This window comes from Diabrotica virgifera, chromosome 9 (genome assembly GCF_917563875.1).
Source record: "Diabrotica virgifera virgifera chromosome 9, PGI_DIABVI_V3a".
Taxonomy (NCBI): domain Eukaryota; kingdom Metazoa; phylum Arthropoda; class Insecta; order Coleoptera; family Chrysomelidae; genus Diabrotica; species Diabrotica virgifera.
Genome location: NC_065451.1, coordinates 209,211,658 through 209,317,225, shown reverse-complemented (window position 1 = coordinate 209,317,225; position 105,568 = coordinate 209,211,658). Strand labels below are relative to the sequence as shown.

The window sequence follows — 105,568 nt, the reverse complement described above, 5'->3', positions numbered from 1 at the left end:
TAGGATTTTTTTCAATAATAGCTATTTGTATAACAATGTATAAGTGCTACTTTTCCTTCCGAGAATGAAATTTACTGCCCGACGCGTAGCGGAGGGCAGTAATCATTCAAGAGGCACTTTACTCCCATGTTATACATAATAATATGTTTTTTCCACCTTCCTCAAATAACAAGTCATTTTTTCCTTTTTAAATAATTTACTTATGTAACTAACTGACAAAATTTATTAGAGAACTAAAACTAACAAGTAGGTACATTATTATAACTGTCAAGTATAAGTCAAATTATTAATGTAAACATTATTAAATCAAAATAACAATTTACTGTTTTTACCATTCTGCAAAACACAGGGTGCTCTATAAATAAACGTTAAAATGTATAGATATTTACGTAATAGATAATAGAATATTGTATAGGGCGTCAATAAGTTATTTCATCAATGACATTCCATGACGTCACTTTTCCTTTTCCTCCCTAGGGAGGAAAAGTACTTTTACTCCCTAGGGAGAAAAAGTACGACTTTGCTCCCTACAATCAGGTCAGGAAAAGTATACTTTCGGTAGAGGTAGGTGGAAAAAATTTTTTTCGTGTGATGGAGAGCAGGCTCATTGTCACAACCTCCGATCTTGGTGGAACGGGAAGATTTCTGTAGGGGCCTTCTACCCTTAACAGAATGGCTCCAGTATTTGGGCGCTGGAGACTCGTCCTCGCCCTTCTCATTCTGAGATAGGATTTGCTGACTATGTGTTAGCTGTTCTATATTTTTAGACGTTTACCTATTGGTATTTTTGATACCTACGAACGCGGAGTTACGAACAAATTCTGACAGAGAATCGAGCAGAATTCCAAGATACTGGCTACGAAAAATATATAATTTCCTACAGCAAAGAAACTGAAATAACACCAGAAAAAATTAAAAACACGCCATCAACGTTATGAAAAATGGCAAAGCTCGAGAACTACCCATAGAACTGAGTAAATATGGCCCTCACCAACTATTTCAGCTCTTGGTTTATACATTTAATTTATTCTTCAGAGGTGAAGATAACGAAAAATGAGAATGCCCCAAAATGGAAAACTACATATATCAACAGTCTATACGAAAGCCGAATTAAAGATTGTTATGAAGACGCGGTCAGAGTGGCTTTCGTACTGGTCCTTCTTGTGTAGACAATGTGTTCTGTATAAAATAAACAATAAAAAAACGCTTGGAACACAATATGAAGACACTCATGTCATTTATTGATCTGCAAAAGGCATGTGATAGTGTCCCATTAGCCAAAGTGTGGCAGATGATAGAAGACAAGAAAATTCCACCGATTTACATTAATGCTGTGAAGGAGTTGTACGACGCCGACGATATGACGAGTTCAATAAATATTGGACATCATCATCATCATCAGTAGCTCGACAACCCTTTGTTCTGTTCCTTGCTTTGTTCTTTCAATTGGTAATCTCAATCCATGTTCTAAGTTTGGGTCTTCCCTTTGACCTTCTCCCTACTGGTGTCTGCCTCAAATATTGGATATAAAGTGACAACAAAGATAAATATGACCAAAGGACGTTAAGACTGCTGCATGGTTCTCGCGCTCTTTTAGATTTATTTAGAGAGGGTTTTAATGTCTGGAAAAGATAATGATACATCTCCTCAACAAACACTTTTTCGATTTGTAATGAAGTTAGTTCAAATGAGCGCTTAGTATGCGTCCATTTTATTATATTCCTTGAACCGTCATCATTTTGAGTTGACCTTTACCGAAGACCTGAAGGTGGACAGTAAATTGAGTGTCCGAAACCGGTCCGGTTGCCCTTTTTGACTAATAAAACGTATTGTGAGTCAGTCTGAATTTTATTTCTACAACCCAATCTATATTGTCTTATGAGTTAGCCTTTATACACTAAACTCTACTAGTGTAAAGGATTGGTAGCTCATGACAGCTTCCAGTAGAGACAGTGTGGTCAATAAAGACATGTAAAGCTTAAGTGTGATTTTAATTAATATTGCATCATATATTAATTTATGTCTTTCATTAATTGATTAATGGCATAACATGGCGCAGTGATAATTTTATAAAGTGTACCTACAATCCCAGAAAAAAACTAGGTACAAAATAAACAATTTTTATCTTCTTCTTCTTCTTTCTCGAAACTCCTTATGCCCCTCAGGGGCGTCGGAGGTTTTATTCATCTTCTATCCATCTCTTCCATTTCTTGCGGTCCTTTGCTAACTCTTTCATTTGTTGATGTGTTTTTCCTTTTTCCTGTCCAATTTCTATAATCTGATCGATCCATCTCTTCCTTGGCCTCCCTTTCCTTCTTTTACCATATCTTTTCGATTCCATCACCTGCTTTGGTAGTCTTCCCTGGTCCATTCTGTTAATGTGTCCATACCATTTTAATTTTCTTTTTTTGTATCTTGGTTATTATCGATTCCTGTTTCAGTCTTTGTCTAATATCTTCATTTCTTATTCTGTCCAATTTCGTTTTTCCTGCTATTTTTCTTAGCTGCTTCATCTCCGCTGCGTTTATTGTACTGTCTATTTTTGCATTGTTTACCCATGTCTCACTTGCATACATTAAAGTTGGCACAGAGATTGCGTTGTATACCTTCAGTTTTGTTTCTTTATCTATTTCTTCCTTTCCAAATATTGTTTTATTTAGTGCATAGTAGATCTTATTTGCTTTTTTCGCTCTGTTATGAGATTTCTTGATCTATCTTTCCATCCTCGGATATTATTACTCCAAGGTATTCAAACGTCGAGACTGTTTCTATTATTTCGTTTTTGCACCTAAATATCGTTTGGTTTATTTCTTCCCTTTTCTTTTGGGTTACTATCATGGTCTTCGTTTTCTTTACATGCTCATAGCTCATGACAGCTTCCAGTAGAGACAGTGTGGTCAATAAAGACATGTAAAGCTTAAGTGTGATTTTAATTAATATTGCATCATATATTAATTTATGTCTTTCATTAATTGATTAATGGCATAACATGGCGCAGTGATAATTTTATAAAGTGTACCTACAATCCCAGGAAAAAACTAGGTACAAAATAAACAATTTTTATAAAGTCGGTAAAATTAAATCAAAATGAAAATGTTAAAACAACGGAAGGCCATGTCAGTAAGTGTAAATATGGCAATAAATTGGACGAAATTTAAAAATTCCTTTGAACTGTTATAGCATAACTATGAGGTGTAAATAAAAAACACAGCAAATTCAGTCATAGACCAGTAAGGATCTGCAAAAAAACGTCTATTTTTGGATGTGAGAGGTGGCATTCGGATTTTTGCAGATAAAGTTAGGTGACACCTTCAGTAATAATAATTGACTTATGCTCCTTCTCAAATATGCCCGGAACATTAATAAAAAAATTAAAATATTTAAAAATTTCGAAAAACATCGATTTTTTTCTGCTTTCTTTGCTTATAACTTTAAAACGATTCGTTTTGGAACAAAGTAGTACAGAAATAAAATAAAGATAATTGAATTTTGTATGATATACGACTGGTAAAAAATGTCTTAAGGTATTACCTTTTCTGCAATATAGCAATAAATACAAAATAAGGGGGCAAAATCAGTCTGTTGTTATTCAATATTTTTTAACCACTTTAGTGGCACTTATAACCTTAGTAATTCGCTTAGGAAATACTTTGTAACATACTTAAATCGTGTACCAAATTTCATTAAAATCGACTTAATAAATTTTGCATAATATATTTGCAATCTAAATGTTTTTAAAAAAGTTCAAATTTTTTAAAATCTTTCTGAACAAAAAGTAGACCATTTAGAAGTTGGCTAATTTTTTAACATATAAAGAGGTGCTCTACCTATCTAATACACTTTACAGAATTAAAATCGGATTATTTAAGGGGCCTCAGCAATGTTTTAAATTTATAAACAATTTTTTGGCTTATAAACAAATAGCTTTGTTTAATAATAAAAAAATTAATTTTTAGCAATGGAAATAATTAAAACCGGTATAATTTGACTTAAACTTTCAAATGCTGTCAGCAGAATTGCTATTTTATTTTTTAATCAAACGTTATTCGCGTTCAAAAATTGCAATTTCTCGATTTTTTTAAAGTTCCACCGCGTTTATCTCGAAAACTATGCATCCTACGAAAAAACTTGTAAGAACATTTTTTGCTTAGAATTACCCAAGAAATCCAAAAAATATGTTTTATTTTGCAAAAAATCGATGTTATGTAATTCCTCAAGTTCTTTGTTTATAACGATCTTATCGACATCCGGATCAACTGTTACCCAAAAAATTCGTGTTATACGGGTCAAAATACATAAAAAAAACTTAAGTAAGTCCATCTAAATAAAGGAGCCCGTAGCACCCCCTCCTGGCCACAGCACTAATTTGTTTATAAGCCAAAAAATTGTTTATAACTTTAAAAAATTGCTGAGGCTGCTTAAATAATCTGATTTCAATTCTGTAAAGTGCATTAGATAGGTGGAGTACTTCTTTATATGTAAAAAAATTGACAAATCTTTGTATGTTCTAGTTTTTGTTGTGAAAGATTTTAAAATTTTTTAATTTTTTAACAAAAGTTTAGATTGCAAAATTATTATGCAAAATCTAGTAAGCCAATTTTAATGAAATTTGGTGTACGGTTTTAGCACATTACAAAAATTTTCTAAGCGAATTAGGAAGGTTCCAAGTGTAACCTAAGTGATGGAAAATCATTGAATAAGGACAGGCTTGTTTTGCCCCCTTATTTTATATTTATTGCTATTTTGAAGCAAGGGTGATAACTTAAGATATTTTTAACCAATCGCATCTGATAGAAAATTTAATTATCTTTGTTTTATTCTTATACGACTTTTTTCTAAAATGAATAGTTTTTAAGTTATAAGCAAAAAAAGTAGAAAAAAAAACGAAATTTTTTGAAATTTTAAAATATTTTATTTTTTTTTTATTAATGTTCCGGGCATATTTGACAAAGAACATAATTCAATTATTATTAACGAAGTTATCGCCTAACTTTATCCACAAAAATCTGAATGCCACCTCTCACATCCACCTAAAAACAGATCCTTACTGGTCTATCAATACTTTTTCTTGATTACATGAAGGAAGAAATCTTGAATCACTTTGAATTGAGCAGAAAAATAGAGTTATGATTTGTCGATTGGAAGACTTGAGGCAGAAAGGTTTGAAGAGTTCAAGTGTTCCTGGTCCTCCAGGTAGGGGGTTGAGCATGGCTAATTACCTCATTTCGTAAAAACCTATTGTTACGAAATCTCAAGACAATAGATTCAGATTGAATTCAAGCTTCTTTCGTAATCCCATGTAATTCAGCAAAATCAGTACTATATTTGTGTTTTTCTATCTATGTAATCTAGATATTCTTGCAAAAAGACTAATTTATTTTTCTTAGATACATTTTTTTATAACTTCGACGACAAGTTTACATAAAAATCAAGGATTTGATTTTTTTCTTACTATGTTTTCCTAGAATCTTTTGTTTTCTGGCAAACGTCCAAATTTTGTTTTATTTTCTTTCAATCAGTCATACATTTTTACTGAATGCAATTTTTAGATAAGAATATGAAAAACATGACTAAATAAATAATTCAAAGCAATATTTTTTGATAATAATCGATTCAGTGCGTGTAACTAATTATAAAATGCTTTAAAATTCTAATTTATTGTTACATTATGACAATTTCGGTACGAATTTATGAATATGCTAAGGAATTATGATACACCAAGACGATAACAACGGTATAATTAAACCAAAATTAGATAAGAATAGCAAAAATCTAAAAATATTTTTGTTTAATTAAGTATTTATTTATGTAATAAGATTGGCAATTAGTTCAATTTTCTTCTTTTGCTTGTTAGATATTGATTAATGTTGGGGTTGTATTGGAAGCCACAATGCCATATTCCTCCCTAATTTAACCTGTTTTTACCGGTTCTTCTTACAGAGCGCCTTCAAGTAAAGCAGGCTAGGGAAGAAATAAATTAAAGGCTAGAGAATCCAGTTAACTAGTTTTAATGGGAAATAAACCACAATTTTACTAAAAAATGATTTTATTAATATTTCGACGCCCAAATCGGGTGTCGTTGTCAAAATACAAAAAATATTAAAACAAAAATGTTGTTGCTTAGTAAAAAAATTCGTCTAATAATTTATTTAATCTGGCTCATTTATATCGGCAATTCAGACATATTATACATTTTAAAGTAGAAGACTTTAAAATGTTATTGCCAATATTTATGAGTTGCGTTCCTGGGACGACTTTACTAAATGATAGTTCATTCGATTACATGAAATCAACCCCAACATCCATATTTAAAAGGACTATCCGAGAAACTTAAAACAATAGGAAATAAATTCAACATTTCAACAACATTCAAAACAACCAACACGTTGAGATCTATTCTATCTAAAACTAAACCTAACAGTGAACAAGAAAGAACAAATAATTGTATTTATAAAATACCTTGTGAATGCGAACAATTTTATTTAGGTGAAACAAAGACCATTAAACGTTAGAATAAGTGAACATCAGTCTTATATTAAAAATAGAGAATTTGATAGATCTCAAATATGTCAACACGCATGGGATAATGAACACAGAGTTCAGTGGAGAGATTCAAGTATAGTCCTGAAAGAAACAGATAGTAAAAAGAGAAAAATCAAAGAAGCGGCTTTAATTATGCTAAATGAAACCAATTGTGTCGCAAATTCCTCGGTAGAATGCAGTAGGATGTGGTTACCCATACTAAAAGAGGAAGTCAATAGAAAGAAAATACCGGGTTTAGTAAGTCAATAACACATCGAGTTAGTACATATTTTATATTTTAGTATTGTTTATATATCAATGTATGTATGATTAATATTATTTATAATTTAAAATAACATATCTATGTACATACACTAAGCACCAAAATTAACGCACCACCTTAAAAATGGGACATTTTTGATGTCTTGTATTTCCTAAACCTGTTGTCCGATTTTAGTGATTTTTTTTAATATGTTATAGCTTTATTCTTCAAGAATATCGATGTAATAATATTGTTGCTAAACAGATGTGTCATTGTATACCGGTTGTAACAATGGTAGTGTGTTTTTTCCTCAAAGTTTGGAATACCCTGTGGAATATTCTGGCGTATATAAAATATTGAAATTAAAACTCAACTGTAGCCTTATGCTTTCTTAATATTATGCTTTTTGATTCATTCGCTTATGTTGGATAATAAAAAAGTTAGGTATTTTAACAACTAGCAACGTTCTTCATCAATACATGGTGTTTCTAAATAAGTGCGACAAACTTTAAGGAGTAATTTTGCATGAAAAAATAATAACCGTTTGCTTGATAAACATATGTCCGCAAATGCTTCGTTTCCGAGATAAGGGATGTTGAATTTTTTCTTACAAACTGACGATTTATTTATTGATCTAAAACCGGTTGCGATATGCAAATGAAATTTGGTAGGTTTTAAGAGGTAGTTATTGCGCATTTTTTGGTATACAATTAAGAATTTTATATTCACCATTGGTGTGCATACGGGTAATATGAACTTTTTTCAATAACAGATTTGTAGGATTTTTAAAGAGTAATAAGACTGTGTAAATTAAATTCAGTAAGATCCCTTAATTTTTAATTGAAGTGGTTTTAAAGGTCTCGAATAAGGGGATGTTTGCTCGTAAATAGATGTTTTAAACAGCTATATCTCGCTAACTGTTCACTGTAATGAAAATCTATACATAAGGAAATTTTAGCTATTAAAAAAGCTACAATTTAGTAGTCCATCATTTTTTTCGTATCTCCAGTATTTTCGGAGATATTTTGAAGAAAATGATAAAAAATGCAAAATTGCAAAAAATCAATTTTTCTTTAAACTCCAATTTTTCTAAAATTAGGCCTTTTAAATAGGTCAAACTTCTTGGGTGTATTGATAATATACATACAAAAGGAATTACAGAAAGGCGAAGACCAATTTTTAGTTAAAATGGTAGGTAGGGGGTTGTTTTCACTGTTTTTTTCGTAGAGAAAAATAGGTACCAACCATTTTTTTGATCGTAAGTTCCTCAATTTTTATGCTAGAAACTTTTTATTATTTTTTTTGAAAGATCTTATTATATGCTTGAAAAAACATAATGTAAGTTTTCCTGGAAAAATGCAAAGTTTCCCGTTATTTGTCTTTGATTATTTCAAATTATGCATTTGACGATAAAAGCTAACCTTTAACATGCCGTATCTCGGTTTGTATTGGTCGGAAAAATATTATAGAAAAACAGTTTCGTTTGTGTTACTAAAAGATACAATTTTGATATCTAGAGCTTTTTTGATTAAATGCACATTTTTCGAGTTATTCTCAAAATACCCTCTAAAAAAGTCGATTTTTCCGTCGGAAAACTGTTTGTTACTTTCAACCACGATTAACTCGAAAAATATTAGTTTTACGAAGAAAATGTAAAACACATTTTTTTCATAAAATTACTTTTTACATCGATTTACATGGTTAAAATGTAATAAAAAATTCTCACCCCCGAGATGGGGTGGCAACTACCCCCAAGGTTTTAGCGTACAGCAGCATGATATAGCAAATGATCCTTACACTATTCCCTACCTTCTGTGAAAATTTCAAGTAAATCCATGCTGGACGAAAAAATTGCGAGCCAAAATGCTTAATTTCCTCGACTAATAGCTTCAGAACAATATTACTCTGGGCTAATTAGCAAAATTCATGGAAAAGTTATTTACCAGCAATTTTATTGCTGGAATCGAATTATAAGATCCTTTATATTAATAATATAGGTATGCAAAGTCCGCAGATAGTGTGCTACTTTTTTTATAAACAAAATGGCGCCGACAAATCGTATTTTTTTCAATTATTGCTCTATAACTCCGAAGATTTTAAATTTACAACAAAAACACCCAAATAAAAATTCACCGCAATTAAATTCTGCATAGAGATATGTTTTTCACGATTTGCTCCGACGAAAATTTTACTCGTAAAATGCGGGTTTTCCTAACAAAAACTATAATTTTCAAATAAAGTTTTAGGTAAGTAATTATTAATCAATAATTAAATAACTTAGTGACATCAAAGATTTCTTGGTATAGATTGTAATTCCAGAAGCCGGTGAAAATTAAACGAATATTTTAGCAACAATTCAATTGTTCATTAACAATTTACGATCGCAATAATAACCAAAATAATCATGATACATTGATCAAACTTATAAAGATTATAAAGATGAGATGCTTGTTTAATATTTTATCGACAAAATATAAATTTTTCTTTTTTTGCATAATCTTTAAATTAAAAAAAAAATAGTTATAATACGTTGGTCTAATTAGTAAAGTACAAAGAAAGTTTATTTACCAGCAATTTTATTGCTTTAATCGAATTATAAGATCTTATATATTATTAATATTGGTATGCAAAGTCCACAGATAGTGTGGTACTTTTTTTATAAACAAAATGACACCGACAAATCGTATTTTTTTCAATTATTGCTCTATAACTCCGAAGATTTTAACTTTACACCAAAAATACTCAAATAAAAATTCACCCCAATTTAATTCTACATAGAGGCATGTTTTTCCCGATTTGCTCCGACGAAAATTTTCCTCGGAAAATGTGGGTTTTCCCAAGAAAATCTCGAATTTTCAAATAAATTTTTTGGGCCAGTAATTATTTATTAATAATTATATAACTTGGTGAAATAAAAGCTTTCTTGGTATAGATTATAATTTCAGAAGCCGGTTAAAATGAAACGAATATTTTACCAACAATTCAATTGTTAATTAACAATTTACAGTCGCAATAACAACCAAAATAATCATGAGACATTGATCAAACTTAGAAAGATTATAAAGATGTGATGCCTATTTAATATTTTGTCGACAAAATATAAATTTTTAATTTTTTTGCATAATCTTTAAATGTTTAAAAAAAATTGTTATAAACAAATTAACATTTCTTAGAAATTGTTTATTATATTCTAATTTTAAAAAATACTTAAAATGCGTATTTCATAGGTCTTGAAAATGAATGCTTTAAAAAAATTTTCCAACCATTTGCAAAAAAGTTAGGAAACGGCAAAATAAATATACGATATCTCCATTGTTTATAATTTGTTTTAATTGTTTCAAAGCTTAAAAGTGAGTCTATGGTACAATCTAATTACTCACAAATAATGTCAAAAATTAGTGCAGTGGTTATATTTTAATCAAAGATTAAAAATACTTTTTTTTTGTAATTTTTAGCGCGAAAGTAGGCTTGATACAGAGCCGGAGATAAAATGTTCACTCGAAGTGACTGACACGCTTAAACTCGCGTGAGTTGTGTATGTGGGCGGGTAGCTACGGTACTGTATTATTCTACTTTCGCGCGTGTAAATTACAAAAAAATATATTTATAATCTTTAATTAAAATATAAGCATTAAGCTGATAATCGATATTGTTTTATAAATAATTAGCTTGTACTTTAAACTCACTTCCACGCTTTGAAATAATTAAAAAAAATTATTAACACCGTAGTAATCGTATGTTTACTTTGCTGTTTCATAACTTTTTTGCAAATGGTTGCAAAAAAGTTTTAAAGCATTCATTTTCAAGATATTTGAAATGCGCATGTTAGCTATTTTTTTAAATTATAATATAATAAAAACTTTCTGAGAAACGTTAATTTGTTTATAACTATTTTTTTTAACATTTAAAGATTATGCAAAAAAATAAAAATTTATATTTTGTCGACAAAATGTTAAATAGGCATCTCATCTTTATAAGATTTCAAAGTTTGATCAGTGTATCATAATTATTTTGGTTGCTATTGCGACCGTAAATTATTAATTAACAATTGAATTGTTGCTAAAATATTCGTTTAATTTTCACCAGATTCTGGAACTATAATCTAAGCCAAGAAGGCTTTTAAGTCACCAAATTATTTAATTATTGGTAAATAATTGCTTATCTAAAACTTTATTTGAAAATTAAAGATTTTGTTGGGAAAACCCGCATTTTCCGAGGAAAATTTTCGTCGGAGCAGATCGGGAAAAACACGTCTCTATGCAGAACTTAATCACGGTGAATTTTTATTTGAGTGTTTTTGTTGTAAAGTTGGCAAGTGAAAGAGGCAAGAAGCAGTGGAAAAGTGTATAGGAAGAGTACATATAAAGAGACGTCAAGACTGGTTCGATGAAGAATGTAGGAATGCGTTGGCAAGAAGAAACAGAAGAACCCCACATAAAAAAAGAAGTAAAAAATTTCTATCAAGAAGTTAAAAAATGCAGAAAAACTATAAAGAATAATACAAAGTATTGCAGAAACAAAGGTTTATTTCTAGGAGAAACAAAAAAATTAAACTGATGGGCGGAATAATTCGATCTGTTAAATACAGACCAACAAGAGGATTCAGAGGGAAATGAGAGTTGGCAAGAAGATGAAGAAGGGATGTGTAAAGAACCAACTAGAATGAAGTTAAAGAAAAAATAAAAGACTAAAAAATAACAAATGAACAGGATAAAGTGGTATCACGGCGGCGAAAGAAAGAATATTCCGCTTGACATTATCACTTTGGTAAAAAAGAAGAAATGCCGAAACAATGGAATAGCGCTCTTATTTGTTCGATTTACAAAAAAGGCGACAGAAAATTATACTATAATATAATTAGCTTAGGAGGCTGTGCTTTAAGGTATACAATAGTTTTTTCAAGATTTTACTTGAACCTCTTGTTCACTTTACTGAAAAAAGAATGTGTGTGTATTTTGTACGCACGTAAGAAGTTATACTTCTATATATGATTCCAACAAAATCAATATATCTACTTTAAACAGTTTTTTTGTATTGTATTTAAATCTTAAATTAATTTTAAAAAATTTAAAAACTCTTTTTTTAAAAGAACTAAAAGAATACCAAAAAAATATGCATTGTCCGGGATTTGAACGTGGGACCTTTCGATCTGTAGGCGAATGCTCTATCGACGAGCTATCGAGGTTACCCTTACGTACGATTATTTCTCGGTCATAATAATGACAATCGCGGTGACAAATAGATAATTGAATATTCATTTTCAATATTTATTCCCTTACTCCCAAAGACACAAAAATTATAATAAATATATTTACTCAAAACACTAATATATTCTTTTCACACACACCTTAGTTGCGCTACATAATTTAAAAGGTTTAGCGACTAACACCATACTGTCGTTGTGCGCATGCGCCGGGAATGTTAAAATTTTACCCTCAATCGCGGCTAAAGAAGTATAACTTCAATAAACGTTGTTAATAAAGTTTTTCCCATTCCAGAAAAACATTGTTTTTCCGGTTTCTACAGTATAAGATCCATAAACCTTCAAAAGTTAAACGGAATATTTAACCCGCCATTACACGCGCTATGAGGGAATCCCTCACCATATTTGTTTATAACCAATGAAATTGTGTAAACTAATACGACAACCTTAAGCACCCAGGAATGCCTTTAGCATGGTTCATGAGAGGGTATGAAAAAGTTATAGAATATTTCAGGCGGTCAGTGTGCTGTGTGATAGTTGAAAGAAGAGATATCACTCTTCAAGTGAGGGAATTCCTCACTGCGCGTGCAATCACAGTGAAATCACGTTTCTATTATCTCAAAGAAACTTTGCAGGTTTTTATTTAATATTTAGGTAGGTTTAATTAAAATATTATTGTTTGAATTAGGTTAGGAACAGTGGCACACCGAGGGGAGGTTGGGGGTTAAAATCCCACCCAGAACATATAGAAATATATATAAAAGAAAGTAGGAAAATGTAACTTGTCTTTCACAAATAATACAAAAAACTTTCGGTGCCCAAGCAAACCCCCCTGCCCCCCCCCCAGAGGAAAATTCTAGGTGCGCCACTGGTTAAGAACCCATTTTTAAATTTACCTATTCTAATTGGGAAATAAGCCACAATTTAACTTGAAAAATTGATTTTATTGACGTTTCGAATTCCACCTCGGACGTCGTTATCAAAATACAAAATATTAATAGTTAATTACATAAATGCCACAAAGAAATAGCTTCAGAACAGTTGTTAATTTTAATTTGTATTTTTAGTAAAATGAGTTCGCGTAAAGAACGTTAATTTCTTCAGTGGCCTGCTGAAATTGAAAATTGAGAAAACTTGCTTTTGATTTATATTATTTTTACTTTTGTTTTGTTAAATTAATAAAAAAAAATTGGTTTACGACACTTTCTATAATATGTGAGTACAAACCATTTTATATTTATACATGTTGACACTCATTCTTCCTCGAAATAAGTCGAATTTATGTAGGTGAGGGCGACGCTCATACGCGTGCAACCACGTCACAATAGAAGACGCGTGTAACGGCGGGTTAAGCACACCAATACAGTTGAGTCTCCGAGTCTTTACCCGTGCGTCATCATTTAAAGCATACGAAATAAGTCGGTTATTTACTAAACGCAACAGCAAGTGACAGAAAGTGGGTATTGCGGTATCACGGGTTATAGTATAAAATTTGACGTTATCAAATAAATAGAATGTCAAATTTAAGTACAGCTACATTTGAAGAAGCTTAATAAAGTATTTTATTATCACTGATTAATAAATAAATAAACAATTTATAAAAAAAAAACGATAACATATATTTTCTTTTTGTTATTTTATTCACTTTGGAGGAACATTAAACACAAGCATTCCTTAAATGTGTCAACAATGAGGTTATTTGTACGTTGTCAAAATCTATCGTAAAATAACATATAATTATAAAATTTCTAACTCCAATATAAAATTAGTTGTGAAAACAACTGTTTGTATACTTAAAAAACTTTAAAATGCAAAAATTCGACAAACTGACAGCCACAAAAGTAAACAAACCAAAACGTCAACATTTTACTTGAAATATGTGAAAACATCCCCAATCGTCTTTCTTTGTACCTATCTCTTTTCAATTTACTGAGGCTAGATCATTCATAAAAATTACATGTGTTTTTACCATTGACATATTAAGCGTAGACACGGCATACTCACCAAAACAGCGTAACGCGGAAACAGTCGATCGATGGTCTATCTCTTTTAACCAAGCGATCCCGCGCATGTGACAGACAAAGATTGCTAGACCACTCAATCCTATGTCGGCGTTACACCTCGATGCATTGAGTGGCATATGGCTAGCCCGGTCTATCCTTAACATGTCTCTGGTTTTTTACTTAATAACAGGCGGTAGCGGGTTTGTCATTAGTTTCATGCGTGGAAGAGAATGATGCTAGATAAAAATATGTGTTTTATCTCGCCAGGTATTAATGACGCACGGGTAAAGACTCTCGGACTCAACTTGTATAGAGAAGCACGCAGTGCTGTTGTGTTGAAAACCAAGTGTTTTCAACATTTTTGTAAATTATCTCTCATTACATGTCCGAAGTACTTCAGCTTTCTTTTCTTGATGCTTTTTATAATCTCAGTAGTCTTGCTGAGATGTTCTAGTATCGTGGAGTTCGAATCTTCTCCATGAGACTTTTAAATTAAAATTCTTCTTAACACCACATTCCGGAAGCCTTAAGGCGATTTAGAACACTTTTATTCACAGTCCAAGACTCGACATCATAAAGTAAGACCGAGAACACGTAGCAGTGAAGTATGTAGATCCTCAATGCCAATTTTAGGTCTTTATTACATAATACGTTGGACATCTTTCTAAAAGCGGCTCTGGTCTGCAAAATTCTGGATCAAATTTCACAGTGATTCTCTGCGTTACAATTTAACTGATATCCAGATCAACTTTAAGTTTGATACTATTTACATAGATAGCGTTGTATTCTGTTTACTTATTACGAGTATTTTGGTTTTCGGTATATTCAGATTCAGACCTTCCTTACAGCTCTTAACCACCTGCCAAGGAATGTTTGCAGATCTTGAGTAGAAGATAAGAACACTGCTAAAAGAGGGCCTACAAGAGGCATCCCTGTGTATTTCTTTTAATATTGTAGCGTGCTTACGGTTAAAATAACACTCTCGGTTCCTTTATACAAGTTACAGACGAATCTATTTTACAGACTAACACTACTCCTAAAAATTCCATCCTTATTTATATTCAAAACAAAAATACAAGCCATGTTCTCGAACGTTCCAGAAAAACGGAACCGTCCAACTTTAGTAATGCGTAGGCGATCTTTCTCGAGAAATCTTTTCCTCGCTCGTCTGATCAGTCATCCTTCCGGATGTCTCCATACGTAACGAGCTGTCGAGACGGAACCTGTTATTTGCTGTCGGTAATTCGTCACAATATTAAGAGTCTGTAATTCTAAACTGTCTACTAAAACTGATGTTGTTTGATGTTACAAGGATCGCAAGGAGTAATTTCAAAATAAAAAACCGACAAAATATCGTAACATTTATTTTTGAATAAGCAAAAAAACAATGAACTTCCTCCAGGATTACACATAAAAAAATGTGAATTACAAAATCTACAAAATAGAATAACTTATTTATATACAAGTGAACTACAATATGTTTTTAAAACAAATTATTGGTTTATTTTATTTACATATGTATATCAGATTATCACAAAAATGATAATTTATAACTTACAGTGTATATGTAGGTTGAATCAGTATAAGTACCCAGAACTGAAAAAAAAAACGAGCGATTAATCAAAAATTGTAAGGATAGGAGTGACTAATGCTCCAAAGGCAGAGTACTAGCCACGCCTTTCAAAGATATTCCAACCAATGAGAGCAAAAACAGGATATTACCTTGGATTTCTATCCTAATGACCCAATTTTGATGAAACTTTGGGAATAAGCTTTAGTTACCACCTAATTTAAAGTCTACCTTATGCCGATATGTGCTTAGTATTTTTTTGGGTTAAAAACTACCCCTTATTGACAACATTTAATAAAAATGTAACCCTGTTTTTAAACTAGGAGGAGTAATTCAATTTACCGCGCCCTAATGCTTGTTTGTAATTGGTTTAACCTCATGCAAGTTTACTCCACAGACATACAGGGTGTTAGTAAATAAGTATAAAAAATTTTAAGAGCTAATTCTACATGAAAAATTAATGCCAGTTTGCTCTATAAACATATGTCCGCAAATGCTTAGTTTCGGAGATACGGGGTGTTGAAATTTTTATTTCAAACTGCCAATTTATTTATTGCTCTAAGATCAGTTGAGCTATGAAAATGAAATTTGGTGAGTTTTAGGAGGTAGTTATTACGAATTTTATGACGTACAATTAAGAATTTTCTATTCATCATTGGCGCGCCTACGGGCAATGGTCTGAATTATTTTAAAGAAAAAAATAGTACGCCACTGAGATATTTCGAATTAGAAATTATTTTTAAATTCCACGTCAAATTTATGATAAAAAACCTTTCTTGCCTTTTTTCATATGATGCACCGTTTTTATGCAGAAAAATAAAACATCTTGGCGCATATTTTTCATTTCTTAATACATCATTAAGAACTATCCAATGTAATAATACCAAACTAGAACAATAACAGAAAATATTACTAATACCATTTTAACTAGGTGCAAAGCTGCAAGAAACGTTTAAAATGATCTCCTTTGCAGGTAACAGAAGAATTTTATATTCATCATTGGCGCGCGTACGGGTAATGGTCTGAATTTTTTGAAGAAAAAAATTGTACGCCACTGAGATATGTCAAACTAAAAATCATTTTTGAATTCCTCGTTCAATTTACGACAAAAAAATCTTTCTTGCCTTTTTTTCATATGCGGCGCCATTTTTATGCAAAAAAATTAAACATCTTAACGTTTACAAAGTATTTGAACTAAGTTTCTATGCATATGGAAACTACCTCAAATACTTGGTAAGCGTTAAGATGTTTTATTTTTTTGTATAAAAACGGCACCTCGTATGAAAAAAAGGAAAGAAAGATTTTTTGTGGTAAATTGAACGAGGAATTCAAAAATGATTTTTAGTTTGACATATCTCAGTGGCGTACTATTTTTTTCTTAAAAAAATTCAGACCATTACCCGTACGCGCGCCAATGATGAATATAAAATTCTTCTGCTATCTGTAAAGGAGATCATTTTAAACATTTCTTGCAGCTTTGCACCTAGTTAAAATCTTATTAGTAATATTTTCTGTTATTGTTCTAGTTTAGTATTATTATATTGGATAGTTCTTGATGATGTATTAAGAAATGAGAAATACGTGCCAAGATGTTTTATTTTTCTGCATAAAAACGGTGCATCATATGAAAAAAAAGGCAAGAAAGGTTTTTTTATCATAAATTCGACGTGAAATTTAAAAATAATTTTTAATTCGAAATATCTCAGTGGCGTACTATTTTTTTTCTGTAAAAAAATTCAGACTATTGCCCGTAGGCGCGCCAATGATGAATACAAAATTTTAAATTGTATGTCAAAAAATTCGTAATAACTATCTCCTAAAACTCACCAAATTTCATTTTCATAGCTCAACTGGTCTTAGAGCAATAAATAAATTGGCAGTTTGAAATAAAAATTTCAACACCCCGTATCTACGAAACTAAGCATTTGCGGACATTTGTTTATAGAGCAAACTGATATTAATTTTTCATGAAAAATTAGCCTTTAAAATTTTTCATACTTATTTACTAACACCCTGTATATGAACAGCTTATTTCAGAAAGGGACCTGAGTCAGTTTCTAATTATTTTTTGTTAAGAGTTTAATTATTTTTTTTATAAACGATCAATATTATTAAATTGGAAATTATTATAATAAATAATCATTTCCTCGTGAACCGAAACCAGAGTCGTCTTACTTTAGTTAGTTCAGAGAGCGCCGAAAGCACTCTAACTGTTGTTTCACCAGCAGTTTTGAAAAGTGAGTAGTCGGTATACCGAGATTCCATATACAGGGTGTCCAGAAACTCTACCGACAAACGAAGACAGGAGATTCTTCAGATAATTTTAAGATAATTTAACCCAATTCACTTAGTCCGAAAATGCTTCCTAAGGGAGCTAGAGCTCTTTGAAGATGGCGTCTTGTAATTAGTTTTTCTTAAATATTTCCAGAACGCTACTATTTAGAAAAACAAAAATTGGTACGCATATTTATCTACAAGATATAAATCTAATCCATCCATTGCAAATTTCTAGTACCGATCATAGGCGTCCGTTTTGGGTAGGGTAACGGTTATTTTATCGCATAACTTTTTTACCTTTAACTTTTATGCATTTCTGACACTGGATTATGAAATTGTGAAGTATTCTAGTACTAAAAGGTACTCTTGTTTTAAATCGGTAGGACTCACCGTTTTCTAGAAAAATCGATTTAAAAATTTTTCGCTTTTTAAATAAAAAAAAAAAATTCAAAAAAAAACTGTTTAGAAAGACGAAAACTGGTACATTTATTTATATTCCAGAGATAAATCGATTTGATTAATTGCGAATTTCTAGTACTGGTCATAGGCGTCCGTTTTGGGTAGGTCAACAGTTATTTTATAGCATAACTTTTTTGTCTTGAATTTTTGAGCATTTTTGACACTAGATTATTAAATTATGAGGTATTCGAGTACTAAAAGTTACTCTTACTTTATGTTGGTAAAATACTTCGTTTTTTGTTGAAAAGTTCTTTCAATTTTTTTTCAAATTCCAAAAACGAAAAACTTTCAAATCGATTTTTCTAGAAAACGGTGTGTCCTACCGACTTAAAGCAAGAGTACCTTTTAGTAGTAGAATACCTCACAATTTAATAATCCGGTGTCAAAAATACATAAAAGTTAAGGACAAAAAAGTTATGCGATAATATACCCGTTGCTCTACCCAAAACGGACGCCTATGACCGGTACTAGAAATTTGCAATGGATGGAATCGATTCATCTCTGAAAAGTAAATATGCATACCAATTTTCGTTTTTCTAAATAGAAGCGTTCTGGAGGTATTTAAGAAAAACTAATTTCATGGCGCCATCTTCAAAGAGCTCTAGCTCCTTTAAGAAGCATTTTCGGACTAGGTGAATTGGGTTAAATTGTCTTAAAATTATCTGAGGAATCTCCTGTCTTCGTTTGTCGGTAGAGTTTCTGGACACCCTGTATATCCGCTCCAAAATTGAAAAAAAAAGTTGTTTGTTTGTATTACAACTCCATTCATATTAAAGATACCGTATACATTCTTAAACCATTTTATAGGAAATTTTAAGGACTATAAAAATATCAATTTAAAATATTTAGTTTTTAAAAGGTAAACGATTAGGGTGAGCAAGAAAGATGATACTCGCGCTACCAACCTAACTTAAAGTATTGATATCTCTGACAGTTTTTATGCTAGAGTAATGAAAAAACAAACAAATTTTTTGTTAAAAAACCCTACATTTTCGTAAAGTATCTTTTTTCGTATCTCTTATCATTTTCGAGTTACACGGAGAAAAAGGAAGATTTTTAAGAAAACTTAAAAATGCGCTCTATAATTTGATCTTATTTTTTCAAAAATCGTGGCATTAACCAGTCCAACTTTTTGAGCCTAAAAATAGCATTAATATAAAATAAATTGTAGAAGGAAAACGATTTATTTAAATTCTGATGGGTGCGGGGTTAAATATTCATACTGCTCATTTTTTCTTAAAATATATAAGTTATGAGTGATCAAGCTTTTTACACCGTATCTCGCTTAGTTTAAAACGACTGTAAAAATATCAAGTAAATTTGTAACACAGATAATATTTGGCAACCCTGTCGTCCACTGACGTAGTATCCTGTCAACGGCTGACACACAGACATTCGACATCCAGCTTTCAGCCATGAGACTAATATAATTTATAGTTTAATTGTAAAAGCATAAAAACCGCTAAACGCCGTAAAAATGAGTAGCGCATACAATATTCCAGCTACAAAAGATCTGATATGAATATTACGTGGCGCGAAAATGTATTTTCATTTTGATGCAAAACAAAATTCTAGTTATATTTTAAAATATTTTTTTATAATATTTTCCCAATTTGAAGTAAAACGCGCCACAAAAGAGTAACTTTGATACAGTTTGAATTTTGAAACTCTTTTGTGACGCGTTTACTTCAAATTTTGCAAATATTATGAAGAAATCTTTTAAAAGAAAACTAGAATTTTGTTTTGCATCAAAATGAAAATACATTTTCGCGCCACGTAATATTCATATCAGATCTTTTGTAGCTGGAATATTGTAGGCGCCACTCATTTTTAAGGCGTTTAGCGGTTTTTTATTCTTGTATCAGGAGTTTTTCAAAGCTATTTATAAATTAAATGTATAAAGTTGAATGCAATGTTTCTCGATTATACGTTAAGCTTTATAAATGGTCGCCTTTGTCGCATTATCTCCCAAATGAGCTAGTGTCCATCGAATGTACACTAGATTTTTTTTCTATTCGAAATAAATTGAAAAAAATATTGGGATGGCCGGTAAATGAACTCGGATTGCCCGTTGCCAGATCAAATTTAGCGTCGTAACCACTACAACTACATAAACCATTTAGGGAATAATCGTTAATTGGATTATACTTTTGTAGCTTAATAACTTCTAAACGGCTTAACCGATTTTGTTCACTAAACATGAGTTTGAAACGTATTGACAAGTAGTATCTTATGCATCTAAAGTCAAGTATAATAACTGAAGCTATTACAGGAATTATTGAGCTTGAAAAATCGTTTTTCCCATAAGAAATATATTTGATCATACTTATGAAGCCTATAACTTAAAAATTCGAATTTTCCCGGATATAAGGTATACACCGTTAGATTTGTCTAGAGTCCTTCTACAAACGCTCAGTTATTGGCTAGGTTGAAATTTTGAGTAATTGTCGAAAAACCAAAATTTTCAAAGTTTAGTTTTTCAGTTTTTCGGCTATACTGAGCCGTGTGTATGTCTGATCCTGACAGCTTAGACACCATTTGAAAGCTTAACTCAACGCTATTGATTTGGTGTATTTACTGTTCTGTCTCTTCTTAAACTGAAGATATATACCGCCAAAAAATATTCCGTTTTGTACCTACCAAGTCCTCTAGCTGGCTTATGGGTGGTCAAGTCACAAACTACACCGGTTCTGAATCGGCCCTCACCCCTCTTCAAACACAGAAAAAAAAATTCAGATCGGTTTAACTTTTCCACATACATAAGTACATACATACTGTTATATTTCTATTTGATATGAAAATTAAATTTTGATAATTATAAACAGAATTCAATTTAATATAAAATATTTTCAATTTTCTCAACCACGGGCATATAAATTTAGAACAACCTGTATACAACAAATTGTTATGTTTAATTTTAAGAAGTGATTAGAAGAAGCTTACGAAACTCGGGACAATGCGCCGAGAATAAACAAAGTGAATGGCGCGTACCATTATCGTTGTTCGCGGAAGGTTCGATCATTATCCTATGCTAAATAAGACTCAGTTGAAATAGATAATAGGTCATTATCGTTGTTCGCGGAAGGTTCGATCATTAGCCTATGCTAAATAAGACTCAGTTGAAGTAGATAATAGGTCATTAAATTTTGTAAATAGTAGAAAGTAATTTTAGAATGGGAATTAACTATTTTTTTTTTGAAATCCATTAAGCATATTTAGAAAGATTAAAAATTGGTTTTGAGGAATACTGCGAATGAGAGTTGGTGGTGGAAGGTTGATTTGTGAATCTGGAAGGGATATTTAGGAAGTAGGTGAATGACTGAAAAGAGAGATCAGAATGTTTTGAGCTGTCGAGAAGTGAAGTCCAGTAGGAGACGGTAGTGTACGGAGAGTGAGAAAGCCGGTGTAGTTCCGTGAGTGTGGAGTATCTATCGTGGAACGAGAGGTAGGCCAGGTTGAGAGTAAAAGAACCTCCTTGAGCCAAGAGTGTCCCGGTAGCTGATTGCAGTTTCGAAAAAGGTAGAATACAGCATCACGACAGAAGCAGGAACGAGAGCTATACGAGCTAGTTTTCAAAGGAGAACATTACTGAAAGCCAGGACGAGGTTTTGATCGCAGCCAAGGATAGCAGGAAACGGGTCTTGTGTGAAGACATTCTCAGTTCACCAGAAAAAGGTCAGTCTCATTTGTTTGGACATGAATGTATGGGTTTTGCGTATTAAATACCACATTTAAAATCGAAGAACATAATCAATAATATCAGAAAAGCTTCATCAAACTTAAATAGAATTGTTGCTAATAAATCCTAATAGTTAAATGTTAATAAAAACTTTCAATTGGAAACCAAAAGGAAATAAGATTCCCATGTGTAAATGTTATGTTTAAGAATAATAAGATATAGCAAATATTAAGCAGTGATTGCCATTTAAAAATAAACAATATTTTGATTATAATTGTAACCCATATGTGTGTATTATTTTACTCTTTTCTTTCCTATCCCGATTAGGAACCATTGAGAAATACTTAGAAGCCACGTAAGTAAGTAATTAATTTTATAATTCGCCCTGAGATTGAAAACATATTGATATGTGATCTGGTAAATTAATTAGATTATTATTAATGCATTGATTAAATTAAATGACATATAAGAATATTATCTCATATCAATAATCAAGATCACATCAATACATATCCACAAACATTTTCCCTTTTTTAAATAAAAATTGACTCATATTTCTGAGCTCGGTAACTTTTGAATGGTATAACCGATTTTTAAAATTAGACATGCGTTGGAAAGGTAATGATCAGTACTATTAGAAGCCGCAAAGGTCGGATTTAAATTTTTGAAGTTTTTGGGAGTTTTGGGGACGAGAACGAAAAACAGACCCTAAATAGAAAGGGACATAAAATCCACACCCTTGGACCAAAATGGATGGTTGACATATTAATGGGTGAGTCTTTTCCTGAACTTTAAGATGGGAGTTGGCCCAATTTTCAATTCAGTCAGATTTAGAAAATCGAAAATTTCATGTATATATAGTATCGCGTGTAGGGCGTAATAATAGTAATAATGTACTTATTTTTATTTCTTTACACCTACAGTTGCAATTACAGTTTTACAGTGTAGTTGAAGTCAAAGTATGAAACACCAAAATAAACCCTTTCTCTATCGTGTGCTTATTCCCACACTTAACATCCCTTATAAACTGATGCATTAGGACGAAATTCGGAGCCAAATACCCTCATTGGCTGGTTTATGAGTTTAGAGTAACACTTACTATTAGCCAGCAACAGGAGTCACTGCATTGGAGCTACGCTAGTCATACTGCCGCTAATGTAAGCTGAACTGCCCAATGTAGAGGACATATCTTGAAAACTGAACTGAGGAAAATAGGGTTCTTCTTGGATGGAACCCAGAGGTCTGCTTGTGTCTGGTGGCGTTAATTCGACGCTTTCTCCGGTAAATTCAGAGTCGAAGTATCTGGTGTCGATGTCGCTGGTTACTTGGGGTTTGAACGGTGGAGGAATCTACAAGATAACAATAGATCAATGTAAATCAATCAATCAATATATGTAATATACAATCCTAGACTGGGAAAATATTCAACAATAGGGAATTTACATAAAATTTTAAATTCGAAAAAAATGTTATAAATCACAACAGAACATAAATTAAAACATGTATCAAAGATAAAAAAGTTTTGTTTGTCTTTAGTTTGGCCCCTAAAGACGATTAAAATTTCAAATTAAAACAGGTGGTCCAAAACGCTTCGTGACGTCACTTGGTTTTACATTTACATTCTGCACCAAGAAAGTAAACAAAATTGTATATAATTTTAAATTAGACATTATAAACGTCAGTAGAAAATACAGTTATGTGACGTCCCAAGTGTTTTTGATCGTTTGACCTATTCACAGAAAACTTGTACTTTTACAAAATGGTTTTATTTTTCATAGTAAACCTTCTTTCCTTTCCTTCAAAAACTGTATCAAACTCCAATCTCAACAAACTGGTATATATTATTACAATGACATACAATAAATTTCATTAGAATATAAATATTTTTCCCTTATTCCGCGACGATGAGCTGGCCAAATACCCAAGTAGGTGGAGGGCAATAAACTAAAGAAGAATAGAGAAGAATATACCTAAATATAACCATAATCATAACTACATAATAAAACTATGTGACGTCACGGGTCGTTTGAACTATTTTATACCGCAGAAGACTTTAAACTTGTATTTCTAAGTTATTATGAGTTTTTGAAGCGTGAAATTTTGGAAATCTCATTTTTAAACAAAACTGAACATTATTATGTAATAAAAAAAATGTGCAAGTTCGCTATTGAGAAAGAGAGAAACTTATGGTTTCTAAAATGAGTTACATTTATAAAACACAACATGACACAGTACAAGATAAATTAAAATACTAATTATAAAAGTTACATAATAACAAATATATCAATTAGCGCAACTGCCCTCAAAAAATTCCTCGATACTATAGTAACACTTAGATAATACAAACTTCTTGATTGCTCTTCGGAGTACAAAAATATTTCTTGAGGATCTTATATCGAGTGGTAGGTGTTTAAACACTTTCCTTCCAGTGCAAATAAATGATTTTTTAATTAATGTAGAAGAGGGAATTGCAATAACATAAGTTAGACGAGTGTTATAAAAGGAATCTGTCTGAATATACTCCAGGGTAATAAATAAGCTAGAAGCTAGGCTCAAAGATCCGGGTAGCTGACTACTTTTTTTAGTTATTGTAGACCTATAGGAAGCAAACCTGCTTGTTTCATGCCTAGAGTTCGCGTCCGTTTTTTAATTATTAACAATTTAGTGCCAAAAACTCGATTTTTTCGATTTTTTGCACCTCATTCAAAAGCTAAATAGTACATAATTTAATACTACATATAAATATATTTTATATATAATATATTTAATATAATTAAGATATATTACAAAATTTAATTTTTTAGAACATTAAAAAAACGTTCAAAATGCCGATTTTTGAAAGTTAAAAAGTTAATTTGTTGCTACGCAACTGCAAAATAAGTGAAAATCGTTATTTGTTAATAACTTTACTAAAACTACCTTAGAACTTTAGTGTTTCGCCCAAAGTTGGGTATTGGGGTACTTAACAAATCTTCAAAATTTGAGACCGATCCATTAATTAGTTTAAGAGTTATTCTATTTGTTTATCCCAGAGCCCTTTATTTTGCAATAACATAAGACAGAAAATAATGAAGATAGAGCAATTCTGCGTATGCCAAATGAAAGTAGGAAAGTGATGCTATCAAAATGTATTAAAAAAAGATAAAAAAATTATCTAATATAGTAAAAAATCTGAATGCCAAATTTGTGAAATTTTGTAGTTTATAACATTTAGAATAACATTAAAAATATTATCCGCAGAAAAAATCATTTTACATATTAGAAAATCTGGTATTTACACGAATTTTTAAAAATGTAGTTCAATTGGTGACTGTCGTGGTAAGTGAAGGGGAAGCTGGGAGCCGACAAATGGACGAGTTAAAAAACTAAAAAAGGCAACTTAAAACTACTATCATTTTCTATATCTCGGGATCTACTGAATATATTTTGATCGTTCTTTTTTTAATTTGCATGTAATTTTTCTGTACATTACAAATATGCAATTTGTCTAGACATTCATTAATTAATAAACAGTCTAATTTGTTTAAACAACTTTTAAAAAAATATTTTTTCCCCAAAAATCCATGATTTTAATCATACTATCGTTATTAATCATAGAAAAAGTTAAGGTATACTTTAATAAATAAATTATCTTCAATAAGATCTTTTTCTATGATCATTAATGAAACTATGATTAAAAAAATAGATTTTTGTAAAAAAATATTTTTTCAAGAATTGTTTAAACAAATTAGACTGTCTATTAATTAATAAATTTACAAACAAACTGCATATTTGTAATGTACGTAGCAATTACATACAAATTAAAAAAAGAAAGATCAAAATCCATTGAGTTGATCCAGAGATACAGAAAATTATATTAGTTTTAAATTGCTTTTTCGGTATTTTAACTCGGTGGATTTGTAGGTTCCCCCTAGTAATCGTTTGAACTACATTTTTGAAAAATCTTAGAGGGTGCTGTGAAGGTACAATGTTTGTGCAATTTTTTTAAGAAAAAATACAAATCCCATTCTTTAAAGTGGCATTAATGAGATTCCTTAATTATTATAAACAAATTAGCTGTGAATTAAAAAAAAAAAACATATGGCTAACTTTGTCTAAAATGAACCCAGGCTAAATTTTTTTATTTGAAAATTCGTGTTAAAATACCATCTTTTCGAATATATAAAAATATTGTTTCTACGGACAACATTTTTAAAGTTATTCTAAATGTTTATAAACTACAAAATTTCAAAAATTTGGCATTAGGATTTTTGACTGTATTAATTATTTTTTATCTTTTTTAATACATTTTGATACTATCACTCTTCTACTTTCATTTGGCATACTTAGAATTGCCCTATCTTCATTATTTTCTGTCTTATCTTATTGCAAAATAAAGGTCTCTGGGATAAACAAATAGAATAGCTCTTAAACTAATTAATAGATCAGTCTCAAATTTTGAAGGTTTGTTAAGTACGCCAATACCCAACTTTTGGTGAAAAACTAACGTTCTAAGGTAGTTTTAGTAAAAGTTATTAAAAAATAACGATTTTTACTTATTTTGCAGTTTGCGTAGCAACAAATGAACTTTTTATCTTTCAAAAATAGGCATTTTGAAGGTTTTTCAATGTTCTAAACAATTTAATTTTGTAATTTTATGTCAACTATTTAGCTTTTGAATGGAGTGCAAAAAATCGAAAAAATAGTGATGTTTGCACTAAATTGTTAATAATTAAAAAACGAACGCGAACTCTAGGCAGGAAACAGGTAGATTTTCTTCCTATAGGTCTACAATAACTAAAAAAGTAGTCAGCCACCTGAATCTTTGAGTGTCCCGAGAAAATCCTTATTACTCTGGACTAATATAGACATACAAGGATATACATGCAAGGAAGTGTCAAGATATCATGTTTCCGGAACAAAGGTCTGCATGGTATACCAATTTTAACCTTGCATAAATATCTGAGTGCTCTCTTTTGTAGCATAAAAAGTCTGCTGAAATGATGAAGATACGCCAGCTACCACAAGGCAATACCGTATCTCAAATTAGATTCAATCAAGGTCACATAAATACGTTTTCTTCTTCTTCAGGTGCCATCTCCGCTACGGAGGTTGGCAATCATCATAGCTATTTTAATTTTTGAGGCAGTAGCTCTAAATAGTTGTTTCGAGCTGCATCCAAACCACTCTCTCAGGTTCTTCAACCATGAAATACGTTTTGCAATCTTGAAATCTAAATGGTGTGCAACTGATTTGACAGCAAAGCAATATTTGATATGACAGATGACTTATGACAATGTAGCCTCCAATGTCACAATATAAATGTATCATTATTTTTTGAAGAACTGCAAAAAGAAATTAAAAACCTCCGAAACGGAACAACAGCAAAAGAAGATGAAGAAAGAGAACTACACAAAGGAATAAACAAGCTAATACAACAAATATGGACATAAAACGTGCTACCAGATGATTAGGAGAATAGGATTTTGAATGCCAAAGTGTTCTTTACGGATTGTAACACTAAATAAATGAATGAATGACTCATTTTTCTTATTAAATAGGTTTGTTCTAGCAAACAGTCAAACTAGTCAGAAACCGTCAGCAAACAGTTGGTCAGTGAGAGAACATAATACAGTCACCAGTGCTATCCCCTCTACTCGCGCTGGTCCACAATTCGCTGATGGTTTCAAACCGTTTGAAACTGATGCTAGAACTAACCTATTATTATCTGTAGTCTATTTTCCCGTTTTAACTCAATTTTCTTGTTTTCTTCCCTATTACATACCTTTTTCTGTTCCAAATCCCTCCAGTTGATGCTGCTGAAGAAGGGATGAGCCATGATTTGCTTGGCATCTTCAGGTCCACCTCCTAATCTCTTGGTAGGGTCCTTCACAAGCAGTCCGGCAAGCAGTTCCTTGGCTTCGGTGCTCAAATTCTTCGGGAATTTTACTTCTTCCATCAGAATGAGCGTGAATAGGACATCATGGTCGCGGTTGTAGAAGGGCAGTCTGCCACACATCTGGAAAATTATATAAATATAATTAATTATTGTATTAGTTCTACTCCTGAGTATAGAGACCATGTTTTCATTGGAATTTAAGCACGTTGAATAGACGGGAAGTGCAGTGCAAATTTTAGACCTCCCCTAGTCTTCTTTAATTCAACATACATATGGTTTGCAAGAAATAGAAACCACGAGATCTTTTTTGTTCCGAATGATCCAAAAAACCTGAAGTAATACCTACCCGATTAGAAACAGTTGATTTTTATAATTTGTTATGGTATTTAGGTATAGGGAACATTATGTTAAAAATAATCAGTATTTCTTAAGCACTCCAAACGCAAAAAATATACAGGGTGTTCCATTTGACATAAGAAAGTTCATTAGATTTCCAGAAAAACGGAAGATCTGACAACAATGTAAATACCACGCTAATATCGGCCGCATCACAAGACCCTTACTCACTGAAACCTATAAAAATCGTGCAAGCTGTTTTCGAGATAATTGAGGAGTTCCATATATACAGAGAGGATCTAAATTATGGAATAAATTCATTTTCTCTAAAATGGACGACTTTAGAGAAAAATCCCGAAACAGGTCGATTTTTATTTTCAAATTACAATTTTTTGGCATAAATTTCATACTAGTGACGTCATCCATCTGAGCGTGGTGACGTAATCGATGTTTTTTTACAATTCTCTATACAAGGTGTACAATTCTCTATACAGTAATATAAACATTAATATCATTATTTATACAGGGTGGCCAAAATAATAATTTTTGAATTAAATTAATTGAAAAAAGAAGAATGTATGCAATTTATTTAACTCAAAATACATTCTATCGCCATCAGAAAATATGAAAAAAATGTTTATTTGGCAAATAAATGTTCAAACTGCCAAGAGTTAGGTGGGAGGCTGTTTGTGATTTAATTTAAGCGAAAAGAAATGTTTATTTGTGAAATAAACATTTTTTTCTATTTACTGACAGCCGTACAATGTATTTTGAGTTTATTACATACATTCTTCTTTTTGCGTCAATTAATTTAATTCAAAAATGTTTTTGGTCAGCCTGTAAAAATAATAATATTATCGTTTATATTACTGAATAGAGAATTGAACACCACTTCAAATGAGGTGCCACACGACCCCTATTCCCATTTAAAAAAATCATTGATTACGTCATCACGCTCAGATGGATGACGTCACTAGTATGAAATCTATGCCAAACAATTGTAATTTAAAAATAAAAATCGACCTGTTTCAGGATTTTTCTCCAAAGTCGTCCATTTTAGAGAAAATGAATTTATTCCATAATTTAGATCCTCTCTGTATATACAGGGTGATTGATTAGTGTGAGGAAGCTCAGTATATCTGTTATAGTAAAAATTACAAAAAAAAGTTATTGACAAAAATTGTAGGCAGCTTTAAACTCCACATTTTAAAATTAGCTACAATCTTACAGGGTGTTCCATAAGATGGTGGCAGACCAAACTTATGTTTTTTTAAATGGAACACCCTGTATTTTATTTTAAATTTGAAATCTGCTTCACTTCCACATCACAACAATGTAAAGTTTTATTATGTTATACTGGGTATTTAAAAAGTTATAACCAATATTACCTGAAAATCGTATCAAGTTTAACTCCCTGTATAATTAAAAACGAGCATAGGAACATTGATCTATTGCAACCATAGTTTTTTAATAATTGTTAAAAATTATAAAACATATTCGTTTTCATAATATTCGTTAAATCAAATACAGGGTAAGTCAAAATGCAAGTACATTATTTTCTTGGTAATTTTAAATATAACACCCTGTATTTTATATCACTATCGAAAAGCACTAATATCGTACTTCAAATTTTATGAAGTACTCCCTATACCTAAAGTTATCAGTTTTCTAGATATTTTTATTTTTCCATCAAAGTATTAATTTGGTAGATATTTTAACGTTAACCCATAATTATTGTGATTGATTTGTCAGAAACTGACAGTTTGACATTATTGTTTATTAATTCAGTATTGCGGTACATCGTAAACTAGCAACAATCATTATTTAGTAATTCAGTAATTAATTCAATTTAAATTAACAATAATGAATTTTACTACTGATGAAATGGTAGATATGATCTGGATTTTGGGAGAATGCAATAAAAATTCATTACTATCAGCTAGAATTTATCAAGAACGGTTTCCAGATAGGCGGCAACCTAGACAAGATACATTTGAAAAATTGAAAGATCGATTTAACCGCACTGGTTCAGTGGATTATGAAAAACATGAGCGAACAAAAACTAGTGTGACAGAGGAAAACGAAATGAGTGTGTTGATGGCAGTTACAGAAAACCCACACACAAGTATAAGGAGTATTTCCAATGAACAAGAACTTAGTTACTACTCTGTTCAAAACATTCTATCTAAAAACAAGATGCACCCTTATCATATTCAAAAGCACCAAGAATTAAATAATGATGATTTTCAGAAACGAATAGTATTTTGTGAATGGGCTTTAGAAAAAATTAATGAGCAGAGAGATTTTTTGATTATGTCCTATTTGGTGATGAAGCTACATTCCATCGAAACGGTTCTGTTAATAGGCATAACTTTCACTACTATTCAACAAGTAATCCATACCACATAGTAACACATAGTCAAACAAGATGGTCTCTAAATGTGTGGGGAGGTATCGTCGGTAACCATGTAGTAGGACCATATTTTTTTGAAGATAATTTAAATGGTGAGATTTATTTAGATTTTATCGTAAATCAGTTACCGATATTATTAGAAGAGGTTCCACTTAATATACGTGAACAAATGTGGTTTCTACATGACGGTGCTCCTGCGCACCACAACGAATTAGTACGTGGTGAACTTAATGATCAGTTTGGTGAAAGATGGATCGGAAGGGATGGACCAGTAAGGTGGCCCCCAAGGTCACCAGAGTTCAATAAAATGGACTCATTTTTTGGGGGTTACGTTAAGAACGAAGTATATAAAATACCTGCAACAACAAGAGATGATATGAAAAGTAGAATCCGAATTGTATTTCAAAATATTTCTTTACAAATGCTTAGTAATGTAAGCAACTCTTTCAATGACCGCTTTCAAGTATGCATAGATGTTTTGGGAGGTCATTTTGAACACCTTACTTAAGTAAGATAAGTTAAAATTACTGTTGTTTTTTATTTTCTTGTGTTGTTATTTTTTTTTAATTTTGCGTCGGTTATTTTTTATAAATTTTATTTAAAATAAATTGTTTTCTTTTCTGTGTCGTTATTTCGTTACTGAATTAATAAAAAATAATGTCAAACTGTCAGTTTCTGACAAATCAATCATGGCCAACTCACAATAATTATTGGTAAACGTTAAAATATCTACCAAATTAATACTTTGATCGAAAAATAAAAATATCTAGAAAACTGATAACTTTAGGTATAGGGAGTACTTCATAAAATTTGAAGTACGATATTAGTACTTTTCGATAGTGATATAAAATACAGGGTGTTATATTTAAAATTACCAAGAAAATAATGTACTTGCATTTTGAATTGCCCTGTATTTGGTTTAACGAATATTATGAAAACGAATATTTTATATAATTTTTAATAATTATTAAAAAACTATGGTTGCAATAGATCAATGTTCCTATACTCCTTTTTAATTATACAGGGAGTTAAACTTGATACGATTTTCAGGTAATATTGGCTATAACTTTTTAAGTACCCGGTATAACATAATAAAACTTTACATTGTTGTGATGTGGAAGTGAAGCAGAATTCAAATTTAAAATAAAATACAGGGTGTTCCATTTAAAAAAACATAAGTTTGGTCTGCCACCATCTTATGGAACACCCTGTAAGATTGTAACTAATTTTAAAATGTGGAGTTTAAAGCTGCCTATAATTTTTGTCAATAACTTTTTTTTGCAATTTTTACTATAACAGATCTACTGAGCTTCCTCACACTAATCAATCACCCTGTATTATAAAACACTCTGAATAAATATTAGAATCAAATTTTGCTTACCATTTCATACATAACAACACCGATTCCCCACCAATCAACAGCTCTGCCATAATCGTTGTCTTCTAGTACTTCAGGGGCTAAATATTCCGGAGTACCACAGAAAGTCTTCGTAGTTCTTCCGTAAGTTATGTCCTCTTTGCACAGTCCAAAGTCTGCTATTTTAATATGACCGTCTTTGTCAAGAAGCAGATTCTCCAGTTTGAGGTCTCTGTAATGAACCAAAAAATCACAATAGACCTTTAACACATTGACTGCCATAATATTAAAAAAAATCGGTCCTAATGACGGAGTGTCACGCGGCTGTTATCAAAAACAACATGAGACACATATGTGTCTCACTGCAGCCAACGTGTTAACTATAGTGTGACGATATATTTACCTGTAAATGATGCCTTGCGAGTGGAGATAGGCTAAGGCAGATATTATTTCAGCACCATAAAAACGAGTTCTGTCTTCAGAAAATACCCGTTCTCTAGACAAGTGAAAGAAGAGTTCCCCTCCATTGACATATTCCATCACAAAGCACAGACGGTCGTTGGTTTGGAAAGAATATTTTAACGACTAAAAAAATGAATATATAACACTAACTGCCGCTTTCACAAAGTAAAATATACTTGTGGTTAAGAGATAACCAGAGGTTCCTCCATTATAATATATTGGGGTGTAACCTCTGGTTATCTCTTAACTTTACTTTGTGAAACCGGCAGTAAACTAACATGTAGACTAATAGAAAAGAATAGAAATGTGCTTTAATGTCACTGAAAATTTTACAATTTTATGGACAAATCTTACGAAGTTTCAGAAAATACGTAGGAAAACTGAAAGAATACTCATGAACGAACATATAAAACACGCTGTATTTCCCTGTCACCATGTCACACAAAAAATTGGCCAGCGCAAGTACATGTAATAATTATTGTTACATGTACAGTAGAACCTCGATTATCCGTCAAGGCACCGGACCAAGGGTATGATGGATAATCGAAAAGACGGTTAACAGAATATTACAAAAAAATTAAAAATTCATAGTACAACTCTCCAACTTCATTTGTACGTTTTGTTTGACAATATAAGAGGGATTTGTGTTCGTACAATCAAATCAATTTAAAATATTCTGAGATCTTTGTTTGTTATACTGTTGCTTCACATTTTGTGACGGCTGAATTTCTTAATCGGCATAAGATCATGCAATCTACTTTATTGGCTTCTTCTTGTTGAGAATACCACTCCATGAATTATTGCATGTGCGATGCAGCTTCTCTAGATTATTTACGCAAATCTTTGTCAGTTACAATGGGTTCATCAACATAATATCTACAGTCCAATTCCAAGTCTGTGTCAGCTTCTGAATCTGTTTGGTCCGCCTTTGTTGTCAATTCAACGATTTCTTTATTTGTTAGCAATGGATAGCCATTTGTGTCCTCATCACAAACCAAATTAACTTTTTTTTTTATTTTTTTACATTAAAATTTTTGCTTATGTAGTCAATACAACGTCTGTATGTACCCTGACGGTTAACCGAGGTGACGGTTAATGGAGAGACGGATAATCGAGGTTCCACTGTACTTGCACTGGACAAATTTTTTTTGTGACACGGTGACAGGAAAATACAGCATGTTTTATATGTTCGTTCATGGGTATTCTTTCATTTTTCCGACTGTAACAATAACAAATAGAATTTATCGAAATTACATAAATCGTCAATATTACAAAACAAAAGATAATTAATAAAACAAAAACAATCCATTGCGAAATTGAAATAAATTGCAAATTGCATAATACAACCTTAGAAACTGATAAGTTTAAGCTGCTGCATATGACACCCAAATATAGATAAAAATACTTTAGTTACTTGTAAATAAAGATACTGTACTTTCTTAGTTATTCATTAAGAAATTCTTCTATTGAATAGTATGGTCTTTCAGATAGATAGGCTTTTGTCATTTTACAGAACTTGAGGGAACTTGGGAAAGATGTTGCAGATTTAAGTTGTAAAGGTAGATGGTTGTATACTTTCTTTGCAGAATATAACATAGATTTCTTTACTGAGTGGATGGGATCAGTAAACAGATATCAAAGGTTGAATTTCTGGTGGAATAGTCAGGATTAGGTCTGGCTCTAAAAACATGTGGGTGTTTACGAATTAAGCAAACAGTTTCTAAAATATATAAAGGAAGTGTTAAAATTCCACGATTTTTGAAGTAACTTCTGCAGCGTGTAGCTCTTCGGAGGACAAAAAGATATCTTATTGCTCTTTTTTGTAATTTTAAAATAACATCGGATTAAACAGCTTTACTAGAACTTCAAAAAAGAAAGACCATATCGAAGAAGAGACTCGAACAGAGAAACATGTAATATTTTGGAAGAGGCTAAATTGATTTCTAGTTCTTATTGCATAGCAAGCTGAGGCTAGTTTCTTATTTACCAAATCAATATGAAGGGACCACTTAAGGTTGCTGTCTAAAAAAAATACTACAAGGAAATTTTACAGAATCAATGGTACTGATCTGGCTATTATTAAGAAGCAAGGGTTGAAGAGCTCCTTTATAGGATAATTCTACTGTCTTATCAACGTTAAAAGAGAGTAAATTAGAGTTAGACCAGGTTTTTATTGTAAGTGGATCAGAAGTTGTAGTAGCATAAAGAGTTGCAATATTTGAGTTGTTCCAAGTGACACTGATATCATCAGTAAAAAGAAAAATTTTTCCATCGATTTTTAAACTAGTAATGTCATTAATAAAGATAAGTACAGTAGAACGTCGATAATCCGGACGTCAAAAATCCGGACCATCAATAATCCAGATTTGTATCTAGCAAAAATATCTGATTCTTTTAAAACAAATTAAGAACTTCGTTGCGAAAATCGAACCTCTACCTCAGTTCAAAAATATTTTACACATTTTTTTAAAAGCCCAAATAGTGTGTGATGTTTTTACTGTACACATGGTGCTATTATAAATTAATTACAATACAGTGTTTAAACATAAAAAAATGTTTTGATTAATTTCACCTCTAGACACTTTACCGTACAAGAGAAAACATAAAATTTTAAAACGTTTGTTGTACTTTAATGTGTATACTGGCCTTTTTTGAGGTAATTTCGATAATCCGGATATTTTGATAATCCGGATGGGGTCCGGTCCCAATTAATCCGGATTATTGACGTTCTACCGTAAAAGTATGTAGAGTACCCAATCCAATACTGAAGCTTGTGGTACCCTGCGTATAATGTTTTTGAAACTAGAGTCAGTATAATTTGCTCTATCTAGTTTTTTCCTATTATTCAAGTAAGTAGTAATACGATAATACTATACTATAGTAATAATATAATACTTACAGTCAAAAATGGATGATGAGTAGTTCTTAGAACACGATTTTCAGTTTGAGTATGAGCCACCTCATCCTTTTGAATGATCACTTCCTTCTTGAGAATCTTAATGGCATACAACCTACCAGTTGTCTTTTCTCTGCACAAAATAACCTTACCAAAAGTACCTTTGCCCAGCACCTTGATAAACTCAAAGCTTTCGAGAGTAACTTTTCGTTTTCCAGTCAATTTAGAAATGGAAGTACCTTGGAGGGAGAATTTCTCGCATAGGTCCTCCATAGTGCCAGTCTCGCTGTTAGCTGGATTCATTTCTACATCTTCGCAGTCTGATATCTTTTCAGATACCATTTTTATAGCAGCTACCCATTCTTCTCTAAAAGTAATAAAAAAACGTCATAAAAACAAGTTTTATAGTTCATTGTTATTAAAAACAATTACATTATTACAGCAAATGATTATTTTGTTTACTTTTTATAGTAATATTGTTTAAAAGCTGCTCTACACAACTGTTTTGCTATACTTTTTCCATATATACACAATCATATCTTTTCAACGAAAACTTTTCGTTTATAAATTTGCAAAAGTCTGTGTGTTATTGCGTTGCCGCTCCTGCAATACTTAGAGCAGATGTATCGATGGATTCTTATGTAGTTTTGTCTTCTGAATCCAAATCTGAAAACGGCATTTCGATATCTCTAACCGTCTTCGAGATAATCGACCTCAAACTCTAAAATGTGACGTCACAATCCGGTTATCTCCTACCAGGCACTAAACGTCAGCTGAAATCTTTGATTAGGAAGTAGGCTACTTTTTTAATCTGAATTTGTTAAGCAAAGCAAATGTTATTATTTACATTTGAGTTTGACACTTCGTGAATGTCAAACTAAATTTTAAATTATTTAGCTATTAATAAAATATAAATGACATTTTATAGTCAATTTAATTATTATAAGTATAAAATAATATGTGTAATAAATGTATAAAAATACAATTTGAGTATATTTTGAAAGCAATAATGTATTAATAACTTTCAAAAGGTTTGTACGAGTAAGTATACAGCCTCCCCTTTAATGATAAATAGACTGTTCCATAATTACTACTACAGTTCATCAGTAAAAAGTATCTTTATGTATTATGTATTTCACAATATTTGAAAATTGTTCTTAAAATGTTGTTTGGAATAAAAAATTATAATATTTGACGAATTTTCTCAAATTATGGATAACAACATCATTTTCATTTATAAATCTTGTATTTTTAATTTGACGAAGAAAAGTTATTCTTCATAAAAAGCTCTTCTTGGTCTAAGATTTATGATGCAACTATCACGAATCAAATTTTATTAATTTTATACGAGGTATATAAAAAATATGAATTTCGAGTAAAGTATCTTTATACACTGCGCGTCATAGAAAACGGGCACCCCAAAAAATGGGTCATGTTTGATGCCAAGTGTCTCCTAAACCTGTCGTCCGATTTAAGTAATTTTTTCAATATCTTTTAGCTTTATTCTTTAACAATATCGCTGTAATAATATTGTTGCTAAACACATAAATTTTGATTATATACCGGGTGTACGAATCAAACTGTGTTTTTTCCTCAAAGTTTGCAACACCCTGTGGCATATTCTAGCATTTATAAAATACTGAAATTAAAATACAACTATAGCCTCAGGTTCTCTTAACATTCTGTTTATTGATACATTCGCTTATATTGGATAATACAAAAGTTAGGTACTTTAACAACAAGCCATGTTCTTCATCAGTACAGTGTGTTTCTAAATAAGGACGACAAACTTTAAGGGGTAATTCTGCATGAAAAAATAATGACCATTTGCTTTATAAACATATTTCCGCAAGTGCTTCGCCTCTGAGACACAGGATGTTGAATTTTTTCTTACAAACCGACTATTTATTTATTGCATTAAAACCGGTTGAGATATGCAAATGAAATTTGGTGGATTTTAAGAAATAGTTATTGCGCATTTTTTGACATGCAGTTAAGAATTTTATATTCACGTATGCACGCCAATGGTGAATATAAAATTTTTAATTGTATGTCAAAAAATGTGCAATAACTACGTCATAAAACCCACCAAATTTTATTTGTATATCTCAATCAATTTTTAAGCAATAAATAAATCGTCAGTTTGTAAGAAAAAATTCAACATCCCGTATGTCGGCAACGAAGCATTTGCGGGCATACGATTGTAGAGCAAACTGTCATTATTTTTTAATGCAGAATTACCCCTTAAAGTTTGTCGCACTGGTTCTCGCATTTAGAAACACCCTGTACTGATAAAGACCATGTCTAATTATTAAAGTACCTAATAACTTTTGTACTATCCAACATAAACGAATGAATCATGAAACAGAATGTTAAGAAAACCTGAGGCTATTGTAGGGCTTTAATTTCAGTGTTTTATAAATACTAGAATATTTCACAGGGTGTTGCAAACTTTAAGGAAAAAACACAGTTTGATTGGTACACCCGGTAGGTATACAATGAAAATTTACCTGTTTAGCAACAACATTATTACTATATACAGAGACATTGTTAAAGAATAAAGCTATAAGATATTGAAAAATTTACTTAAAGCGGACCACAGGTTTACGAGATACGAGACATGAAAAATGACCAATTTTTTGGGGTGCCCGCTTTCTATGACGCGCAGTGTAGTTCACAACATTTAAATTAGAATGATATATTTGCACATTTAAACATAATTTTTAATTCTAAACAACTTTTCGTAATTTCCATATTATGAATTTAAATACGTATATAAACAAAGTTTTCGTTATGATAATGCTCGCATTTTCAGCTTGTTTCTTCTAGACCTGTATATCCTCCCCCATTTATTTTCAAAATCAAGAAATTCACAATCTCTCTCTTCAGTCCTGACCTACCAGAGAGAGTGTAGTGGTCGGCGTGATGTCGTGTATTGTCCGTCTCCAAAGATCTCTATCTCTAGTCATTTCTAGATCAATCAACTCTTCTTGACTCTTTGCAAGAAGGGCTGTGTCATCTGCAAAACGTAGGTTGTAGGGCGATTGAATGTCATCTGCAAAACGTAGGTTATAGGGATATTGAATTCTCTAGATTTTTGTATGATTTGTCCTATGTTCAGATATTCGTAAGTACCTTTATCATGGTAAATCCAGTTTGCTCTTATGGTATTTCTCTTGCTAATGCTACATATATGTGTAGCTACATTCTAATGCTACATATGTGTAGCATTATTTTGCTGGCATGTGAGATAAGAGAGATGGTTCTGTAGTTATCGCATTTATGGAAGCTGCCTTTTTCATTTATTGCCTTTATTGTAGATTTTGTCCAGTTATCAGGCCATTACTTAGAATGCCATATTCTGTTACAGTGTAAGTGAAGCAAATTTATTAGTTTCTTTTGTGGCTTTAAGCATTTCCGCTGTTATCATATTATCTGGACCTGGTGCTTTGTTATATGACTATTATTTTATTCTCAAGTATTTTAGGTTTTACTTCCATTTCTTCAGGGATTTGTTGAACAAGTTCCTGGTGTTGATCATCATTGTATAGATTCTGGCTCATATAAGCTCATGTAACATCAGAAAATTTAAAATACAGCTAGAATCTAGACGTTTTTGATCAATTTTTGAAGTTACTATAGTGAAATTGCTTAAAAAATTCTTATAAAATACATAAAAAAACTATAAAGGACCAAAAAAGTGAAATAAGAGAATACACTAGATAAGTAAGTAGATAAGATAAGTAGATTCTACCAGCTAACAAAAATCTCACCTTTCTTGTTCACTTTCAACACAGAACATCCTCTCGATGACTGTGGTCCACTGCAAACCTCTTATGATGAACGTGAAAGGTTTTGGTCTGTCGATGGACATGATCTGGCAACCTTTTACAGTAAAATTGTTTAATGGTTCGACATGGTAGTAGTCTTCTAGTTTACTTTTGAAACCGACCAATGCTCCATAGTTGAGCAGGATGAAATATCTACAAATAAAAAATAGTTGTAGAAACGATATGTATTGTACAACAAAATATATAATACCTTGGTCTCCAGTTTTTCCAGTGCTCTCCTCTTTTTTGTAACCATCCTTCCTTAACGATAAGCTCCTTGCTTATGGTTAAAGGTCCCGTAGGACCACCTACTGATGAGGCTTCATTCATATTCTGAAAAAAGTGTATAATAATAACATTGTGAACCCTAGAAAGTGTTCAAAGATACTTTAACACTTTGACTGCCACAATAGTGAAACAAAAAGAAGTTTATTCCAGCGGAAAATATTTTTATCCTATATTTAACATACAAACGAGAATCAACTGTTGATTCTCTTGACTGTAGAATCAAATTGCTTGTGCATCTCATGGCAGTCAAAGTGTTCAACAAGGACATAATTTAAGAACTCATTAACAAATTTTCATTTCTTTTTTCTTTATTCTTATAAAGTATTTTGTTGGAAAATTGCCTCTTAATTACTATAATCTTTCCGTTTGTTAAGTAAACTTTTTATTTGACATTGTTTATTTTTACTTGTTATGCAATTCTCTCATCTATTACTGTATTGAAATATTTATTCTTTTACTATCACAACAGGCTGCTTTAACATGTTAAGCCTTATATAATGTGTTCCGTTCATATTAGACCAAATATGGCCAGTCACTTAACACTTAGTGACACAATAGTGTCACACAATAGTGAAAAAAAGAAGTTCTTATTTTTGGGTGAGATGTATTACTCTTATGTCATTTATAGCTTGCTGTGGTGACTCTTTTCCATTTCTTCATGTCCTTGCACTGAACTTTCCAGTCTAACATTCATTGTTCTTATATACAGGGCCGCCGAGAGGGATGAGCGGGCCCCGGTAAAAAGTGAAGAGCGAGCCCCTAGCAAAAAGTGAAAAGATGTCTATAATTTTCGAAAAATCGCATGATTTTACCAAATCATTCTCAATGCACAAAGTTGCTAGGCCAGTTAACTGATCCTGTTTCAATGTGGATCTCAATAGTATTGTTTTTATGCGAGAAAGACAATAAAGGATCTATCCGCTTCTAGGACTGTCACCGGTGATGTGAAAAATATTCTTTAACGCATAACGACATTAGGAAATAATGATTCCAATTTGAGATGTTTAATTTTATTAAGTAAATCTATTAGAGAATGTTACGTTGAGATTCAACAATATTATCCTTGTATATCGCTCTCGAATGAAAAATTTCATCTATCAATTTTTCACTCATCGTCTTTTGTCTTTATGTCACAAAATTTGAAATTCAAAATTCGCACAATGTATCAACATTTTTCTTAATATTATCGTCATCTTCATCTCGAAATATCCATAAAATGTTAAACACCGAATGAATTTCAGTTTCCGCATTTAAATCTTCTGGTTGAATTGCTTGTCATATAATCTATGACAATATTAAATATTTCACAGCGAAATAATATTTCGTCGGGCGCAAAATTATCAGTCGCGTCACTACTAGAACCAGGCAAATTATCTATGCTGGCTTCTTGCGCCGTTTTTCTTTATTTGACGTAAATTCTGAATTTATTCCATAATTACTGGCAACTAATTTAGATTCTTCAACAATGGAAGACCATGAATTTCTGATTTTGTGGAAAAACTATGTTTTTGGTCTGGTCGACGCCGGGCCCCTTACATCGCCGGGCCCCGGTAAAATGTACCGGCTGTACCGCCCTCTCGGCGGGCCTGCTTATATATCTTCTTCTACATCATCCAGTCATTCTCTTCTAGGTCTTCCTCTACACCTGGGCCATGGTGTTGTTAGTTATCCTTCTCAGCATATCTATAATAATATCGTCAGTATACTGCGAAAACCAGATAAATGACAAATTTTAAAATATTGAGTTAAGTATACCAAAATTCTCATCTTTTTATGCTCTACGTACAGGTAAAACCCAATAAATGATACGACTTACCATTCAGCAGATAATTTGTGTAATAAACAAATAAGTTACACCTAACCAACTTTTCATTTCCAAATAAAACAATATATCGCTACTTACTTCCATAAAATCAAAGTTCTGTTGCATGTAAAACCAACTAAGCACACATATATATCTAACGTGCTATGTACTAAGAGTATAAGTCATAAAAAAGATTTTTCGGGATTCTTCTATATTTTGAATTATATAATTAATAAGGTATTACCAAAGTAGAAAGTAAAATAGTTAATTACTAATTTATTAATCATATTTCGTCACCATTTTCATATTAAGTTGTAATAGTTATTTCATCAGTGGTAAAAAAGACTTTGAAAAATCCTAATAAAAAATTTTCATTTTTGACTTATACTCTTAATACATAGCACTCTAGATATATTTGCCGGACAACAATATATTTCTACTGCTGTATATCTACCATATTCAGTAAAACCAGGTAAGTGATCACACCTCAATCTTAAATTTAGGTTTAATCAGCTAGGTCTCTTAACTATTTCAAACTAATGATAGAATATTATTTCTGATATATGCATCTTTCACTAGCATATCGAATATCAAACACAACTGGTACGCTTAATTCAAAATAAAGCACTAAACTTTAAAAACGTTTTTTTCTCGATTTCGGTATTTCGACATTTATCTGGTTTTCGTAGTATACCGACGATATATCCTATTCATTTAAAGAGATTTTATGTATCTGATTATATTTTCTCCCTTTAATTCTTCTTTTTCAATTTTGGCATTAATTTTCTTTCTTCTTTCCCCCTCTCTTGTTACATTGGGGCTCAGTATTATTCTCATTATTTTTCTTTCAAATTTCAGAAGGCTATCTTCCTCTTTCTAGTTAATTGTTGTTGTTTCCATCCCATATGTAACAACAGATCTAGTATAGGTTGTATCTTTGTTCTGTTACTTAGAGTCTTGCTTCTCAACAGAGTTCTATTCACTCCATATGTTTTTTGCCTTTCCGAATTCTTTCCTCTGTTCTCTCTTTTCACTATTGTTACTCCCAAGTAGCTAAAGGTAAATACAATTTCAAATTTATAGTTCTGTATTATTAGATATTTCTGAGTGTTGCCCTTCCCTATCGTCACATATTTTGTTTTGTGTTAGTTTATCTCTAGCCCAATTCTTTACTTCCTTATCTAATTTTTAATTGCTCCAATAACTGTCATCGTCTCTTCTATGATGACTAGATCATCTGCATATGCCATTAATTTTCATAACCCATTTGTACTAACTTCGTTGTATTATAGTTTGATAAGACCGAAATTAGAATATGGATCAATTATTTGAAACCCAATATACATTCAATATGCATCCACTATTGAGAAAGTCAAAAAGAAATTTTTAAAACATTTACCCTTTAAACTGACAGGAGTTTATACTCCTAGAGGTTGTAATTACTTGGACTTACTCAATCAGTTTAACTTTGTCTCGTTAGAAAAGCGTAGAAATCAAGCTTCTGTCATATTTCTGCATAAATTGTTAAACAATAAGGTAGATTGTGCTAAGTTACTTTCACAAGGTAATATATGGGTTCCTAGATTAGCATCTAGACAACAAAATAATATCTTTTTATGTAACAGAGTGCAAACTAATATTTTGTACAAATCACCATTAAATCTAATGTGCCGTAATGCTAATAAATTAGTAGGTGTTTGTGATATATTCACCTGCAGCGAATGTGAACTTAAAAATAAATCACGGGCACATATTTTGAATGTGTGAAAGTCATAAACCTATGTATTTCATATTTTCTGTTTCCTTCTTTATTTTAGTATTCTTTTGTTTTTCTTTACATTAGTATCTTTATTCGTATGTGCTGTTATAAAAATCATTGTAAAATTTGCTCTGTAAATGGGTAACTGTTGGGCAATAAACGCTATTATTATTACTTGAAGTTGATCTGCTACAATGTTTTTTTTTCAAAGTTTATCCTCCTTAGGTTGAACAGTGTCAGGGAGATACGAGTCACCTTGTTTCACGCCTTTGATTACTTTATTTTCCTTAAAGTTTGTTCCATTGAAACTGATCTTTGCTGTGGTGTTCTTTAAACTCACTATTAGCATAAATGTCTTAATTTTTCTGGGAATCCAAGATGATCTAGCTCTTCCATCATTTCTGTATGTTTCTCACAGAGTAATTCTCACATTCCTGATCTCCTTTTTTTATAGATAGGCACTATAATACCCCTGTTTTAATCATCTGGTAGCATGTTTTGTGTTCATATTCATTGTTCTAGCTTTTTTTTTATTAATTTGTGTAATTATCTTCCTCCTTATTTTATTTTTTTTATTTCGCTTAACATGTTAAGAGCCATGGCAATCCCTAGGAACCGATATAGGAAGTAACTCATACTCCATGGAGGTCTTTGCGTATTGACGAAACTTCTACTTGGCCTTGGCATTTTTTCAACAGTTTCTCTAGCGCTAATGTGTTAAATGCCTAGACAAGGCTATTGGCATGGTACAGTTGATTTCATACTCAGATTATAGTGTAATGTGTTGAGTAAATGTCTTCTTACTTAGTAAAGTCGACTTCACTGCCTTTACAAAGGGACGCTAACTGTAGATTCCACTGCTATTTCAACATCTACTGCTGCTTTTCCATTTCGGAGGTTTTCATAAGTAACAAAAAATGAATCTGGATGGCTATTTTACAATATTTTGACTCAAAACTGAAACTCTTTTGTACAATTTTCCACAAAATCTAGTTGAAGCTACTTCTTTCATCCAGATAATGCTCATTGCCTACTGGTTATTTCCAGTGAACCAATCTTGTAAGGGTAGTGCCATATGTTAACTCTTTTGCAAAATCGTTTTATTTTCCTGCCTGTAACTTGCCTCAAACAAGTAATTTACAGTTATAACGTTCAAGCCCTCAAAAAAAGCCCCTTCTGCAAAGGGCTAACGTGTTTGATTCAGTTCTACAATAATAACAAAACGTTGTCTACCTACCTCAACGACTATTAAATACCAAAATGCTACTAATCCATACAGTTCATACTTTCATTAAACACGTTTAATTAGCAAAATTCATTAACTTTAATATTTTTTTAGATTCATCCAAATACAAAATACAAAATACGCATGAATAGAACGGGAGTAGGATGTTCACTTTTTGCTTTGCTTAAAGCTTTGACTTTGACAACTGATAATGACAGTTGATTAATTGTGGTTGTGGTCGTTATCGTTATTTGAGGACCGATAATGACGTAATTAGATATTTTTGTTGACGTAAATTAATTATTGACGCGTTAAACGCAATCAAAAGATTGCATGTTTAATTACTAAAATAATTGTGGGGACCGTTTACGTCTAAGATCCTTTTTAACAGGAAACAAAAGGGAAATTCTTAAAACCGATATATCCGAGAGTACAGTGGCGTACTCGGAAACACTAAATATATTGGTTAATTTATTTCAGAGTAATCTGACATTTTATAGAAGTTGTATTGCAGCATAATTCCTTTAAATGTCTCTTTTATACTATTTTGTTTTGTAAATTATTAGTTATAAAATAGTTTTTCAACCGATGACGTATGTAATTAGGTATATGATACGTCATAGTTTTAAACTTTCCCTTTCTGTCACTTGCTGTCATACATCATACGTCTGTCGTCTGTCATTTTAGTTGCAAAATAACCAAAACCAAAACTCAAAACCCCTAAAACCTTAGACAAGCTTGTCTAAGCCTAAAACTATGCTAAAAACCAATCACCAATAACCTAATCTGTGCAGAATTGATTGTTATAAAAATAATTATAGCTATTATTAAAGCTTAATTTATTTAATATTTGTATGTTTAGATAACAGCTACTTAGTTGTACTCAAAATTATATGAAAAATGGCCACTTCAAAGACAACAAATACGTACAACAGACAAAACTGGGAAGATGCTGTAAGTTGTAAGTCCAAAGATATAGACACAGTATATTGATGAATTATTTGGTTTTAGGATTTTCCTGTGTTATGCCAGACTTGTTTAGGTGATAATCCATATATTAGAATGGTAAGTTGTGTTTATTTTATGTGAAAGTAAACCTTTCTCCTGTTTTGGAAAGCAGAAGTTGATATCTTCACCTCAAAGTATGTCATAAGTTATCAATATCAGTATAACAATAATTAGCTTATTGAGCCTAGTAGGCCCATGGCTTGATTAACCATTCTCCTCCATCCCTTTTTGTCCATTGCTTTCATCCTCTAATTTGTGACATTGAGTTCTTGTAGGTCATCTTCTCCATCTATTTTCCCCCTTGTTCCGGGCCTTGCTCTTCCCTAATGTCATCCAATTGTACTTGACAGTAGTATTTTTGGTAGTCTACCCTCTGGCATCTTCTGTGTGCCCTAGCCATTTTTTATTTTCAACGAAAACTTTTCGTTTATAAGTTTGCAAAAGTCTGTGTGTTATTGCGTTTGCCGCTCCTGCAATACTTAAAGCAGGTGTATCGATGGATTCTTATGTAGTTTTGCCTTCTGAATCCAAATCTGAAAACGGCATTTCGATATATCTAACCGTCTTCGAGATAATCAACCTCAAAGTCTAAAATCTGACGTCACAATCCGGTTATCTCCTACAGATGCACTAAACGTCAGATCAAATGGTTCATTAGGAAGTAGGCTACTTTTTTTTAAATCTCGATTTGCCAAGCATAGGTTATTTACATTTGAGTTTGACACTTCGTGAATGTCAAATACAATTTGAGTATAAATATTTTAAAAGCAATAATTTATTAACAGTTTTAAAAAGGTTTATACCAGTATAAATACGGCCTCCCCTTTATGATAAATGGACTGTTCCATTTGCTATAAAATTGTATACCTAGTCGTTCCCTAAACTCGACACAACTGGCTAGTGATTGTAGAAGGTAATTTTTTTGTTTTTTTGAGAATTTTGCCGAAATTGGCAAAATTACTAATTATTAACTTAGAAATTATTTTTTGGTCGAATTGGCAAAATTATTGACTAAAATCACTAGCCAGTATTGTGTCTGTGTACATCCTTCTAATGGAAAAAAATATTTGAAGATTTTTCTCAAATTATGGATATCAAGAACATTTTCATTTATAACTCTTTTATTTTTAATTTTTTTTTTTTTTTTTTTTTTTTTATTTATTAAACACCAATAAGATGCTTAAGAACATTACAATCTGATCAAATAATGTGATCAATGAGCAACTTATTTCTAACCTAAATTACTACTAAAAAACTTTAGACTAAGGACAAACTCGATAGTACCCCCTAGGTTCTGTTAATATATTGCACAAATTTTAACTTGTACCATCACTTGCACCGTGCACTATTTTTCACTTAACTAACTCGAAGGGTTTCTTCCTCTTGAGTCTTCTAGCTAGATCCGTGTTGTCGAGGAGCTGGATGGCCTCAACATTGACGTGTTGAAGAAGTCGTTGTTCGTGACTCTTGGCAAATTTTTCTATGGTCTTGTTAACAGTATCCATGTCTAGGTCCCTATGGAGATCACTGTTCCTATAGTACCATGGAGCGTTGACAATGCTCCTTAGCACTTTGTTTTGGAATCGTTGAATGATAATTAAATTTGTATTACTAGCGCAGCCCCATTTTTAATTTGACAAATAAAAGTTATTCTTCATAAAAAGCTCTTCTTGTTCTAAGATTTATGATGCAACCGTGTCCCAAAAGTAGGGGAACAGTCGAATATTTCACGAACTAAACATCGGATGGAAAAACTGAAAAATACGTGTTCAATCATTTTCAAAAATCTATCCAATGACACCAAACACCAACTCCCACTACACCCCCTGGAGGCGGGGTGTAACTTTAAAATCTTAAATGGAAACCCCTAGTTTTTCTTGCAGATTTGCATTCGTTACATAAAAGTAAGCAACTTTTATACAAGACATTTTTTCGAACTGTGGATAGATGGCGCTATAATTGGGAAAAACGATTTATCCTGATACCATAGGTAAGTTATAGAAACGGTCTAATATCTCGAGAAATACACTTCCAAATAAGAAACCAAAAAACAGGTTTTTAATATTTTTCGAAAACCTTTTTAACTATTTATAATGGGAAATAAGCCACAATATTATTAAAAAATGATTTTTATTAACGTTTCGACGCCCAAATCGGGTGCCGTTGTCAAAATACGAAATACTACTAACATAAACAAAAATGTTGTTGCTTAGTAAAAAAATTCTTCCAATAATTTATTTAATTTGACTCATTTATATCGGCAATTCAGATACATATGATACATTTTAAAGTAGTTAAAATTGTAAAAATGCCACAAGAAAATAGCTTCAGAACAACATTTCGAAAACCTATCGATAAACACTAAACATGGCCCTCCAACCCACCCCCTGGAGGTGGGGTGGGGGGTAACTTTAAAATCTTAAATAGCAACCCCCACTTTTTATTGCAGATTCGAATTCGTCATGAAAAATTAAGCAACATTTATTCGAAACATTTTTTTAAAATGCTGATAGATGGCGCTAATAAATCATATTTTTCCAATTAAAGCGCCATCTATCAACAATTCTAAAAAATGTTTCGAATAAATGTTGCTTAGTTTTTCATGACAAAAAATCCGAATCTGTAATAAAAAGTGGGGGTTGCTATTTAATATTTTAAAGTTACCCCCCACCCCACCTCCAGGGGGGTGGGTTGGAGGGTTATGTTTAGTGTTATTAGATAGGTTTTCGAAAAGTATTAAAACAGTTTGTTTGGTTTCTCATTTGGAAGTGTATTTCTCGAGATATTAGACTGTTTCTATAATTTACCCATGGTATCAGGATAAATCGTTTTTCCCAATTATAGCGCCATCTATCCACAGTTCGAAAAAATGTCTTGAATAAAAGTTGCTTACTTTTACGTAAAGAATCCAAATCTGCAAGAAAATCTAGGGGTTTCCATTTGAGATTTTAAAGTTACCCCCCACCCCACCTCCAGGGGGTGTAGTGGAGGTTGGTGTTTGGTGTCATTGGATAGATTTTTGAAAAGGATTGAACACATATTTTTCAGTTTTTCGATCCGATGTTCAGTTCGCGAAATATTCAACCGTTCCACTACTTTTGGGACACCTTGTATAAAATTTTATTAATTTTATACGAGATATATAAAAAATATGAATTTCGATCAAGAGTAAACTACCTTTATAGTTCATAACATTTAAATTAGAATGATATAATTGCACATTAAAACATAATTATTAATTCTAAACTACATAATAGAAATAAATATACAAAGTTTTCGTTATGACAATGCTCGCATTTTCAGCTTGTTATTTATTAAATAGACGGGATCACCCCATTACAGCATTATAATAATATACTATTTTAAATCTAATTTATCTTATAACTTCACTTTAAAATACAATACTTAGAAATAATTCTAGAGTTTTAAACTATAAATCATGGTTTTAAATTGATTTAAACTTAAATTAAAAGGATCTATATCACAGTGACTATTTAAAAACATTAAGCCACTATCAAATGGATTATTGCAGGCATAATTGGTAGCATGAAAGTTTATATGAAAAAGTTCAAAAGATCTTTGTCTATGCTGTGGAATATTGAAGCTTATTTTACTTAAAAGTTCCGAATATTGAATTAAATTATTTAATAATTTATAAATAAATACAGAATCAAACTGAATTTGTCTGTTATAAAGTGTTTATTAGATTTAATCTATCTAAAATTACTTTTTTTGTCTATATTTGCAACTGGAATTCCCATTTTGTAACTGCAATACCTAAGAAACTTATTCTGAACTTTCTCAATGGAATTGATATACTGGTCATACATAGGAGACCAGACTAGTATGCCATATTCCAGTTGAGAGCGTACAAGAAAACAATACACAACTTTTGTTACATCAATTGGGAACTCACTACAGTTTCTTAATGTCAATCCAAGAAGTTTAAGACCTTTCAATGTAATATGTGAAATATGGTCATTGAAATAATGCTTTCATTAAAAGTGATGCCCAGGTCTCTAACTTGATTTTTATATCTTAAGTTAACATTATTCATAAGATAGTTTGAGTCATATTGTTTATTCCCCCTAAAAAAATTGATTATTTTGTCAATATTTTGTGTGCAACAATTAGCAATGCCCCTGTAATTTTTGCATTTGCTCTTATATTTTTTTTGTTAATCTTCTTTTTGTATACTTAGACATGACTTGCTGTGGTTTTTCAATGTGCCTCCAGTAAGTTGTTGTTCCATCATTTTCGTGGACTTCCTATTTAGGAACCTTCTCTCACTGTACTTACTACTCTAGTTGATGTCATTCGGCTTAGTGATTATTCCATTCTACTCTTCTGTTTCTTATCCAGTTATTAATGTTATTCACCTTGTATCTCTGTTGTATATATTTTTTGTAAATGGGACATAATTAGGTTTGTTCCAGCACAACTGAGAACTGTCCATGTAACAATCACTGTCCTCTGCAGTACCATGGAACGTATTATTCCATGGATGGTTCTCAGTCGTGTTGGAACAAACCTATTATTGACTTCTGACCTGTTATCAATATATCAACATATTTTTTAGACAAAAGAAAAGTTTGGAAAAGAATGCAAGATCTGCTCACGTCCATTCACAGTATTTCGTTGGTGCCCAGGAGCGAAATTTCGTTTCAAGAAAACAGAAGTGTGTCAGACATGTAGTAAGCTTAAAAACGTGTGCCAGACTTGTTTGTTAGATTTAGAATATGGTCTACCCATTCAAGTGAGAGATGCCGCACTAAAGTTAAGGGACGACTTGCCTAAGAGTGACGTCAATAAGGAATACTACATTCAGAACATGGAGAACGAGGTTTGTGGATAATTTGTTAATTTATTTATATTCTTGTTATTTAACAATAAAACACTGAAACTTTTTGTTTGCAACACATCCACCAAATTTATTACTACAGTAGACTCTATAACGAACACATGTATTATGAAATTTCGCTTATAACGAGGGACACTAGATATCTCATGAATTTCCTATTGAACTATAACACCTCTATAACGAGTCATATTTGGTTATAACGAGGAAAAATTAAATTTGTTTTAATCTTTTTTAAGTAAGTACTCTTACAAAAAACACCCAAAAAAGTTTAGATTTTATTTTTTATTTTACTTGTTTTTGTACATTTTTCAATAAAACTTTACGTGGGACTTACTATTATTGTCTATCTACAACTACTGTAAAAATTCTAGACCTTCTATCATCTAAGGATCCAGAGATATTTGACATCAAAAGTTAAAATCCTAGTATTCGGGAAATCGCAAAAACATAAAACACTCTAATAGACTATAAAGCTACCAGTACACAGTAAGTTAAGTGCAGACATTCAAAAGACAAATAATTTTATATATATAACATATATAATATGTTATATATCGTTGGAAAGAGAAGATTTCAGAGAATAATTTTCAATCATAACCCAAAAAAACTTAGAAAATTCAATTTTCGGACTTTGGCTGTCCTTAACGTGTTACAGACTATCAAGTGTAGAAACATAGTAAAAGTTCATCATTTGAGAAAAGCATTCTGCCAAAACAGCTGTAGCGACATTAATTTCTAATAAGTTTTGTAGAAGTGTTCAAAACAAAAGTTTTCAGTGTTCTATTGTTAGATAAAATGAACTTCTATCAAGTAACAGTCAAATCCATCACTTATTCTCATTATTTTTAATCTATTTAGCTGGCGAGATCAGATCCAGACTCAATCAGCAGTAAACTGAGTGAACCAAATGATCTTCTGATGAGATTAGCCAGGACAGCTCCATATTACAAGAGAAATAGGCCCCATGTGTGCTCTTTCTGGGTAAAAGGGGAGTGCAGGAGAGGAGAAGAGTGTCCCTACAGGCATGAAAAGCCCACAGATCCTGATGATCCATTAGCTGATCAAGTAAGTATACTTCCTCAATTTTAAGTAGTGATGGGATTCTCGAATACCAATAACACTGGTAAACACACAATTTGCTGCCGGAAATGTTTTTACTGTTTCTAGGTAATTTGGGTCTGCTGAATCCAAAAATGCCACCAGAATTGCTCCATAAGATCGTTTTCAGAAAATTCGAAAACAGATCACATATCTAACATATAGGGTAATTAACGCAGCACCACCTTCCTATATGTAGTGCTGCTACCCATCAAATAAACAAAGCACGAATAAAAAGTAAGATATTTATTGTATCTTATTATATTATATTATATCAATATACTTACAAAAATCATTACATATTATATCTGCCAAAAAAACTTAACTTTTCATCTAACCTAACCGGCATCGCAGCACAAATCTGTTATTCGGCGTCACCTAAAAACTTCCTTTTCTATGATTTTCTTGCAATGGCTTTAAAAGGACGGTCCCTTTGAACACTCCAGCAGTAATCCTCATGTGAGTATGCCATCTCCCCTGATACTGCTCTTCCATCGTTTTGATATCTTGGTGGAAGCGTTCCCCTTGTTCCTCACTAAGGTCACCAAGATTTTCTGGGAAACGGTCTAAGTAGCTGTGGAGGTATTTCTGAGCATTTCTTCCACTATATCCCGGTAATTTTCCGATTTATTGTTTCCAAGAATATTTTTCACAACTTCACATTGGCACAAAAACCATCATGCATTACATTCAATTTCAGTCATCAATTCTGTAAAATGCGAATATTTTATAAGTTGTCATATCTGAGGCCCATCAAATATTCCGGCTTTCAATTTTTCTTTACTAAGTGCAGGGAATTTTCTGGACAAGTATTCAAAACAAGGGCGATTCTGGTCTAGGGCCTAAATTGTTTCCTCAGCCCTAGTTTAATATGTAACGGAGGTAATATTATTTTCTCTCGGTCGACCAATGTTTCCTTACCTACGGTAGCTTTTCCTTAAACTAAAGTATCTCTAGAACTCATTTTCTTCTACTTCAGTGTTGGTCCTTAGCCCTGCTATCACAAAGACACAGGAAACAAGGATATTTTGTATAGCCACCTTGTTGTCCCAGGAAAAAGTTCACCATCTTAAAATCAACACACATCGCCCACTAATGTTGATAATAATTGATGTTTTTTAGCACCAGCGATATTGTTTTATATTCTTCGTTCATTTTTGTAGAATGCCCAATTGGTATACTTCTATATTTGTTGCCATTATGTAGAAGGACACACTTTAAACTTCGTTTGTAACTGTCGATAAAAAGACGCCAGTGATCTAGTGTATACTCCGATACACCAATTTTTTCTATTACAGTCCTTTAATATTGTTACAAAATACCATATCATCTCCTGAGAAAAAAAAAAGGCAAAAGATATAGTGCAGCTATAGTGGTTGAATATACAGAAATGTAAGAATATTTAAGTATTTGATGAGTATGTTATATCTCGAAAACTAGAGCTGATACAAAGAAAAGGTTTGTATTTTTGGAATCAGCACATATGAATTAACCAAAATCAGTTGATTTTTTTTTCGGCAGCAACACAAATTTTTTTTTTGTTGGGCTGTGTAATCAATGAGTATTCGATTCTTAAAAGTTCTTGAGCACATAAAACAAAGTATTCAAATACTAGCTGAGGAAGCCATCACTATATTATTATAATAAGGTATTCAGTCTCGGTACTCAGATATTAGCAGCTATTTACTGATTACCAATATAAGGGGAGAAGTTATTGTTATAAACAAATATTTTTGAAGGTAAAATAATATAATAAATTAATGTAATGAGTATTTGGGATACAGAAAAACGACAATAGGACTGCACAACTGATACTAATATTTTTTCATCATTCAACAAAAAAACATGCTTATTCTTAAGATCATCAAAACGACCACTTCAGCCTATCACATTTCTGTAAACATATTTCAGTGAGTGTGAGAGCCATTAACGAATATAAACTTTAAACAAATCATGAATAATTGATGAATTTAAAACAGTATTTATTTTTCAAATTAACGAAAAAAAGTTCTGGATTCTTAGATGTTCTTGAGTACTGGCTTCTTGATCTTTGAAAGTATTTGATTCTGCTTATCACTAGGTTTTAGAGTAGATACAGCAATCAAGACTTCTGTATTATATCATTGTATAGCTTCGTACAGCATTGTACAAGTACAACTTGGTGTATCGCTTCTGCGTCATAACATAAAAATAAGACATTTAAGCACGAACAGTCGTTTTTTTCCTGGATGGATTTAAATATCATTTTTAGCAATTTTACAGTGATTTGGTATTTATTTAAATAAATGTGTATTATAAAGTATCAACGGAAAAAATAAAGTTCCAACAGAAGCGACTCAAAAATGTCATTATACAGCATTACAACTAGTTATTTTGGTTGTAAAAAGGTATAAATCATCATTTTAACCACTTAGGGCCAATTTCTCATATCGAGTTCAATTCCAGTTTAACCTGAACTTTTGGTGAACGTCAGTTTAAAGTCAAAATCGTCTTTCTCAGTTCACGTTCAACCCATTGCAGTTTAAACTATGTTAAACCTGAACGCTGGAATTCGACCGTTCAAAGATTTCAGAACCCAGTTCAGATGATGTCATAGATTACGCAGGCGTTGTATTAACATGAAACACTGTCATAATATAAGTATAACCTACTTTATTATATTAAGCCTTACGATAAATGATAACATTATTTTTGTTTTTATTACATTTATTTATAATTATTACAATGACAATTTGACTATAAATACTTAAATTTAACTTTATTCAAAAACAGCATAAAAAGGTCTTACAAAATGGCGATAGTTTTTTACCTTTTGCCATCTATTGGCATTTCTCGAAAGCTGTAGAGCGTGCACTAACAATGAGAAATGCATTCCAAACAAAACCGAAGTTCACCGGTGAACCTCAGTCAACTGAACTATAGATTAACGCAGGTATGAGAAATTGACCCTTAAAGTTTTTTATTTTGGCTATCTGTGGGCAAATTGTCAGCCAAATCGAAGAATATGTACTTTGGTAATTGAGAAAAATGTAAAAATGGTGTTTTAACATTTCCTACACTAAAATTTGATTGAAAACATCAAAATAACTTATTATAATGCCGTATAATGACATTTTTGAGTCCCTTCTGTTGAAATGTTGTTTTTGTAACATGTAGTGTCTAATTTTTAATTTTAATTATGATAATTAATTGTTCTATGTACTTCAGATTTATATACTCTTTTTTTTTTATACTTTTACACTTGACGTTATTTGCTCAGATATATAAAAATTTTATGCAAATAAAAATTATTCTATTCTATTCTATTCTATTCTGAAAATTATTTTTTCTTTCAGAGATGCTCAGTTTTTGTTGGAGTGATTTGACATGGAATGTACTATAAATATTATTTTTTCTGGTATAAAACAATAATTGATTATAATGAGAATTATAACGAGAATATATACTTTGTATATTATTATGTTCTGCTTTTTCACTTTTTTTAACAATGCATCTAATTTGTAGAACATCAAAGACCGTTATTATGGAGTGAACGATCCAGTAGCTGAAAAACTATTGAAGCGAGCAGCTGCAATGCCAGCCCTTCCTTTACCGGATGACAAAACCATAACGACCCTGTATTTAGGAAATCTGGGACATTTAACAGAACAGGATATCAGGTAACCACATAGATAGATAAATAGTTTATTGCGAATTATAATACAAAAAGGACTTTTACAAGTCAAATATAAATATATACATAAGTAAATAGAAATAAAGAGGTCGGTAGTCAGATATATACAGTGATGAGCGCGCTAATAACCTGCAAAATAACGCAAAAGATGGAAAACATATTGAGTTATGAGATAAAAAGGGATGAATCTAGTCGAGGTGGAAACCTATAAATTTACATTATATTCATTGTTTCCCATCTTTAGACATACCAGAGATGTCAACTAAAACTGTCACTGTGACAGTGGTAGTTGCCAAACTCATCCGATACGTCTAAAGGTGGTTAACAATGCATATAATGCAAATTTATAGGTTTGTATCACTAAATTTCCCACCTTGACCAGTTTTATCACTTTTTATCTCACAACTTAATATGTTTTCCATCTTTTGCATTATTTTGCCGGTTATTAGCTGCTCATCACTGTATAGAGAAATATAAACATAAAAGATTCAACTAAGGGCCGGTTGTTCGAGCGCTAATTAAAAATGGAATCAACTGATCATTATCAAATATTTAATTACTGTCACCAACTGTCAATGTCAACTTTGATTGGGTTGCTCAAAACATAATTGATTACAAATATGACATTAATTGATTAGTTTATCAATTATATTAATAATTGTTATATTAATTAATAATAAATCAATCAATTAATTATGTTAATTATCATAATGATAATTAACATAATTGATTACAATCAACTGATTGGCGTACGAACACCGAATTTTGTTATTTGATGGTTGTTAAAGGGGACTTGATAATAATTAACTTCTTGATTATAATGAAGTCCCCTTAATAACCATCAAATCACAACACCCCTCATTCCTACGTCAATCAGTTGATTGTAATCAATTATGTTAATTATTATTATGATAATTAACAGAATTAATTGATTAATTAATCATTAATTATTAATTAACATACCAATTATATTAACATAATTGATTAATAAATCTCATAATTGTCATGAATTATGTTTTCAGTAACCCAAACAAAGTTGACATTGACAGTTGGTGACAGCAATTAAATATTTGATAATGATCAGTTGATTCCATTTTTGATAAGGGCCGGTTGTTCGAACGCTAATCAACAATGATCACTATCAAATATTTAATTACTGTCACCAAAACTGTCAATGTCAACTTTTATTGGGTTGCTGAAAACATAATTGATTAAAATTATGAGATTGGTTAATCAATTAACATAACAATTATTAACATAATTGATTAATTAATTTCATATTATGTTTTCAGTAACCCAGATAAAGTTGACATTGACAGTTGGTGACAGTAATTAAATATTTGATAATGATCATTGTTGATTAGCTTTCGAACAACCGGCCCTTAGGGCCGGTTGTTCGAACGCTAATCAACAATGATCACTATCAAATATTTAATTACTGTTACCAAAACTGTCAATGTCAACTTTTATTGGGTTGCTGAAAACATAATTTATTATAATTATGAGATTAGTTAATCACTTAACATAACAATTATTAACATAATTGATTAAGTAATATCATAATTGTTTTCAGCAACCCAAATAAAGTTGACATGACAGTAATTAAATATTTGATAATGATCATTGTTGATTAGCGTTCGAACAACCGGCCCTTAGTGTATTAACCAAGATAACAGACAAAAATTGGAAGAGAAGTACTCTTCAAATGAAAAAAAAAAGCATTCACTCTAAGGTGTCTCTTAATTTTTGCTTTGAATTCTGGTGCAAGATTACTGTCGTTGCTACTTGGAAAATTGTGAAAATATACATGTGCATTGTATTGGCAAGATTTTGTTTAATGTGTAATCAACACTGCATAATATACGCACAATCTAAAATTCAAATTTTAAAAGCTCTGAAGAAGTTTCTACAGTTTGGTCTATAACAGAGCCCAGAGATAATAAATATGAACACACTTTCACCCAGAAGAGAACCGCATAAGATAGATGGGAGTGAAAGTTACTAGCAAAGCTGTTAAAATAGTTTCCTTGGAAGACACTTTTACAAGATTCGTGAGAAGGAAAAGTTGTTGGAAAGCCTTTTCGATAAATTCACTATATGTTGTTAATCAGGTTAATCCTGCTTCCAAGAAACTTCACCTTGGTTATACATTATATTAGAGCGATTTCTCCAATATCAGTGTTATTTCTGAACCGATCACTCTCCAACGCGTGATATGATTACTTCAGTCTCAGTCTCAGGTGCTGTTTCAACAAAATGGCCCCTAGCGGAGTTCCATTCTCTTTGAAAGGCAGCGAATGGGATAAAGTGAAATTAACACTTTGTGATTTAGAGTTGTTTAAAGAGAGACAATTAGTTAAAAACCAATTGAATTGAAGTTTTTTTGAAGTTATATTTCTTTACGACCGAGAGTGAAATTTTATAATACCGGGCGCATGTGCACACAGACAGTATGTAGTTTGTTGCTAATCTTTCAAGATATGTATGTATCAGCGCTCTCAGCGCAAATAAGTCATTAAAAGAATATATTAGTGTTTTTAGTAAATGTATTATTTATAATTTTTGTGTCTTTGGATTTGTCTTCCTCGGGAATAAGATATTTTATAATAATAGTAAGTATATTTAAAGTATTTTTGTATACTTCCCTTGGTCTATTAAATTTGTCAGTATGTATGAGAAATCTTGTAACCTGTCAAAGCAAAGAGAATATAGCTCAGTGGTAGAGCGTGTGACAGGAGATCAAGAGGTCCCGGGTTCAAATCCCGGACGATTCATATTTTTTTTGGTATCGTTTTAAGGTTGATATGAACCCTTAATTAATTTGTTTCTGGTCCTAGAGATGGCTCCACTGTAGCATGCCATTGTGGTAACATTTTCAACTTAATTGTAGATTTCTACATGATGACTCAGTAATATGTAGAGACCTGAACACTTTTTTATCGTTACACCCATCGGCTCAATTGGCTATGTTGCCAAATTGTTTAAACACTAATTTTATCAACGCCTAATAACATTAATAGCAAGAAACATTTAGTCTATGTTATGAGGCCGCTCCCGTCTGAAAGAAAATTATGTTTCGGTTTCTTTGCGCATTCCTATTCAAAAATGTCCCCTTTAAGGAAATCTGAGGGCGAAATTATTCGCCAGAAATTGTTTAAACAATTTTTTTAAAGAAATTTAAAAGATCACCATTTTTTGCTCCGGAAAATATTTTTTTTAGGTTGTTTGGGTCATTCTAAACAAGAAAGGTATCTTGTCATTTTTCTCAAAAGTTGATAGTTTTCGAGTTAGGGGCGATTTAAAATCTGAAAAATGCGATAATACGCATTTTCGAAGCTTAAAAGCTCAGATTTATATTAATATATCGCACATCCCATTCAATACTGATAAAACTGCGGTTTTCTTCTCCTACAAAATAGATATTTTAAGACAAGTAATTGAATACTAGAATATTAGTAATTCAATAGCACACGACTGGATATCTTTTTTCAAAAACAAGCAATATTTAACCGTTATAAATATTTGTAAGATATGGAGGTATTTACAATACCGTGTTGCATTATCTTTTTAAATAACTCATCAACCATAATTGCTACGATTATACAGATTAACAATAAAAAACCGGATAAAGTGATAAATGGTAGTTTATTAGATAAATTTAATAATCATAATTGTATATTATAAATCACTTACAAGAAATTAACTCAACAAATTGAAATAAAATGATTGGTGTACATTTGCAATAAGATTTTTTTGCATAATTCCAGTAAATGCTCTTTTGTTTTCTCTTCTACAGTAGGAGGCTTTTCGTAGGCTGGTTTTGAGTTATATTGCTCTAAAATATTATTATTATCAGAAAAACGACGAGTAGAAAGGTCAATAGTTTTATAAGTTATATAGTCAAAGTTAGTTTTGTAAAAAACTTTTTCTACTTTAAGAATTTGTATATTATTCCATATTACTTTATCGTTATCCGAATTTTTGCCCAAAAATTTTTGAAAGGTACTTGAAGTCAAAAAAGTCTTCAGCGTCATATCATTCACGATAGCTAGAGAGGCATGTTGCAATTTAATTTGCTCCTCGCATAGCAATGGCTTCGTGCCAAAAAAGCAGGAACCGTTTGCGATGCTACTTCGAAAATCGTAAAATTAAAGCAATTGAGGCAGGACTTACAAAAAAATGTAGAAATATATCCGCAATGTGTAGGTAATACTGCTTGCAAATTGAAGCAAGTTACTATGAGTTTATTATTTTTTGTGTAGGCTTTGTAATATCTTTTGCTTTTTCTTCTCGGCTTCTTTCTTTACTACGAAAGTGACGTGTGTATTGTTCTTGGCGTTTGTATTTTTCTTCTTGATTGCATTGTTTATACACCTCATAAATTGCTCCTCGCATAGCAATGGCTTCGTGCCAAAAAAAGCAGGAACCGTTTGCGATGCTACTTCAAAAATCGTAAAATTAAAGCAATTGAGGCAGGACTTACAAAAAAATGTAGAAATATCTCCACAATGTGCAGGTAATACTGCTTGCAAATCGAAGCAAGTTACTATGAGTTTATTATTTTTTATGTAGGCTTTGTAATATCTTTTGCTTTTTCTTCTCGGCTTCTTTCTTTACTACGAAAGTGACGTGTGTATTGTTCTTGGCCTTTGTATTTTTCTTTTTGATTGCATTGTTTATACACCTCATAAGTTGCGCACAGATCTTTCGTCGGTTTAGAAAAAGAGATATTACATTCTGTGTTAAAAAATGTTTCATATGTACATCTTTTGACAGATGGCAACTGCTTTTCTTCTCGTTACTCTTTGTAGTATCTATACATCTGAGCTAAGGTTAATGATCCATCAAGATCAATTCTCTACGAGTTTGAGCTCTTAAATAGTGAGACTCTACGCGCTCAAAGCTATTTATGTGTTTTCTTACGACGGTTTCCTTAAGTTTCTCGTCTATAGTTGTGCGTTTTTGATGATTTCCTCTATTATCTTTCTGAACGATGTTATAATCTTTTGACTTAGCCCAACTTGTTCGAATAAATCGATCTCTAATATTAAGGGTATTCATAAAAATATTTTGCATACTCTTCTCCTTAATTTGTTTATAGTTAAATAAAAACATAAATTGTTTGTCCTATTACTTCCTTCTACAACTCTCCCATACTTCGGAATATTGTGCAAACGTTTCTGTAAAAGACCCCTAGAACTCGCAACATGTTGCGGTATTACATTTAAACATATTATATTCTCCGTGAAATATCCATACATGATACAGTTACGGCGCTACAAACTACGTTTTTGAAGTTACGTCACTAATGTTCTCAGCAAGCGATGTGTATTCTGGATATTTTCAGATTTTAAATCCCTTGTAACTCGAAAACTGTTAACTTCTCAGAAAAATGAGAAGATATCTTTTTTGTTTAGAAGGAGCCAAAAAACCTAAAAAATTACAGGGCAAAATAGGAGATTGTTGAAATAGAGCCTGCCGCATTGGCATTAAAATCGGATGGACGCGCATAATTAACAATTAAAAAACAACAGTATAAATTGAAGTTAGACCCGATTACTACTCAGAATTTCAAAAATGAATGTTTAAACTTCACTTTAAGGACTTGCCAACCTTAAATATAATAATTTAAATAAGAGTTTTTACGCCTCGAAAATGTGTATTTTCGCATTTTTCAGATTTTAATTAATCTCTAACTCGAAAAACTATCAACTTTTGAGAAAAATGACAAGATATCTTTCTTGCTTAGAATGACCCAAAAAACAAGAAAAAATATTTTCCTGGACAAAAAATGGTGAATTTGTTTAGAAACATTTTTTAAACAATTTCTGTCCAAAAATTTCGCCGGCACCCTTCTGATTTATTTAAAGGGGACATTTTTGAATAGTAATCCGCAAAGAAACCAAATCAGAATTTTGTTCAGACGGGAGCGGCTTCACAACATAGACTAATTACATATTATGTTTCTCTGTAACTAAATATTCCAGTTTGTCAGGCATTCATCTTATCTCACACTGAAAGATTGTAATAAAATTTTACGACCTCTTCCATTCACTGTCGACAAATCATGTAAAAATGTATTGCATTGCACAAATTTTGTTTATACACATAAACCTTTTAACACATTGACGGACAGTGCGTCAAAAGTATAATCAAGTGTTGTGACACTATTATGAATTTTGCAAAGTAGAATAGGGAAATTGATAAATTTGTTTTAGCGCTTATAGTTTATGGAAACAATATGTTTTTTGTAAACATGTGGACGACGACCATGGATGTAGTATCATATTTCATATGCATCTGTAGATGTAATAATAGGATTTTGTTTTAAATTCAGCAAAAATGTTTATTCAGCAAAAATATTCCCATGAGATCTTTTTGCGTTAACCAGTTTCATGAGATACCGCAGAATAAGATCCAAAATGTTACAATAAAGATATTAAAAATGACTGTTAACAGAAAAAAATACTCACAACTATTTCACTAACACCAAAACTAGTTCGTCTCTGTCTTGCTAAGACAACCGTCGATTTATTGCATTTCGATTTAATGTCCATGATTCAGCTCCATAGTAAAGCATGTACATAACATTTAATTAGCCTTATTCTGAGGGCCAGTATCAGATCTTTGCTGCATAAAATCTTTTTTATTTTCACGAAGTTGGCACGTGCTTTTTCAATTCTCTTTCTTGTTTCTGCAGTCTAATCGTTATTTTCTGTGATTATCGTTCCCAAGTAAGTATATTTTTTTACGTTTTAAGTATATTTTTTTACTCTCTCAGACTGCTGGCCGCCTACCGTTAATATTTCATTTGTATTGTTGTTCTTGCTATTTTTCATAAATTTGGATTTTTTGATGTTAAGAGAGAGTCCGTATTCTCCACTACATATATCTTAATATTTTGTTCATTATTCTTTCTAAGTCTTCCAAGTTGTCCGATATTATGACTGTATCGTCGGCATACCTAATGTTATTAATTAAATTTTCATTCACTTTTATGCCGACTGTCTCGTTTACCAAAGCTTCTTGTGTGATTTCTTCCGAATAAGCACTAAACAATAACGGTGACAGTATGTAACCTTGCCTGGCCCCTCTCCTTATCTCTATTTCTTCTGACACTTCTCTTCCAAATTACACATTTGATCGTTGGCTGTAGTATAAATGGTATAGTTTATTACTAATGTTATTATTATGGTATGGTTTATTAATAACGAGGAAGTTATAAATGCCTTAAATCAAATGAAAAATGGAAAATATAGAGACGACGGAATAACAAAAGAGATTATTAGAGATGGAGGTCAAACTACCTTAAAGGCAGTTAAAATCCTAATGAAGAAGTGCCTCTTTGATATTGCTATTCCAACCACCTGGCAAAATGCGCAGCTACTTCTACTACAAAATAAAGGAGGCGAACACAAACTCGAAAAATAAGTTAGAATATTAAGACAATAGAATATAGAATTATTTACTCTTGCATTAGAAGATGCCTTATGCCCTAGAAGAAAAAGATAAATTGTCACTTAAATTTTTAAGTCATCCAAGATTTGCGATTTGCCGATAACATAGTGCTCATGAGCAACAATACAGAAGAACTAATCTACATACTAAAGATGCTTAAACAGGAATCTGAGAAAAGCGGTTTAAAAATAAATTTAAATAAAACAAAAGTGATGACAAATCAAAATATCAGAATCGACTTAGATGCAAGTGAGATCTAAACTGTCGAAGAGTCACACGAGCAAGCTAGGCAAACAGAATCAAACGGCAGACATAACTAGAAGAATCCGAATTACTTGGGCAGCAGTTGCAAGACTCAGTGATGTGTTGAAAAACAAAAAGATACCAATAAATCTAGAAAAAAGGGTATTCAACAGTCGTATTCTACGTTATGACTGATGGAATGGATACCGTGATACTTACAGGGTTATCAGCTAATAGATTAAGAACACAGAGGGCCATCGAACGAGCTATGTTAGGAGTATCTCTGAGAGAACATATTCGAAATGGGACGTACGAAACAGAACGAAGGTGGAATATGTAATTGGAAGAATTGCGCAAATGAAATGGAACTGGATAGGACACATAGCACGGCAAAACAACGAAAGGTGGACGAGAACATTGTACATTGGAGACCACGCGAGCATAGTAGTAGCAGAGGAAGACCACAAAAACGATGGCTAGATGACTTCAAAGCAAAAGTCGGGAGAAACTGATACCAAATAGCACAAAACAGAGAAGAGTGGAGAACTCATGGGAGGCCTTTGTCCAGGAGTGGATGCAAACAGGCTAAAGAAGTAGTTATTGTTTTCTTTAGGGACATTCACTTAACAAGCTATATGTTTTTATGGATTTGGCTGTCTCTAGAGGTGTATATTCTCGGGCTGAATACAGTCACTTAACTTCCACAATCTTATTATCACCTACTAACCCGTCCGGGGAAGCTCATAAAAACCGATAACCTTTTTCCAAGCACACAAACAATCCACACTGCTTTACTATATTTTTTGTTTTGATAGCAATTTCTGGCTTTTCTTCGTGTCTTATCAGATAAAACAATTGTTCTAGATATCGTTATCGCGTTTCCTTTTTTACTTCTTTATCGATGATTATTCTTCATACTCTTTCTCTTCCTGCTCTCAAAGAAACTGTTTATTAGATTTTTTTTCTTTCTCATCTAATTTATACCGATCCAGATTAGCTCCATATAACAGTTCTAGTTCTACTTGCATCAGACTAATCAATACGTTTATTTAACATATATTATTAAGTGTCAACACATTTTTTCTTTTGCCTTCGCTAATATTTATTTATTTCTGTTGTTTTTGTACATATTATGTAGAAGAAATCAATATAGATGTAAGATTTTTAAAATTTATTGTTATTATTTCTTTTATATTGATCCTTTTTTTATTTTTAATATGAAGGTGAAAATATTTTTAACCTATCCTGAATTAATGTCAGAAGTAGTTATTTATTTACTCTTACTCCATATCTATTTAAATATCGTCCAATTGTTTTCCTTTAAATTTAGCTCACCACAAATGCAAAAAGTAATGAACAAGGAAAATTTTAAAGATAAAATAATGGTTTCAATTAAAATCTTTAATAAACATAAGTGCGACAAAAGAGAAACACCATGGATGGTAGTTATTATAGAAAAACTATTTGACAAAAGAAGACTATTTATTCTCCAATTCAAAATATAGTCAAATACAAAGCTTCAGAGATACATGAAAAAATACAAATAAAAAAGACAACTTATCTTACTTAAAAACATTAAAAAGCCAACTCGGGTTTAATCGAGACAGAAAGTACCGGCCCTAAATAATATATCAAAATCTAATACGGCCAAGGGGACTGACAATATTTCAGGAACAATAGTTAAATTAATTTCAGAAGGTCACGCTGATGCGTTATAAATAGACGTTATAGTAGGCTTATATTATATTACCTACTAACTATAATACAATAAAACATTTTGTTGTACAAAGTAATTGATATGGCAACGCTGCTAGGATAAAGTTCTGTTTGACGCGATTCTAGCAGAAGGTACTGCTATCTATCGAACATAAATATTACCGATGGTGTAGGTGGAGCCACGTCATGGCGGTACAAATTCACAGCGGCAATTCAAGATATAATTTTTGTTTAACGAGATTTTTCATATGTTTAGGAAAAAATATTGAACATTTTATTGCAAATATTTTCCACTCTTACAGTTTTATATATGTTGTTATTAAAATTTTGTCCGCTTTCTTACCGGTAGCTTTATTATAAGCCAAAACATATTATTTTTTCCCATTGTGGCAAAACTGTAAGATCAAAAATTTTCAAAAAATTCATAAGTATTTCTTAGGATTATATCTTTATCCTGTAAGAAAATTAACAAAATTGTATGTTTGGTTTTTCCGCTTTATACTTGGAAAAAAGGAGTATTTTTGAGTTTTTTCGAAAACGAAAACATGAAGTTTGCTCAAAATTTGTGAAAATACTTCTAGTAATCACATACACCTTCTCAAATTTTTTCAAAATTTTTAAACTTCAAATTTTTTTTTGGGGGGGTTCAGATCAACCTTAATAAAAAATTTTTAAAAGTGGTAGGTAAGAAAGTTAGTTTAATATTTAAATAAAATACAACTAAGCTGTTAAGTATATTTATTTCTTTGAAATTATATAATAGAAGTATAACTTCCTACGTGCGTACAAAGTACACACACATTCTTTTTGTGTGTCAAGAGTATCAAATTTACAAGGGTGGTAGCATACATAGAAGTGATGGCATCAGCAAATAATGAATTAATGATTTTTTTAAGAACACTTTTTAAAGAGAATCCAGCCACATTGGCATCCTTCTCTTCACAAGCAGTTTGATACTACTGCACTCTTTGGCAAGATTCTCTTTAGGGTTTCTTGATTAATAGTTACATTATTCATGGAACTATATCGCCGCCGCCTACGAAAAGTATAACTCCGAAAAATGCCGTTAAGAGTAGAACTTTCAATGAACGCCGCGAAAAATATTATTTTCGATTATATATGATTGTGCAAATTATAATCCCTAATAAAGCGAAAAAATTTATTTTTTGAGGAGTATCGGCAAAAAAACATCATTTTTGTTTGTGGGTCCACGAAAATTATAATTACTAAAAAGTTCTTAGAAATAATTGTTTTCGTCGGCAGAAACAGAAACAGAAAGGGAAATAATTGTTTTCGTCGGCATCTATTATGAACTAAATCTTTTCATTATAAATATTTTGAGAGTTATAATCTTCACGGACACGCATATAAAAATAATTGTAATCTCCAATACTCATCAAAGAGTTATTATTTTCACTGGAAATGTATTAGGATTCACATTAATCATATGTACCAGCGATATGCTCCTGACATTTTCGATTTGTGCTCCATTTCTAGGACTTTAGGAAATATATTGTAGAGTTAAAGTTTTGATAATAACCACACCAAAAATATCTATCATTCTGAATCTGAATGTTTTGTTACAGGGATCATTTTTACCAATATGGTGAAGTCCGTTCCATCAGCTTAGTGCCAAAACAGCAGTGTGCCTTCGTCCAATTCACCACCAGGTCTGCAGCAGAAACAGCAGCCGAAAAAACCTTCAACAAACTGATTCTCGGCGGAAGACGAATCACCATCAAATGGGGGCGCTCTCAAGGCCGTACCGGACCTTCATCAATCGCACACCACGCTGAAAACTACGAACCTGTCCCCGGATTACCCGGAGCATTGCCCGAACTAAGCAATAACTTCTTCAATCTGGAACCGGGTCATATTCCTTTACCGAATATGCCTCCTCCTTCTTCTATCATGGTCCCTCCACTATTCGCTCCCCCTCCTATACCTCCATTCTTCTTCAATGCTCCACAGTTGCCGCCGTTTAGTACTCCTGCGCCAAGTACTAGCACTAGCTCCAGTGTTAGTGAACCTGTAGTGGTACCCAAACCGGTTCACTATCCCAGTCAGGATCCATCCAGGTTGGGAGCTACACAACAGATACAGGAATAATAAATTATTCGCTCACGGTAAAATATTGCAAAATCTCTGGATTTTAAAGAACCGCTTGGATTGACATGAAATTTGGCATACACATAGCTAATATGCCAAAGAAATAAGGGATAAAAATGAATAAACATTTTCAATTTTGTTGCAACCTGAAACTGCAGCCGTATCATATTCTAGTTTAATCAGAAAGTACAGCAAGTATCTCTACCGGTTTCGGGGCTATTTAGCCCTTCATCAGGAGATACATATGCTCTTCTCTCTGACTGAACCAGGATAAAACTCCGCGTGCAGTCACGCATTGCAACGAATGAAGTGGCAGGGATGCCTTAGGAACACCGGCTAGAAAAAGACTAATGCTGGGTTTCATAATCAGTTAAAGTGGACTTTAAATTTTAAGTTGGTACCTTTATCAATGCAATTCCTATTGGTAAATGTCAACGTTAATGTTCACTTTAAGTTGATTATGAAACCGGGCGTTAGTTTTCAATCTAATAGCATATAAAACAATATTTAAAATATTTTATTGTATTTTTAAAGACAGATTACATGCTATGATTTTTTGTGGTGGATATTTTTGAGTTGAGGTTGATTTCATGTAATCGAATGAACTATATTTTGGTAAAGTCGTCCAAGGAACGCAACTCATCAATATTGGCAATACCATTTTAAAGTCTTCTACTTTAAAATGTATAATATATGTCTGAATTGCCGATATAAATGAGTCAGATTAAATAAATTATTAGAAGAATTTTTTACTAAGCAACAACATTTTTGTTTAATCTAGTATTATTTTGTATTTTGACAACGACACCCGACTTGGGCGTCGAAACGTTAATAAAATAATTTTTTTGGTAAAATTGTGTAAAATTGGTAAAAAACTTATTTCCCATTGAAAATAGTTGATTATAAAAATGTCGCAAGAAAATAGCTTCAGAACAACATTTAAAATATTATTTTACATCCTACCATTCTCTGGTTACACTATCCGAGGCTTCTAAAAATGCAAGCCATACGGATACACAGACTAAAGGAAGATGGGGGAATTTTACAATTTATAATTCACATCCCATCTGCTCAGCGCGGCAAAGGATGTGAATTATGAATTGCAAAATTCCCTCATCTTCATTTAGTCTCAGCATCCGTATGGTTTACATTTTTAGAAGCCTCGGATGGTGTAACCAGAGAAGGTTTCCATTGTTTTCAATTTGGTAGCATGTAAAATAATATTTTAAATGAGTGAAAATAATTTCGACCACAAGTCCAGTATTCTGTTAACCGAGGTACAATAGTACCAAGCGGCGCCGCACAGTGTTCAAAATTGAAGGAAACGTGATCGTAAGTACAAAAAAAATAAATCTGAGAATGCCGAAATTAAGGGGTTTGTTTGTACTACTCATGATGCAACTTCTCAGCAAAAATTGATTTTTTAAGTTTGTTAGGGCCAGATGTATTAATGGTCAAAAGTACAAAATTCAGTATAATTTTATACCTCAAATTTAAATCCTCAGAAGCTGCCTTTTACTTGGAATATTACTTCATTTATGTGGATAACTAATATAAAAGTAATTATTTGAGATAAAAGTACATACTTTAAAGAATAAAATAGCATAGTTAGTTTCACGGAAAGGTGATTTTGATATAATAGGCCGTCTAAAAACCTATACAATTTTTGATAAAATTAATGTTTGACAGCGTATTACTTTTATTGTGCCATCTTGTGCCACGTTAAATCCTTCACTAAATGAAAGATTGCAATGTAAGGAATAAAAAAATATGTAAGATAAACTGCGAAAAACTGCGCAACTGAGTAAATTGCGCATTAAGTTTGCATCGAGCGCTGCGCGCATTTAGTCTGAATTAATTTCACTCGTATGTATTGTTTACATGTATGTCAAACAGATGTTGTTTGTTGGGGTTGCGAAAATACTGTGTTTTTTCTAAAAGTTCGAAACACCCTGTGGAATATTCTGGCATCTATAAAATGTTGAAATTAAACCTCACTTGTAGCCTTAGGCTTTCTTAACATTTTGTTTTCGATTCATTTGCTTATTTTGCAAAATAAAAAAGTTAGGTACTTTAACAACTAGCCATGTTTTTCGTCGATAAATCCTCATTTTTTGCTTGGTTTAATAACAAAGCCTACAGTAGGCTATGAGAAATTAACAATTTAATAAATGTCAAATTGTTAATAGTCAAAAAGTGTCTGATTTGTTGTGAAAATTAGTAGATTTTTCATTTAAGGCTTCAATTAAGTCCGTAATTTTTTTTGTTGTTTGGCGAAAATGGAACGCGATACAAGGAATTTGACCGCGATGAGTATGTTCAAGTAGTGAGCTTACATAGTGAAGAACTTAGCTACCATAATATCGGCACCTTATATTGGCAAAAATTTTTTGCTATGCACGAAAATGCAAGAGCTCACGTTGCACGAACTTTAACCGAATATTTACAACAGGTACATCTTCGGGCTTTTGAATTGGCCACCGCATACTCTAGATCTTAACCCAATCGAATATTTGTGGGACATAATTGGCAGAAGACTACGACAGCGTTTGCCACCTTCTAGAACCTTGTAAGAGGTACAAACAATAGCTCTCGAGATTTAGAAAAAGAAAATAATCGTTTTCGTTTTGATTCAATTCGAGTCTCTTGCCATCCTCTGACACGGTGTTTCTGGATCTCTATCCTTTATCAAAGAGGCTATTGCAAGTAGACTGAATTGAATCAACTCGAGACGAAGAAGAACTGCATCTATTAAAATATCTGCAGTATATTGTGGTTAGACTGTCCTCTAACGGGGAATGACAAAATAAATAAAATAAATTTCGACCAAGAGTCAGGATTCTGTTAACCGAGATACTATAGTATCAAGCGGCGCCGCTAGGAGGAGCTTCTCCAACAATGCGTCTCAGAATACTTTAAGAACACTTGGTCATTTTGTACTCTAAACCGAGTAAAGCATGAAAAAGAAAAAGAAAATAATCGTTTTCGTTTTGATTAAATTCGAGTCTCTTGCCATCCTCTGACACGGAGACTCGAATTGAATCAAAACGAAAACGATTATTTTCTTTTTCATGCTTTACTCGGTTTAGAGTACAAAATGACCAAGTGTTCTTAAAGTATTCTGAGACGCATTGTTGGAGAAGCTCCTCCTAGCGGCGCCGCTTGATACTATAGTATCTCGGTTAACAGAATCCTGACTCTTGGTCGAAATTTATTTTATTTATTTTGTCATTCCCCGTTAGAGGACAGTCTAACCACAATATACTGCAGATATTTTAATAGATGCAGTTCTTCTTCGTCTCGAGTTGATTCAATTCAGTCTACTTGCAATAGCCTCTTTGATAAAGGATAGAGATCCAGAAACACCGTGTCAGAGGATGGCAAGAGACTCGAATTGAATCAAAACGAAAACGATTATTTTCTTTTTCTTTTTCATGCTTTACTCGGTTTAGAGTACAAAATGACCAAGTGTTCTTAAAGTATTCTGAGACGCATTGTTGGAGAAGCTCCTCCTAGCGGCGCCGCTTGATACTATAGTATCTCGGTTAACAGAATCCTGACTCTTGGTCGAAATTTATTTTATTTATCTCGAGATTTAGACTGATAGTGTTCAAGACCAAATAGCAAACCTCATTTGTAATATAAAAGTACATATCTCTTTTATTATTGAACATAAGCGAATGAATCAAAAAACAAAAAGTTAAGAAAGCCTAAGGCCAACAATAGAGTTTTAATTTCAACGTTTTAATAATATCACTAATAAATTTTCTCAAAATTAAACAAACGTTTATGTGCATTTCCCCACCCTTTTAATATCTACATTGTATTTTTAATAATATCACTAACAAATTTCCTGAAATTCAAAAAGTCGTTTATATTATGTACATTTCAATACCCTCTTAACACCTATTTAGGTATTATCTTATTTAGAGTAACGAACATGTTACAATGAGTATTTCTTATCACTCATAACATTGTTAAAAATATATATAAGTACAGGGTGTTTCATTAAAAATGTCCAATATCTGAGTTGTAGATTCTAGACCTCAAAATATTAAGATTTAACCAAAATCACTTAAATAAAATATGGCTTCTTACTGAGTTACAGGGTGTTTTATTTAAAAATTTAAAAACTATGCTCAGTATTTTAAAACTATTCTACGTATCCTCTTCATACTTGACAGAAAGTGTAGGTACTATACACCCTATGAAATTATGTTAAATAACCGCTTCTAGTTAGTACCAGAGGCGTACGAGATAGACGACAGTAAGTGGTTGAACTTTTCCAAATGCTACTCCACTGGCGGAATTGCCATTTTAGCGCAATTTTTCGATTCTCCAATACTCGCTATATAAATAACATACTCCTCACACCTAACGATAAAATTATTAGTTTTCGAGATATTTGAACTTAAACAAGTAACGGCACAGATATTTTGAATAATGTATTGTGTCGCTTAATTTTCAAATATCTCGAAAACTTATGGTTTTATCACTAATAATGAATAATATACTCTTCAGTCTTAACGATAAAATCATTGGTCATAGAGATATTTGAAGTTTAAAATTAAGCGGCAAAATACATTAATCAAATATCTGTACCGTTACATGTTTAACTTCAAATATCTCGAAACCTGATGACTTTATCGTTGCGAATGAAGTGTATGTTATTTACATAGATAGTATTGGAGAATCGAAAAATTCTGCTAAAATGGCATTTCCGCCAGTGGCGTAGAATTTGGGAAGGGTCAACCATTCACTGTCCCCTGTCGTACGCTTCTGGTAATAGCCAGAAACGTTTGTTTAACATAATTTTATAGGGTGTACAATACCCACACCTTTTGCCAAGTATGAAAAGGATACGTCGAATAGTTTAAACCACTGAGCAAAAATAGTTATTAAATTGTTAAATAAAACACCCTGTAACTCTGTAACGAGCCACATTTTATTTAAGTGATTTGGGTTAAATCCTAATATTTTGAGGTCGAGAATATAAAAATCAAAGATTTGACATTCTTAATGAAACAACCTGTATAACGATATTTTTTAAGTAATTCATCCCCTAATGAGGGGATGAAAACTAAAAAAAAGTGACTCCTATTATGATATACTCGTTATACGGTATAATACCTCAAATATTCCAAGTTTTCAGCCGGATCACTTTTACAGTTTAAACAAATTTAGTTTCGATCACGTTTTGACCAATTTTGAACACTGTGCGCCGCTAGCAGAACACTCCAATAATGCATCGCAGATTATTTTAATGAAACGTGGTCATTTTGTACTCTAAACCGAGTAAAGTATGAAAAAAGAACATAATCGTTTTCGTTTTGATTCAATTCGAGTCTCTTGCCATCCTCTGACACCGTGTTTCGGGGTCTACCCTTTTTCAAAGAGGCTTTGCAAGGAGACTGAACTTTGCAAGGAGACGCTTGGTACTATTGTACCTCGGTTAACAGAATACTGGACTCGTGGTCGAAATTATTTTCACTCATTTCGTCATTCCCCGTTAGAGGACAGTCTAACCACACTCCGCTGCAAATATTTTAATATCTGCAGTTCTTCTTCGTTTCGTTTTGGTTCAATTCAGTCTCCTTGCAAAGCCTCTTTGAAAAAGGGTAGACCCCGAAACACGGTGTCAGAGGATGGCAAGAGACTCGAATTGAATCAAAACGAAAACGATTATTTTCAATATTTTAAATATTGTTTTATGTGCTATTAGATTGAAAACTTAGTCAAATAAGGGATACTCTGCCGATGAGTGCTTTTGTGCTCTGATACATTTGTTCAAAATAAGTCTGGAAGTGGATAAACAGACTAATTCTAAGCAAATTTCAATATGTTCTATAGAGTTTTTTTACTAAGTCAGTGGGTCTATTGAATAAAAAGAAGTATTTGCTTTTACTTCCTCGTATTTAAGTATTTGCTTAATAGTAATTAAATAAATGACTAAAGAAATAACTATTCAATTACTATTAAGTAAAAGCAAATACTTCAATAGACCCAATACTTTTTAATTTATTTGTACTACTAAATTACTTTTTTACTTTATTGATACTAAAAAAACACGTTTTTAGGCGGTTTTTTACAAATAACTCAAAAAGTAAGTATTTTATCGAAAAAAATATTCTTAGCAAAAATATATCTTATAAAAAAGTGAAAAAATGGTGTATGTATGAAGTCTGTAGTATGGTGGTAACTGGATATTTACTATACTGGAATGGGTTTGACTATCAGGAATACACTATGTACTCATAACTACTTTATTTGATTGAAGTAATACCATATAAATGTATTCAGTTGATTGGTGACATTATTCTGCTCTAACGGCAGCAGCCTCCCTAACCTAACTAACTAATTCGACTGATCCACTAATGCTCAAATCTGACCGTGTTCCCATATTTATCAAATACTTCGTTATGTAAATATGTTTGTATATATTCTCGTTAGTGTGTCAAAATGAATAATCGACCTTGTTGATCTAAGCAAAACGTGGACTTTAGCTAAGGTGTTCTACTTTGCAATTATTATAACAAATATGCGTAATATTTATTGTTTTATAAATAAATATCTAACGAATACTTTAAGGTAATTTAAGGATTTCTAAAAGATCTAAATAATGAGATAAATCCCATTATAGTAGACCCAGTAGAAGCAGAGTTGTAGCTAATGAAAAATAGGTTCTTATTCATCATATTCCAAATCGAACCAATGTAAAATATCCAAAAAAATGAAGCACTTTTTGGGGACAACTCAATACAACTTTTTGAAACTGTTTAAAAAACTTTTTTTTTGTTTTTAACAAAGTTTAAGCAACAAACTACTTTTCATAAGCTACAACGCTTCTTTTACTATGTCTACAGACTTCATGCATACACCATTTTTTCACTTTTTTTATAAGTTATATTGTTTTTTAGGAAATTTCGTCTAGAAACGTGTTTTTTTGTTGAAAAATTAAAATTTTCATTAACAAATAAATCCTAATGGTTATATCATGGAAAATATTGACTTAAACTCACTAAAGTTGCTTAGTTAGTGAGTTTATTTATAGTAGTAGTGACTCCGGACTTACTTTGAACGTATGTACAGTCGGAAAAATGAAAGAATACCCATGAACGATCACATCAATCACTTATTTTGTATTTGCTATCTTTTTCTATAACAAACCTTTTTTATTTATAGAAAAAGACAGCAAATACAAAATAAGTGATTGATGTGATTGTTCATGGGTATTCTTTCATTTTTCCGACTGTATCTTCACCTCCGATAAGGAGTGAAACTCGCCCAATAGGCTAAAAGCACACATCGCTACAATACCACTTTTTTTCTTTGACTTGTTAGCTATGTGTATGCCAAATTTCATCTCAATCCAAGCGGTTTTTTAGAATCCGAAGAATAAACCGTGAGTAAATGGACTATAATAACATAGGTATTAAATATTGATTTCAATTATGTAAAATAAATAATTTTGTAGACAGTTACAAGTGTATGATCCTTATTTGATTTATTAGCAAAAGTTTTATTCAAATAAGAGCTGTAGTTTTCTTCTTCTTTCAGTAACCTGTCGGATTATCGAACGTTGGCAATATTGAATGTTATATGGGCAATGATAACTTTTTTCTACGACCGTTTAATAATATGCTCATTATTCGCTATTTTTAAATAGATAATAACACCCATTACTTTACCCGTGAGTAATATTTCATTACTCACGGGCTGAAGTTACACACGGGTCATTACTCACTGGTTGAAGTTAGATTCAAGTGGTATGTACATGGCACTTTTAATATACCTATTAGCAAATAAAATTTCTTAAACTTGTTTATTTAATTAAATAATCATTGTAATTTATATCAACAATTAAATTTGAAAAATGTTTAAAGGATTTTTAACTGTAACAATGGTTTAGTATATTTTTTACGTTTAAATTTCAACTTTTGACATTTTAAAATTGACGTTATTAAAAGGTAAATATAAACAATCGATATTAATTCCGTAAAAGGGCTTACGGATATGAAATTTATATCAATGAATATATAAACGTATACACATATATAATTAATTAAAACAATAATAAGACAAACAATACTATAAAATATAACAAAGAAATAAAGCAATTACTTAACTCTTTCAAGAGTAGATTGAACAGCAATCTCAATTTCTGCTTTCGCAATGCTCTGACTGGCGTTTCGTATTCTCTAGATTCTAGATCATGTTTTCCCGCGTAGTGGGCCTAGCGGCAAAAACAAGGTCTTTAATCCGTCCCCATAAATAATAATAATAATAATTTTATTTCTTTGTTATATTTTATAGTGTTGTTTGTCTTATTGTTGTTTTAATTAATTATATACGTTTACATCTGAAAATTTTTTTTTGTTTTTTCCATAGCACACTACTTTTCCTAACCAACCGTTACCGGTGACAGTAACAGTTATGTTTATAATTTACACATTTCTTAAGATATCTCGAGATAGAAAAAAGGTATCGACATGCGGTTTTCGGTATTATGTTGCTAATTTGGTCTAATTTTGTAATACATGATTAGAAATGCATACTTGTATTTAATATTTTCCAAAGAAAACTAGATTTCTGAAAATAATTAAATAACGCCTTATAACTTGCATATTACTTATTAGGCTATTTCGAAAATAAGACATTTACATTGACGAAAAAGAGCTGTTTTCAACAAGACCAAGTATGCAAAATTCGATTTAGCAGAACCGGACTTACAGCCATTTTTTCATAACAAGGTTCCCACTCACCCCACCTCTTATTAGCAAAGATAGACTTAAACTTGTGACATCAAATATGCGCAGAATTTTATGAAGAATACGATGATTGGATTTCCAGTGCCCTTTCATTAGGTAAATTTTGTAAAATTTTGATTTTTTAATTTTTGATATTCAATTACGCCCTCTAGCGGTGGACCTACAATCATGAAAATAATTTCCAGGCTTTTCCAGAGGCAACTTTTATTATAAATATTTTTTTTCTCAAAGCTGTACTATAACACGCTGTACATTTCCCACCTCTCATTTCTGTATTGCAGGGGACTTCAACCTACACTGTACTTGGTCTCATGATAATTTTTGTTCTACGGCAATTCCTGCTCCAGACATTCCTTTAATCGAAGAAGATGCTATAAATATTATGAATCATATATGTTCCTATCAAAATCTTTTCCAACGCAATAACATCTATAATAATGTAAACTCATTACTTGATCTAGTTTTGGTTCATGATGAAAATTGCATTGTCGCAGAAGCTGATGAGGGATTAGTTGACCCCGATAGTTTCCACCCTCCTTTATGCTTTAATTTAAACCGCGGAGATGTTTTAACTGATGAAATGAAAGCTGAAGGCTTTTTCTACGACTTTAAATCAGCAAATTTTCAAGGTATTTCTGATTACTTAGACACAATATACTGGGATGAAATTTTTAGAGACAAAAGTTTAGATGATATGGTCAATATACTTTATGATGTCTTATATGGCGCTATCGATGTTTATGTACCAATGAAAAAGTTTTATACCGGCAATTTTCCTAAATGGTATACCCGAGAGTTAAGAAACTGCATCATTGCTAAAAAGAAAGCTCATAAGAAATTTAAAGTGACCAGGTTACCTCAAGACTATAATAAATTTTCTAGATTGAGGTCGATATGCAAGTCCTTATCAGGTCAAGCATACAATCAGTTTGTAGCAAACGTTGAACATACACTTCCTAGTAACATTAAAAGCTTCTGGAGGTTCGTAAATTCTAAAAGGAACAATAACAGCATTCCGAACACTTTAAACCATAATGGCCAAACCAGTTCCGATGGTGCTACCATAGCCAAGATGTTTGCTCAGTACTTTGCTGCAGTATATAGTGAGGACGAATGTCCTATTCCAAATGGTGCAAGGGCTAACACTAGTTTCAACATTACTGGTTGTGACTTATCTATTTCAGAGGTATATACCAAATTATCCCAGCTAAACATACATAAGGGTCCAGGGCCTGATGGAATCCCACCCAAGTTACTGAAATACTGTAGTTTTAATCTTGCTCGTCCCTTATTCTTTATTTTTCAAAAATCATTACAAACGAGTGAATTCCCTCCCGTTTGGAAAGTTAGTTTTATTTCACCGATATTCAAGAATGGAGATAGCAGCAGGGTACAGAGCTACAGACCTATTAGTATCCTTAATACTATATCTAAACTATTCGAGAGTTTAATATGTGACAAAATTAAGCCTACTATACAAAATGTAATCATTGAACAACAGTATGGTTTTGTTATGGGGAGATCAACTGAAATGAACTTGTTAAATTATACCTCCTTCTTAAATGAAGCATTGGAAAGTAAACAACAGGTAGATGCGATTTATACAGATTTTTCCAAGGCATTCGATAGAGTCAACCATACGTTATTGTTACATAAGATCGAACAGTTGGGTTTCTCTGATCCTCTGCTTAGTTGGATTCGAAATTATCTATTAGATAGAAGGCAGATAGTTCGTATTAAGAATTATTTCTCTAATGAAATTATAGTTACATCGGGTGTACCTCAAGGCTCCCACTTAGGACCTATCCTTTTTAATTTATTTATAAATGACATAAATAAAAGCTTCAATTTTGCTCAATTTCTTCTATTTGCTGATGACCTTAAATTATTTCACTCTGATTTGGATCACTACAATTTGCAATCAGATCTTAATGGTCTTGTGGAATGGTGCTCACTTAATGGTATGGACTTAAATGCAAACAAATGCCATGCTATAACTTTTACTCGACTAAGACACTTTGAGAATAATTCTTACTTTATACGGGACACTAGGTTACAATTAGTTGACTCAGTTATAGATCTGGGTGTTATTCTTGATACTAACTTGAATTTCAACCTACACATTAATAGCATGGTTTCTAAGTCATTAAAGATGCTTGGCTTTGTTAAAAGATGCAGCTATGACTTTACGACTGGTCGTTCCTTAAAATTTCTTTATTGTTCTTTGGTTAGACCACATTTAGATTATGCATCATGTGTTTGGTCACCTCAATATAACTGTCATATTAATAAAATCGAACAAGTTCAGCGTAAATTCTTACGTTATTATGCTTATAAGATGCATCTCACTGGTCAAAGTTATGAGTCTTTACTGCAAATTATTCGACTTGACTCATTACAGAGTCGTCATCAACATAAAGATCTTTGCTTCTTATATAACTTAATTCATGGTCATAAATTCTGTATCCCACTTTTAAATAAAATTGGTCTACATGTACCTTCAAGAACCACCCGTTCTATGACCACCTTCCACGAGGTCATTAACCGCACAAATTATGGTTTAAGTTCCTATCTCTCTAAAACTATTAAATTAGCAAACACATTATCTCCGCAAATTGATTTCTTTGTGAACGACTTTACTGCGTTTTCCACACAATTACATTTATACTTAACTTAATGTTCTAATTTCAAGACTGATTTGTCAACTACTGTTACTGTTATTGTCTTTGTTCTAGGATAAGTTGTATTTGTCAATTTCAAAATGTTCTAGCTCTCAATTGTTAAATGAGAGCAAGTAATTTTATTCTTTATTATTGTTTGTTATGTATTTACCAATTTTGTACCTACTAGATCTTATTTTTCTAATTTGTGTGACATTTTAATTTAATTGTATCATGTACTAATGGACTTCGGTCCGTAAATAAATAAATAAACGGTTCCTGAGATATGGCCGAGAGCCATTATTATTGGGACACCTGGTACATCTGATTATCTTTGTTTTTATGTTGACGTATTTTTAAATCTAAAATTTCCTCAGTCATCAATTGTTTCTTTTCGTATCTGGTTGGTGTTAGAGTTTCTTTTTGACTTTGATCTAGTTCTGTCTTTATTAATAACCATTTATATCAGTATCGGTATTTTCCCGAATTTGTTCTTTAACATTCATTAATCGATTATAGATTTCTTTTGTCAGGCGTTGTCTTATAAGTTCCTTAATTTATTTGTATCGATTTGTGCATCTGCTGGGCCCAGAGCATGCCAAATAGAATTCTATTTTTCTGACGTCACAAAATAGAATTTCATAATGGTAGAATCGACGGTTGCTAGTCAACATAACGTCACTAAAATAGAATTCTATTTTGCGTGCTCCCACTTAGTCCAGAAAGCCACTGCGCATCCGCTAGGAAAAATATTCTAATTCGGATTTTTTGCACAATATTACTCAAAAAGGACTCCTTTTTTACAAATTTGCATGTTGCCAGGACCAAAAGGTGGTCAAAAATTTTTTAAACGTTTTTTTTTGTTTTTTTCCTAAAATTATTTTTTTTGCATGGAAAAAACTTTTTTTAAGTTTTTTGGATCATTCCAAACAGAAAAGATCTTTAGTGACTTTTCTCTAAAAATGATAGTTTTTGACATATAAGCGATTAAAAATTGAAAAATTGCGAAATCGGCCATTTTTAACCCTCACAAACTATGTGAAAAACTGAAAATTTGAATGTTGCCAAGATAGGTAGATATTCTTTAAACATCGATTGATGAAATCCCGAAGAGTTTTTTGCAATACAATATTCAAAACTCATTTGTTTTTTAATTGATAATCAAGCGTGCGCGACACTATTTTCCACCGACAGTATGGTGCAAATGAAAGGAATAAATTCGTTATTTCGTAAACCGGCGACTTTAAGGAAAAATCCCGAAACAGGTCGATTTTTATTCTTAAGTTATGATATTGTGGCATATATGGTATACTAGTGACGTCATCCGTATGGGCGTGATGACGTAATCGATGATTTTTTTAAATGAGAATAGGAGTCGTGTGGTAGCTCATTTGAAAGGTTCTTCAATTATCTATTCAGTAATGAAAACATTTACATAATTATTTATGCAGGGTGTCCTTCTACTTCTTTTTTTGTCAAATAATTTAATTCAATAAAATTTTTTTGGACACCCTGTATAAATAATTATGTAAATGTTTATATTACTGAATAGAGAATTGAAGAACCTTTCAAATGAGCTAGCACATGACCACTATTCTCATTTAAAAAAATCATCGATTACGTCATCATGTCCAGATGGATGACGTCACTAGTATACCATATGTGCCACAATATCATAACTTAAAAATAAAAATCGACCTGTTTCGGGATTTTTCCTTAAAGTCGCCGGTTTACGAAATAACGAATTTATTCGTTTCATTTGCACCATACTGTCGGTGGAAAATAGTGTCGCGCACGCTTGATTAGCAATTAAAAAACAAAGGAGTTTTGAATATTGTATTGCAAAAAACTCTTCGGGATTTCATCAATCGATGTTTAAAGAATATGTACCTATCTTGGCAACATTCAAATTTTCAGTTTTTCATATAGTTTTTGAGGGTTAAAAATGGCCGATTTCGCAATTTTTCAATTTTTAATCGCTTATATGTCAAAAACTATCATTTTTAGAGAAAAGTCACCAAAGACCTTTTCTGTTTGGAATGATCCAAAAAACCTAAAAAAACTTTTTTCCATGCAAACAAAATTATTTTAGGAAAAAAACAAAAAAAAACGTTTAAAAAATTTTTGACCACCTTTTGGTTCTGGCAACATGCAAATTTGTTAAAAGGAGTCCTTTTTGAGTAAGATTGTGCAAAAAATCCGAATTAGAATATTTTTCCTAGCGGATGCGCAGTGGCTTTCTGGACTAACTGCTGTGCTTCGTTTTATAAAGGTGGATCTATACATGTATCTATATGTAGTTTAATAAATCCTTGGACTTAATATAGTTTCTCAACATTTAAATTTAGCTGCCTCCTTATTTTGTCTCCACGCTCTTACATAGTTAACTTTATTTTTTATTTAATTTTCTATTATATCATCCCTAATCGTCTCTATCTTATTGTGGTTCTTTCTTCTTCACGTGCCATATCAGATCCGACGTTAGCGATCACCATTGCGAAGGCTTCTCGATCTTCTGCAATATGGAATAATTGTCCAGCATTTGGTATCTAAGTCCATTCTCGAATGTTTTTTAACCAAGAAACTTGTTTTCTTCCTACACCTCTACGGCCCTCTATTTTGCCTCATTTGTAATATTTTATATCGACTTCCCCTCGCTATATGTCCCAGATAAGACATTTTTCGATGTTTAACAGTCTTTAGCGGCTGACAGTCAGCCGCTATGGTCGTCCGAACGCATCCATTGAGTCATCCACAGACGTTCAAGATGGCCGTTTCCACTAGCAATTTAAGGTGTTGTTGATATATTATATGACAGACTCATAGATGAGACAGACTCCTTCCTGTTTATTTTATATTCTAAGGTTCTGACTACTGGCTGGCTGACCAGTGGCGGCTCGTATAACTTTAGGAAGGTAGTGTCAGAATCCGGGCAGCTGCCTAAATTTTTTGTGGCAGTTTTACGATATGGTCAAAAAGGATATAAAATATAAATAGAGTATCACGATAAGCTGAATTTAATTGGGTTTTTATATTTAACTTACCAAGCATTGAAAAGCTAAAAACGTTATTCATGTGCACTTTAGATTTTTCATGGGATTTCAATTTCTCCCATATATGTACAAGATCATCGGTGCCTTTGTTTGACCAAGTCTCGTCACCTCCAAACAAAACGCATACAAAACAGAAGAGTTTATTAGTTTGTTCGCAGAGGCGTAGCTACCGCCGTATCAATTATACGGGGCCCCCGACATTCAGGGGCCCCAACGCGGCATGTCGAAACAAAATTCTATTCAAAAAATTGAACAAAATATTCTGCAATTATTTCACTATTAAAACGCTTTGAAACAGTGTACATATATTGTTGGGATATCGACATTTTCGTGTAATGGATTCTTTACTATAAACTATATTTATGTACTGTACAGGTACCTATCTATTTTCTGCCTCTCGCCGTTCTGTAACAACAGACGTTTTTTGTTTTCAAGCTATGTACTTCGTGTAATGGATTCTTTACTATAAACTATATTTATGTACTGTACAGGTACCTATCTATTTTCTGCCTCTCGCCGTTCTATAACAACAGACATTTTTTGTTTTCAAGCTATGTACTTCTTATTGTTTAATCACCGTTGGCTGTGTGAGACATTGTATAATGTATAATGCGAAATTGCAATGTTTGTAATCGCTTTACCTTTGATAATTTGAAACATTGAAACACTGTGTATTGTTTGCGTATATTTTCGTGTAATCTGTTCTTTATCTATAAATTGTATTTAGGTATATCTATTTGCCGGTCGCTCGCCGTTAACGAACAGAGCTTCTTTGTGTACGCTCCTTTTCAATGTCTATTCACCCTTGGCTTGAAAAAACTGAATCTGTTTTAAAACAGTGAGTCAATTCAAATCTGTTTTTTAACTTTTATTTGCGTTATTAGAGTTTATTAGATTTATTATTATTATCTATATTTGAGTGTTATACGCTGAACTTATTAGTTCCTAAGGTTGTATTATGTAATTTGCAATTTATTTAAATTTTGCAATATACAGGGTGTTTCATCAATAATTGGAAATAATTTAATTGTAGATTCCTGGGCTCAAAATATTATATGTATTAAGATTTAACCCAAATCACCTAGTCTGAAAATACTTCTTACAGAAGCTAGAGCTCTTTGAAAAAGGCATCTTTCAATTAGTTTTTTTTAAATACCTCCAGAACGCTTCTATTCAGAGAAACCAAAACTGGTACGCCTATTTATCTTCCTTTTTTATCTTTAACTTTTAAGCCTTTTTGACACTGGATTATTAAATTGTGAGGCATTCTAGTAATAAAAGGTACTCTTGCTTTTAAGTCAGTAGAATGCACCGTTTTCTAGAAATGTCGATGTAAAAATTTTGTGTTTTTTAATTTGAAAAAAATTAAAAAAAAAAAACTATGAAAACAATAAACGAGAACTGGCACGTTTAATCGATCTCATCAATTGCGATTTTCTAGTACAGGTCATATGCTTGCGTTTTGAGTAGGTCAACGATTATTTTATTGCATTATTTTTTGTGTCTTTAATTTTGACACTAGATTATTAAATTATGAGGTATTCTAGTACTAAAAGTTACTCTTGCTTTAGGTCGGTAAAATACACCGTTTTTTTTTAATTTTTTTTAAATTTTGATCAAATTTAAGAACGAAAAAATTTCAAATCGATTTTTTTAGAAAACGGTGTATCCTACCGACTTAAAGTAAGAGTAACTTTTAGTACTAGAATACCATACAATTTAATAATCCAGTGTCAAAAATGCTTAAAAGTTAAAGACAAAGAAGTTATGCGACAAAATAACCGTTGCCCTACCCAAACAGGATGCATATGACCGGTACTAGAAACTCGCAATTTATGAAATAGATTTATCTCTGGAAGATAAATAGCCGCACCAGTTTTAGTTTTTATAAATAGATGTATTCTAGAGGTATTTCAAAAAAACTAATTAAAAGGCACCATCTCTAAAGAGCTCCAGCTCCCTTAGGAAGCCTTTTCGGAGTAGGTGATTTAGGTTAAACCGTAATATTTTGAGCTCAGAAATCTACAGTTAAAATATTTTCAATTATTAATTAAACACTCTGTATTGTTTTGTTTTATTTCGTTATCTTTTATTTTGTAATAATATTGACGATTTGTGTAATTTCAGTCAACTGTATTTGTTGTTGTTTTTTTCCTACTCTTTGTACCCTACGCTTTGTCCATAAAATTGTAAAATTTTCAGTGACAATAAAGTATATTTCTATTCTATTCTATACACGCGTTTTTGCTGCTTTTGTTAAAAATTTTTTAGCACTATCCCATATCAGTCGTGGAAAAGGGCCCCGCGACAAACTTTGATAGGGGGCCCCTGTGGGGCTAGCTACGCCACTGTTTGTTCGCAACCACACAACCAGCTATTTTTATCATAAATAATTTTATTAAACTTACGACAGCGAAGTTTTTGTCCATTTCCACTTTGTTTTTCAATTTTTAAATCGGGTAAAGGCCGACCGAGTTCTTTAATTTGTAGTTTTTTTTTCTAACGAAAAACCACCAAAAGAGTTTTTTAATATACTAATTTGATTCATTGTCAATAAATAAATTAAACGTAGAAAATAATCAAAATATTATTTTTATACCTACGACACCCACGATCACAACGCACTAACTAATAATTACAAATTAAAAAATATGGTAGAGTATAAACACAAATATACAATACAGTAGTAGACAATAAACACAATAGCGTCAAGCGAACGCGTAAAGAAACTAGAAATATGTAGATCTAAAACATTGTATCTTAAGATCCACTAACTTCCTTTTCGAGATTTCGAGCCTGGCACGGAGACTCCAATTTAAACGTATGTTAAAAGTGCAATACCGCTCTCTCTCTGTCACTTACACAGGATGCTCATACAATCTTTCTCTTTTCTCACGAGCCACTATGCCGTTCGGCACTGGGATTTTTATGATTTTCATCCTTTATCCGGTCAGCTGTGGGTGGCCAGAGTCGGTAGATTTGCATTGCGCTACACAGTTGCCAGATTTGATATAATTTATAAAAATAAAGAGAAATATTCACAAAAAAAAATAAACAGGCATTAAAATGTTTTTAAGATAAAAAATATGTTTCTGCATAGTTAGCAAGGTAGTGCCATAGCTCTATGGCACTACCTCACGGGCCGCCACTGTGGCTGACAGATTTACAGCGAGCGAGAGAAGAAAGGATGTTAGGAAAAATAGAATTTTTTACAATATTTTATGAAAATTAATTCGTAATTTGAATGGCAACAAATCAATTGATGAATATACCTGAAAATGAGTTCTTAAATAAAAAAGAAATGAGTATTAATAAAATATTGAATGGATAACATGAATCAGAATATGTATTAAGTATACTTATATCTGAAATTGAACTGTAAAAAACGGTACTCTGGTTAATAAATACATAAATAAATAAAATGAGATATTTATTAAATATTCTGATCAACCGCGATTCCATGCTTTTTCAACATGTGCGACTGCAGTCCTTTTTTCACTACATACATTTTATTTTCACAAATAGTACACGGAAAACATTTCGCCTTCCCTAAATGCTTCTCAGCAACATGTCTCTTCAACGTACTATTATTTAAATACGCGGCCCCACACTTACTACACACAAAACTTTTTTTCCTATCTGGAGTATGCTTTCGCATAAAATGCTTGTCCAACGTGGACTTTAAGTTAAAACAAAGATTACAGCTGGGACACGAGTAGTTCCTAATGTCACTGTGTTTGATATGTATATGGGTCCGCATCGTTCCTTCCGTTTTAAAAGACGCACCACACGTTTCACAAACAAAGTTCCTCGTAATTTCATGGGATCTCTTATGGACGGCGTAGGTGTATCTGTGCTTGAATTTCTTCTGGCAGATATGACATGTGTAGCGTCTTTCTTCAGAATGGACACGTAAATGATCAGCGAGGTAGTTTTTATACAAAAAAGCTGCTCCACACTGGTCACAGACGAACGTCTTGTGAATATCTTCGTGTGCCTTTACATCTGCTTTGGTTAAGAATCTGATATTACAGATACGACACTGCATTTTCTTTTTCTTCACTATAACTTTAGATTCAACAAATTCTGGAAAACCAATAGGGATTTTAACTTCAATTTCTTCGGAATATCTATCAAAGTCTGTTTCATCTAATAATATGTCATGTCTAGATAGCATATGTTGACGAAACCCAGGTTTATATAAAAAACAGTCCCCACAATGACAGGTATATTTAAAAGACGGTATTGTTTTATATTCTTCACTTAGTGGCTCATGCTGTTTGGGCAGCAGTTTGTTTTTCTGTTGTGGAACTTCAATAGATGACTTTATTTCTTCTTTAATATTGGAAGCCACATTTTGTTTTTCATCTTTATCACTATTACCATTATAACATTTTTTCACATCACGGATTTCGCTCTCTGATATCTCACAATCGCCATCGTTCTTATATATTTCAAAATTACCAAAATTGCTGTTACCATCATCAGATATTTCAAAACCATCTTCTATCTTGCATATTTGATTTTTCAGCCTTGCATTAGTTTCATGAAAGACTGCCAGAAATTTTTTAAAGCTGATTATACTTGTCGTGCACGATTGACATAATTTCTTAGGAAAATATTCACAGTCTTCTATCTAAAAAGTTAAATACAAATTAGAATGAAAATTTCTTTATAGAGGATGATGGCATAATAATAGAACTCCGTAGTGAATGAGAGACAAAAAGTATAAGCAATGAGCTCAAAAATAACAAAAGACCAGGAGAAAATGAAATAACTGCAGAAATGATGAAGAATGGAGGGGAAGAACTACAAAAAGGATGTATAGACTTATCAAGAGGATATGGGAAGAAGAAAATATGTCCAAAGATTGGACCAAAGCTATTACGAGCCCTAACAACTATTTGTTGGAAAAAGCAATTATTTTGCAAATAAAATATCAATTTACCGAAATTCTTTTATTTAATTTTTTTTTAATTGTAGATATGCAATTACAACATTTCTTTTGGTGTGTACAATTTAATTATATATTTTATGTTGATTTCTACTTAATTAATTGTTGGATAATCGAAAAAAGGTTGATAACTAAATATTGGAGCAAGGGGTTTTTAACAAATTAAAATAAAAATTAATAAAGAGTAACGTCACCCTTAGCTTAAATAACAGCCTGAACTCTACTAGGCATTATCAACTAGTTTATTATCAACTAGGCCTTCACAGAATTCAGGGGTGAAACTATCTCATATTTCTTGCAATTTAGTACGTAGTTGCGGCAAAGTATGCTGAGGGTTATTTCTTAGGTGTTGTTTCATTTTGTGTTAAAGTGTCTCTATTGGATTAAGATCCGGGCTACTAGAAGGATGTGACAAAACTTTAATGTCATGTTCTCCCATCCATTTTTTGGTAGATTTAGCCATATGGCATGAGGCTCCGTCCTGTTGAAAGATAAAATCTCCGGATGGATATAATGTTGCCGCACTTGGTAAAAATGAATGTTCAAGGATATCTTAATATTTGGCTGCGTTTACTATACCTTCAATAAAATGTAAAGTTCCCATCCCTTTGGCCGACATACAACCCCACACCATGATGCCCTGTGAAAACTTTACAGTTCTTTTGAGATAATCTTTATGGAATGCTTCTGTCTTTTCCCTAATCACACGCTTTCGGTAATCTCCTACACAGACATCAAATTTGCTTTCGTCGCTATAGATAACTTTGTTCCAGTCAAGTTTGCTACACGAAAGTTTTTCATTTAGCCCAAATATAACGATTCCTTTTCTGAGTTTCCATCAACAATGGTTTTTCTTTGGCATATTCGAATAAATAAAAAATAGAAAATTTATATCGCAAATAAGAACCTATCAAACATACCTTATAAAAACTAAGACTGCTAACAATAAAACACTGAAAACGTTTGTTTTCTATACTTCCACAAAATTTATTATAACTAAGTGACTACAGCTGTTTCGGCAAAGTGCCTTTCTCAAGTGATATAGTTTACAATGTGTTTGCCTTTTTAAGTCTTCAACTGAAGAGGTTGAGGAGTGGGGTCCTCAACCTCTTCAGTTGATTGTCTAGACTTACAAAGAGAACTCAATATCTTCTCAAATTGGTGTAATACTAATAATCTAACATTAAATATAAATAAATGTAAAATTATTACATTTAGCAGAATAAAAAAGCCTATTCTTTTCAATTACACTCTGAATTCGGTAGGCCTTGAAAGATGTTACCTAATAAAAGATCTTGGTGTATGGTTTGATAGTGAATTAAATTTCTCAAACCATATTTATAAGGTTAATAATAATAATATATTTGTTTTAAAGGAAGTTTACTGTTCCTTAGTGCGATCAATTCTAGAATATGCAGCACCTATATGGCATCCATATTACACTGTGCACAAAGAAAAACTTGAACGAGTTCAGAGAAAGTTTTTGAGACGAATAGGTCACAAACTAAAAATACCTTATGAAGAGATAAATGTTAATGACATCATGAGGCTTTTGAATTTAACCCCTTTGGAAACCAGAAGCAACTATTTAGATATTTGTACAATATATAAAATCATAAATAATATTATTGATGACCCAGATCTCCTGGCAGCTGTTGGCCTGCGTGTTCCATCTATTAATTCCAGAAATAGCCAACTACTTAACATTGAGTTTCATAGAACCAATTATGGCATTAACTCGCCTATTTGTCGAATGAGCAAATTAACAAATGAAATGTTACAAAAGTGTGATTTGGATTTATTTAATGATGGTTTTAATAAATTTAGTGGTAAAATAAAAAAGTTTCTATCAAATTAATGTTAAAATTATTATGGTAAAATGTGTCTTATTTATTAAATATGTAATCTGATTTCAAATTTATTACCTCCAAACTTTTTGTTATATATATTATGTTTCAGTGTTTTTATAATTATTGAAAAAAAAATCTAGTCACAACGACATCTTGTTATTGTTTTAGTAATCTTTTAATATATTTTGACTTGTATGTATATTCTAATGATTTAACTTTGTAAGACTATATAGGTTATACTTATAACTATCCTTTGTACTTTTATAATTATTGTTGTTTTATACCTACGTACTCTGTAAATGCTATATGCGTAAATAAAATTTTGACTTTGACTTCAGTTGAAGACTTAAAAAGGCAAACACATTGTAAACTATATCACTTGAGAAAGGCACTCTGCCGAAACAGCTGTAGTCACTTAGTTATAATAAATTTTGTGGAAGTATAGAAAACAAACGTTTTCAGTGTTTTATTGTTAGATAAAATGAACTTCCATCAAGTAACGGTCGAATCCATCAATTAACTAAGACTGCTTTTGTCGATATATTTGCGACAGCATTATCTGGAAATATTCATCCCAGTTTCTCTATTCCATCTAGCAGTTACTTCTCGTAGTGTATTTCTTCTTCCCAACTTAAATATTCTGATTAAATGTCTTACACTCCTTTGAGAAACAGTTTTTGAACGGCCTGAGTTTTTGCCGCGAACATCAATACTGGCAGTTTCACCATATTTGTAATTATATTAAACACAGTAGTTGTTGCTACAGTCAATTCTCTGGAAATTTCACACATTGTTTTCCCTTTGTGGTACTGATGAATAATAATTTCTCGCACTTTTGGATCAGTAGGATTTCCACGTGCCATTATTGTACTTTAACTGATAATAAAACTGACAGTTGTTAATTTATTCAAACTCAAATGACGCGTTACAATTATTGTTGAGAACACACTAGCTCCTCGTATGTTTGATTTCAAAGCCTTCTTTCTGTCAAGCTGATAAAACTTCACATGTTTCTCGGAAGGCACGCTAAAACGCGAGGATAATTAAAAAATGTTCCAATATATAGTTGTCAGCAGTTTTCGATTATTAAACAATTAATTGAACAGTAATCAACATAAAATATATAATTAAACCGTAGAAATAATACCATACATCATAAAAAATGTTGTTAATTTCATATTTTTTCCTCTCCTTTCTCAGATACATAGCTTTTAAACAACATATACAGCGTGTCTACTTGAGTTGGAAACATATGGGAAACTTTTTTATTATTAATTTTACGAAAAAAAGTTATTCTTTATAAAAAGTTCTGCATGCCCCAAAACCTAAGATTCAATCATCAGATATCAAATTTTCTGAATATTATACGAGGTATGTCAAAAAATATGAATTTCAGTCAAGGGTAAAGTACCTTTATTTCTCTCAATATCGAAAATTCTTATGATAAAAAGTTGTTTGGAATTAAAAACTAAGATCAAATATGCAATTACATGCTTCTTATTGAAAAAAAAATTTTTTTCTCAAATTTAAGGATACCCAACATTGTTTTTAATTATTACAAATATGATAACTCGTTTATTATTCATTTTACGAAAAAAAGTTATTCTTCGTAAAAAGCTTTGCATGGTCTAAAATCTAAGACACAACCATGATATATCGACTTTTATTAATTTTATACGAGGTGTGTCAAAAAATATGAAATTCGCTCAATATTATAGCACCTTTATATTTCACAGTATTTCAATTAGAAGGATGTAATTGCATATTGACACATAGTTTTTAGTTCTAAACAACTTTTTTAATAACTGTTTTCAATATTGTGAAAAATAAAGGTACTTTACTCTTGAGTGAAATTCATATTTTTTGACATAACTCGTATAAAATTAATCAAATGTGATATCTGTTGGTTGCATCTTCGGCCTTATGACCTACAGAGCTTTTTATAAAGAATACCTTTTTTTCGTAAAAGTAATAAAAGAGTTATCGTATGTGTAATGAATCAAAACGAAGTTAGTATCAATAAATTTGAGAAAAATTTGGAAAATATTTTTTTCCAATTAGAAGCATGTAATTGCATATTTGAGCTTAGTTTTTATTTCCAAACACCTTTTCAGAATAAGCATTTTCGATATTGAGAGAAATAAAGGTACTTTACTCTTGGACGAAGTTCATTTTTTTTGACATACCTCGTATAATATTCAGAACTTTTTATAAAGAATAACTTTTTTTCGTAAAATTAATAATAAAAAAGTTTCCCGTATGTTTCCAACTCAAGTAGACACGCTGTATATCGTAGCTACACATATATTGAATTATTACTGAATATTACTTCATTAGAAACCCGCAGAAAAAGAAAAGATCTGACAATCTTATTCAACATTATTAATGGTAATAATAGCTGTCCCGATCTTCTGTCAAAAATTGGTCTTTTGTACCTACTCGGTCAACAAGACAAACTCAAACTTTCCACATAAGCTTTCATAGATATAACTATACTTACAACAATTTTTTATCACGAACACTTAGACTTGCGAATTCTCTAAATGACTTAAATATATTCTGCAATTCCTTGGATAGATTTAAAAACCATTTGTTGAACATGCAATGTTAGTGATATAATTTCTATCAGAAATTTTTTAAGCTTAAACTTTGTTTGTTCTTTATATCGTAATGTTCTTTTTTTCCCTTTAACTTATTAGCTTTGTTATCCAATACATATTATAATATTTGTTCTTTGTGTTGACACTGTTTATGGTTTTGCTTTTGTCTTTGTAATATATTTTTTTGTAATATTTTCTGAATTGGGCTTGCCCGTAAATAAATAAATAAATAAATAAATTTACATTTAAAAAAAATTAAACAAAATAATTTCGGTAAATTGGCATTTTATTCACCAAATAACTGCTTGTTCCAACATATAGTTGTTAGGGCTCGTATGCATGCCTCATATACAAAAAAGAAGATAGATTGGCATGTGAAAATTACAGAGGTGATGCTCCATTCGATATTTCTTCTAAGGTATTGATACTAAGAGAGAGACTCAACAGATTTGCTGAAAATAAATTAGGTGAATATCAGGGAAGTTTTAGAGCTAATAGATCAGTGAAAGATCAGATTTTTACACTAAAAGAAATCCAGACTACCTGCTATGAACATGAGGTATCCCTTCATGCATTGTTCCTAGATTTTACACAAGTCTATGATAGGATAAGAAGGAATAAAATGTATGAAGCACTGACGAATTTGGAGATATACAGTTTTTCCTGTTAACATATTGATATTTGTGGATTTAACGGTATTAAAATGTCAAAGTTCAAAAAAATGGAGTTAGTGGATTTTCCCAGGACGCCCATGATATGGTAGTGAAGTATGGACAATAAAAAAAAGATAACGAGAAATTGGAAAGATGGGAAAAAGAAAATGCTCAGAGCTATATATGGAGGCAAAAACACAGTGGAAGATTAGATGCGACGAACAAACAGGGATCTAGAGCAACTGTATAGCAAACCAAGCATTAGTTGCTTCATAAAGGCAAATAATGGGAGATAGATGGGATACGTGATGAGAATGGAAAGGAAGAGAATGACGAAGATGCTCCTAAAACAGAGCCCAATCGAGAAAAGAAGGAATGGAAGACCCAGACAAAGATGGTTTGGCAGCAAACAGGAAGATACAGTAAAACCTCGATATAACGGACTAATTGGGGGGACGGGATGTCTGTTAAAGCCAAAAGGCCGTTCTATAAAAATAGGTTTAAAATCAATCAATTTTTTTTTGAAATTATGTAGGTATGTACTATATTTAGATACAGTGTACAAATCTGTAAGTTTTGAAAAAAAAAGAATAAAGTTTTGTTCGCTACTTTTTTACTTTTCTACAAAATTACTCACTGATTCATGGGTTGAATAAACGATGTAGTTTTTGGCAAAACATACAATTTATTAAAGTTGCCATCTTCTGAATTTGTTGCTGAAAAATATTCTAACAACCCAACCCGTGGGAATGAGAAGACAGGGTAGACCAAAGCTGAGGTGGATGGACGGGGTAACACAAGTGCCGAGAAGATTGGAATCGCAACTGGAAAATGCAAGCAAGGGACAGAACAGAATGGCGTAGAAAGCTTGAGAAGGTCAAGGCCCTCTAAGGGCTTTAGCACCAAGATGATGATGATCTTCTGAATTTAGAATACTTTCAGGGGGATTAGCAGGAACTTTTTCGAAAATCGACAATCATTTCACCTCTTTAGGCATTATTACCAGTTTCTTCTCTTAAAATTTTCTCACTGCAGGTACAAATCCTTTAAAAACAAATTTTTGAAAATATCTCTGGTGAACCATGCCCTATTAGAACTATAATATGAAGCGGGCAGATGATGCCTTTTGATAATTATATCTTTGAAAACACTAGGTTTACGAGATTTACCAACAATAATAATTATTAAAGTAGTCAATCCATGCGATTCATCGGCGTTAGCACAAAGCAGTGCTGAGATGTTTCCTTTTTGTTTTTCCTTGTAGAATTCGATTTTTTATATTTTCTTAAATTCAATTTTTTTTACATTTGATCTGATTTTTGGTCTGTTATATCCGAAGTCCGTTCTATCAAGATTTTACTGTATCAGAAATGAGGGAATTATTGGTTGGGAAGAAATAACAAAACAGGGATGGATGGAGGAATATTCAATTAGCAAGGAGTATGATTGGACAAGAAGTAGACTTGATGGAAGATTTGTAATGTATAGGTATTATATTATTGTGTTATAAAATTGTATTTTTAGCCATAGGCGTTCAAGGTCTGTTGAGTTTTGTAAAGACCAAGTATTATTTTAGTTGTTCTAAGATGTTATAAAATGTAAGAGCTTACCTTTATCCCTGTGATATTTGTAAAAACTGATGCCAGACAAATTTGATCTACATTTACATCAAAACAGGGATTCATATTTAATTCGTTGTCCATATTTAAACAAATTCTACATTTACTGTGATTATCTGCTGACATTTTAAGAAATTTTATTTAAATCTTGGTGTTAAAATATATGTTTTATTAAAAAATAAAAAATATAAAGAAAACTACAAAACAAATCTGTTTTAAAACGTCAAACTGGTCATGGTCAAGTCAAAGTCAAACTCAACACTAACGTGAAGTTAGCAAAATACATTATTTTTGAATCATAGGCGGAACATTACAGCTTGTGAGGGAATCTAATATTTAAATAAATATTTGTTTTTTTTTTCTGTTACAGACTTCGTAAAGATTGGTGTTTCAATACGATCTATTTGTCTGTATAAAAACAAAAGAAATCATAATATTATAAGCTATTAGTAAATTTTATAGCAATTTTCTGACCTACCTATTGTCGCTGTATAAACCTAAATAAGAGGACATTCTCATGTCATTTCACTGTCGCTCTTTTTGGACGTGTCTACGCATCCAATTTAAGGATAATTTAGTTACTATACCATATACCATTATGGGAATAGTAGGCAGAAATCTATGAATACAGGAGCTAGTTAAATCTGAGATAAAATTAAATCGAGAAATAATTAAGCTTTGCTGGTAAAATTGTTAGGAAAATGAAAAAGATTAAAACTTTTGTTTGTTTCTTAATACCTCAATCAATAATCATTTACTGGTTGCTAAGATACCTTCCAGAAGTTAATCGAAATTCAAGTGGTCGTTTCAGTTTATGTAACCATATGTAACAATGCCTCCTAATTTAGATTCTCAGTTGTCAGACGAAGAAGTTCCCAGAAACAACGACCATGTTACGATTATTTTAAGATCAATTTCCGACCATAGTATTTCTTCTTTATCAGATATATATGGCAGTGACGATTCTTTTATAGACACTAATGTCGATGTTACTTTAGAAGAATCTCTGCACGTTCCACTGGAACAAAGCTTAAGAGATTTGTTGGTAAGTATTGGTTTAATATAAAATAAATTTTCCTGAACATGGAATATACATTTCTTCGGCTTCTTCCCATTATGAGTTCGCCGTTTTTGTCCCCCACAGCACTCTATTTTCTCTGAGGGCTCTATCTATCATAGCTTTTCCTATGTGCGTTTTCTATCTTTTAACAGGTCTTCATCTTCGTCTTCTTCTACGGACGTACGGACGGACGGACGGACATATCTCTGAATATTGTAGAGAGCGAAAGCGGTCGTCAGAAGTTAAACAATAAATGATCGCGAATACGTCTGTTTTTTTCATAGACATATTAACCGTAGACAAGGCACACTGAGCAAAACAGCGTAACGCGGAAACAGCCGATCTATCTATCTTTGTTAACCAAGCAATCCCGAGCATGTGACAGACAAGAACAATCCGAGAATCCTTAATATTGGCATTACACCTCGATGCACAGAGCGGCCCATACCGTACCTAATCTATAGGTTATTATATATGTTTGTTTACTTCATTCAAAATGAATTCGCATATGCAACCAATTCAACATTTCTCTATTTTTAATATAAAACTGATGTTCACTTATTCTAACGTTTAATGGTCTTGATGTTTCACTTAAGGCTATGGGTACATAATTCGCAAATATTTTACGTGTATCCCTACTTGTTCTGTCTTTACACGGCAAATTACGTGTAGTAAAATTCACACTGGTATGGATATGTAAACATTACTAGAATGTCATTCTACTTGAAAATGCTATCATTAATTTAAAGAGATGGGTTTTGAATGTTCTTAGATAACTGTTATTTTTATAATTGCAAATTATTAATTCAGTTAATAAATGTGATAATTTTTTCACTAACTATGTATTCAGTGATTGTAATAATTTATTTGTACAACAAAGACTAATACTCAATCGAGAAAAGAGGAAAAATATTAAAGTGATTTTTTAATAATATATTGTTATGGAACGCTTACAATTTTGGACGTCTTTAACAACAAAATACTTGGATCACAGAATATATTATCCTGATGTATTCTCTGCTTGGATCTTCCACAAATAATACACAATAAATAACTTTTTATTAAGTTCACGTCTTAAATCAATTATTTATCAAATACAATATATATCAATAATATTTAATCAATAACTCAACATATTCCCGATGCAGTGTCAAATATTTAAAATTGTCACTGATTGTCAGTGTCTGACTGACAATATTATATTCGGCTGAGTGCGTTGTAAGACAAAGATAGATTTGGAAAATATTACCACGGCATTGTGTTCATTTTTTTCGAATCGTGAAAAAACCAATAAATATTTTTGAAAAATTTAAACGCAGAATGAAAGACTAAATTATTACCGAGGGCCGAAAGTCCCTTAGAATAAATAAAAAGTTTATTTTGAATGATATATTTGAAATTAAAAATCATACTAAATTTTCTTTTAGTTTTTCACCCCTGTAACTAATTAAAATAAACATTATAGAAGTTCTCAGGGACTTTCGGCCCTCGCTAATAACGTAATCTTTCATTCTGCGTTTAAATTTTTCAAAAATACTTATTAGTTTTCTCAGGATTCGAAAAAAATGAATCCCCATTTGAATAGCACTGCAGCCCAAAATACGTACCGATCCTCTTAAATAAAATTGTTCGCATTCACAAGGTATTTCATAAATACAATTCTTCGTTCTGTCTTGTTCATTGTTAGATTTAGTTGTAGATAAAATAGATCTCAATGTGTTTGTTGCCTTGAATGTTGTTGAAATGTTGAATTTATTTCCTATTGTTTTAAGTTTCTCGGATAGTTCTTTTATATTATGGATGAGCCAGATTAAATTACTTAAATTACTTAAATCATTAATATTTTGTATTTTGATAACGATGTCCGAGGTGGAAGTCGAAACGTCAATAAATTCATTTTTTAAGTTAAATTGTGGCTTATTTCCCAGTTTGAATAGTAAATTACATAAATGCCACAAAGAAATAGCTGCAGAAAAATATTATTTTTGTTAGAAAATCTTGTTGGTAGGTCACTTGGAGTGTGGCGCTTTAGTCTTCTGTTTGTCTGAGGCCTCATAAGGTTCTTCGATAGCCTGTTAAAGGTGGTTTTGCAGTCGTCTGGTGTACTTTCACCACATGATGTACTTTCCCATTTAAAAAAATCAAAGTTGTGCCTGTCACCTGAAGAGGAATCGCGCAAAGTTCGAAACATTGATGCTATAACATACTATGATTATTTTAAAAATCGACCTGTCCGAGCGTTTTGCTTATGTGCTAAAAATAAATAAGTTAATATGGGGGGTAACAATTTATTCCAGCGCACTGTATGTGCGCTCAGCGTTTGACATTGAAAACACCCTCAATAGGCTATTGATTATGTATTTTAGAAAGGAACTACACCGTTAACGGGGTTTAACTATTTAATATAGTCAATGGACCTCTAAATATGAAAAAACCGCGGAGTGCTACCATTTAAAGGGGTGCAGTCGTCTGTCTTATATTAGGGAGTAACTGGCAATTTCTTCTATGTCAGTCTTTATTTGAGGATCGTGATCGTTTATATATAATATAATTTTTTTTAGGTTCAAGTGACAGACACAGAAGACCTTACAACAGTTACCCAACTAAAGTTACGTGTTATTTCCCGTGAAACCACCCTCCAATATTTAAGTTTTTACACACCGGCCCTAAGAGAGCTCACTCTTGATGGGAGCGTTGTTTCTTCCTTAAGAGATCTCGGATTCGGGTTGAAAAATTTAAAAATTCTAAGGGTGAATAGATGCGGTTTGACTTGCATAGATGGTGTTTTTGGATTTGAACATTTGGAAGAGCTTTACATAGCTAATAATGAAATTAATACCCTTTCACCATGTGCATTTTTGAACAATGTTCGAGTGTTGGATGTGCGAAGGTAGGGTCTTTCAGATACTAAGTAGTGGTACTTCTTATTTTATACATTGACCATTAGCTCTGAAGATGACAATTTTGTAGAAACCGCTTCGCTAAGGAAAATAAAATACCTTCACACACTTTAATATACGATTTTTTTTCACTTCTTTTATTCATTCAAGTGTGTACAAAATTTATCAATCTTTCAACTGCTTATAAAACATGTTTTTTTAGAAATATGATATCTCTAGATGAGATCGATTTCCTTAAATTTTGCGAAAATATCGAAGAACTATATATTGAGGGAAATCCAGGAATCACATTAAGTCTTGGACTCAGACAAATTGTTCAGCACAGATTGCCCAGGATTAAAATTTTGGATGGCCTTATTATAACCCCTTCAGGTATGTTCACAATGTAACAGTATAATAGGTCATCGTAAGGCAAGTGTGGCATACAATGCGTCGTTACGTTGCGACGTCGCAAAGCAACGCAGCGCAACGCACTAATGGGCCTCGCCTCTGCCTTGTTCCGTTGCGACGTCGTAACGCAACGCAGCGCAGTGCACTAATGAGGCCTCGCCTTAAAGGTGGGAAACTATCGATAGTGGTAATGTAATATAATGTAAATTTATAGGTTTCTACCGATAATTTCCTACTTCTACTAGTTTGATCTCTTTTTATTTTACAACATATGTTTTTCATCTTTTGCGTCATTTTGCCAGTTCTTAGCGCACTCATACATGTAAATAATTGAATTAAAATGAATTGTAAATTTTTTAGTAATGATGAGAAACAACAATGGAGAGAATTTTCAAAATTCTATAGAGCATGATGTAAGTTGTCATTTTATTTAATAATTTTATTTTCTACAATCTATTAATCACCCTGTATATTAATCGGATTGTTAAATTAAAGTTTTTGCAGGTAGTCGCGAATGAAGATGAGAGATCCAACTTTAGTATAGATTTTCCACCGAGAGTATTCTTCCAGCGTTTTTTCAACAACTAAAAAAATACCTGCTATTCATTAGTAAAGAATAAATTTGTTAAATAGTCAAATAAAATAAAAAACAAGCTGAAAATGCGAGCATTATCATAACGAAAACTTTGTTTATTTACGTATTTTAATTCATAATATGGAAAATTGCTATTATGAAAAGTAGTTTAGAAATAATAATTATGTTTTGATCGAAATTCATATTTTTTATATACCTCGTATAAAATTAATAAAATTTTATACATGATGGTTGCATCATAAATATTAGAACATGAAGAGTTTTTTATGAAGGATAACTTTTCTTCGTCAAATTAAAAATAAACAAGTTGAAAATGCGAGCATTATCATAACGAAAACTTTGTTTATATACGTATTTAAATTCATAATATAGAAAATTGCTATTACGAAAAGCTGTTTAGAATTAAAAATTATGTTTTAATCTGCAAGTATATCATTCTAATTTAAATATTGTGAACTATTATAAAGATACTTTACTCGAAATTCGTATTTTTTACATACCTCGTATAAAATTAATAAAATTTGATTCATGATGGTTGCATCATAAATCTTAGACCAAGAAGAGATTTTTATGAAGAATAACTTTTCTTCGTCAAATTAAAAATACAAGAGTTATAAATGAAAATGATGTTGGTATCCATAATTTGAGAAAATTCGTCAATTATTTTTTTCCATTAGAAGGATGTAATTTCATATATCAGAACATACTTTTTTATTCCAAACCATATTTTAAATAACAATTTTCCAATATTGTAAAATAAATAATACATACATGATAAAGATACTTTTTACTGATGAACTTGACTTGGATCAACAGACCGAACGAGTCTCGTAAATTCCACGGGTCTGCGCCACGCTTCACGCAACCGTATTTGCGTACTTGTGTTTTGAGTGTGTGGTCGTACCAAATTTAAATATAATCGTTTCTACAAGGTTTCTACTGATTCATTATTAATATAGTATATGTATTATTGCTTTCAAAATACATATACTCAAATTGTATTTTTATATATTTATAACACATATTATTTTATATAATAATTAAATTCACTATAAAATGTCATTTATATTTTATTAATAGCTAAATAATTTAAAATTTAGTTTGACATTCACGACACGAAGTGTCAAACTCAAATGTAAATAACCTAATATTATGCTTTGCTTAACAAATCGAGATTAAATAATAATTCAAAATAACCAAATATTGTTAAAATTATTCAAATTCATTAATTAGAAAACGTCACATGTCACATAATATAGGTACCTTGTTGTGCATTACGTTCAATGGTTTTTAATTTCAAAAATAATTTATATACGTACAATATATTTATATAACCTGAATTTACAATTAAATTAAAGGAATAAACGGTTTACTTACACAAGATTCGATATTTGATGTATTATAAGATATAAGATGTAAGAAGGTAGATTGATTTTTTTATAGTCACACAAAAATACGACAGCGCTTGTTCAATTCTGGAAGAGAAATGTCAAACATTTGTAAAACTACTAGATAATTATTACTAGTCTACTCGTAACTTATTGAGTTTGATGTTTAGCTTTTTGAAAAGTAGCCTACTTCCTAATCAACCATTTGAACTGACGTTTAGTGCGTCTGTAGGAGATAACCGGATTGTGACGTCACATTTTTGACTTTGAGGTCGATTATCTCGAAAACGGTTAGAGATATCGAAATGACGTTTTCAGATTTGGATTCAGAAGGCAAAACTACATAAGAATCCATCGATATACCTGCTTTAAGTATTGCAGGAGCGGCGACGCAATAACACACAGACTTTTGCAAATTTATAAACGAAAAGTTTTCGTTGAAAATAGCTATTTAGTTGCTTAATATAGTAGAGAAACAAATCAATAAACGGTAGAAGAAGTATTGAAGGTAATGAGAACCTTTCGTAGAAGTACAAATCCGCAAATGAACAAGTATCATTGCTTATAGAGAGAAAGAAGAAGAATTTAGTAAAATAAACAACCTTGTAATTATAAATTATCTGTTAAATTGTATTCAAATAAACTTTATTTTAAAAATTGTTAAGTATTTATTACAAATATGTGAGGACTGATACCTTCAAGGGACGTGGACGACACAGAGATGTCTTAGCCAAGCCGCACACCAAAGAAACATGAAACGAAAAACATGAAACATGAAACGAAAAACATGTTTCATGAAAAGAAAACATTCCTAAACAAATCTCAAAGTCCGCCTACCAATGAAACGAGTGTGATTCATGCTCATGACACATTTTTATTTTCGGAGAGTTTCATAAATGGCCGGACATATATTTGTTTAACAGTGGTTTATTTCCATGAAACGTAATTTATGTTTCATGTTTCTTTGATGTGCGGCCTGCCTTACGGCGCACATTGAAGGATCGTCTCATATGAAAAGCATTGGCTAGTTTACCATACAACGGAACGGGGAGACTCCGGGGACGTGATGCGACGTGCGCTTTCTATTGTTCTACGCTACGTATAATGCACGCCCAGTCCTAACATAAATCAGCCTTTAAGGTCTCTACACTCTACATATTATCATGCACTCATCGTTTCCAGCACGTAGTTTAGTTTCCGAAAAATATTGATTATAATGATTTTAAATATGAACAATCCACACTGTCTGGAACGTATCGTATCAGACACCTAATTGTAAAATCAGGTTTTTTGGAGACTACGCTACGTGACGGAAACGATGAGTGCATGGTCATATGTAGAAACCTTTACTCTACCACTGACTCTCTGACCACTCTGGTCACTACAATTAGATAAATAAAAACAGAGAAAAACGAAGAACGTGAAAAAAGGATGAATAATGTAAAGGCATATGTAGACAAATTGAACAATACATAAGGAGCAAGGAAATCGAATTATAGAAAATATTGAAATATTTAAAAAAATAACAACGAAAAAGTCAAAATAATATATGTATCAGAAGAAGGGTGGGAAGAAACTATAAAGAACTTTTTCTTCGTGTGAGTCGTGTTACTCATCCTTTAAGGGATTTTAGTCCAGGGTAATAAGGTTTCTTCCATGGCACTTCAACACCCAGGGTACTGAAGCGTTTTTTGACAGGTAATACCTATTAGAACAAATTGTACCTAACTATTTCCTGCGTAGGATCTGGCGCCCATTTTTATTTATAGACTGTGTCAAAAACCGGCTTTTTTTCAAATTAATGGAGAACAGTAATACTTATGGTTTTCTTAGTACAAACATCTTTGAGAGAATGGAAAAAGCTTTAAAATGGTGTATTACAAAGTTTAATATATTCATTTATTGTTAATATAATTGCGAAAAAAGCTCGAAATTAAAAAAAATTATTTTACAAAACTATTGCAAAAATAAGTGTACAGCTTTGTAATTTTTGTCAAATTATGGTTCTTTGGTGCTTAATATGTGACAAAAATTTCAAAGTGCTTCATTCAATTGTTTAAATTTTATTCAAATTTTTTATCCCAGAGAGCTTTTTTTTTGCAATAACATAAGTTAGAAAAAACTGATATTAGAACCATTCTACAGGTGTCAAATGAAAGCGCATGAACTAAATTTTCAAATTGGTTTAAAAAAGTGAATAAACAATGCATTTATTAGTAATAAATAATTATGCAAAAGTATGGCCAATTTTTCCTTGTAAATTTTTTATTTTTTTATCTAATAAATTAGATATATTTATTACAATTTTTCATCAATTATCATATACATAACATTACTTGGTAGTGGTACACCTAAAACACGGTAAAAAAATAGATTTTTTTGATAAAAAAAGTTATCAAAAAGTTTATAATGAAAAATTGACGATATTTTTGCATAATTATTTATTACTAATAAATGCAGTTTTTATTCACTTTTTTTAAACTAATTTGAAAATTTAGCTCATGCTCTTTCATTTCACAATTGTAGAATGGTTCTAACATTAGTTTTTCTGACTTATTGCAAAAAAAGCTCTCTGGGATAAAAAATTTGAATAAAATTTAAACAATTGAATGACTCGCTTTGAAATTTTTGCCACATCAAAGAACCCTCATTTACAAAAATTTCAAAGCTGTACACCTAATTTTATAATAGTTATTATGAAATTAATTTTTCTGAAATTTCGACCTTTCTTCGCAATTATATTAACAATAAATGAGTATATTAAACTTTGTAATACGTAATTTTAAAGCTTTTTCCTTTCTCTCGAAGATGTTTGTACTAAGAAAACCATAAGTCTTACTGTTTTCCATTAATTTAAAAAAAAAAAGGAAAAAGGTCGTTTTTTGACACTTCTTCTTCTTTGAGTGCCTCTCCTATCGGAGATTGGATATCATTAGGGCGATTCTAATTTTATTTACTGCTGTTTTGAACAATTCGTTAGTGGTACAGCCAAACCACTCTCTCAAATTTCTCATCCAGGACATTATTCTACGGCCTGGATTTCTTCGTCCTTGGATTTTTCCTTGCATTTATATTTTGTAGGAATATGTACTTTTGTCCTCTCATCAGGTGGCCTAAGTATTCAAGTTTTCTCTTTTTTATACTCCGTAGAACTTCTGGCTCGTTATTTATTCTGCGTATTACTTCTTCATTTGTAATTTTATCCACCCAACTTATTCGTAGTATACGGCGGTAGCACCACATCTCAAAGCTTTCAAGATTTTTAATATTCCTCTGTTTAAGAGTCCATGACTCCACACCGTAGAGCAAAGTACTGAATACATAGCATTTTAACATTCTAGTTCGTAGATGAATACTAATATCACGATTACAAAATAATTTTTTCATTTTTATAAAAGTAGACCTGGCAATTTCAATACGTCTTTTTATCTCGTGATTTTGGTCACCTGTTTCATTGATAAGGGTTCCCAAGTATTTGTATTCGTTTACTTTTTCAAGTTGGGTACCGTTTATTGTGATACTAGTGTCATTTATTGGATTCTTACTGAAGGTCATATATTTGGTTTTTTTGACGTTCATCCTTATGCCGTAGTTATTACATATCTCATTCATAGTTTCAACTAAATGTTGTAGATCTTCCGCTGTTCTTGCCATTATCACAGTATCGTCAGCATATCGAATGTTATTGATAACTTCTCCATTGACTATTATCCCTTCGTTTGCATATGAGAGAGCTTCTTGGCATATTTGTTCGCTGTAGATATTAAATAAGAGCGGTGACAATATACAACCCTGTCGTACTCTTCTACGTATTTCTATTTCGTCCGATGTTTGTTCTTCTATTTTTATATTAACTCGCTGATTCCAGTACAGATTTAATATTATTTGTATGTCTCTGGTGTCAATGTTCTTACTCTCCAGGATTTCTTTGAGTTTACTGTGGCGTACTTTGCCAAAGGCCTTTTCAAAGTCTACAAAGCAGGCGTGTACCTCTTGGTTAACATCTAGGCATCTCTGTGTTAGAACGTTCAAGGCAAAGAGAGCATCCCTTGTACCTAATCCTTTTCTGAATCCCATCTGTGTATCGTTAATATCGATGTCTAGTTTTTGATAGATTCGGTTGTGAATGACTCTAACAAATATTTTAAGCAGGTGACTCATCAAGGAGATTGTTCGATGATCTGAACATTGCATTGCCTTAGTTTTCTTCGGTATGGTGACAAACGTAGACAGCAACCATTCTTGCGGTATTATACCAGTACTGTATATTGTATTGAATATATGCAATATTATGGTTACGGATTTATCATTCAAAAGCTTCAGCAGTTCTGTAGGGATTTCATCAGGTCCGTTTGCTTTTCCATTTTTAGCGTTTCTTATTGCGTATTCTACTTCTTCTTTCAATATGACACTAAATTGTTTATAAATAAAAATGGCCGCCACATCCTACGCAGGAAATAGTTACAGTTTTTTCGTATTGGTATTCGAAAATGAACTACCGTCCGAGATCTTCACATTCGGAAAATGAGTTAGACAGGGTTGCATATTGTCACCAGCATTACTGAACATATCTTCTGAAAACATCTTTAAAGAAGCCTTGGACGAATCAGAAGGCGGTATTGCAGTAAATGGCCAACTTGTAAACAATATTAGAGATGCAGACGATACAGTATTGCTCGCAGATAGTGCGCAGGGGCTCCAAAGGATGATGGATAATGTTGTAGAAACAAGTGCGGCCTAAATCTAAACTGTAAGAAGACAAAAATAATGATAATTAATAGTAGGTAACAACACGAAAGAAAGAGTGGAGAAAATATGCTATGTGGACTGCAATATTTAGAATACTTTGGATCATAGCTACGGAATTAAAACTTCTTCTTCTTCTTCATGTCTTGTCCGTTGCGGATGTTGGCTATCATCATAGCAATTTTAATTTTGGTTGCGGCGTTTCTGAATAGCTCGATCGATGTTAGTACAAACTATTGGCGTAAATTTTGAAGCTATGAGTGACTTCTTCTTCCGGGTCCACGTTTGCTCTCTATTTTACCCTGTATTATCAGTATCAGTTGGAGTATATGATATTTATGGTGTCTAATAATATTGTTCTGAAGCTATTTTCTTGTGGCATTTTTACAATTTTAACTATTTAGAATGGGAAATAAGCCGCAATATTATTAAAACATGATTTTTATTAACGTTTCGACGCCCAAATCGGGTGCCGTTGTCAAAATACAAAATACTACTAACAAAAACAAAAATGTTGTTGCTTAGTAAAAAATTTTTTCTAATAATTTATTTAATTTGACTCATTTATATTTTATTTATTTCTTATTTCTTATTTATTTTATTTCTTATTTATACAGCGTGTCTACTTAAGTTGGAAACATACGGGAAACTTTTTTATTATTAATTTTACGAAAAAAAGTTATTCTTTATAAAAAGTTCTGCATGCCCCAAAACCTAAGATTCAATAATCAGATATCAAGTTTTCTCAATATTATACGAGGTATGTTAAAAAATATTAATTTCGGTCAAGGGTAAAGTACCTTTATTTCTCTCAATATCGAAAATTCTTATGATAAAAAGTTGTTTGGAATTAAAAACTAAGGTCAAATATGCAATTACATGCTTCTAATTGAAATAAAAATTTTTTCTCGAGCTTATGGATACCCAACATCGTTTTTAAATATTACAAATATGATAACTCGTGTATTATTCATTTTACGAAAAAAAGTTATTCTTCATAAAAAGCTTTGCATGGTCTAAAACCTAAGACACAACCATGATATATCAACTTTTATTAATTTTATACGAGGTGTGTCAAAAAATATGAAATTCTTTCAAGATTATAGTACCTTTATATTTCACAATATTTCAATTAGAAGGATGTAATTGCATATTGAAACATAGTTTTTAATTATAAACAACTTTTTTAATAACGCTTTTCAATATTGTGAAAAATAAAAGTACTTTACTCTTGAGTGAAATTCATATTTTTTGACATACCTCGTATAAAATTAATAAAATGTGATATCTGATGGTTTCATCTTCGGTCTTAGGACATGTAGAGCTTTTTATAAAGAATACCTTTTTTCGTAAAAGTAATAATAAAAGAGTTATCGTATGTGTAATAAATAAAAACGAAGTTAGTATCAATAAATTTGAGAAAAATTTGGAAAATATTTTTTTCCAATTAGAAGCATGTAATTGCATATTTGATCTTAGTTTTTATTTCCAAACAACTTTTCATAATAAGAATTTTCGATATTGAGAGAAATAAAGGTACTTTACTCTTGAACGAAGTTTATATTTTTTGACATACCTCGTATAGTATTGACAAAATTTGATATCTGGTGATTGAATCTTAGGTTTAAGATCATGCAGAACTTTTTATAAAGAATAACTTTTTTTCGTAAAATGAATAACAAAAAAGTTTCCCCTATGTTTCCAACTTAAGTAGACACGCTGTATATAAATTATATTATTTATTTTAATTATTTTTATTTATTTATTTATTTCTTATTTTATTTATATTTATTTATAAATATAAATCATTATATATTTATATTATTTATTTATTTATTTCCCATTAGAAATAGTTAAAAGAGTCTAATAATATGACTGAGGTATTTAAGTTTTTGTTTCTTAATTGTGAAAGAGGTTTCTTTTTGTTTTCGCATTCGGCGCAA

The 105,568-nt window shown here is 31.7% G+C and overlaps 4 protein-coding genes across 4 annotated transcripts; 2 read left to right on the top strand and 2 right to left on the bottom strand.

Annotated features, from left to right (window-relative positions):
- Positions 1-15,338: 15,338 nt before the first annotated feature.
- On the bottom strand, positions 15,339-44,444 carry LOC114327649 (RAC serine/threonine-protein kinase). The gene is made up of 9 exons (XM_050662376.1): positions 44,236-44,444; positions 39,359-39,480; positions 39,091-39,300; positions 35,321-35,684; positions 32,363-32,544; positions 31,984-32,191; positions 27,740-27,973; positions 23,075-23,324; positions 15,339-15,586 (listed from the first exon to the last, which is right to left on the bottom strand). Exons 2-8 carry the CDS (start codon positions 39,475-39,477, stop codon positions 23,094-23,096), a joined length of 1,548 nt encoding a protein of 515 aa, XP_050518333.1. The 5' UTR covers positions 39,478-39,480; positions 44,236-44,444; the 3' UTR covers positions 15,339-15,586; positions 23,075-23,093.
- Positions 44,445-44,927: 483 nt separating this feature from the next.
- Positions 44,928-67,741, top strand: LOC114327648 (pre-mRNA-splicing factor RBM22). The gene is made up of 6 exons (XM_028276319.2): positions 44,928-45,177; positions 45,235-45,288; positions 49,811-50,074; positions 50,951-51,157; positions 54,695-54,849; positions 65,867-67,741. Exons 1-6 carry the CDS (start codon positions 45,124-45,126, stop codon positions 66,387-66,389), a joined length of 1,257 nt encoding a protein of 418 aa, XP_028132120.2. The 5' UTR covers positions 44,928-45,123; the 3' UTR covers positions 66,390-67,741.
- Positions 67,742-84,283: 16,542 nt separating this feature from the next.
- LOC114327650 (gastrula zinc finger protein XlCGF26.1) lies at positions 84,284-92,788 on the bottom strand. Its single transcript, XM_028276321.2, has 2 exons — positions 92,538-92,788; positions 84,284-85,506 (listed from the first exon to the last, which is right to left on the bottom strand). The coding sequence occupies exons 1-2, from the start codon at positions 92,670-92,672 to the stop codon at positions 84,304-84,306; spliced, it is 1,338 nt and encodes a 445-aa protein (XP_028132122.2). The 5' UTR covers positions 92,673-92,788; the 3' UTR covers positions 84,284-84,303.
- Positions 92,789-93,210: 422 nt separating this feature from the next.
- On the top strand, positions 93,211-97,655 carry LOC114327622 (leucine-rich repeat-containing protein 56). The gene is made up of 5 exons (XM_028276293.2): positions 93,211-93,591; positions 96,168-96,496; positions 96,709-96,878; positions 97,257-97,309; positions 97,401-97,655. Exons 1-5 carry the CDS (start codon positions 93,379-93,381, stop codon positions 97,482-97,484), a joined length of 849 nt encoding a protein of 282 aa, XP_028132094.2. The 5' UTR covers positions 93,211-93,378; the 3' UTR covers positions 97,485-97,655.
- Positions 97,656-105,568: the final 7,913 nt, after the last annotated feature.

Coding starts and splice junctions, on each gene's coding strand:
- LOC114327650 (XM_028276321.2), bottom strand. CDS start 92,672: ATGTCAGCAGATAATCACAGTAAATGTAGAATTTGTTTAAATATGGAC. Junction 85,507..92,537: donor CAAATATCACAGGGATAAAG/GTAAGCTCTTAC, acceptor TTAACTTTTTAG/ATAGAAGACTGTGAATATTT.
- LOC114327622 (XM_028276293.2), top strand. CDS start 93,379: ATGCCTCCTAATTTAGATTCTCAGTTGTCAGACGAAGAAGTTCCCAGA. Junction 93,592..96,167: donor AAAGCTTAAGAGATTTGTTG/GTAAGTATTGGT, acceptor AATTTTTTTTAG/GTTCAAGTGACAGACACAGA. Junction 97,310..97,400: donor AAAATTCTATAGAGCATGAT/GTAAGTTGTCAT, acceptor AAGTTTTTGCAG/GTAGTCGCGAATGAAGATGA.
- LOC114327648 (XM_028276319.2), top strand. CDS start 45,124: ATGGCCACTTCAAAGACAACAAATACGTACAACAGACAAAACTGGGAA. Junction 50,075..50,950: donor TTCAGAACATGGAGAACGAG/GTTTGTGGATAA, acceptor TAATCTATTTAG/CTGGCGAGATCAGATCCAGA. Junction 54,850..65,866: donor TTAACAGAACAGGATATCAG/GTAACCACATAG, acceptor GTTTTGTTACAG/GGATCATTTTTACCAATATG.
- LOC114327649 (XM_050662376.1), bottom strand. CDS start 39,477: ATGAATGAAGCCTCATCAGTAGGTGGTCCTACGGGACCTTTAACCATA. Junction 32,545..35,320: donor CTCATCATCCATTTTTGACT/GTAAGTATTATA, acceptor TCATTTTTTTAG/TCGTTAAAATATTCTTTCCA. Junction 27,974..31,983: donor GTGTTGTTATGTATGAAATG/GTAAGCAAAATT, acceptor ATAATTTTCCAG/ATGTGTGGCAGACTGCCCTT.